General features: G+C 44.7%; 6 protein-coding genes and 1 pseudogene across 6 annotated transcripts in view; 2 read left to right on the forward strand and 5 right to left on the reverse strand.

Annotated features, from left to right (window-relative positions):
* Positions 1 to 1,226: 1,226 nt before the first annotated feature.
* Positions 1,227 to 68,539, reverse strand: MEI1 (meiotic double-stranded break formation protein 1). Its single transcript, XM_065886983.1, has 31 exons — positions 68,295 to 68,539; positions 65,086 to 65,209; positions 63,975 to 64,025; positions 61,873 to 61,946; positions 60,472 to 60,577; positions 59,744 to 59,947; positions 58,405 to 58,535; positions 57,453 to 57,567; positions 56,515 to 56,631; positions 55,430 to 55,529; positions 55,168 to 55,302; positions 51,023 to 51,137; positions 50,209 to 50,300; positions 49,265 to 49,406; positions 47,559 to 47,670; positions 43,326 to 43,386; positions 42,382 to 42,479; positions 39,255 to 39,423; positions 33,834 to 33,981; positions 27,631 to 27,906; positions 22,964 to 23,129; positions 21,745 to 21,849; positions 13,132 to 13,242; positions 12,700 to 12,860; positions 9,979 to 10,060; positions 9,616 to 9,791; positions 4,273 to 4,354; positions 3,564 to 3,670; positions 2,484 to 2,615; positions 2,178 to 2,290; positions 1,227 to 1,389 (listed from the first exon to the last, which is right to left on the reverse strand). Exons 1-31 carry the CDS (start codon positions 68,463 to 68,465, stop codon positions 1,344 to 1,346), a joined length of 3,822 nt encoding a protein of 1,273 aa, XP_065743055.1. The 5' UTR covers positions 68,466 to 68,539; the 3' UTR covers positions 1,227 to 1,343.
* A 3,541-nt stretch (positions 68,540 to 72,080) lies between these two features.
* Positions 72,081 to 73,550, reverse strand: LOC136131303 (uncharacterized). The gene is made up of 2 exons (XM_065888119.1): positions 72,309 to 73,550; positions 72,081 to 72,098 (listed from the first exon to the last, which is right to left on the reverse strand). The coding sequence occupies exons 1-2, from the start codon at positions 73,548 to 73,550 to the stop codon at positions 72,081 to 72,083; spliced, it is 1,260 nt and encodes a 419-aa protein (XP_065744191.1).
* A 68-nt stretch (positions 73,551 to 73,618) lies between these two features.
* On the reverse strand, positions 73,619 to 75,299 carry LOC136131304 (trichohyalin-like). Its single transcript, XM_065888120.1, has 2 exons — positions 73,744 to 75,299; positions 73,619 to 73,628 (listed from the first exon to the last, which is right to left on the reverse strand). The coding sequence occupies exons 1-2, from the start codon at positions 75,297 to 75,299 to the stop codon at positions 73,619 to 73,621; spliced, it is 1,566 nt and encodes a 521-aa protein (XP_065744192.1).
* Positions 75,300 to 83,465: 8,166 nt separating this feature from the next.
* Positions 83,466 to 90,908, forward strand: SNU13 (small nuclear ribonucleoprotein 13). Its single transcript, XM_065887431.1, has 3 exons — positions 83,466 to 83,580; positions 88,878 to 88,998; positions 89,683 to 90,908. Exons 1-3 carry the CDS (start codon positions 83,578 to 83,580, stop codon positions 89,943 to 89,945), a joined length of 387 nt encoding a protein of 128 aa, XP_065743503.1. The 5' UTR covers positions 83,466 to 83,577; the 3' UTR covers positions 89,946 to 90,908.
* A 6,288-nt stretch (positions 90,909 to 97,196) lies between these two features.
* XRCC6 (X-ray repair cross complementing 6) lies at positions 97,197 to 125,971 on the reverse strand. Its single transcript, XM_065887066.1, has 12 exons — positions 125,884 to 125,971; positions 123,070 to 123,182; positions 118,017 to 118,155; positions 117,508 to 117,762; positions 116,776 to 116,959; positions 112,508 to 112,694; positions 110,516 to 110,684; positions 109,633 to 109,794; positions 106,723 to 106,852; positions 105,445 to 105,545; positions 101,507 to 101,620; positions 97,197 to 97,609 (listed from the first exon to the last, which is right to left on the reverse strand). The coding sequence occupies exons 1-12, from the start codon at positions 125,960 to 125,962 to the stop codon at positions 97,413 to 97,415; spliced, it is 1,830 nt and encodes a 609-aa protein (XP_065743138.1). The 5' UTR covers positions 125,963 to 125,971; the 3' UTR covers positions 97,197 to 97,412.
* Positions 125,972 to 126,328: 357 nt separating this feature from the next.
* LOC136131155 (small ribosomal subunit protein uS12-like) lies at positions 126,329 to 126,751 on the reverse strand (annotated as a pseudogene).
* Positions 126,752 to 127,465: 714 nt separating this feature from the next.
* Positions 127,466 to 143,076, forward strand: part of DESI1 (desumoylating isopeptidase 1) — a 20,752-nt gene continuing 5,141 nt past the window's right edge. Inside the window, exons 1-3 of the mRNA XM_065887998.1 lie at positions 127,466 to 127,745; positions 141,041 to 141,062; positions 142,191 to 142,260. Coding sequence (XP_065744070.1) covers positions 127,658 to 127,745; positions 141,041 to 141,062; positions 142,191 to 142,260 — 180 coding nt within the window. The 5' untranslated portion in view covers positions 127,466 to 127,657. The remainder of the gene's footprint in view (positions 127,746 to 141,040; positions 141,063 to 142,190; positions 142,261 to 143,076) is intronic.

The raw sequence follows: 143,076 nt of genomic DNA on the forward strand, positions 1-143,076 counted from the left end.
CCAAGCGCCGCCCCCGCCCAAAGATCGCGGGCCGCGACTGCCGCTCCTTGACCTAACTTCCGGCCCCGCCCAGTAGGCTCCAGCGCTAGCCCTGCCCGAGGTCCATGGGAGTTCGGTCCCGCCCACCCTGCGTGTCGGCTTGCGCACTTGCCGCGTTAAGGTGTGGTTGGAGGAAATAGCCTGCGGTGTGTGTCGGACGCGTCAGCAATGAGGCCCTGACCCCTGCAGGCTGGGCGGCCTCCCCAGCGCCCTCCCCGAAACTGTTTAGTTAGCTGAGTGTTTTGGTTTTTTTTTTAATATTTATTTGGCTGCACCGGATCTTAGCTGCGGCGCGTGGGATGTTTAGTTGCATGTGAGAATCTACTTCCCTGACCAGGGATCAAACCCCGGCGCCCTGCATTGGGAGCAGGGAGTCTTAGACACTGGACCACCAGGGCGGTACCAGCTGAGTGTTTTTTAAACTGCAGTTGTCAAGATCAGTTTAGTGGGTCGTGGCTAACACTTTTTAAGTAACGTGCAGTGCAGAGTTGGGGCATACCCTGCTCGCCCCTCGGATCCACCAAGTTCTAACCCAAGTTCGTGGGGTCCTTCCCTGTCCTATCATTAGGACGGAGTTCAGCCCAGTTTTGCGTAGGGTCAGTCCAGCCAGACCCAAGGGCTAGCCAAGTACAGGCACCGGGGCCCTGGCAGACAGGCAGGAAGGGAGTTAAAGGCCCTGGTGAGCTGAGCTCAGAACACGTGCGGGCAGTTGTGGAGGGCAGACACTGAAAGACGTGTGTGCACAAATACACGCTCTGAGGAGGGCCGGGAGAGAAAGGAACACAGGGGACCTACTTTAGCCAGGGAAGAGCTGAGCTGGGCAGTTTCCCTCAGCTAGGAAGGCTGAGGTTTTGACCTGCTCACCTTCCTTGCCTGGAAATTGTACCTCTCTCCACTTTCACCTGAGGTGAAGCAGCAGGTAAAGTACTTCCCAGAGCACTTGGACCACAGCAGCACCAAACACATGGCCTTTCTCTGCCCCTTCTGCCCCAAGGATGGCCTGACTGACGTCTTCAACTGAGGTAACCAGCTGGTGTTAGCAGAACAAATCCCTCCCCTTCTCTCCCTGAGGCCATCCATCCTGGCTGAGGAACCAGCTGGAGGGAGCCAAGGTAAGTCCAAAGGGAAATGTTTTTGGAGAGCCCACACAGGCATGTGAGTATATCACTATTTCCTATTTCAACAATGGAGTAAATGGCTCCAGATGCACGGCTGCAGTTGTCATCCATTTCCCCCAAACCAGTGTGCCCTGACTTTGTCTTCTCCAGGTCTCAGTTCTGTTTCTGGGTCTTCAGGTCCTGAGATCAGTCTCTGATGTGGGACAGGGATACAGCCACTCCTCCCAGGCAGCTGGCAGCAAACATGAGAGGAGAACAGCAGAGAGGTGGGGCCAGCCATGGGAGAACCACACTTCCAGGGCCCAAAAAGGCAAAAACAGACAAGAGCAGAGGTGCACCTGAGAAGAGTGGGATGGATTCTAAAACTGGGACCTGAACACCTGGGCTGGGTAGTTGCTATACATCAGGGAACGTTCCATGGAAAGGGTTAGGAGGAGAGCCAGGGAGGCCACACACACACCTCCAGACCACAGGGTCTCTGGAGCACCCCAACAACCCTTCAGAGGGCCAGTGAGCACTGCCCACAGCCCCAGGCTTTCTCAGGGATCTGCCAGTCACCCAGCACCCTCCCCCACCGTGTTGTGCTTAGGGCAGCATCTATGCCAACCGGGCTTGGGCAACTTTCTCCAAAGCTCCTGGGGAAGGACTAGCTCCCTTCTGAGTCTGGTGATATGACTTTGGAGATGGTCATGTCTGGGGTCAGATCCTGATGCTATCACTGTGTGATTCTGGGCACGTCATTTAACCTCTCTGAGCTAAGTTACAACTGTGTTAACACTCGTAGCTACTGTGAGGATTAGATACAGTGCATGTAACATGACTGGCCCTCGGTAGGAACTTAATAAACAGAGCAAGTCATTGTCATTGCTACCACTGTTAATTCTTCTCGCTGACCCCTGCTTGCCGTAGAAAACAGGGCTGTAGACAGTGCAACTCTCTGTCCTGAAGCATGACGCTATAGCTTCCCATTACCTGCGTGACCCTGCTCAGGCCAAAGCTCCCAGATGCAAGAAAGGATACATCATGTCCTGTAGGGGCGGCTGGGCCGTGGAGGCCCTGGGGGAAAGACCCTCCAAGGAGGCCTGCAGGGTCTGGGCCATGCTATGATCAGCCAGGAGGCCCATGCTCTGGACCTGCGGGGAGAAGAGGGTAGGGAAGACAGGCTTTCTCAGTGCCCACTCCATAGAGGCCCTCTCTACCCTCCACCCCCTGCACTCCTGACCTCCCATTGGCTGCTGTGGCTAGAGCTCCCCACCTCCACAAGGAAGTTGATACAGAGGGTCTGGCCTCACAGTGGCTAAACAGCATCCCCCCCTTTCCACCCACCTGCAGGAAGAAGCCACGCAGAGCCTGGAGTGTGGTGCTGGAGAGGGTAGAGAAGTCAGCCAAAGCTGCGCCTTGCAGAACATGGCCCACCTCTTCACGAGAGAGGATGCTGCTGCTCTGGAACCGCACAAACTGGCCCAGGGAGAGAAGGCCCAAACATGCAGTGATTCGGCATCTCCTTCATTCACAGGTATTTGCTGTGCCCTGCCGGGCTCAGCACTGGGCTGGGGGCATGGATCTGAAGCCCACAGAACTCTGCCTTCAAGAGCTCAGTGTTGGTAGGCAGGGGTGGGGTTGTGTCACAGGAGGGTGAGGTAATGAGGAGGATTGCAAGACCCTGAGAGTTTGCTCTGCTGACCCCTTCAGTCCCACCACTCCTACCCTGCCCCTCTCACTAGACTATGTGTGGTTACCCAGACACACCACCACATTCTCGTATATCTGCTGGTCTCACTTCAATACTGTACCTGCAATACTTTTCCTTCTCTTTGCCTATTAATCCTTCAAGCCTCAGCTAAAATGTTACCTTCACTGCTGAATGTTTTCATTTTATTTAAGAAATACAGGCATTAACTGGGTGCTTACTATATTCTTACTCACTTCTCCCTCACAGCTCTGGCAGAAGCAATTACTCTTTTCTCTGGGTTCCTACACCAACCATTGATTTATTCATTGATCCACTTTACTATCATTCACAGGCTTGCTGCCTTGTTTATTCAGTGGGCACTTACCATGTTCTAGGCACTTAGCATTATCTTCTACTCTTCCATTAATAACCATATTTTAACTATGAATTTCCTTGTCTATCTCCTTCTCTAGACTGAGGGACCTTTAAGGAAGAACATTTGGCTCACTGACATCTTTGGTACCTAGCACAGGATCTGGCAGGTGATGGGAAGGCCTGGTCAATGTTTCATGAGTGAATGAGAAAAAATGTCTGGGTAGTCTGGGCAAAGGAGATGTGGGCATTCAGAGGAATTCTCTAGGCAGGCTTCTTGTAGGGTGAAGGCTCATCCAGCCCCTCTACCTTCTTGGAGGATGGCATTCTTCAGACCACAGGACCATCCTTTCTGCACTTACCAGGGTCATGAGCCTCAAGATCTCAGCTCTGAGGAAGGAATTCTCTCCAGCATCCAGGAGGGTAAATAGCAAAAACCGATTCCAGGGCTGGGAGGCCACATGGAGTGCTATGGGAAACACCAGTCAACCGTGTGTTGTTAATGCTGCTTTTCCAAAGGCCTTGGAACATTGCTAAAGAAAACTTTCTCCTATTGGCTCAAAAAAGGGTTGCTCAGCAAAGGCAGGGCATTGGACAAGCTGACCCCGGGGCGTTTCTTTCTCCTGGGCTTCTATCCACCCATGCTACCTGGCACAGGGAGACCACATATCCCACTATTGTGGGAGGCAGGCAACAGGAAGAGCTCTGCCACTTAAGAGCTATGTGACCTTGGTTGGGGCAAGTTGCTTAACCTCCCTGAACCTCGGTGTCCTCATCTGTATGATGGGCATGGCAGTGCCCTTGCAGTATTGTTAAAAGAATTAAACAAAATGAGTGTGAATCAGGGAGCTCCCTGGTGGCCTAATGGTTAGGATTCTGGGCTTTCACTGCCATGGCCTGGGTTCAATCCCTGGTTGGGGAACTGAGATCCTGCAAGCCACATGGCTCGGCCAAAAAAAAATGAGTGTGAATCACAGAACAGAGGATGGGAGTCTGGGGTGGCAGGGTGGCAGGTGCTGGCCCCGTCCAATCTCCTCCATGAGAACATCAGAGAATGGGGAGGGTTTCTACCGACGTCTGGACTCCGGGCATGCAGGTAGTCAAGCAAGGCCTCCAGGCAGCCGACACAAGCGTGGGACAACAGAGGGTCCTTCTGCAAGAAAACAACAAAAACAAAAACCCCAGAGAAGTTCACGTCCAGTTTTGCTACCAGTGGATTTTGGTGCCAACCAAGAAAAAAACATTTGGTTTTCAAAACAATTTAGATTTCAGAATTTCAGATTTGGGATTGTGGCTCTGTAGATAATCAAGAAATTTCTGTTGGTTTCATCTCTCACCCACACACACAAAGCACGGTGCTTATACTGATGATTTACCTACATCTGAGAGACTGTTTTGCTTCAGAAAAGGATGGGCCCTGGGCCCCGTTAAGAGATTCACAGATTACAGGTTCTGTAAGAGCCACACAGTTTATCTAAGCCAATGCGTGTAAATCTTTTTGTAAAGCAGCAGAACCTTTCATCAAACAAAATTTTATGCTCTAATAAGCATAAGAAAAGAACTTAGGGTTAGGGAGATGCAAATTAAAACCACCTTGAGATACCACTACACACTCATCAACAGCTAAAACTGACAGTACCAAGTGTTGGCAAGAATGTGAAGCAACTGGAACTCTCATGCACTCCTGATGGGAAGGAAAAATGGTGCAGCCACTGATGGCAGTCTGATGGCTTTTTTTTTTTTTAATTAATTTATTTATTTGGCTGTGTTCGGTTGTCGTTGCTGCACACGGGCTTTCTCCAGTTGCGGCGAGCAGGGGCCACTCCTCATTGTGGTGCGCAGGCTTCTCATTGTGGTGGCTTCTCTTATTACGGAGCATAGGCTCTAGGCGTGCAGACTTCAGTAGTTGTGGCACGCAGGCTCAGTAGTTGTGGCTCATGGGCTCTAGAGCTCAGGCTCAGCAGCTGTGGTGACAGGCTCTGTTGCTCCGTGGCATGTGGTTCTTCCCAGACCAAGGATCGAACCCGTGTCCCCTGCATTGACAGGAGGATTCCCAACCACTGTGCCACCAGAGAAGTCCCAGTCTGATGGTTTCTTATAAAGTTAAACATACACTTACCATATGTGGTAGGCAGAATTTTAAGATGGTCCCATGACCTTTGCTCCCAGATGTTATTCCCATGATTAGGTTACATTACATGGCAAAAGGGAGATTGTTTGGGTGGGCCAAATCTAATTACACCAGTCCTTTAAAAGCAGAGTTTTCTCTGGCTGGTAGCAGAAAAAGAACCAGAGAGTCCAGAAGTGTGAGAAGGACTCAACATGCATTGCTGGTTTGAAGATGGAGGGGCTGTGTGAGAAAAAATGTGTGTAGCCTTAAAGAGCTGAAAGACCCACCCACCCCCAACAGGAGGATGAAGTGGATTCTTTCCCAGCTCTCCCAAATAAGCACCCAGCCTGACCAATACCTTGATTTCAGCTTTGTGAGACCCTAAGCAAAGAACCTGGTCAAGCCCACCCGGACTTCTGACGTAGAGAACTGTCAGATAATAAATGGGTGTTGTGTTAAGCCATTACATTTGTGATATGTAGTTACACAGCAATAGAAAACTAATATGTCATTTGACCCACCAATCCCACTCCTAGGTATTTATCCAAGAGAAATAAAAATGGATATTCACAAAGACTTGTACTCCAGTCTTTATTCATGATAGCCAAAAATCTTTAAGTCCCAAATATCTGTCAGTAGGTGAGTGGATCAACAAATTGTGGAATAGCCACATAAGGGGCTACTACTCACCAATAAAAAGAAATGAAGTATTGATAACACAACAATATAAATGAATCTCAAAAGCATTAAGCTAAGTGAAAGAAGATAGACACATAAGACCACATACTTTATGATTTTATTTATGTGGAATTCTAGAAATGGTAAAACTGTAGTGCCAGAAAGCAGATCTGTGTTTGCCAAGGGTCAGGGAAGGGGAGAGGGGACTGACTAAACAGGGGTCCAAGGGAACTTTTTGTGGTGATGGAAATCTATACCAGGATTGTGGTGGTGTTTACAAAACTGTATATGTTTGTCAGAACTCATCTACTTGTACATTTAAAATCAGTGAATTTTATTGCATGTAAGTTATATCTCAATAAAACTGATTTTTTAAAATGTAAAGACAAACTAACAATACCAACAAAAATCCTATGCTCTCATGCTATTCTTTGGAAGGCAGCAACCTGGAGGTTAAGGTATGGGGCAGACTTGGGTTTGAAGCCTTGCTTGGTCACTTACCATCTGTGTGATCCTGGCCAAGGTTACTTGATTTTGCTAAGTGGGGATAAAAGGATTACTTGGGCTGCCAAGAGGGTAAGATGAGCAATGCATACAGAGGGTTTAACCAGTGCTTGGCACAGAGTTAACACTCAAAAAATGGTGACTATACTGAAGGAAAAAAAAAAAAAGAAATCAGTTGGAAATTAATCCCAGGCAATGACTTGTTTATTTATGTATTTATACTATACAGGTAAATCGTAGGATAAATATTCTTCCCACTGTTTAAGATTGTACTAAGATCCTATACTAAAATAATTCTGTTATATTTTTTTTAAAAATGGTGAATATCTTAGTGAAACGTATAATAGGGGAAACACTCTCGCTCTTTAACAACCCCTAAGTCTCCTTCACAGGATCCGTAAGGTCTTTAAGACCTACAGTTTGAAGTGGTTGAGCTAATTCACTAACCTCATTTTACAGCTGAGGAAACTGAGGCCCAGAGAGAAAATACTTGACCTGAGGACACCTGAGTGGTAGGTGGCAGGTCTAGAAACAAATCCTAGGCCTTGTGCCCTTTCTCCTTCTCTAATCTAAAATTAACTCTTAACCAGTGGGCACTTCCACCCTTTTCCCAGGTACCTAAGATTAGCCAGTTCAAAAGTAATCTCTCCTGTGGAGCCTTCCTTGATTCAAATAATAGGTCATTTTGCCATTAATTATAATTTCTTGTGTTTCCTACAATCTGTGAGTGCTTAAATGGCTGAAATGGCATCATATTCATTTCTGCGTCCTCATTCACTCATTCAACGAACATTACTGAATGCCAATTCTGTGGGAGGCTTTATGCTGGGTATTGAGTATAAGGGAATCATTTTCCCACTCTCTGTTTTGAATATTAAAACAGGAACTTCAGCCCTTTCAGAAACATTGGAGAGAAAGCATTTGCCCTTCCTCCCGCCTCTAACTGGCTTCTCCTCACCCAACGAGAGATTTATCTAACAAGTGAGATGCTAGCTTAACACCTACTGAGCCATCAGGGCAGAACTAAGGTATTAAAGGTCATGCTCCCATGAACTCAGACTCTTAAGATCTTGGCCAGCTGGCTAAGTGTCCAACATGGACATTATGGAAATGCAAACACAATTTACCTGCCTATGGGCTCCCGGTCTGGCCCAAGGGAAGGAGGGTAGTTAAAAAATCCTTTTGGATAAGATATGATAAAGCAAGCATAGTAAAATGTTAATGGTAGAATGTACATGGTGGGTATATGAGTGTTCACTGTAAAATTCTTTCGTCTTTGCTGTATGTTTGAAAAATCTCAGACTAAAACAAAAGCCCGTTCTGACCTTAAGTCCCAGCTACATTCTACTATGGTGTTTGTCAGCAATAAAGCTGATGCTTTGGTTCTCATTTGATTCGTAATTTCCCAACTGGATTTGAACCCACAAGGGGAAGGAGACACAAAGATTAACCAGACACAGTCCCTACCTTTGAGGAGCTCACAGCCTGGGGAAGACCGATATGAAAATGGGGACTCACAACAGAGAGAGATAAGTGCTATACGTGATGGCGGTCTGATCCATGAAGAGCACAGAGCCTTTGAATAGATGTGCTGGCAGGACAAGACTCGGCATCCGCACAGCCCGCACAGGGCCCACTTCAGGAGCCTTCTCTACATCCTCACATTTCCGCACTTCCCCCAACCTGTGCACAGGCCCAGTGGGGATCAATCCTTGAACATAATCTCCCACAATCAACAGCCATATCAAATATGTCTGTCATTATCTGGGCGGCCAGCGGAGACCACTCATATCAAGGCCCTGCCCCTCCCCCCGAGGAAGTCTCTGCAACTCCTCTCACTCGTTTGCTGGCTGCCCCCACCTCCCTCTTCTTGCCCATGATGCCTTGCCATCAGACCAGACCACGTGGATCTGTGACTGTCGGTCTTGGGCAAGCTTTAAGGAGCAGGAAAAGAGAGTCCAAGTCTAACTAAAACAGCATAAACATCTGGGGCCTTGGTCACCCTACAGTGACCAGCTCATATTTGAAAATAACAGACAATAAGCTCCTTGAAAGAGAAGAAGGTCTCAGGGAATCATGGGTGGGAACGGGCCAGAGGGCCAAGGACAGGGAATGAGTCCATATCAGAAATTGTGCTGCCATCAAGATCAATCCCATCTCTGATGCCCCCTACCCTCGGGGACCTAGGACAGTCACTTGATATTTCCAGCCCAGCTCAAGCACCTCCCCCAGAAAGCCTTCTCTGACAGCCAGCCTCACAGTCACCCTACACCAGCCTGTAATGTACGTCCTGTGCCCCCACTGTGCAGTGCTTCCCTTCAACCCAGCACTGCCCACTCTGTGTTAGCACCTCTTATCCACATGGCATCATCCACCGCCCCCTGAAACTGTTAACTTCTCAAAGGCGGGAATCTGATTGATCTCCATGCCCCCACCACCCTTCACAGTATGTGACTGCTGGATAAACTATGATCTCCAAGAATCCTCTAAGCTGTAAAACACAAACCCCTCTGAGGTGGATATCTACTGTTTTGCTTGTCCAGGATCCATTCCTCCTCCTTCTAAGAACAGTTTTCTCTTGCAGAACCATTCCTCTCTTATGTTTAGTCCATGTGAGTTAGGGAGAGCTGACCATATGTCCCAGCCTCCAGGAGAGGACACTCACCCAAGGCAGGTCAATCAGAGCATCCCATGTTTTGGGCATAGTGACTGCCACATTACCAAGCCAGGCTAATGAGACTCAATTCTGGGGACTACGAGGAAAGAGAAACTTTCTTTCTTCTGGAAGGACATAAGCCAGGAGCTGCTGCTGGTCATCCTACCAATCCCATGAGAATAAAGCTGACAGAGAAATGCAGAGCCAAGAGATGGAGACAGAGTTCTGATGACACTGTCTGAGCCTCTGGGATCCCAGCTGTGCCTGAAGCCAGTTTTGACCCCTGGACTTCTCAGTTATGAGACAATTTGAGTTTCATTTCTGTCACTGAAACTTTAAAACCAGTCAGACCTCTCTCTAGGCCTTAGTGGGAATACCAGGATCTTGACAGGCAGCCACCCCTTTCTGCTGTCATCCTGGGAGAAGTGGGCTCCACTGCCAGGGTCCCACTCCACAAAGGCCTTACCTGAACCAGGAGGTTCTGCAGTCCGATGACCAGGGACAGCACTTGTGATGTTCCCAGTGGAGCCAGGACAGTGTCCTCAGGGGCTGGCGGTGGCTGGGCCCCTGAGGGCAGCAGAGCAACCAGGGCAGAGGAGAAGCTTTGTTGTAGGGCTGTCCGCAGGAAGCGTAAGATGGCAGCTGAAAGTAGAAAACTCCTTACACCCAGTTCTTGCCTCATTCCCCACCTCCCCACCAGCGCTGTCACAGGTGGAAGACCACGGAGATAATAAAGGGATGACCATGGACTGGTCTGGGTGGGGTGGTCTCATCTCAGAATCTAGGGGAAAGGTTTTTCTTCTCCTGCTAGAGGCCCTTGGTCCCACACCTGAGAGCAGCGCAGCCTTTTTCTTCGGAAAGCTGAGGGCCTTCAATACTTGGTCCAGTTCCACAGACAGTGTCTGATGAACCTGGCAGGGCAGAGGGTAAAGGGATAACCCCCACATTCTGGGAGCTTGGGCAGAAAACCACCTGCTACAATATCTCTTTTACCCCCCCTACACATACCTGCTGCATCCAGAAGGACAGAGGAGGCCACACAGAGTCTTGTGAGCCTCACCGATCCTGGATTCAGGAGCTTGAGGAGGAAAATCAAGCCCAGACCTGGAGAACCTTGCTTCTCCCAAGTGTCCCCCATCCTCAGAGAGCTCCTGCACCAGGGAGTCTTTCCCAGCCTTAGCTGTGGGTCAGTCTCCTCTTCAGCCCACCAACCACCTAACTCAGATCTGGAGTCCAACGGCCCGGAATCAAAATCCTGGCTCTGCCACTTGCCAGCTGTATGGCTGTGGGCAACTCACCGCACTGCACCTCTCTCAGCCTGCCTTACTTCCTTCACCTATGAAAAGGGAACAGTGCCACCTGCTTTCACTCTTCTCTCCAGAGCTCTCGTGAGGAAGAGCTGAGGACCAGCATCGTGAATGTGCTCCTTAATGTCAAAGCAATGACCATACTGAGGGGTTAGTTTGGGTGACAGGTTCAAAGCTGTGAGTCTGCTCTGCTCTACTTACCCAGAACATACGCTGCCTGAAGGCAGCTTTTCCTCTACTTGGATCTACAAGTGCTTGGCACAAAGCAATTCCTCAAAAATGCTTGTTAGGGCTTCCCTTGTGGCGCAGTGGTTAAGAATCCGCCTATCAATACAGGGGACACGAGTTCGAGCCCTGGTATGGGAATATCCCACATGCCACGGAGCAACTAAGCCCGTGCACCACAACTATTGAGCCTGCGCTCTAGGGCCCGCGAGCCACAACTACTGAAGCCCGCGCGCCTAGAGCCCGTGCTCCACAAGAGAAGCCACCGCAACGAAGAGTAGTCCCCGCTCTCTGCAACTAGAGAAAGCCCGTGCACAGCAACGAAGAGTAGCCCCTGCTCTCTGCAACTAGAGAAAGCCCGCGCACAGCAACGAAGACCCAACACAGCCAAAAAAAAAAAAAAAAGTGCTTGTTAGCTGGTGGAATTGGCAGGTTCCAGGCAGAAGAACCAACTTGTATAAAGGTATGGAGATGCCATACTAATCTAAGATGTAAACAGAGGAAGCTGTGTGTGGAGGTTATATGGGAACTCTGTGCTATCTGCTCAGTGTTTTTGTAAATCTAAAACTGTCCTAAAAATAATAGCTATTAAAAATCAACCAAAAACAAACAAAAAAAGTACTGAGATGTGAAAGAGCACAGTTGACTGGGAGAAGAGCAAACACTTGGTCAGAAGACAGGAAAGGAGGGTAGAATGGCAGAAAGTAAGGCTGCAGAGGGGCCTGGTAGGAAGGGTCTCAGCAGCCATGAGGAGAACAAAAAGGCTGCTGAAGGACAGTGAGCAGAGGGTAAGTGTGGACAGACCGTGGCCATAGGGATAGGAGTGGTAGAGCAAGGGAGAGGCTGGACGCCAGAAGACTGTGAATAGGCCATATCAGTGGTGAGGATGAATGATCAGGCCTGAACTAGGGCAGAGGGGAGAACTTAAGAGTAGAGGTAGTTACGTAATTGGCTAGTTATGAGCTGAGGGCCAGGGCAGAACCAAAAACAAGGTGCAGGCTTCCATCCAGGCAGGTGACTGCAGGGGTAGGGGTGGGCCCGATAGCCACACATAGGAAAGTAGGAGAGGTTCCTGTCCCAAATCAACCCCATTGGCAACTAGCTGAGGATCTGCTATAGCGTAGATGTGCCACAGCTTACTGAAACCCTAGAGGCCAAACTTGAAAACTCACTTCACTTCTACACAAATGAGTGTGTGCCTGGCATTAGATTGGCACAGAGCTGGGCACAGTGTGAGGATACCTCAAAGGCTAGGAGATGGTTTATGTCCACTAGGGGCAGCCAGCCTTAGGGAGGAAACACCTGAATGTGAAGCAGCCCACAGAGGAGCTCATGCAGGGCACTAGGATGACAAGGTCGTACGAGAGGGAGGGGCTGCGAGGAAACGGGGTGCTCTGTGGATATGTCCATGGCCCTCCTGTTCCCTGCATCACCTTCTCAAACGGTCACATGACAGCTTACACAGTATGGCACTCACAGCTTGCCACCCACAACTTCAAGGTCACACGCTGGATTCTGCCTTCTTGTCCAGTCTGACAGTCCATTCCCTACACTCCAGCCACGCAGTACCTCACCACCCTTCAAATATATATACCAAGTCTTAAATTTGTGCAGCCTCAGGCCTGTGCTCATATCATTCTCTTTGCCTGGAGCACCCTTCCCCCACTATTTTAGCCGGGTACAGTCTTGCTTACCTTTTAGGGCTTTGCTTAAAGATTACAACACAAGTTCCCCAAGTCTGGGGTATACACTGTATTCATTTTTTATTCCTCTGTGCCTAGAATACAGCCTGGCATGCAGGCGATCCATGTGTGCTAAATGGATTAATGTAAACCAACTTGACAACAGCCTTGAATGTTTTTTCCCTGTTTTGTAGGCAAGGAAAATGAAGCTCAGAGAGTTAAATACCTTGCCAAGGTTACACAACTAATAAGCCACAGATCTGGGATCAGAACTCAAGATCTTGTCACTCCTTGAGTGCCACCCATGCCCCAAAGCAACAGGGGTTAGAAACTAACCTGCAGATTGCTATCGTGCTGCTGGGCAGAGAAGGAGGCAGTGAGCAGCCAGGCGGAGCAGAGGAGCTCCGTCCTGGGAGAGCCCTCCTCAGCCCAGGTGAGGGCCAGCGTCTTCTCTAGAAGCTCTATCAGGGCCGTGCTGCTCAAGAGCACTGCAGCAGCTGTAGAGGGTTGGGCAGGGTAGGCGGTGTTTAGTTAGCACCCGATGGGTGCTTCACACACACATGGTGAATGAACAAAAGGATCAGCTTAAGGCTCTAAGTTTCATTTTGGAACCACAGGTTACTGGAACCAGAAAGGACCTTAGGACCATCCGATCCAGCCACACACACCCTTTTTAATTTTTTTTAGATGGAAAAATTGAGGGCAGCAAGGGCCATAGACACTGCCCAGCACCCTTCCTCTTCACTATGCCAGCCCGGGCCCCAGCACCTCTTTTCTGACTGCCCAGCGTGGTCTGATGAAGGCTCCAATACAGGAAGTTGAAGGAGGGCTGCAGGATGTCCGTGTCAGTGGGACTGCATTTCCCACACAGCTTGCTCACTGCAAGAGATGAGAGTGCCCTGGAGCCCCAGTGCTCAGCACTCCATGGCTTTAGCACATACCAGCACTCACACTTCTTACAGCTAGTGGCCCTCAACTGGCTAATTTCAGATGTCAGTCTTGGGGACCAAGCACAAACTAAGCACCCCTGATATTACGGCTAATGGAAAGAAACAGTGACAAACCCTAAGGTATGTTCACACCCTCTATCTGAACAAACATCAGGCAAGCAGCCCACAGCTGCACATTAGAACAGACTGCACAAGTGTAGGTGGTCAAAAGGCATCCTATGACAGCGCTCATGCCAGCACAGACTCCAGGTTGGAGAGTCTGCAGAGGTCACATAGGCCAACCTGCCACCATCAGCAGAAAGAAGATCCAGTCTCTGAATTCTTCCAGCAACAGGGCACTCACCACCTTCACAAGGGAGCTCTGTAACCATCAATGTGCAGTTCCCTAAACTTGCCGTATTCTCTCTCTCACATCACCTCCATCTGGCTAACTCCTTTCCTCCTATTCAGCAATCAAGATTCAGCTCAAAGTTCACCTCCCTCACGAAGCCTTAATCTCTCACAAGATTAAACGCCTCTTCATGCTCTGCCAGCCCTCAGCGAGCAGTTACTACACTGTAGAGTAGACATCTACAGAGCACATCCCTTTCCTCTTGGGAATTACCACTCCTTGCTCCCCTGCCCCTCACCATCCTAGATATGAAACCTACCTAAGTCTCCATTCCCTTTTTTTTTTTTTTTTTTTTTTGCGGTACGAGGGCCTCTCACTGTTGTGGCCTCTCCCATTGCGGAGCACAGGCTCTGGATGCGCAGGCTCAGCGGCCATGGCTCACGGGCCCAGCTGCTCCACAGCACGTAGGATCTTCCTGGACAGGGGCACGAACCCGTGTCCCCTGCATCGGCAGGCAGACTCTCAACCACTGCGCCACCAGGGAAGCCCCCCTTTTTTTATTTTTTTAATTCAAACAAAAAGTCACAAAAATTATAATCATCCTCATCAGTTCATTCAGTCCCATGTAATTAATTTTTTTTTCATCTTGATCTTTTGTTAGCACTTTTAGGAATTCATCAGTTTTCCATTAGAGTTCTGAACATGCTTATTCATTCAGTTCAGCAGTATAGTCAGTTACCAGAAACCTGTACTTGTCAGAGTCTTTTCCATGAATTCCTTGAAGATGAAACCCTTTTATAGGAACATTTTTGCAAAAGCATCAGAGTACACCCAGAACGGTCTGTAAATGACAGAAGACTTAAAAATGACCATGGTTAAAGATTTGATGAAAGTTCATAATAATGCAATTGACAAGGAAATTTGGTTATTTCATGAGATATACATTTTAAAATAATAACTAGAATTATGACATTATACCAGAACACATAAGATTTTTAGGAAATTCATGTAATGTCTGAAACATTCATATTAACATATTTCCACACAAATAACCCAAAGAAAGTTTAGTATTACTTTTTAAAAATCTTTTAATTTAATTTTATTTATTTTTTTATACAGCAGGTTCTTATTGGTCATCAATTTTATACACATCAGTGTATACATGTCAATTCCAATCGCCCAATTCATCACACCACCATCTCCACCCCTCCGCGGCTTTCCCCCCTTGGCGTCCATATGTTTGTTCTCTACAACTGTGTCTCAACTTCTGCCTTGCAAACTGGTTCATCTGTACCATTTTTCTAGGTTCCACATACACGTGTTAATATTCGATATTTGTTTTCCTCTTTCTGACTTACTTCACTCTATATGACAGTCTCTAGATCCATCCATGTCTCAACAAATGACCCAATTTTGTTCCGTTTTATGGCTGAGTAATATTCCATTGTATATATGTACCACATCTTCTTTATCCATTCGTCTGTTGATGGGCATTTAGGTTGCTTCCATGACCTGGCTATTGTAAATAGTGCTGCAATGAACATTGGGGTGCATGTGTCTTTTTGAATTATGGTTTTCTCTGGGTATATGCCCAGTAGTGGGATTGCTGGATAATATGGTAGTTCTATTTTTAGTTTTTTAAGGAACCTCCACAGTAGCTGTATCAAGTTACATTCCCACCAACAGTGCAAGAGGGTTCCCTTTTCTCCACACCCTCTCCAGCATTTGTTGTTTGTAGATTTTCTGATGATGCCCATTTTAACTGGCGTGAGGTGATACCTCATGGTAGTTTTGATTTGCATTTCTCTAATAATTAGTGATGTTGAGCAGCTTTTCACGTGCCTCTTGGCCATCTGTAGGTCTTCTTTGGAGAAATGTCTATTTAGGTCTTCTGCCCATTTTTGGATTGGGTTGTTTGTTTCTTTAATATTGAGCTGCATGAGCTGTTTATATATTTTGGAGATTATTCCTTTGCCCGTTGATTCATTTCCAAATATTTTCTCCCATTCTGAGGGCTGTCTTTTCGTCTTGTTTACGGTTTCCTTTGCTGTGCAAAAGCTTTGAAGTTTCATTAGGTCCCATTTGCTTATTTTTGTTTTTATTTCCATTACTCTAGGAGGTGGATCAAAAAAGATCTTGCTGTGATTTATGTCAAAGAGTGTTCTTCCTATGTTTTCCTCTAAGAGTTTTACAGTTTCTGGTCTTACATTTAGGTCTCGAATCCATTTTGAGTTTATTTTTGTGTATGGTGTTAGGGAGTGTTCTAATTTCATTCTTTTACATGTAGCTGTCCAGTTTTCCCAGCACCACTTATTGAAGAGACTGTCTTTTCTCCATTGTATATCCTTGCCTCCTTTGTCATAGATTAGTTGACCATAGGTGTGTGGGTTTATCTCTGGGCTTTCTATCTTGTTCCATTTATCTATGTTTCTGTTTTTGTGCCAGTACCATATTGTCTTGATTACTGTAGCTTTGTAGTATAGTCTGAAGTCAGGGAGTCTGATTCCTCCAGCTCCATTTTTTTCCATCAAGACTGCTTTGGCTATTTGGGGTCTTTTGTGTCTCCATACAAATTTAAAAATTTTTTCTTCTAGTTCCGTAAAAAATGCCATTGGTAATTTGATAGGGATTGCATTGAACTGTAGATTGCTTTGGGTAGTATAGTCATTTTCACAATATTGATTCGTCCAATCCAAGAACATGGTGTATCTCTCCATCTGTTGGTATCATCTTTAATTTCTTTCATCAGTGTCTTATAGTTTTCTGCATACAGGTCTTTTGTCTCCCTACGTAGGTTTATTCCTAGGTATTTTATTCTTTTTGTTGCAATGGCAAATGGGAGTGTTTCCTTAATTTCTCTTTCAGATTTTTCATCATTAGCGTATAGGAATGCAAGAGATTTCTGTGCATTAATTTTGTATTCTGCAACTTTACCAAATTCATTGATTAGCTCTAGTAGTTTTCTGGTGGCATTTTTAGGATTCTCTATGTATAGTATCATGTCATCTGCAAACAGCGACAGTTTTACTTCTTCTTTTCCAATTTGTATTCCTTTTATTTCTTTTTCTTCTCTGATTGCCGTGGCTTGGACTTCCAAAACTATGTTGAATAATAGTGGTGACAGTGGACATCCTTGTCTTGTTCCTGATCTTAGAGGAAATGCTTTCAGTTTTTCACCATTGAGACTGATGTTTGCTGTGAGTTTGTCGTACAATGGCCTTTATTATGTTGAGGTAGGTTCCCTCTATGCCCACTTTCTGGAGAGTTTTTTCATAAATGGGTGTTGAATTTTGTCAAAAGCTTTTTCTGCATCTATTAGGATGATCATATGGTTTTTATTCTTCAATTTGTTAATATGGTGTATCACATAGATTGATTTGCGTATATTGAAGAATACTTGCATCCCTGGGATAAATCCCACTTGATCATGGTTTATGATCCTTTTAATGTGTTGCTGGATTCTGTTTGCTAGTATTTTGTTGAGGATTTTTGCATCTATATTCATCAGTGATGTTGGTCTGTAATTTTCTTTTTTGTAGTATCTTTGTCTGGTTTTGGTATCAGGGTGATGGTGGCCTCATAGAATGAGTTTGGGACTGTTCCTTCCTCTGCAATTTTTTGGAAGAGTTTGAGAAGGATGGGTGTTAGCTCTTCTCTAGATGGTTGATAGAATTCACCTGTGAAGCTATCTGGTTCTGGACTTTTGTTTGTTGGAAGATTTTTAATCACAGTTTCAATTTCATTACTTGTGATTGGTCTGTTCATATTTTCTATTTCTTCCTGGTTCAGTCTTGGAAGGTTATACCTTTCTAAGAATTTGTCCAATTCTTCCAGGTGGTCCATTTTATTGGCATAGAGTTGCTTGTAGTAGTCTCTTAGGATGCTTTGTATTTCTGCGGTGTCTGTTGTAACTTCTTCTTTTTCATTTCTAATTTTATTGATTTGAGTCCTCTCCCTCTTTTTCTTGATGAGTCTGGTTAATGGTTTATCAATTTTGTTTATCTTCTCAAAGAACCAGCTTTTAGTTTTATTGATCTTTGTTATTGTTTTGTTTCTATTTCATTTATTTCTGCTCTGATCTTTATGATTTCTTTCCTTCTGCTAACTTTGGGTTTTGTTTGTTCTTCTTTCTCTAGTTCCTTTAGGTGTAAGGTTAGACTGTTGTGTTTTTTTTGCGGTACGCAGGCCTCTCACTGTTGTGGCCTCTCCCGCTGCGGAGCACAGGCTCCCAGATGCGTAGGCTCAGCAGCCATGGCTCATGGGCCCAGCCGCTCTGCGGCACGTGGGATCCTACCGGACCGGGGCACGAACCCGTGTCCCCCACATCGGCAGGCGGACTATCAACCACTGCGCCACCAGGGAAGCCCGGTTAGATTGTTTATTTGAGATTTTTCTTGTTTCTTTAGGTAGGCTTGTACAGCTATAAACTTCCCTCTTAAAACTGCTTTTGCTGCATCCTATAGGTTTTGGATCATAGTGTTTTCACTGTCATTTGTCTCTAGGCGTTTTTTGATTTCCTCTTTGATATCTTCAGTGATCTCTTGGTTATTTAGTAACATATTGTCTAGCCTCCATGTGTTTGTGTTTTTTACGTTTTTTTCCCTGTAATTGATTTCTAATCTCATAGTGTTGTGGTCAGAAAAGATGCTTGATATGATTTCACTTTTCTTAAATTTACTGAAGCTTGATTTGTGACACAGGATGTGATCTGTCCTGGAGAGTGTTCCATGTGCACTTGAGAAGAAAGTGTAATCTGCTGTTTTGGGATGGAATGTCCTATAAATATCAATTAAATCTATCTGGTCTATTGTGTCATTTAAAGCTTCTGTTTCCTTATTTATTTTCATTTTGGATGATCTGTCCATTGGTGTAAGTGAGGTGTTAAAGTCCCCCACTATTATTGTGTTACTGTCGATTTCCTGTTTTATAGCTGTTAGCAGTTGCCTTATGTATTGAGGTGCTCCTATGTTGGGTGCATATATATTTATAATTGTTATATCTTCTTCTTGGATTGATCCCTTGATCATTATGTAGTGTCCTTCCTTGTCTCTTGTAACATTCTTTATTTTAAAGTCTATTTTATCTGATTTGAGTATTGCTACTCCAGCTTTCTTTTGATTTCCATTTGCATGGAATATCTTTTTTTATCCCCTCACTTTCAGTCTGTATGTGTCCCTAGGTCTGAAGTGGGTCTCTTAGAGACAGCATATATATGGGTCTTGTTTTTGTATCCATTCAGCAAGCCTGTGTCTTTTGGTTGGAGCATTTAATCCATTAACGTTTAAGGTAATATCAATATGTATGTTCCTATGACCATTTTCTTAATTGTTTTGGGTTTGTTTTTGTAGTTCCTTTTCTTCTCTTGTGTTTCCCAGTTAGAGAAGTTCCTTTAGCATTTGTTGTAGAGCTGGTTTGGTGGTGCTGAATTCTCTTAGCTTTTGCTTGTCTGTAAAGCTTTTGGTTTCTCCATCAAATCTGAATGAGACCCTTGCTGGGTACAGTAATCTTGTTTTTAGGTTCTTCCCTTTCATCACTTTATTAAGTATATCATGCCACTCCCTTCTGGCTTGTAGAGTTTCTGCTGAGAAATCAACTGTTAACCTTGTGGGAGTTCCCTTGTATGTTATTTGTCGTTTTTCCCTTGCTGCTTTCAATAATTTTTCTTTGTCTTTAATTTTTGCCAATTTGATTACTATGTGTCTCAGCGTGTTTCTCCTTGGGTTTATGCTGTATGGGACTCTCTGTGCTTCCTAGACTTGGGTGGCTATTTCCTTTCCCATGTTAGGGACATTTTCGACTATTCTTCAAATATTTTCTTGGATCCTTTCTCTCTCTCTTCTCCGTCTGGGACCCCTATAATGTGAATGTTGTTGCGTTTAATGTTGTCCCTGAGGTCTCTTAGGCTGTCTTCATTTCTTTTCATTCTTTTTTCTTTATTCTCTTCCACAGCAGTGAATTCCACCATTCTGTCTTCCAGGTCACTTATCTGTTCTTCTGCCTCAGTTATTCTGCTATTGATTCCTTCTAGTGTAGTTTTCATTTCAGTTATTGTATTGTTCATCTCTGTTTGTTTGTTCTTTAATTCTTCTAGGTCTTTGTTAAACATTTCTTGCATCTTCTCGATCTTTGCCTCCATTCTTTTTCTGAGGTCCTGGATCATCTTCACTATCATTATTCTGAATTCTTTTTCTGGAAGGTTGCCTATCTCCACTTCATTTAGTTGTTTTTCTGGGGTTTTATCTTGTTCCTTCATATGGTACATAGCCCTCTGCCTTTTCATCTTGTCTATCTTTCTGTGAATGTGGTTTTTGATCCGCAGGCTGCAGGACCGTAGTTCTTCTTGCTTCTGCTGTCTGCCCCACCATTCACTTTTTTGGCAGCCACAGTACACTTTACTTTACTTGGCTTGTGGTCAACCAGACAAGCAGGCCCCCCAAACATACCCTCACCTGTGAACTACAGTCCTCTACCCTCAATGCTCTCAAATAAAAGTACTCAAGGGTTATACGTAAATGTATAGTCACTTCACGTGTATGTTTCAGCCTGTTATTTCTCCCTGTTAGAGGCCCTTTCTATTTATTTATTTGGCCACACTGTATGGCTTGTGGGATCTTAGTTCCCCAACCAGGGATCAAACCCATGCCCCCTGCAATGGAAGTGCAGAGCCCTAACCACTGGACAACCAGGGAATTCCCTAGAGGCCCTTTTTTTTTTTTAGTAGATTACTGCTTTTTTTTTTTTTAAACATCTTTACTGGAGTATAATTGTTTACAATGGTGTGTTAGTTTCTGCTTTATAACAAAGTGAATCAGCTATACATATACATATATCCCCATATCTCCTCCCTCTTGCTTCTTCCTCCCACCCTCCCTATCCCACCCCTCTAGGTGGTCACAAAGCACCGAGCTGATCTCCCTGTGCTATGTGGCTGCTTCCCACTAGCTATCTATTTTACATTTGGTAGTGTATATATGTCCATGCCACTCTCTCACTTCATCCCAGCTTACCCTCCCCCTCCCCGTGTCCTCAAGTCCATTCCCTAGAGGCCTTTTTGATGGCTGTTTTTGTCACACACAGACCTCCCTCCCAGCTGAGCATCACCCTTAACCTGATAAGTTAGGCAGCCATGACCAGCTCCACATCAGGCCTGGAGGCTCTTTTTGAGCTAGACACTGATCTTCTCATGAGAAGCCTTGGGCTCCAGGCAGGGAAAAAAACCATCCTTACCTGTGGCCACCTGACAGTCAACAGGTACTGACGACACACCATTTCTCCTATTAATTTCAACCTTGCTTCAACAAATCTTCCTGAGGGTACTGCCTATGAACTAGTGCCCGCATTAATGAGCAATAAAAGGTCCTGAGAGGTTTGAAGTATGGGTAGAAAAGAGGCCTAGAGAACTGTGACTGGATCATCAGATCCTGAGTCAGCTGTGGGGTGAAGTGGAAAACTGAGCTTGTGCCAGGAAAAATGAAGATACATGGATTGTACCCCATGAAGGCCTACTCTGTGCCAAGCATCCTGTGGCATTCTACATCTACGGTTATTTTTGTATCAACCCTAAATCAGGTATGCACTATTATTTTACCTAGGAGGAACCAAAGGCTCATAGAGGCTAGGTGACTGCCCAAGGTTGCATAATTAGTGACTAAGCTGAGAACAAACCCAGGCATTCCTGATTCTGGAGCTTGTCACAATGATTTTCCAAACATTACCAGAGAATGAGCAGAGAAAGATCTGGAAGGTCCTTTATCAAGAAGCCCACAGGAGATCAACCAATCAGGGAACTGTGCACGAGCTGATTGCGTACCCTGCAACCCTCCTCCCTCACCTTGCCTTTAAAAATGCTTTGCTGAAACCCTTCGGGGAGTTCAGGGTTTGGGGGCATGAGTCCCCGTTCTCCTTGCACAGCCCTGCAATAAACCTCTCTCTCCTCCAAAAAGAAAAAAAAAAAAAAGCCCACAGGAGTAGACTGACCCACTGGCTTCTTACAAAAAGATGAAAGGGTGGAAGAAAGGAACAAGGCCAGCACCACTGAGAGCACACCAACAGCACGCCCAGCCCCAGGCCCTCAGGCACTGTCCCAAGCAGCCAGAGCACCTTGGTGAAGGAGCTTCATGGCCATGCTGTCCAGTTCTTGCTCTGACTCGTTTCTCAGCTGCACTAAGGAGAGGAGGCTCAGCAGCAAAGGCAGGTTCCCCGAGGCTGTGAGAAACAAGGAGAGCTGGTCAGGTGGATTGACCATCAGATCACCCTAAGGTCAGACAGGCACCCACGACCCACCAGCAGTAAATAGTTTGTTGGGATTTACCCCTATTTCCTGACTTTTTCCTTCTTCATTTAGAAGAGGGGCAACTGACATACTGAGTGCCAGCTCTGGGTTGGGTACCAGGAATTCATTATTTCACTTAATCATCCTAAAAATCATGTGAAGTAGGGATTGTTATTCCTATTTTGCAGTTAAGAAAACTGAGGCCCAGAGAGGCTGAGTGACATCTCCAAGGCCCCGCAGCAGCAGGGCCAGGGCCAGAACTTGAACCCAAATCTCAATCCAGTGCTCACAGTCATTCCACTATGTGTTTCCAAGAAATCTCATGGCTCTTAAACACTATTATTAGTTAGTTGTGGCTCGTCCTTCCCTGAGAAAGAAAGACTCAGCTCTTCTAGATACCCTTAAACATACCTCCAAACCGCTGTCCTCAATCAGAACTGGACCAAGTGAGCCACAGCTCTCTACCTACTTCCTCTTAATTGCTTTGAAATTTAAAAATTCAACTTTCTGAGAGTAATCAGACCAATCCCAGTCTTTCAGTGTCTTCATACTGTACCAAATATCAAGCTTCCTTGACTCCAGGGAGTCCCATTCCAGATTTAGAAACCATTCTTTTGGATCTCACCAGGAGCTTCCAATACATCACAGATCCACCCCCTTCCCAGCCCCTGCTGGTTGCTGCTGCCTCCCTGACCTCCCCAGTATTTACCCCTTTTTTCTTCCCAACTGGAGGCTGCCATTCCTGTGATAAACAGCTCTGAGCACATGCTGGGCAGGGTGGGGACATGCATGCATACATCAAACACTCTCACCCATGCAGACATTAAACATAAGCACACTCAAACCACACACACAAACCAAATATGTTGAGCACCCACTCTCCAATGAGAGGAAGGAGATAAAGTTTAGTTTGATGCCCCACTGTTCTGACTTTTCTTTTGCATGGAAAACTCTGATTCTCTCTCCTAGAGCAGACCTCATCAGGGCAGAGATGCCATTCTGTCTGACCTTCAGGTCAATACATGCCCCCAGCAGCTGCAGACTGACCTTCTGATGGGGAGGACCCATGTTCCACCAGCAGATGCTGTAGGATCAGCAGGAAGTGGCCTCGGATGAGACCACCCACTTGGACATCCTCATTCCTCCTCAAAAAGGTCCTCAGGACGATCAGTACCTTGCGGGCTGTGTCCACTGGACTGGAATAGATGAGGTCCTGAGCAGGAGAGAAGGAAGCCAGAGCTCAGAGGGCATTATGGTTAGGGACAGGTGGACAGTGAATATGAGAGGAGCTGGGGAAGGGTCCCAAATGATGGTGTCACAGAACCTGGGGAAAGAAGCACTCACTCAGCATCTACCGTGCTTCATCCTGTCAAATAAGTCTATCCTAAATAGGAGAAAATGAAGGCTCAGAGAGATTATGTGGTGTGCCAAACTTCATGTAAGCTAGTAAGTGGCACAATTAGGATTTGAATATGGGTCTCCTAAATCCAAGCCCAAAGCTCTTTCTACTTTCTGGGATGCCTCTCTCTTGTAAATGGAATTACAGGGTCAAGAAGAGGTTATTTCAGAACAGGGGACCAGAGGGTGCCTTAAGGGAGACAGGGGCGGGGGATGGAGATGTCAAAGGGCAGGCAGAGGATGGGTTAGGATAGATTCAGGGTACAGGAAGGGAAGCAAGGACCAGATCAGGCCTTGTCTCTGCCATGGCATCTGGCTATTTCTGCCCCAAGGTGTAAAGGCCTTGGTTTCAGAAGGTGGGAAAGAACATTGCTTTTTATTTGCTTTCAGAGTTATTTTAACGAGTATATGTTAAAGGCAAAGCCAGCAGAAGCCACACCAGAGGCTATCCTACTGATAGCTCCTGGCACCTTCCAGCTCAAACAAGCCTATTCCATTGGACAGGCCAGTTAGGGCTGGGTGTCATGAAACCAAGGTTACACACAGACTCCCTTTCCAGGGGAGACAACTTCTGACACAGAGAGACATGATTACAGGGCAACTGGCCAGACAAATCCAGATGGGCTGATCACTGGGTAGCACAGGGGTGTCTGGGCCTGGCTCTTTAAAAACCTCCACAGCTGCCAGAGAAACAACTATAATATTGATGAAATAATTCATATTTTATGGCAAGATGAGAAAAATTAAAAATTTTTTTCTACTCGTTTGGGCCTCTTCCCTCCCCTTTGGCGTATACTGTGCATCTGCATTAACCAGACCTCCTTAGGGGACAACATTCTTTCTTAATCTCATCAAGGGTCACAACGCACAACTCCTTAGGGGATAATTTCCTTCCTAATCTTGTAAGGAGCCATGATGACCTGTGACCCACTACTTGCTTTGTACATGTAGATCTGGATTGTGTAAACTGTCGATAACACATCATTTAACCGTTTGTCTCAAAAACTTACATCACTGTGCTTTGACCTCTTACAGGCAGAACAGTCCTCAGAGCTTTCCTTTTTTTTTTGCCACACCACGTGGCTTGCGGGACCTTAGTTCCCCAACTAGGGATCGAACCCTTTCCCCCTGCAGTGGAAGCACAGAGTCCTAACCACTGGACCACCAGGGAATTTCCCTCAGAGCTTTCTGAAAGACTGTCTCCTGGGTTATAATCCTCAGGTTGGCTCAAATAAAATTTTCCATTTCTTTCTTAGATTGACTATTGATTAATTTTTGTTGACATTATCAATAGCAATCACTCAATTAGGGCCTGATAATGTCAGGTACTGTGCTGTGTTTAAACTGTAGTTGTATGTTTGTTTATACATTATCTGTATCTTCATGATAACTCTTCCAGCTAGGTGCACCCCGATTTTTCAAATGAGCAAACTGGGACAGATTAAGTAGTTTGCCTATCAAGAAAGCAGTGGCATTGTAAGTTCTACTACACTGTGATTTAATGAAGGGCAGGGATGAGATTGGCTTCATTTTTGTTACCTTGTAGGGACTCAGAAAACATCTCTGGAAGGAAAGGATCTCAGAATGAGAGGGCTAGAGGTTCATTTCCACCAACCTTTTTTACTTTACAGAGTATGAGGCTAAAGCCCAGATGAGGTGTGATTTGCCCAAGGTCACAGGGCCCAAGGCCAAACCAGTTTCCCACTCCTGCTCCTTCACTGGTGCACAGCTGCCTGACTGCCAGAGCTGGTCCCTTAAAAACCTGAGTTAGTAAATGTTAACAGTGCAAAAGGAAGGGGGCTACTTAGCATTTAGCAGCCATGCTGAATGTCAGGGGAAGTAGTGCACCCCACCATATGGGTCAGTGGGAAGGCTCTGGGTGGAGCATGGCCCACTCCACAGTCTCTCCTGTCCAGAGCTGTCCAGAACTCTCTGGGACTGGACCGACCAGAGGGATGTGGCCAAGCAGGGAACAAACAGAGCTTCTGTTTTTTACACATAAACAACCTACATGAAAGACCACGCGTTGATAAGAGTGGCAATTAACAGCTTTGTTTTCACCTGTTAATTACACATATCAAAAACAGAAATTAGGGGCTTCCCTGGTGGCGCAGTGGTTGAGAGTCCGCCTGCCGATGCAGGGGACACGGGTTCGTGCCCCGGTCCGGGAAGATCCCACATGCCGCGGAGCGGCTGGGCCCCTGAGCCATGGCCGCTGAGCCTGCGCGTCCGGAGCCTGTGCTCCGCAGCGGGAGAGGCCACAACAGTGAGAGGCCCACGTACCGCAAAAAAAAAAAAAAAAAAAAAAAAAAAACAGAAATTGGTACCACCACATATTTTTAGACTCTTTCCTCTCCTGCGGCTAGAAGCTGGGGAGAAATGGTAGGAATTATATATACATGAACAAACAACAAAGCTGTTCCTTGCTATTTTTTCTTACCACTGATGTTTCTAGGATCTAATTTAGTGAAAAACTCATTAATTTAGGCTCCAGTCATGGTCATGATCTTTATTAGCTATATGACCTTGGCAATTCAATAAGCCTCTGTGAGACTAACATTCTTTATCTGGTTCAGAGTCAGTCAATAATCAGTGAATGATAGTCTACCGTGTATAGCATATCACAAGTGTTCCTATACATTCTTTCATTTATCCCCATGTTATCTCCCTTATGCATGTGAGGAAACCGAAGCTCAGAGAAGCCATCTTCCAGTTGTTAGTGGTTTGTTGTGTCTGAGTCTCTCACTGGCCCATGCGGCAGGGACTAGGTGAAATTCATCCCTATATCCCTAGTGCTCAAACAGCTCTCCCATTAGATGAAACACTGAATTTAGCTGAGTTTACTAGAAAGAACATTAGGGAGTCAAAATCTGGGTTTTAATCTCAGCTCTTGTGACCTTGGACGAATCTCTCTAAAACTATTTCTTCATCTGTTTAAAAAGAAAAAAATAAGATACCATGATTAGTATCTTTCTCAGAAGATCTGAATTTTTCTTTTTTGAGAGACTTAGATCTGTCCAGACCCCTAACTCAGTAGGTCAGCAAAGATTTATAAGTACCTGTTATGTGTGAGGAATTGACCCTGAATACATTACCTGGCAAAGAAAATCCAGTATCTTAGCTCTGTCCATTGCTACTCTGCCCGGCATCCCATCTTTTCTTCTTTCCCTATGCACTAATGGTTTATTTTTAACCCGTTCCTTCTTCTCTTTTCTTCCTCCTCCAAGGAAGAATTTGAGCCAACGCATGAATGTGGCCCCTATCAAGCCAACACGTGTGCGATTTCACAAGATGACAGATCTTAGGGAAAAAGGTGAAGATTTAAGTCTGTGTGGGGAGTGTGTACATGAGAATGTGAATACAGACAGATGTAGGTACCTAAGGATGTGAGATATACAATATGCAGGTGTTATTTCCACCACAGTCACTCCAATAAAGTCAGGGAATCGTGTTTGTTGATGATAAGAATATCAAAGGAACACCCACTCTTCTCTAAAGGGCTATGTCATTCTTCCAGGACTAAGGGGTGGGGAGCCAAGTAACTGGCATTGAAGGCAGGGGTTCTAAAAAGAGTGTCTCATATGCTAGTGTGCTCAGTTTGGGACCTAAAACTAGTAACTGGTCACTAAATACAAATCGTCAAATGTGTAAATAATTTCCTTTTTAATATATATATATATAAATTATAGGAGTCATCTCTATAATAATGAGGAAAAAAAGATGGAATTAAAGTCAGTGTGTTAGAAACTACAGACAGCAGGCGGCTTACTTATCTAACTGATGTACCTGACAGAAATTATAGGAATGTCTTACTTCATAAAAAAAGCAATGGAATATGCAATAAACTCATGACAAAAAAATTCTGGGTATGCCTAAGGGAGGGTGTTGCACATGTAACATTATCCTGAGAGTTATGGTAGAAAAGAGGCCGAGTCCCTCTGCTATCAGACATCTTCATCTACGTGCCCCAGGGGTCCCCTATGACATCAAACCCTTGTTAACAGAATATGCTTAAGAGAAGACAGGGAGGCGAGAGGGAATGGTGACTGAGGTCAGCATTTCATAGGTATATCCCCTGGGGATTAGAGAGGCATATATCTCTCAGTGAGCAGACCTCCATCAGACTTCAGAAAGGGTATAGACTTACAGAAACCAGGCACCTGCCAGCCGAAAGCACCTCCTACTCACATGGAAACAGTGATAAGTCCAGAGGCAGGCAGAAGCAGCTGCGGGTGCTTCCTGACCTCAATAAACCAGCTCCCAGAGAGAGAGGGCCCACCATCTCTGAATGTAGAAATGAGCAAGTGGTCACCTACCAGCAAAATGAGCAGGGTGCTGGGGCTGCTTCTGAGCACATGAAACAGGGCTGCTAAGCTGGCGGGAAGGGTGGGCTGCCCAGCAGAGGCGACATCATCCAGCTCCTCACAGATGCTCTCTTCCCAGGAGAACCAAAGTTCCAGTACACGGTGCCCAAACCTACTCATCAGCTCTGGATACAACAGGAATAACCTGAGCAGGAGGGGGTGGTGGGTGTACACTAGGTGCAGGTCCGGGATGCCCTCTAGTAATTTTCTGATGGCACCAACCACAGCCTGAAGGCAAAGAAGAAAGGGGCTAAATACACCTTGCAGAGGACTCAAGAGACTCCAATCCCCAACAAACACAGACAGCCAAGACATAGCGGGAAAAATGTACTGGCTTCTCAGTGCTCCAGGATATCTACACTGGCTCATCCCAGCACCCTCTAGAGAAAAGAAAACCTCACTGTGCTTACCTTATAACAGTGGTCCTCAACTGGGGGTGATTTTGCTCCTCAGGGGACATTTTAAAATGTTTACAGACATTTCTGATTGTCTTGATTGGGAGAGTGCTACTGGCATCCAGTAGGAGAGAGCAGGATCCCACTAAATATCCTACAATGCACAGGACAGCCTCCCACAGAAAAGAGTTATACTGTGCAAAATGTTAATAGTGCCATGGCTGAGAAACCCAGCTCTATAATGATATCACAGTGTACCATAATTGTCAGCGTGTACTTGTCTACCTCCCACACTAGACTTGAGATGCTTGAGGGCAGGGACTGTGACAGATTGATCTGTGCACTTGGCATAAGACCTGGCACAGAGAAAGCAAAGGGCAGGTGTTCTGAATCATTTATTAACCCTCAAAAACCTATCTCTTCCCATTGTACATATTACAAAGCTCAAATTCCTTAACATGCTATTTTAAGAATTTTATAGTTTATAGTTTTCACTCTTCATTTGGGTCTTTGATCTATTTTGATTTATTTTTTGTGTACGGTATGAGGTAAGGGTCCAACTTCATTCTGTTGCTTGTGGATATCCAGCTGTCCCAACACCATTTATTAAAAAGGCTGTTCTTTCCCCACTGAATTGTCTTGGCATCCTTTTAAAAATATATGGGTTTCAGCTTCCCTGGTGGCGCAGTGGTTGAGAGTCCGCCTGCTGATGCAGGGGACACGGGTTCGTGCCCTGGTCCAGGAAGATCCCACATGCCGCGGAGCGGCTGGGCCCGTGAGCCATGGCCGCTGAGCCTCCGCATCCGGAGCCTGTGCTCCGCAACGGGAGAGGCCACAACAGTGAGAGGCCCGCGTACCGCAAAAAAAAATAAAAATAAAATAAAATATGGGTTTATTTTTGGACTCTTAGTTCTATTCCATTGATCTGATTGTCTATGCTAGACATATACCAGAACCACACTGTCTTGATTACTCTATTTTTGTAGTAAGTTTAAATTAAGAAGTGTGAGCCCTCCAACCTTGTGCTTTTTTTTTTAATTTATTAATTTTTTTGGCTGTGTTGGGTCTTTGTTGCTACATGCGGGCTTTCTCTAGTTGCGGCAAGTGGGGGCTACTCCTCGTTGCGGTGCACGGGCTTCTCACTGCAGTGGCTTCTCTTGTCATGGAGCATGGGCTCTAGGTGCACGGGCTTCAGTAGTTGTGGCACGCGGGCTCACCAGTTGTGGCGCACGGGCTCTAGAGTGCAGGCTCAGTAGTTGTGGCGCACGGGCTTAGATGCTCTGTGGCATGTAGGATCTTCCCAGACCAGGGCTCAAACCCGTGTACCCTGCATTGGCAGGCGGATTCTTAACTACTGCACCACAAGGAAAGCCCTGTGCTTCTTTTTCAAGATTGTTTTGGCTATTTTGGGTCCCTTGCATTTCCATATAAATTTTAGGATCAACTTGTCTATTTCTGGACAAAAAAAGAGAAGGCAGGGACTCTCCTGGTGGCGCAGTGGATAAGAATCCGCCTGCTGCAACTAGAGAAGTCCTGTGTGCAGCAACGAAGACCCAACGCAGCCAAAAATGAATAAAATTAAATCTTAAAAAAAAAAAAGAAGGCAACAGGAATTTTGATCAAGATTATGTTGAATCTATAGATCAATTTGGGGAGTACTGCCATTTGAACACTATTGTCTTCTTTTTTCCTAATTTTATTGAGATATAATTGATGTATAACATTGTATAAGTTTAAGGAGTATAACATAATGATCTGATAAATGTATATATTGTGAAATGATTACCACAATAAGTTTAGTCAACATCCATCACCTCACATAATTACAAAAGTTTTTTCCTTGTGATGAAAACTTTTAAGATCTACTTTCTTAGCAACTTTCAAATATACAAAACAACATTGTTAGCTGTAGTCATCATGATGTACATTACATCCCTAGCACTTATTTATCTTATAACTGGCCATTAAGTCTTCTGATTCATGAACACAGGTTGTCTTTCTATTTAGTTATGTATTCTTTAAATTCTTTCAATAATGTTTTGTGAGTTTCAGTGATCAAGTCCTTGCACTTCTTTTGTTAAATTTATTCCTATATATTTAATTTCTTAATGCTACTGTAAATGGAATTATTTTCTTAATTTCTTTTCGAGCATGTTATTAAAGACTTAGGTCTACCTCCCAGCTTCTTTCCACTCCTTCTCCCACGTGACCTAGCCAAGCCACACTAAACTAGGCTTCTTTCCTTGAATGGATAGACTGGGTAACTCCCCACTTCTGTATCTTAAATCTTACTCTACTCTCAGCCTGAAAGTTCTCCCTTCACTACCTCCATCTCTTCCACGAAGCCTCTCTGATGCCACAATCGGACACAACCTCTTGCCCCTTGTGCTTTCGTAGCTCTCAGTGGTCCTCCAGCTCCAGGGAGCAGTGCAGCTGTTCCCTGCCTTGTCGGAGATCTTTTTGTCTCTCTTGCCAAACTGGTGCTCCCTGAGGGCAGGGAGTTTGTTTGATTCACCTCAACCCTGACAGGGACCCACATGGCACCTGGCACATGATAAGTGGTCAATGCATATAGGGGAGTTATTGTTTAATGGGTATAGAGTTTCAGTTTTGCAAGATGAAAAGATTTCTGGAGATAGATGGTGGTGAGATGGTTGCACAACAATATTAATGTACACAATACCATTACTGTGCACTAAAAATGGTTAAGATAGTAAATTTTATGTTTGTGTATTTTACCACAATTTTTTTAAAAACCTGGATAAATAAATAAAAATAGAAAAACAAAAATGAAGTGAAAAAAAACAAGTTGTGACTGTATATTGCCATTTATATATTTATATAAGAATTTTTTAAATGCAAAACAATGTTATATATCATTTATGGATTCACACCTAAGAGGGGAAATCTGGAGCTCCTCCATAAACTACCTTCTAAGTCTCCACACCCACTGGTAGATGGGAAGAGAGGGCCCCCAAGAACCAATCTTGCCACGATTATTAGTCTTGAAGCCATCAGGACTATTCCTATTGTGTCCTTTTCCCCCGTTTACGTCAGTCACCTCAGAAAGCCCAGAAATTTCAGGTCACCCCCATATGGCTCAGGACATGCCCTCTTTAAATCCCATCTCCCACTCTTACACAGCTCCACAACCCTTCCATGTGCCCTCTAGAACTCACTCACAGTTATCAGCAAATTCCCTATGTCCTGTACCTCTTTGAATATTCCCTTCACCTTGCTGCTTTGATTCTCTGCCAAAAACCTCTTTTGCCTACAGTCTCTCAAGGGGGGCTATTTTCACTCCCACTTCCCTAGTTTGAAAACCTTGGCCTCTAAATTCTCTTACTTCCTCCTTCTAATCTCCTTTACCTGCCTCAGCCATTCATTCCCACGGTCATGTATCCAGACCTTGTCATTACAAAGAACTGCACCCTCCCAAATAATCCCAATTTCAAGCATCCCATTTTACCACCACCCCTCCTATCTTTCCAGCTCACTCCCTCTAGTATTTCAATTCAACAATTCTTTGACCCTCATGAGAACCAAAATCTTTGAAAACATCCTTTTATTTTCTCTTATTCTCATACTTCACACTGGTCCATCAAGAGATCCTATGGCACCAACTTCAAAATATATCCAGAAGCTGACAATTTTCACCACCTACTCCACTATCTCTTGCCTACATTATTGCTGTAGCCTCCTAACTGGTTTCTGCATCCTCACCCTTGTACTCCTCTGTTATATTGTCCTAGTGGCCAGAGTGATCTTGTTTAATCCAGCCATGAATTAAACCATGAGACTGTATGAGATCATCAAAGCAGTAAATTTAGAGAAAAAAGAAAAGCAGTCACAGACTGAGCCTTGAGGTACTACAACATTTAGAGGTCAAGGCGATAGAAGAGAATCAGCAAAAGACACTGAGACATAACTGCCAGAGAAGTAGGAGGAAAACTAGGAATACCCGGTATTCTAGATGCCAAGGAAAAGCAGTGTTTCAAAGAAAAGAGATGTTGTTGATAGGTCAAGCAAGATGATGACTAAAATACTGACTATTGCCTTTAGCCATGTATCTGTTGTTGGTGACTTTGACAAGTGCATTTTCAGGGATATGGTAAGAGTGAAAGCCTAACTGGGTAGGATCAAGACAGGATGGGAGAGCAGGAATGCCTGAAGCATCTTGTGATACTAGGAAACTCAAACTCAGGCTTCCCTGGTGGTGCAGTGGTTAAGAATCTGCCTGCCAATGCAGGGGACACGGGTTCGAGCCCTGTTCCGGGAAGATCCCACATGCCATGGAGCAACTAAGCCTGTGCACCACAACTACTGAGTCTGCACTCCAGAGCCCACGTGCCACAACTACTGAAGCCAGCGCACCTAGAGGCCATGCTCAGCAGCAAGAGAAGCACTGCAACGAGAAGCCCACGCACCACAATAAAGAGTAGCCCCCACTCGCAGCAACTAGAGAGAGTCCACGTGCAGCAGCCAAAAATAAAAAATTAATAAATAAATAAATTTATTTTTAAAAAAAGAAAACTCAAACTCTGTGTCAAAGATCACTAAGGTTGTGTCAAAAGGACTTAGGAGCAATCTTGAATAGGCTCCCACTGGCCAAAGATAGGACAATTTGATCCTCAAAAGGATAATATAATGGATTGAAACCATCAAATATTTTTAAATCGATGAGCTCATAATGATACTAAAAAAATCTCTTTGGTCACTTTTAGAGAGTGCTAGGCAACGAACTCATTTTTTTTGAAAACTGGTAATTAAAGGGAAAGAATCAAACATTCACTCTATGCTTCCTATACAATCTACCATTCAGAGTAACTGAATAGTTGGTGAGAGAAGTTTCTTTTTATACAAATAGTCCAGTTAATAAACAAAGAGAGAATGACAGAATTAGGATATTATATTTTGCAATCCCTAATGAATTAAAGGATCTAGGGAATGATCACCAATGGCTGCTAATACCACAAAAAGAGAGACAATGGGACATTATATACCTACATCTGTCTTACTTGAGAACACTTGCACTTCTACTATACCTTCCTGATTCCATTCAAATTAAACCAGGTCTGCTCATGTCACATTTGCCCCAATAGTAATTTTTTTTATAGTCATTGAAGGAAGAGAGTCCTTAATTTGAGGCTGAAGAGTCCACATCTAAGGAATAAAAGCAATTTTCAGTGGAAAAGGTGACAGATCCAGTGATGAATCAGACATAGTCCTCCACCCCTGAGAGTTTATAAAGAAGCTAGAGAGAGAAAACCTGTAACATATAACCACCTTCAAAGCAATCCAAGACCAGCCTGGTTAACAATGATGATCTGGGTGCCGGCAACACACTTTGTTTGATAAACTGTTACCTGGAGACACCCCACACCTCTTTCCTCCTGCATAAACCAGAGGTGGTACTAAGAAAAGAGCCTTGGAAGTTGGTCAAGTCTGAGCTGGAGTCCTGGTCACGCCATCAATTAACTGTGTTACCTAGCAAAAGTTATCAATACTTTAACCTAAGTCTTGATTTTCTTATCTATAAAATGGAAATAATAATCTCTGCCTCCCAGTACTGTTGAGAGAATTGGCTAAGTTACAAGGGCTATGTATATATCAGCACTCTATCTTCCCCCACTCCCCCAACACACACTCTCTCTCTGCCACCCACCTTCTCTATATATACATCATCATAGTCTCCCAAGGAACCATGATGTGAAGAGGTGCAAGAGGAGGAAGAAAAGCCCCAGGCACTTTGGTCCATACCTCATCTAGCACACCGTCTTTGTCCTGGCAGATTGCAAGTAGATAGATGGAAGCTCTGAAGACCACCAGTGGAGGGCATTCACCCTGGTCCTGCAGAGACAGGAGGAAGCTTCGCACAGCCATGAATAACTCCGCTTCTGAGACAAACCTGTCAACCAAGGAGAGTCTGAGTGAAAAAGGCAGAGATGGCTGTCCTGCCCTGCTACATCCTCCCTCAGCCACTGTCCTTCTGTCCCAGCATGTCCACATTCTAATGACAACTTGCACAAAGAGTGTGTTGTATATATTTAACAAAGCATCGTCACACATGCATAGTACATAGTTCTGTGCTTTGTGCAAGGCTCTATTAGAGACCAGAGACTCCTCACCCACATCTAGAAGGTAAAGCATCAGGCAGCTGGACCGGCAGTGTTAAAGAGAAGGATGCTGCTTCTGGGGTTCAGGAGGCCCTGCTTTGGCAGCCAGTCCACCCTTCTCGTATTTATCATTAAACATTTCTGTGTTCAATGGGCTACTTTCTGGGGGAGGGAGACGTCTATACTTGTACATGCAAGGGAGATGGGGATGAGGAGGAAACTGACTTCACTATAAACCCTCTTATATCTTTTAAATTTTCTACCCTATGTCTCACCTATCAGATTAAGACCCTCCAAAATTAAACATTTTTAAATAGGTAATACTAAATGCAATGCAGTATCCTGGATTGTGTCCTAGAACAGAAAAGGGACAATAGAGGAAGAATTGGTGAAATCTGAATAAAGCTTAGTTAATAGTATTGTACCTTCACATATATCATCAAATGATTTTCAACAAGGGTGCCAAGACCATTCAATGGGGAAAGGACAGTCTTTTCAACAAATGGTGCTGGGAAAACCAGATTTCCACACGCAACAGAATGAAGTTAGACTCTTACCTAACATGATATTAAAAAAAAATTAACCCCAAATGGATCCACACTTAAGACCTAAAACTATAAAATTTTTAGAAAAAAACATAAGGCAAAACTTTCTTGACATTGAATTTGGCAATGAATTCTTGGTTATGACAACAACGGCATAGGCAATAAAAGAAAAAATAAACAAACTGGACTTTATGAAAGTTTAAAAATTTTGTGCATCAAAAGACTACCAACAGGGCTTCCCTGGTGGCGCAGTGGTTGAGAGTCCGCCTGCCGATGCAGGGGTCACGGGTTCGTGCCCCGGTCCGGGAAGATCCCACATGCAGCAAAGCGGCTGGGCCCGTGAGCCATGGCCGCTGAGCCTGCGCGTCTGGAGCCTGTGCTCCGCAACGGTAGAGGCCACAACAGTGAGAGGCCTGCGTACCGCAAAAAAAAAAAAAAAGACTACCAACAGAGTAAAAAGGCAACCCACAGAATGGGAGAAATTATTTGTAAATCATATATCTAATAAGGAATTAATATCCAGAATACATAGAGAACTCCTAAAACTCAACAACAAAAAAGTTGAAACAATCTGATTAAAAAAATGGAGAAAAGATTTGAATAGACATTTCTCCAAAGAAGATATACAAATGGCCAATAAGCACATGAAAAGATGCTCAACATCACTAATCATTAGGGAAACACAAATCAAAACTATGAGATAACAACCTCATATCCATTAGGATGGCTACTATCAAAACAAAAATAAGTGTTGGAGAGGATGTGGAGAAATTGGAACCCTTGTGCACTGCTGGTGGGACTGTAAAATGGTATAGCCACTGTGGAAAACAGTATGACATCTCCTCAAAAAATTAAAAATAGAACGACCAGATGATCTAGCAATTCCACTTCTAGGTATATACTCAAAATAATCGAAAGCAGGGACTCAAGGAGATATTTGTATACCTACGTTCACAGCAGCATTATTGACAATATATAATAAAAGGAAGCAACCCAAGTCTCTATCGACAGATGAATGGATAAGCAAAATGTGGTATATACATGTACAATGGAATATTATTTGGTGCAAAAAAGGAGGGAAATTATGACATATGCTACAGCTTGGATGAACCTTAAGACATGCTAAGTGAAATAAGCCAGTCACAAAAAGACAAATACTGTATGATTCCAGTATAATTAGTACTTAGCATAGTCAAAATCATAGGAGCAGAAAGTAAAATGGTGGTTGCAGGGGCTGGGGGCAGGGGGGAATGGACTTAACTATTTAATGGGTATAGAGTCTCAGTTTTGCAAAATGAAGAGTGCTGGAGATGGACAGTGGTAATGGTAGCACAATATTATGAATGTATTTAATACTACTGAACTGTACTGTAAAAATAGTTAAGATGGTAAATTTTATGTTTGTGTATTTTACAATTTAAAATTTGGAAAAAATAGTAATGTGCCAATGTTACTGTCTTAGTTGTATAAATGTACCACAGTTATGTATTAGGAGAAAATGGGTGAAGAGTAACTTTTCTGTAAATCTAAAATTACTCCAAAATAAAATGTTTATTTAAAAACTAAAAAGAAAATGGATAATAGCCATAATATAAATATTATGCTACCAAAAGAATAAGGTAGACCTATTAATACATATAGTAGCATGGAAAGATGTCCAAGATATACTGTTAAGTTAAAAAGCAAGTTGAAGACCTTGTATTATATCCCATTCTGTATATTAAAAAAAAAAAGTATATTTGTGTGTTTTTTGTTTTGTTTTGTTTTATTATTATTTTTGGCTCCGTTGGGTCTTCGTTGCATTCCCTAGTTGTGGCGAGCGGGGGCTACTCTTCATTGCGATGCGCGGGCTTCTCATTGCAGTGGCTTCTCTTGTTGCAGGGCACGAGCTCTAGGCGCGCGGACTTCAGTAGTTGTGGCTCGCGGGCTCCAGAGCGCAGGCTTGGTAGCTGTGGCGCACGGGCTCGGTTGCTCCGCGGCACGAGGGATCTTCCCGGACCGGGGCTTGAACCCGCGTCCCCCGCACTGGCAGGTGGATTCTTACCATGTGCCACCAGGGAAGTTCCTATATTCGTGTTTTTTAACACACAGAAGAGTTTATGGAGGGTACCCAATAGTAGTTAACTCTGGCAGGTGTATGGGGAAGTATTTTAACGTTATAGCCAATCATTTTTCTTGAGTTTTTACAATAAGCACGAGTTTTAAAATTAAAAAAAACCTTTATATATATATATATATATATTTATTTATTTATTTATTTATTTATTTATTTATTTATTTTTGGCTGCGTTGGGTCTTCGTTGCTGTGCAGGGGCTTTCTCTAGTCGTGGAGAGTGTGGGCTACTCTTTGTCGCGATGCATGGGCTTCTCATTGCTGTGGCTTCTCTTGTTGCGGAGCAGGGGCTCTAGGTGCGCGGGCTTCAGAAGTTGTGGCGCACAGGCTCAGTAGTTGTGGTTCACGGGCTCTAGAGCGCAGACCCAGTAGTTGTGGCGCACAGGCTTAGTTGCTCTCCAGTCCAGGGCTTGAACCCCTGTCCCCTGCATTGGTAGGCAGGTTCTTAACCACTGTGCTACCAGGGAAGTCCCAAAAAAAACTTTTAAACTATCACATGGGTCAAGTGATGTTCAATGAGGGTGTCAAAACAATTCAAAGGAGGGGGAAAAATAATCTTTTCAACAAGTGGCGCTGGAACATCTGTATAAGCCACATTAAAAAAAAGAAGTTGGGGGCTTCCCTGGTGGCCCAGTGGTTGAGAGTCCGCCTGCCAATGCAGGGGACACAGGTTCGTGCCCCGGTCCGGGAAGATCCCACATGCCGCGGAGAGGCTGGGCCCGTGAGCCATGGCCACTGAGCCTGTGCGTCCGGAGCCTGTGCTCCGCAACGGGAGAGGCCACAGCAGTGAGAGGCCCGCGTACCACAAAAAAAAAAAAAAAAAAGAAGTTGGACCCCTACCTAACACCATCATGAAAGTTAACTCAAAATGGATCATAAACCTACATGTAAGAGCTAAAATTGTGAAAGAAAATAACTATAGAAGAAAATATAGGAGTAAATCTTCATGACTTTGGGTTAGAAAATGTTTTCTTAGAATCAACACCAAAAGCATAAATGACAACAGAAAAAACAGACATATTTCATCAACCCCCAAATTTTTAAAATTAGATTTAATAAAAATTTAAAACTCTGTGCTTCAAAGGATACCATCAAGAAAGTTAAAAGACAACTAACAGAACGGGAGAAAAAAATTGCAAATCATATATCTAATAAGGGACTTGTATCTAGAACATATAAAGAACTCTTACAACTCAGTTAAAAAAATGGGTCAAAGATCTGAATTTCTCCAAAGAAGGCGTGCAAATGGCCAAGAAGCACATGAAAAGATGTTCAAAATCATTAGTCATTAGGGAAATGCTAATCAAAACCACAATGCAAAAACCACTTCATAACCGCTAGGCTGGCTATAATCAAAAAGATGGACAACAAGTGTTAACAAGGATATGGAGAAACTGGAACCCTCAAATATTGCTGGTAGGATTGCAGCTACTCTGGAAAACAATTTGGAAGTTCCTCAAAATGTTAAACATTGTATTGCCATATGACTCCTCAATTCTACACCTAGTATATACAGAAAAGGAAGAGAAAAACAAGTACTCAAACAAATACATGTATACACATATTCACAGCATTACTATTCACAATAGCCAAAAGGTGGAAACAGCCCAAATGTCCAGCCATGGATGAAGGAATAAACAAATTGTGGTGTATATATACAACGGTATATTATTCAGCCAAAAAAAAAAAAGAATAAAGTACCAATGCATGCTACAAACATTATGCTCACTGGACGAATCTTGAAAACACTGTGCTAAGTGGAAGAAGCCAGGTGCGAACGGTATGACCACATCTATAGGAAATGTTCAGAATAGATAAATCCATAGAGACAGAACACAGACTGTTGGTTGCCAGGAGCTGAGCAGAAAAAGGAATGGGTAGTGACTGCTTAATGGATAAGAGGTTTTACTTTGGAGTGATGGAAATATTTTGGAACTAGATAGAGATGGTGGTTGCACAACACTGTGAATGTATTAAATGCCACTAAATTGTTCGCTTTAAAACAGTTAATTTAATTATGTAAATTTTACCTCAATAAATTATTTTTTAAAAGCTTAACAGAAAATAGTCTTTTGATTTTAAGTTTTAAAAAATTGTATAGTAATTCTTAAAACCAAAGTAAGGCACTGACATTTTTTTTTGGTGCGTGAACAACACCCTCAGGGATATCAAGGAACTCTCATTAGCATTCTAGGCCTCTGTCTCTAGACAGACTACCCACCTGTCTTAACCCCCTCTCCAACATGTGAGCCCCTGAGGAATATAAGCCATTTCTCACTTATCTCTGTGTCCCCAGTGCCCAGCACCAGGCTTGGAGAGGATGCCTCTGTAAACATTTATTGAACTGAACTTGGCTAAAGATGTAGGTTCCAGAACCAACTGTCAGCCACCAGCTCTGACCACTGACCTGTCCTCGTGAATGTAGGCCAGGTAGAAGAGGAGCAAGATGCAGTACTGTCTCTGGCGAGTGGCTCCCTCCACATACTGGCGATCCGACAGGAAAGCAAGGCTTTCAGGGCTCCTGCTGCTTATCTGGGGCAGCCCATGCTGCAGAAGCTCAGACACTGCAGAGAGTTCTGGGGAGAGAACAAGCAGGAGAAAAATCACACAAAGGACACAGGAGAGCAGGTAATGAGCACATGGGTGTCCACTACATACAGAGTGCTGCACAGGGCAGCAAGGATACACGCCAGATAAAAGGAAATCAGTCTCTTCTTCCTCTCTACCAGAAGAGACAAAAGGTAGCATGTGGAAAGGACATAGATACATTCGTTCACTTGACAATGTCCACTGATTGGCTACTCTAGGCCAGGTTGTGAGACATAGGCCCTACCTCCAGTAGCTGGCAGCTGGTGGGAAAAAACAGATAATGAGACAGATAATTACAGGACACGTGATCAGTGCCATGTTCAAGCGTGGAAGAGAGAGTGACTCATGCCACCTGCGACGGGGAGGGCAAGCTCAAAGAGGGGGGAACTGTGGAGGGTGAAGAGAAAACAGGCAGAGAAAGGAGGGAAGAGACTCCCTGAGCCAGGAAGCAAGGAGTTCAGCAGCCTGGAGGCATAAGAGGAAGTCATGTATAATGGGCAGGAAGGAGTTCAGTGTGACTGGCCCCTCAGTGAATAGATGTGGAGTGTTAGGGGTTTGGGACTGTGTGATGTAATTTGTAGCTAGACTGTGAAAGACCTTGAATGATGAGTAGAGAATATGGATTTTATCCTGAGAATAGATTCCTAAATTTCTTATGAAACTTCTGTTTCTTAAAAGAAAGAACATTTGATTACCAAAAGAATATGAAAGAAAAAGACCTCAGAGCTTAAATTTTGAATAAAGTCACCTTTATGGAAAATTCACTACATTACCCTTATTTTCCAAATTTCACCATAGACCAGAGAAAACTCCATCACTGTCGGACAATGCCCCACAGACTGATGTTTGGAGACAATGGCTGAAGGCCAGGGTAGTTGAGATGTTAAGGATAGATCGTGTAGCAGTTGGTGAAGACTGGTTGGAGGATGAGAGACTGCAAGCAGGGGGCCAAGTTAGAGGTCAAATGAAAGGGTCCATCCTGCCAGTGCAGTGGGCCTACAGGCAAGTTTAAGGTGACATGGAGAATGTCCCACTGAGATGTGCTAGCAGAGTCAGGTCAGGTTTCCTAATTCTAAGCTTAGGGCCTTTTCTACCAAAGCACACTATGACCACTGTGATAATAACAAAACTAATATCCTTGAGCCTCGCACATCCATATATAGAAGAAAGAAGCAGTCTGCATGTAAGTAAGGTTGGCTGCTCTTCCTGGTGCTCTGAGATATGACAAGATCTCAGGGTCTGAGGGGGCAGACAGTGGGGCCCCTCCTATTCCAACAAGAGACGGAGCTGCCTGCAGCAGGGGCTGGTGCTGGTGAATACTAGAGGCTGTTGTGATGTGGCTGCCACCACGGTGGAAGTCATCATGTCATTCTCTGTGCAGGCCAGACCACACCTGAATAGGAGGCAGAGAGCTGGACACCAAGCAGAGAGGAGTGGCTGGTACAGTGAGAGAACTAGAAGCCAATCCATGTTGGAAGGAATGAAAATGCTCACCTGTGCTGCTGTCTCTCTCAGCATAGTGTCTGAGAAAGACAAAGGGAAAAGAGCGGTTTGGGAAGTCTGTAGGGAGAAGACAACATCTTCATAAACGTAAAAAGAGGAAACACAGCCAGCAGCAAACGTCACCCACAAAGAAGGCACGGTATTTGTTGAATGAATGAATAAAACAATGATTAAACTGTTTTATATTATAACAAGAGGGAGAGGTCTAGGATAGAGGAACTCCTTAGGGCAGAGAACAGATCGTAATTATCACTGTATCCGCAGCTGCACTTAGGCCTCCCTGACATGCTGCAGAAGCTCAACTAATACTCAGCAAAAGGGAAAACCTCCAGCTCTCAGCCCTGCATCTGCTGCTCCCCCTGCCTAGATGGTGCATGGGACTCCTTGACCTCACTCAGACCTCCACCAACATGCTACCTCCTCACCTCCTCATGAAAACCCTAATGTGTACCTCCTCCTTCCATCACCCCCATCCCTTCACCTAGCTTTATTTTTTTTCATAGCACTCATCCACCCCTGACATTATATCTATGTGTTTATTGTCTGCCTCTCCCACTCCATTAGAACAGGGCTTTGTATCCCTAATACCAGCTCCTTGAATAGAGTCTGGCACATAGTAGATGCTCAAGAAATATTTCTTGAATGAAGGAATGAAGAAATGAAACAGGCTGTTCAAGATATTTTGAGCAGGGCTTCCCTGGTGGCGCAGTGGTTGAGCATCTGCCTGCTAATGCTGGGGACACGGGTTCGAGCCCTGGTCTGGGAAGATCCCACATGCCACGGAGCAACTAGGCCCGTGAGCCACAACTACTGAGCCTGCGCGTCTGGAGCCTGTGCTCCGCAACAAGAGAGGCTGCGATAGTGAGAGGCCCGCGCACCGCAATGAAGAGTGGCCCCGCTTGCCACAACTAGAGAAAGCCCTCGCACAGAAACGAAGACCCAACACAGCCAAAAATAAATAAATAAAGTACCTTCTAACTTTAACATTAGAGTACTCGCCATTTCCCCATTTCTACAACAAATACACTTCTGCATGAAAACATAGACTAGGAAAATCTCATATTAGGTTTAAAAAAAAAAAGATATTTTGAGCAAAGGTATCTGGGGGTAACAGGCAGAGAGCAAGAGGCCTGGTGTGAGGGACAATGCAGAGAAGTTGGTCACAGGGAGGAACTGGACTTGTTGAGCTTTAGAGTCCTTCTCAACCCTTAAGGTCTAAAGGTCCCAGAGGCTTGGATTCCACTGTTTTCTGATTTATTTATTATCTCACCTCCCTAGGAAGCAGCCTACAGTTCCATCATTCCATTCCATGGTTCCTCTGGGTAGCTTCAAGCAAAGGTTTCTTATTACTGTACTGACTCACTACCCAGCCAACCAGCAAGGCATCCAGACTCTAAAAGACCACCACAGACCTCATGAGTGGTCAAACTACAGCATCTTACCTTCTTGGGAAGGTGGTCCTGTCTTCTCTGGAGCTGAGAGGAGGTTGATGCACATGTAGTAGAGGAAACTGGAACACACCTGGTTTAGGGCTGAGTGACTTAGTGGGAGAAGAGGAAGACAGAACAAGAGAGTACATTGCTACTTCGGCTGGGACAGCATTATCCCTGCCGTGTACTGGGGCACCACTGCTTTGTGCCAGAGCCCAGTGAAGTTCTAACCATGGCCCTGGTAGAGAAGGTCTGGAGGTAGCTGTGAAAAGTAAATATGGAACCTGCTGCCCACAGATGTAACTTAGGCACTTGGCCCATATAGGCATTCACTAAATATTTCCTGAAAAAAATAAATCAAGGAGGGCTACTAAGCTCCAATTTAATAAAACATATAGGGCTTCCCTGGTGGCGCAGTGGTTAAGAATCCACCTGCCAATGCAGGGGACACAGGTTTGAGTCCTGGCCCGGGAAGATCGCACATGCCATGGAGCAACTAAGCCTGTGCGCCACAACTAGTGAAGCCCACACACCTAGAGCCTGTGCTCCGCAACAAGAGAAGCCACCGCATGAGAAACCCGCCCACCGCAATGAAGAGTAGCTCCCACTCGCCGCAACTAGAGAAAGCCCGCGTGCAGCAACGAAGACCCAACGCAGCCAAAAATAAAATAAATAAATTTATTTAAAAAATAAAATAAAATAAAACATAAATGATCTCTAAGAGCCCTTCCAGTTTTGATGTTACAGGTGCCCATCCAAGTATCACATGGAATGAAAGTCGTATCAGAACCAGACAAGTAAAAGCTACAGGAGCCCATCCAGCTCGTACCATCAGCTGCTGAGCAATTCCCACACTGTGTCAATCCCCGCCAAGGTCCTATGACTAAACCACACCAATCAGAAATTTCCACTTGTCCAGTCAAGAAGGACACTTGTCCCCTTGGGACCATACATACCTCAGGCCGCTGCAGAACCTGGCCTTCAGTTCCAGGGTCAGTTGTATGAAGGATGAGGCAGCTTGGGAGAATTGAGAAGAAAGCAGAGAGCAATTTAAAGTAGACTTTTTACAGAGACTCCCAAGTCTGGGTGGTACTAGTTCTGGAGTCACACAGACCCAGGTTTGAAATTTGCTCCATCACTATCTAGAAATGTGGCTCTGGAACACTTATTTAACTTCTCTGAGACTCAGTTTTGATATCTATACCTCAAACGTTGTTGTGAAACTAAGTAAAATAAACGAATATAGAAGATCTAACAAATACTTAGCTCAGAGTAGGTACTGAATAAAAGTTCATCTTCCTTTCTGATGAACAGTCTACATTAGCTGGTGACCCTGGCCCAGGACCGTGCACTGTCTGACTCTCCTAGTTGCCGCTACTACCCCGCCCTGCCATGCAGCTCTCTGTCAAAACTGACCTCTGTCCTGTCCATCCTTGGTCCCTGTAAAAGCAGTATTCTTGACAAGAGCTCCCACTACACCAGCTCCAGGGCTGGGGATAATCTTATTCTATTGCAGGGCTTCTGGTAGGGAATTAATCCCTCAGTTTCATAGTAACTTTCCAGGACAGCAGTTTAACCCATGGCTCCCTCAGCAGGGGAACGCCCAGTTTGCCTGCTGGAAGGGTTCCTCGTAGTACAGACTCTCAGGGATCCAGAGTTTCTCCACCCCCGACTTCAGGTCTCTACCCCCTCTTGGCTGGCGGTGCCTGCTTCCCTCTTTTCTCTTGCAGTTTGGGCCCTGACCCTGTTCTCGCTGGCTTCAGGCTACATAGACCTCCCTGTAATCACACTTTCTCTATATGCCTTGCGCTCTGCACCACTGCCCCGCCAGAGATCTACACTTCTGAAGCTGTACCCATTCAGCACCCCAAGACTGGATTCTCTTGGCTCTTGAAGTATGGCAAGCAGAAAGAGCAGATGAAGGGAAGGAAAGGAGTATATGTCAGTTGTCACAATGACTAAGAGGTACACTCATTCAGGAAATCTACATATGTTGCCTCATTTCACTCCCATTATTATCACCATGTTCTAGTTGAGGACATTGCAGATAAGAAAATTAATTTGCCCAATGTCAATAAACAAGGGATGCTTATTACACAACCTATATGTACTAATCACAAAGGTCCTACTTTTTCCCCTCTTCCACACAGCCTCCTACTGTCTCCTAGAAGTTCCTCCCACTTCCTACATGGAATAGCTTCCTAAGGGTTTCCTGTACTCTGTTCTTTTCCTAGAGAGAACAAAGATACCTCTGAACAGCGACAAGGGACCTCTCCAGGATGACCCAGACCATCAATCAGAAACTCCCTCAAAATCCCACATCAAATATACAGACAACTGCAAAAGGTATTCCCCTCAACTCCCCAGCTCTGGATCCTGGCTCCTGTCCTTTCCAAGGACCTTGCTCTGCTGAGTACCCCTGCATCTCTCTACTGCTCCTTCGTATACACTGCTAACAGAATAAGTGTTTCCAGTCTTAGGGGGTACTAAAATCCTTCGTAACTCCATGTCCCCTTGCAATTACACCCCCAGTTCTCACCTCCCCCCCTTACACCAAACTTATGGAAAAATTTGCCTATTTTGTCTTTACTGCCTCACCTTGCACTCACTCTTCAATTCACTACAGTCCAGCTTACACCCCAACCACGCACAGCAACTGCTCTGGCCAAGGTCACCAACAGCCTACATGATGCCAAATCCAATGTACATTTTTCAATCCTTGTCTTACTTGACCTCTGGGATGCATCTGACACTCATGACCACTCCCTCATCTACAAAACTCTCTTCACTTGGCTTCCCTAATGTCATCCCCTTCTGGGTTTCTTCCTACCTCTCCAACCATTCCTTACCAGTGGACTTTGGAGTAATCTGTTTTGCCTGACCACTAAATATTGTACTTTATTTTGTCTTGGTCCTTTGATCATCTCATTTTACACACTCACCATGAGGAATCTCACCTGTTCCCCACTAGAGACTCAGCCCCACAAGGACAGGGGTCTGTTTTGTTCACTGCTACATCCTCTGCCCTAGGACAGTGCCCTTCATGTAGCAGGTACCCAATAAATGTTTGTTGAATGATTGAAAGGCTGGATGATGAAAACTTCTATATTTATTGTAAAGAAAAAAATGCTGCCTGCTATTCCAGTTCTACAAGGATCAAGCCATTAGCCAATGCAGTTGCTCAGCCCACCAACAGTGTACCCTGAGAGGAAGTCAGGATGGGGAAAAACAGGAAACATTCTGCACTTTGGATATACTGGCCCCTGGATAGTTAAGATGGCTATCTAAGGGAAATTTTCAAATGACCCCAGATTCTTGCATCTTCCCATACACAAAAAAAGGCACTAAAATCATTAACTTGAGATGTCCGTTTTTTGTGACTAGCAGTAATATTTTTATGATTGACTACACGTTTTCCAAGCAAAAAAGTTCATATATATTGTGGCTTCCCGCTTACCTCTTTGGAGCAGTTCCTCAGAGCTATCTGAGAGGCTGTCTCCCAGGCTATAGTCCTCAGCAAGGTCCCCAAATAAAACTTAACTTACAACTCTTACATTGTGCATTTTTCTTTCAAGTGACACTATATTTAAGACCAGATGTTTCCCATGACCTCAGACATAGTCAATTACCGACCTAAAAGCTCCACTGGGACATCTCACAGGCATCTCAGAGGTACCCTGATCCAAACTGATCACACCCTCTACTGCCTTCCCAAATCAGATCCTCCTCTAGGGAGTCTCCTCTCAATAAAAAACACCACCACCCACCTAGACGGCAGCCAGAAGCCAAAGCATTACCCTAAACTATTCCCTCTCCCTCATGCCCTACAACCAATCATTCCACCACAGCCCACCACCCCCACACACACATACTACCTTAGTTCCTAACACCAACCTGAGTTAATGCAAGAGGCTGAACTTCTTGCCTCCAATCTCGCCTCCCTCTAACTCATGGTCCGCACTGTTCCAAGAAGGATCTTCCTGAAACAGCAATCTGAGCCTGTCACTCTCCTTCTTTAAGACTCAATGCTCCCAAGATAAAGTCCAAATTCCCAACCTGGTCAACAAGGCCCTTCATGACTGAGCCCTGGCTACCTCTCCATGGCAGACTTCCCACTGCATGCTATGTGACAGGAATAAAAGAAAAGACAGTAAATGATAATGATAAGGGGCAGGCATAGCATAAAGATTAAGAAAGCAGGCTCTAGAGAGCCAGATTAGATTCCCTGAGTTTGAACCCTGGGCACACCACTTCCTGTGTGACCTTGGGCAAGTTGTCCAACCTAAGTTTCAATGTGCTCATCAGCAGAATGAGGATAATCACAGTACATACTCCTTAGAGTTTTTCTGAGAATTAAATGAATGAATACATGTAAAGCACTTAGAACAGTATCTAACACATAGTAAGAGTTTAATATTATAAATGTTAGTTATCATTAGTTATTAATTATTACTACCATTCTCTCTACTCCCTTTTCTGCTTTTGGCTATCTCCCCTTCCCATTCTCACCATCACTACCACTTTCTGAAGAGGATAAAGGAGACTCTGACTCTGATTCCTGGGCTTACTCTGCAAACTGAGGTATTTATAGGATGAAAACCGGAGACATGGGAAAGGAAGGTTTATATTTTGAAGAGAAAAAATGACGAGTGAGGGAAGAAAATAAATACATGCAAGAAGACCTGGAGAAGGCTGAAGGAGTCAAGAGCCACTTGGGTTCAATTTTAGGAAGGCATTTCACTATAGTATAGTTAGACAGCACTTTCACACAGAGTGCTACCTCTCTTCTATAAGGCACTTTGCAAGTACACAGGACATTTTTCAGTTGTCACAATGACTGGGGATACTTCTGTCATTCAGGGCTCAGGAGCCAGAGACACTAAACACCTTGTGAGGTCTGAGGGAATGTGGAGGATGAGAGTAATTAGGGGAAGGAGGTCTGTTGTGGGCTCTGAACTGGAACCTTCTTGACATTCTCAGAGAAGTGTCAATTAATTTGAGAACTGCCTTTAAGGACTTTTGATTGATGGATGATATACCCTTCCACTCAACACTAGGCAGAGTGTGGATGTTGATTCTGAATGAATACGTAAGCCTCCCATCCACAGGTTATGCACTCTTTAAGTACCCTGAGCAGCTGCCTAAGGCGCCTGCAGCCCTCCCAACTTCCACACTTGCCTGCTGCCTACCAAGCTTCTTGGAGAATTCCTCCTTCATATGGGGGACGATGACAAAAAGGCTGTGCAGAACTGAGAGGAAAACCTCCATCAAGGCTGGATGAGTGGCCTGTTCCGAGTACCTCTGCAAAGAACCAAGAGGGAGAGCACAGTCCTCCAGGACTGAGCCTCTGAAGAAGAAACAGCATCAGCAAAAACTGCATCATCTAGCAACGGGAGACTAAATTCTTCCATTTCAAGGGCACAAGAAACACTAGGGGACCTGAAGTCACAAGCCTGCATCCAAGGCTTACATCTTTTGCCACTTGATAAACTGTTCAAGATTCATTACCGCTCTGGGCCTCTACCAAAGAGTAAAACAGAAATAACAAGTCCTACCTCCCAGAAACAAATGATATCTCATGTGTAAAAGGCACTTTCTAAACTGTAATGCAGAGTGACGCTCATGCTTCTAACATATAATAATTTAGTTTACAAACTTCCTTCACGTTTCTTTTTCATGTGATCATTGAACAGAATCATGAGGCAGCCTGATATGGTAGACAGAGCTCTGGATTAAGAGCAGAGAAATCTGAGTTCTATTTCAAGCTCTGTACGAAGTCGCTGTGTGCCCTTGGGTCAGTCACCCCCTCCCTTCTCGCTGTTTCAGTTCCCTGTGTGTAAATAGGCAGGGCCTCAGGGACATGGTTCTTACAGATACTTTTCATTTGGTTTTCAAACCAAGTTTTTTTCGACTAGAAAAGTAATACAAGCTCATTAAAGAAAATGTGTAAAATACAGAAAAGTAGAAAGCAAGAATAATACAGTAATTCTATGATCTAGCTCTAGATCTAGCTCTAACGCTCCATAAATCTAGGAGGAAGGCAGATCAGGTGAGGAAGGGCTACTGCTAGTGCGAGCCAGTCAGGGTTGCAATCCCGAGCTCCTGAGAGCTACCCACCTGAAGACCCTGGCACGCTGCCTCAGAGGCTTCTTCAAGAAAAAGAGGCTCTCCTGTCAGAACCAGAGGATGCTCCCCTGCTGCCACCTACTGTTCCCAGTGGGTATTTTGGAGGTGTCCTTTCCCAACTAACAGTGGCTCCTCACAGGCTCGCAGGATATCCAAACCTCAAAGAGGACAAGACTCACCCAAGGTCATCTGGGCAGTCAACAGCTCTGGACCCCGCTCTTCCTACTATCTCCATCTCAAGTCAGCTCAAACCCAGGGCTCTCTTCAGGTCTCTCACCTGTCATTTTACAGAACTCACATATGTGCTCCTTAGTGAAGCCTAGATCAGACATTGACTGCTACTCTTTACTAAGCAGAAAAACACATAGGTTCAGACCTCAGAACTGTCATATACTTGCTTTACAACCACAGAAAAATGACAACCTCATCTTTAAATTGGGGGAACTGATAGGACCTATTTCACAGGGTCACTGGGAGGGTGAAATTATGAATATAAGGCATTTATCACTTCATAAACATTACCTATTTATTATTTTATTATTACTGCTTTCTACTTTTTAAGAGGCATCTCTTAATCTATTATTTACAACCAAACACTGTACTGTGATTTTAAAACCAAAGGAAAAGTGGCTGCAAGAACAACACTGCTACGGCTCTCAGAAGGTCCAGCTGAGCAGTCGAGTCACCGTCTTGTGCCTCTCAGCCTGGCTTGCTCTCACATTCTTCTCCTCCCCAAGCTTCATGCTGTCCAAGGCTCAGGAAAACCCACCATCACCATGGGGATACACAAGGAGTCACAGGCACTGAGAAGAAATTCTGAGAAGGCCTCCAAGGTGTCTTCTTTCTCAGCACTGGGAGCTGTGAATGGATTCTCCTGGGCCGAAGGCTCGCTCTGGAATTCCACAGCCAACCTAAGAAATCAATGTGTGGGTATATCTACAACTACCTATGCAACATAAAGGTTAGAAGCATCCTCCTAGAGGGATACCTGAGCTCAGGGCTCAGGGAAAGTATCCCGACCAGCAGATCTGGAGAAAATTCCAGACGCCTCAGTGAGGGAGAACCTGGTCTTTGGTCACCTCTTCAGCTTCGTGCTCCCTACCCTCTCTCCCATAACACATGACTCATCCACCCTACTACATGTATTTCCCTGAATATACCATGCTGTTTGCTGTTTCACATCTCTTTGCCTTTACATATGCTGCTCTCTCTACTTGGAATGCCTTCCCCAGGTTTGTGACAACGTAATGAATTCCACACATATAAACAAAACTGTCTCTTTCCCAGGAGACTGTGAGCTCCTTGTGGGTAGGAACTAATCTGACTTACCTTTCTACTCCCACTGTCTAGCACCAGGCCTGGCACACAGTAGATACAACAAATATTTGTTCATGTGAACTGAATTAATCCAACAAGCATTCAGTGAACACCTATAGCACTAGGTTACTTGGGAAGAGGAACAAAGCTGAGTGAGATACAACCTCATTGCATAGTAACAAAAACTTCGTCAGGAAGGAATCTTTAGAAACCTCCTCCACATACCCATTCCATACCCCACACGCATCCCCAGCCTCCATCCCAGCCAAAGTCCTCTCACTACGCAGCAAAGCATCAGAAACCAAGTGTTGCTTCTAGAGCTTCATCCTTTGTCTGATTCCTTTCTACACCCACCCTCCATACTACTACCTCATCAGACCACAGAGGGCCCCTCACCTGCAGGCATTTCTAAATCCCTCCAGAGTGCTCAGGAGGAAGCTTCCTCTTCGAAGAATCGTCTTCTCCGAATCTCTACTGGAGGCGTGGCCCTGAGGTGAGAAGGAAAGAGGAAAACCTATTGGTCAAGTACCTACTCCGTGTTCTGGTCTTTGCTTAGAGGACTACAGACTTCTTCCTCTCACACTGGAGTCTGGCATACCCATACACCTAACAATTTCCAGGGGATCTTAGGTACATCCCCACAAATCCAGCCATCTAATAGCTCCTTTAAAAAATGGTAGAAGAGGGGCTTCCCTGGTGGCGCAGTGGTTGAGAGTCCGCCTGCCGATGCAGAGGACACGGGTTCGTGCCCTGGTCCGTGAAGATCCCACATGCCTCGGAGCGGCTGGGCCCGTGAGCCATGGCCGCTGAGCCTGCGTGTCCGGAGCCTGTGCTCCACAATGGGAGAGGCCACAACAGTGAGAGGCCCGCATACCGCAAAAAAATAAAAATAAAAAATAAATAAAAGACAAAGTGTGTAGTAGGCTTGGGTACAAACACCCTGGGATTTACTATCCAAACTCAGGTCCTTGCTAGCTTTGGACCTGAGAGAAAAACTATTTAACCCCTGCGACTTCAGTTTCATAATGAGGATAACGATTATTAAGTCCCACAGTTCCGCAGTTAGGAAAAAAAATAACATCTCATTGTAGGCGTGTGTGCATGAGAAAAACCTATACAGTAGCATATAAAGGTAATGCAATGTACTAATTATCTTCCGAAAACACATTACAGCATGATCTCCAGAAGAAGCGGGCTGCAGTGCACTGACCAGGGGCCTCCAGTTCAACGGGATCTGGGAAAAATCTGCACATCGGCTCAGCATGGCTTTGAGCAAGGCCTGCAGCTCCTTGTACAGCACAGGTAGAGCACTCTGATGATCCTTCCTGCACCCAGAGAGACAAAGGTAGGCCTATGGTGAGGTAAGGGTACTCCAAGGTACCCTCAGGTTCTCAGGCAATGGGGGACAGGTGGTAGATCAGAACACGGGTCCAGGATCTGATCTGATAAAAACCCTTGCTCCAACACATATCTGCTGCATGACTTCGTGCACATTCCTCATCCTCTCTAGCCCTCAGTTTCTTCATCTAGTCCATGAAAGTTAATAGTACTCTCCTCATAGAATTAGTCTAAGGATCAGATTGGATAATGTATGCCAAACACTCAGCATGATGTTTGCTAGTTTGTAAGTCCTTATAAATGACAGCTAAGACTATTATTATTGTTATTAAAGATACAGAAGGTTTTCTCACTGAGAAGGGCCTCCCAGTGAAGAAAGTACTATCTAGAACAGAAGGTGGTCACTGTTCTCAAATATGTGATAAACTGTCTTGGGGACGAGAGATCAAATTTGCTTTCTGTTTCCTTAATGAGGAAAATCAGAATCAATAGGTAAACATTATCAAAGATCCAGATCTTATTTAAAGAATATAAGGAAGAACTTTCTAAGAGTCCAAACTCTATAAAGGGGGCTTCCCTGGTGGCACAGTGGTTAAGAATTCTCCTGCCAATGCAGGGGACGTGGGTTCGAGCCCTGGTCCGGGAAGATCCCACATGCTGCAGGGCAACTAAGCCTGTGCGCCACAACTAGTGAGCCTGCGCTCTAGACCCTGCGAGTGACAACTACTGAAGCCCGCGCACCTAGAGCCTGTGCTCCACAAGAGAAGCCACCGCAATGAGAAGCCCGCGCGCTGCAACGAAGAGTAGCCCCCACTTGTCGCAACTAGAGAAAGCCCGCGCACAGTAACAAAGACCCAATGCAGCCAAAAATAAATTAAATAAATAAATTTTTAAAAAAAGAAGAATGAAATAATGCCATTTGTAGCAGCATGGGTAGACCTGGAGATTATCATATTAAGTGAAGTAAGTCAGACAGAGAAAAACAAATATCATATGATATCGCTTATATGTGGAATCTAAAAAAAATGATACAAATGAACTTATTTACAAAACAGAAAAACAGACTCACAGAAAACAATCTTATGGTTACCAGGGGGAAGGGTGGGGGGAGGGATAGATTGGGAATTTGGGATTGACATATGAACAGAGAGCAATCTGCTGGGCCTTCTAACAGGCACTCTGTTAATTGTATATAGTGAAGGCTTGATTTCCCCTTTCCCTCTTCATTTCTGGAAGCTCTAACTTTCTATCCTACATTGACTGTCAAGCCCTGGTTCTGCCATCTTTAAATTCTTTCAGCAGTTCTCACTTTTCATTCCTCCTTCCGGTTGTGCTCCCCAGAGACCCTCTGAACCACTCCACCTCAGAGGGACCACCTCAGTAAAAATTCTGAAAAATTAAAGTCAAAAGTAAAATTATCTAAGGATTAATAACCAGCCCCCTACCCACAGCTCTCCACAATTCTGACCCAACCAGCTTTCTGGCTTCTTCATGTACTACTCCCCTTCACACAACCTGCTGGCCAGACTGGCTACCGTACCCTCAGTAATCCCTAAATTTTCCTACCTACATGTTTTGGCCAACCCTGGTCCTTCCACAAATCTAAATCTCTCTCATCCCTCATAGCACAGCTCAAATACTACCTCCTGCCTGAAAGGTGCTAAAGGTGCTACCAGTCCCCCATAACACTGACCTCCTGGGAGATTTCCAGCTCTGCATGGGAACTTCTGATTGACTCTGGCTCTTACTCTATGTCTTTGTTACCCCGTTGGTTTACTCATCTCACCCTTGTTGGGATTCATGCCCCAGATTTAGAGATTCAAATCCAGGAAAGGACAAAAGGGGAAAAGAGACAAACTGAAGCCATTATAATGTAAATGCTATTCTTTTATTCAATTTTTAGAAGCAACCTAGAGTCAAGTGATGAAGACTTAAATATAGTTACAGAAGGGACTATAAATGTTAACAAACTTTACAATATAAAATTAAAGGTATAGGGAGTTCCCTGGTGGCGCAGTGGTTTCCACCTGCCAATGCAGGGGACACGGGTTCCAGCCCTGGTCTGGGAAGATCCCACGTGCCGCGGAGCAACTAAGCCCGTGCACCACAACTACTGAGCCTGCGTTCTAGAGCCCGCAAGCCACAACTACTGAGTCCATGTGTCACAACTACTGAGCCCGCATGCCACAACCACTGAAGCCCACGCACCTAAAGCCGATGCTCTGCAACAAGAGAAACCACCGCCACGAGAAGCCTGCGCACCGCAACTAGAGAAAGCCCACGCGCTGCAACTAGAGAAAGCCCATGCGCAGCAACGAAGACCCAACGCAGCCAAAAATAAATAAAGAAATATATAAAATTTTTAAAAATTATAAAATAAAGTCCCCAATGGACATTTCACTCCCCAGATCTTCCTTTTAAAATAAATAACTAAATAAAATTAAAGGTACAGCTGACATTGAGAAGTAGACGGTAAGGAGGAGAAGGGAAAGAAAGAGCTGGGGTGCTAATATACTCAGCTAACGAAGTAGGGTGTCAAGAGATACTGCTTCAGGTTGAGGGAACAAGAAACACAAGTTTTAAGTATATTATTTAAAATTTTGAAAACATAACATCAATTAACATAAAATAGTAACTAGCAAAAATGCCAAGGAAGTGTAGAGAAGACAAAATAATGTGACCTAAGTCTTGTTTTTCTTATTGGCAAGTCAATGAATAATGTTCTAAATTGACAAATAAAGAAATAGCATTACAAGCATATTGTTTAGATTTAGGGAGATAAATCACCAGAACTAAAACCAAAATGAGTTAAAATTAGTTTCCTTTAGGAAGTGGGGACAGGGGGCTGTTCCTTTTCATTATAAACCTTGTGCGTATTTTATTTTTTATCGCTTAAATACATTACTTTGTTAGATTTTTAAAAGGGAGGGCATGGAAACAAAGTAAAAATTTCTATATAAATAAATATGGGTTATCCTCCATTAGTTTTTTCAAGATATCAAGCATCTTACTAAGGAATGATTTCCCATCATGACCCTAGGATTGCTTAGTCTCACCATCCATTTTAACATCATTCATATACTGAGTATCTATTAGGAGTGAGGTATATAGCAGTGAAAAAAATGACATGGTCCCTTATCTCCTGGAGATTATTTTATATAGTGGAGGAGACACAGAACAAATGAATAAACAAGAACTGTCAAGTGTCTGGTAGCTGCTGTAATAGCCAGATGGGTCAGTTAGGGAAGGACACTCTGAATGAGACCTGAATGATGGCAAGAGTCCAGTCATGCAAAGATTTCAGGGAAGAGTATTATGGGCAGAAGGAAAAATTAGTAGAAAAGAAGTGGGGGCAAGGTCTGGACTAAAACAAATGACCTAGTTTTAAAAAGTTACATCCACAAAATAAATACAGAATAAAATCCTATTTTAAAAAAACATGCAGGGCTTCCCTGGTGGCACAGTGGTTGAGAGTCCGCCTGCCGATGCAGGGGACACGGGTTCGTGCCCCGGTCCGGGAAGATCCCACATGCCGCGGAGCGGCTGGGCCCGTGAGCCATGGCCGCTGAGCCTGTGCGTCCGGAGCCTGTGCTCCGCAACGGGAGAGGCCACAACAGTGAGAGGCCCGCGTAACGCTAAAAAAAAAAAAAAAAAAAAAAAAAAAAACATGCAGAGAATTGGAAAGAACTCTTCCAAATTAAAAATATGAAAGCAGAAATAAAACACTCAATAGTAGAGTTGAAAATAAAGTCAAGAAAATCTCCTGGAAACTAGTACATAATGACAAAAAGATAAAAAACTGTCAGACAAAGAAAAGAAAGAGATGACCAATCCAGGATGCCCAACATCCAAATGGCAGTTCCAGGAAGACAGACAGAGTAAACAGAGCAGCGGAAGAAATAGTTCAATGAAATTTCCCTGACCTAAAGGACAAGTATCCCCTGGAAGCTGCTCTGGCCTTGACAGGCTCGCGGGTACATGCAGGGGTGGAAAGTTCAGCCTGTCTGGGTCTCTCACCTCAGAAAGGCAGAAATGGCCTTCACTGCCTCGGCAGCCACCTCCAGCACAGGGCTGTTCACTGCCTCTTGGAGGGCACGGCCAGCATCTCTGCACAGGGCTGAGCTTGGGAACAGCTTGATCTCCTCTGGCTGCCTGAGAAATTGTAAATGAGAAATGAGTGTGTGAACTCCTATCACTGACCCCACCAGGAATAAATACCTCACTTCTTTCCTTCTCCAGTCTGGCCCCTACAGGTCTGACGCGTCACTACTTTGCTCACCGAGTCAGGATCTGAGCAAAGAGCAGCAGGCCCTGCTTGTGCAGCTCGGTGTTGTTCATCCTCAGGATTCCCTGTAGGCTCCTCACCACTGACTCGATCCCTACCACAAAATGACATGGCAGAGGCCAGGGATCAGGGCTTGTTGGCTTCTTTACTGCCTTCCCAGGAGAGATGAGAGGCTCTGGACAGCACATATTTGCTAGCAGCCCTCATGGAGCAGTCCTGACAAGTTGAGCTGATGGGACAGGACTGTGAGATCTTTGAGGGAAGGCCCTTATCTGATTCATCTCTGTCTCCCCAAACCCAGCACAACCCAAAGCACGACCCTGGCATTCGAAGTATTTAGTCAATACCTACCGGCTGAGCTTCACCTTCTCTACTACACGCACTCCTATTTCTCCTCAAAGAATAAGGTAGGACATCCACTCCTCCAGGAAGCATGCCCTGGTCCACTCAGAGCTGTGGGCCTCCCCTGAGCTCCTACATGTCTTGTACCTCCCCTCTTGCACAGTCTGAATAAGCTTGCTTATATCTCCCTCCCCTTCCAGAGGACAGGGACCACATTTTATGTATCTCTAAATCTCTAGGTTCCAGCCTGGTGCCTGGCATAGAATAAGAACACAGAATATAAAATGAGTAACTAAATGTGCCCAGTCTAAAAATCTAGATGTGATATAAAGTCCCAGACGAGAAAGGTATCACCAGGAAAGAAGAAGAAGGGACAGTTTCAAAAAACTTTGAAAGGATAAATCAGCAAAACTTGAGGACTAACTAGATGGATAGATATCTGGGGCACAGGAAAAGACTGAATCCAAGGCTGAGTAAAGTTGCTCTTAAGGTGCAACAGGAATTCATTTAGTGGCCCTTCTCTTGCTAAACATATATACTGCCAATCAATGAAGAACAGAACTGTTTGGATATCACTGCTTGCACGTGGAATCTGGTAATGAGTTTGGGCTGATGGAAATGACCAGATCAGCACCCCTCTCCAAGGTGTAGGCTGGCCCCCCGTCACTGCTGTTGCCACCTAACTTCAAAGTGCTGTCCACCTGAGCCAGAGCTAGTACAGGACCCACAATACCAACCGTACACCGTGTGGCACTTGGAAAAGAAGAGTGGCTCTTCTGCCAGAAGTATCAAGCAGTTGTAGCTGGACCAGACAAGCACTTCACTGGAAGAGGAAAGATGCTCAAAGAGGAACTCTGGCCAGGGAGAGAGGGAGAAAACAATCAATAACAACTGTGTAATCATGATCCCTTAACTAATGCTATGGCCTTGGATTTATTCAGCATCTCACACCTGTTACTTCATCTGTTCACACACCCTCTTGATGAGACATGATCATTCATTCACAGATAAACCTGGAAAATGCCCTCAGACTTATGGTGTAACCTTATCTTTTTAATAGATGGGGAAACTGAGACCTAGAGAGAAACAGTTGGTGGTAGAGGCGGGACTGGAACTCAGGTCCCCTAATTCTCAGGACGGGCAGCAGCATGATACAGAGAAAAGAGATTTTAGAGCCAGACAGCCTTGATTTTGTATCCCTTCTCTGCCAATGCCGAGTCTTGCTGATTTAAACCAGTTATTTCCCTTCTCTAGTTCAATCTCCTTATTCATAAAATAGCAAAGATGAGGACCTAAATGTGGCAACATTTGCGATGCACCTCAGGGCATATTTCCTGGCTCATAACAAACCTTCAAGACACATTAGTTCCTTTTGCCTCCCTGGTCCACGGGTCTTTCCACCACCCCACGCTAGGTGTTTATTCCTAGATGGTCAAATTAATGACAAAGTTCAGTGACAAACTGCTCAAGGTCATATTAGAAATCTGTAGCAAGAGGATTCAGACTTCATGAGGTCTATTTCCTAGAGTCTGTCATATACAATGAACATGCCACCAACCATCCCTCCTGTATGCATATCAAAGAACTCCCAACAAGACTGCTGCTGCTGCTACTCAAGGGTCTCCAGGCACAACTCTGGGGTCCTCAGAGGAGAAAGTTAGAAGGGGTCTCCTACCTGGGATGTCAGCATGGATGAAGGCTGGGGCATGCTTCGCTGGCGAGTGGACCAGTACTGCAGTTATACAGTGGGCACTGGCCACCTGCAGAGTCTCATCTCTGGAAAGGAGAAGCTGGAGAAACAGGCAGCAAAATGTGTCACAGTCACACCACTGACAGAACCAGAGGGAAGCAGCCTGAATGCCTCAGGGCAGGAGCCTGATTTGTCTCTGAATCCCTCACACACTACTGGTGCCAGGCATAAGGATGGTGCTCAGGGAGAGCAGTTATAGATTATGGAAAGGAGTCTCTGTCAACAGTAGCAGGAGAGAAACAGAACAAAAGAACACAATGGCACTCAAAGAACACTAACATCATCCCCAAGAAGGGCTCAGGCCTTCATTGGCAAAAGTACTTTCACAGCCCTCATCTGGTTTTGATGTTTCAACAAGCCTGGGACATAAGGGAAGGTTCTGCTATGAGCTTTGCTTCAAAGAATGTGCAGAAAAGAGTTAACATTGCAGGCCTGAGACTGTTATCCTTAGAAAGTCCTGCCTGCAAGGTTGGCCACTCACTGGGTTTGGGAAGTTGAATTTCAGGAGGGTTCCCAACCCTCCAAGAACTGGTAAAAGTGGCTCACTGGGACTAAACTATTTGCACAAGCAATGCAGTTTATGCTGAACCCACCCCTACTTTCTTTCTGGGAATCTAGAATTTTGGTATGTGCTAAGCAGAGGGTGCCTCTATAACCAGCCAGCTCCCAATTAAAACCTAGGGCACAGGTTTTAACTTATCCTTTCATGACTGAAAGAAAACCAACTTTGAGCCTTCTAATAGCATATTGTTTTGGCCAGTAAGAAAATACTTAGGAAATCCTGGATAGAAGGAGTGGTAGATAAGGAAAAAGGCCCAGGAAGCATTCAGGTTTCCTTGTTATTGAACCCAGAGACCACGAACCACAAGACAACTACCTTTTTGAGCACCAAAGGCAATGAGGTCTCTCCTGGTGGCCCCTCAACACTCTCAGTACTTTCCACCAGCGCAGATTTGTTCATGATCATGGACACAAAGAGGTCATACTTCAACAGCTGTCTCAGCAAACCTAGAAAACAAAGGGGTTGGGAAGTGAGGCAAGAGGAGCATAGGCACCAGAATATACCCAAGGCAGCTCCTCCGACATCCCCTAGAAACTTCTACATGTCTCCATAGATATTCCTAAGTATTTTATTCTTTCTAATGCTATTGTAAATGGGACTGTTTTCTTAGTTTCTTTTTCATATTGTTTGTTGCTAGTGTATAGAAACACAAGTGATTTTGTATCCTACAATTTTACTGAATTCATTTATTAGTTTTAACAGTTTTTAGTGTAATTTTTAGGGGTTTCTATATATAAGGTAATGTCATCTGAAAACAGGCAATTTTACTTCTTCCTTCCTTTACTTCTGTCTCTTATTTCTTTTTCTTGCCTAATTGTTCTGGCTAGGACTTCAAGTACTATGCTGAATAGAATCCCACCTTTTTCTTTGCAATCTCCACGAAAGCATGTACCACAATGGACTGTGTCCACATCTGTCCTCCACATTGGGCTATGAACTCCCACAGATGAGAGCATGGGTTTGATCATCTTTATGACCCCAGAGCCCAGAACAGGGCCTGGCTCAGAATGAACACTCTCTATGTGTGGCTGAACTAGTCATAACAGAGCTCTTGGCCCAAACTGTGAAAAGAAATTGTTGTTACCCACAGACTATGCTTTTCCCTGTAGCTCCTGCTCTGAAACAGGTTCTCACCCAGTCACCAATCACAGTGCCCATTTGCTCTATCCAAAATACGAAAGCTCCCTGCTCTAAAGCATTTGGTAGATCTCGTGTATTTATGTAAGGAAGTAACAGGAGAGGCTGAAAGGGTACACTGAGCTTCAAATAACAAGCAGAGAAACTTGGACTTCACTCTGGAGGCCAGAGGGAGCCATAGATGATTTTCCAAATAGAAGACTGACAGGATGCAAGCTATGCAGTGTGAAGATTAATTTGGCAGCAAGTACAGGATGCACCAGGGCATGCAGTAAAGACCAGAGGCAAAAAAAATTGCTGTCCCACTTTTCTTCCTCTTCTCCTTCCAAAGATGACGTTCTTAGGATACCACACCCAACATTAGGCATCTTTCGCAGTCTGTGCCTCTTATCTCCCAAACCCACAGCTTCTATCCTTTGCAAAGCAGCAAACCTCCCCACCACTAGTGAGCCAATATCTCAAATCCTCAAGCAAAACCTCAAAAGCTTTCTCTTTTCTCTCCAGTCCCATGTCTTACCCAAGCAGTTGATCTTTAGCTCCTTTGTCTGGGCACCATCCATGGTGGAAAGGAAGAGAGGACACAGTTTCTCCCGGAAATGGCCCAAAAGCATCTCGGCTGCAACTGGTGAGGAGTACAGCTTCCCATAAAGGTAGCAGACAGAAGCTTGCACCCCCTCACTGGGGTATACTAAACCTCTCAACAGATGTTCCATCAGGTCACCTATCCAGAAAACAACCAAGGGGCCAGGGGAACCTCACAATGTCAACTGTTAGATGACACTCCAAACTATTGCCCTGAATGGAATAGTGATGGTAATCCCCTACAATGCCCCACAATACATGATTTCTGGGAACTTAATCAAAAGGGAAAACCAAGGCTTAGAGAATTTAAGTGATTTACCCTTGGATAAATACTCTGTGAGATATTTATCTGCTTTTACTGATAGAAAAAAAGTGCTTCTGTATTCCAGAATTAATTCTTCCTCCCACCTGAAAGGAAGGCTCATAGTAGGTACTTAATTCTTTTGTGTTAACAAAATGAATTGAAGGAGCCCAAGACCAGAGTTGAGAAACACTTTTTTTCCAATTGGCCAACACAGAGCAGATTTTGCAGATGGGGAAACTAAAGCCTAGAAAAGGAAAGTAATGACTTCCCAGATGTACACAGTGAATGGACCACCCAGATGGAAGTGTGATCAAAACAGGTGAAAGGGTAGTGGTAGCTCTTCCCCAGAGGTCACTCACTGTGCTCCATCACAAGCTTGTCTGCCAGAGCAGGGATCGCATCCACCAACTTGCCGAGAAGGGTCAGGGTGGCCAGGCTGCCTCGCATGGAGGGCATGTTACACAGCTACAGAGAGTGAACATACTCTGCTCTATAAATTAGGATCAGGACAGATCTCCCACCAAAATTCATCTTGCCCTATCCACACCAAACCCTGTACTGCATGTGTCTCTCACCACAGTCAGTAATCAGCCTCTTTAGCTAAGTGTCTATATCCCCTATTGGACTGGGAAGTCCCGAAGGAAAGGGACTGAGTCAGATTCCTCTCAGTGTCCTCAGTACCTAGCTCAGGACATGTGTGTTAAACTAAATTAAAATTAGCATATTTTGCCTCCTATGGAGCCAGAAACTGGGAGGCGAAATTTGGGAACATCATAAAGATGGAATTCTAGTTCATTGCAAAAAAAATTGATTATGGTCATCATTATTATAGCTACTATTACTGAACATTCTATTTGTCATAGGCACTGTGCTTGATGCTTTACAGGCAGAGTCAATAGTAAATATTTCACCTTTTCTACTGACTAGCTGTAGTACCTTAAGTAAGATTCTTAACTCTTCTGGTGGGAATTAATACGAGGACCAACTTCATAGGGTTGTTGCGAGGACTAAATGAGATAGTGCATGTAAAGCGCCAACATAGTGCCTAGCATATAGAAAGTGCTCAAAATGTTAAGTGGCATAATCATAATGATAAATGTTGATATATATAATTATAAATTCAATCATATGTTAACCACATGCAGAGTAATTATAATGACATGATTATTTAACATTATTTCTAATTAAATGTTGCTCTTGATGGTGTTAAATGAGCATTTGTCTTCCTTTTGCAAAAAAAAAAAAGTGACTCTGATTTTATTCCTAAATCTTAAACACAATGCAGAAGCGGCTTGTTTAACTGATATCTATGACTACATTGAAGAAAGCTGGTTAACTATACCTTCTCAGTGTTTACCTTAGATGCTGATAAAAGCAAATGCCTTCAGTACAAAATAAACCAAACAAAAATACTAAGCCAAGACACAGTGAACATATTTCCTTAATAAATTCATCAAGGAAATCTGTATTATATTTAGGAGGATATAGAGAATGGCCATGGATGATTACGCCAGAAAATGGACTTCAGCACATGGAGGCAGCATTTGGGAGACTGAAAAGGGAAGGAAAGAAGCTACAAAGAGTACTGGAGCAGAAGACCCAGGCCCTAGCTCTGGCTCTGCCACTGACTCAGTGACCTCAGGCAAGTCCCTTTTCCTCTCTGGATTTCAATCTCCCCATCTATCCAAAGAAGGGTTGACCCAGCTCTGACATCTGAGGATTCTGAGGGGTACTCAAGAACCAACAGCTACTTTACTGACCTCTTTGTGACACTCATACAGCAGGCAATGAATGGTCTGCTCTAACTTCAGCTGAGTTGTAAGCTGGATAAGGACTGAGAAGACACAATAACATTACTAATCAGAAGACAACCCATGGCCCAGAGTTCATTTTTCATAGTCCTTCTAATCAAAGTCATTTGCTTGTGGTAATCGGCATTAGTCTTTTCTATCTCCCCCATTCTTCACTGTTTTTTTATCAATGGTTGACAACTAGGCTATACATTAGAATCACCTAGGAAGCTTAAAAAAAAAAAAAAACTAACACCCAAGTCCCACCCCAGACCAATTAAATCAGAATCTCTAGATAAAGGGTCTAAGCATCTGGATACTTTTTTAGTTTCCCAGGTAAGTCTATTGTGAAGCCAAGGTTGAAAACTACTATGTTATTTCTACCTTTTTCCTTCCTCGGAATTTGCTACTTCATATATGAAAAAAACAGAATTAGGAGTTAGTTCCTGTGCCAATAATTGCCCTTCTATACAACTGTTTGTGATACTTCTGCTGGTGTCTTTGAGGAGGAGTAAAGAAGAGGCTGGCTCTACAAGTCTGGGGAAAGCTGCAGACTAGATCTGACTGCTGCTGAGGGAAGGCTCTGCCACCTCCAGGGTAACTCACACACTCACAGAAACAGGACAACACTCACAGAAACAGGAAGCCAGGAAGCAAACAGGAAAGAGTAAGGAAGGAGCAAGTCCTTCTCCCTCTAGCTTTGCAATCTCCATCTAGTATCCACCACCTCAGTGAAGTTCCTGGGATCTGATGAGGGTTCTGCAAGCTATGCTGGTACCAACCAGGAGCAGATGGCTTTAGGATTATAGCCCCACTCAAGAGTGGTCTTGAGGAAAATGGTGAAGGGAAATCTCCCCACCCCTGCCAGTCGTCGGACCTTCGAGGGGTACATCTGTTTGTCCACATTCTCTAGACTGAGAGGTGGGCAAAAGTACATACAGATCATATTGACTTATCTGTCACAGCTAGCAGTTACAGCTGCTAACTGCGTGCCTGGATAGTCATGGACCCAGCAGCAGCCAAGCAGCATCCTCTCCTCAGAGGTCTGTGTTTCATGTATGGGGTCCTTCCTCCAAACTTGTAAGTCTTAATAATTCCAACCTCTCCCTTTGTTTCCCTATCCCTAGGGGTGGAAGCTGTTTTCAAAAATTGCTACCTCGGTGAAACTTGGTTCGCTTTTGCCTTCAGTTATCTAGTCAACAATTCTTTAAAGTTTTTTCTGTTCAAATAACTTGTGTGGTTTATGTTTCGTGACTATATTCTAAATGATACAGTTCTTGCCCTTTTGGCAAGAATCCTCTCATCCCAGGGACTTCCCTAGTGGCACAGTGGTTGGGAGTCCGCCTGCCAATGCAGGGGACATGGGTTTGAACCCTGGTCCAGGAAGATCCCGCATGCTGTGGAGCAACTAAGCCCGTAAGCCATGGCTACTGAGCCTGCGCTCTAGAGCCCACGTGCCACAACTGCTGATCCCGCGTGCCTCAACTGCTGAGGCCCGTGTGCCTGGAGCCCATGCTCCACAACGGGAGAGGCCACCACAATGAGAAGGCTGCGCGCTGTGGCGAAGACCCAACGCAGCCAAAATTAACATAAAATGAAATGGATAAGTTTATTTAAAAAAGGGAAAAAAAGAAAAGAATCCTCTCATCCCAATGCTCTTGTCTTCCTTCTTCTTGAGTCCTTTATAGGTAAACCCAGGCACTTCCACAGCTTTAACCACCACCTATGTGCAGACAACTTCCAACCAACCAATATGAATGTAATAAAAACAGAGTTTTGTACATGTCTCTGTAACAGCACTCATCAGCCCTTGTTATTTACCAGACAATTTCTCTTCCAGATTGTAAACTCTTACAGGATAGGGACCATGTCAGATACAACCCTAGTGTCTGATACAGTACGTGGCACAGAGTAGGTGTCCACGAAAGAAATGCAGAATTAATGATTGATAATTCAATTTTCTTTATCTGTCTCTAAAATGGAACATTTCATCAAGGTCTCAAATAATCAAAGCTGCAATTCAGGCTAATATCCCCGGCTTCAAATGCTAGGTACACACAGTTTAATCTTACCTTCAATACAGAGGTCTGTTATACTCCCATCCTCCACATTGCATAACAGTCCTTGAGCAGAAGGAGGTAAGAGGGGGATGGTTAACAGATAAAAGAGAAACAAATCCAGAAAGGCACACTGTGAATTCTAAGACTAACAGCAGCTTTAAGCAATGTCCCAGCTAAATTCTATCCTCAGCACCAAACCCCAGATTTTCAGTAACCCACTCTGGCTTTGAAAGGATAAAAATAGTCAGCATGGCACAGCACAAAAACTGTGTGTTCTGGAGTCTCTAACAGACCTAGAGTAAAATTCCAGTTCTGCCAGCTGTTAGCTGAGACCTCCCTGAGCCTTGGAGATCATCCTCTCTCCCTTAAAAGACTGCCCTGGCAGTTAAAAGTCTGAAAAGCCTCCAGCAGAGAAAAGCACCCAATTCAAGTTAGCTCCCTTCCTCCCTAAAAGGGCTCATTCCATAGGACATTATAATTGTATTAAAAGAAGGGACCTTTTGGGTTTCCCTGGTGGCGCAGTGGTTGAGAGTCCGCCTGCTGATGCAGGGGACACGGGTTCGTGCCCCGGTCCGGGAAGATCCCACATGCCGCGGAGCGGCTGGGTCCGTGAGCTATGACTGCTGAGCCTGCGCATCTGGAGCCTGTGCTCCACAACGGGAGAGGCCACAACTGTGAGAGGCCCGTGTACCGGGGGGAAAAAAAAAAAAAGAAGGGACCTTTTAATCCATCTCATTTTACACATGAAGAAACTGAGGTACAGAAGAGAAGAAGTAACTCAATCAGGGTCACACTCAGATCAGCAGACTCCAGATCTGACCTCTAATCCTGTTCAAAGACCACAGAGACTGGACTTTTTGAAAGATCACACATTTCCTACATTCATCTTCACACTTTTACTAACCTCTGAGCTGTGGTAAAGCCAGTTACCATACAATGCATCGTGTATCTTACAAAGGGGACAATTTCTTCATTATTATGACAAAACAACTTACTAGTAAGTTAAACTGTTACATCGCAAAAAGTCTAAACTATGGTTCCAAGACCATTTCTCCAAGACCCCAAAAGCAAATGTACAAGGTATACATGCAAAATTCATGCCCAGTTTTCCTTTCAATCTCACCGAAAAGCATGCTTATGAAGTGGATACAGACTCTCTGATCCTGAGCCACCAGCTGCATGACCAGGGAGGCATGCCTCATGAGAGCATCTCGGAAGCCGGACAGCACGTGCTTCTTGCGCACCAACTTGGAGCAGATGAAGAAAAATATTCAATAGCAACCGAGTCTCAGCCATTCTGAACCCAAACAAGTGTAATTTCCAAATATAATTACAAGATAATACTGGTAGAATCATCTAAACTATGGAGTGTGAAAAAGGGCATCATTTACACACAGGAATCCATGTGTTCAAACAAAGGATTATACAAGAGTGAAGGTTCCTAATAAAGTATATTTACATAGCACTTTACTGTTCACAAATCACTCATTTGTCAACTAGTTCATTTAAGCCTAATGAGTTGGTAAAGCAAGCAAAAACAGATATTATTATCACCATTTTGGAGATGAGAAAACTGAGGCTCAGACACCTTCCCAAGGACTCAAATCTAAGTATCCAACCAGGTGTTGTCCAAGGTCAGGGCTCTTTCCACAGTCTGTGAGAGTGATACTGGGGGCCATTCATGAGCCTCACTGAGGTAGGTAGAGAAAAATTCATTCTTCCTTTCAATGTAGATATAAATCTTCACACTCAATTCACCTCCCTATACAGGGAACTGGGTAGCAGCTGTGCAAAGTACTCAAGACAATAGCAAAACTTAGGTCAAAAAAGGGGTGTGCACCGAGGATAGAACTGGAACATGGGTACAACTGACTACATCACCCCTTCGACTGGTGAAAACTGAAGCTAAGAAAAGTGTGTTCAATAAAAGGTGGAAAAGTTGCATCTCTTACTGCCTCTAAAGCGTGTAATTCTCCTGTTCTCCTTCACCAGTTCCTCCCACATAATGCATTAAGCTAGTGATCTAAATGAGTTACTCAAAAAATTTCCATGACGTCCCTTCACCTGACAGATTAAATCCAAGCTCCTTAGCTTGGACTCAAACTCAAAGGAAGTAATCTCAACCCTGGCTGTCCAATCTCACCTCCCTCAACTGCCCTTCAAACACATTCTGATTACCTCCCCAAACTCATCCTTGCTAATCCTTGCCTCCTGGAAGAAGCTCCCCCATTTCCTCTAGCCCAAATCTCACCCATCTTCTCAAGCATAATTCAAATGCTTCCTCCTCTAAAGAACCTTTCCTAATTTCACTCCTTAACCCACACAGCACTTGACCACAAATATGTCCACCTTCTAAATTCCCAGGAATGCGTTCTCTTATTTTCTTCCCTACTTCATTGTCTTATTCATCTCTATCTCTCACTGTCCAACAATGGCAGCCTCAGAACTCTAGCCTCAGTGATGCTGCAGATGTTACCAGCTAGCCCAGCGGTTCTCAGAGTATATAGTCTTTGGATCCCTGAGGGTGCCCAAAACACTTTCAGGGGATCCACAAGATCAAAATTACTTCCGTATAATACTAAGTTGCTATTTGCCTTTTCCACTTAATCTCTTACAAGTGTACAGCATTTTTCAAAGGGGGCATGTCACAACAGATAAAATGCAGAAATATATGAGAACCCAGCTGTCCTCTATTAAGCCAGACATTAAAAAGATTTGCAAAAATGTAAAACAAAGACATTCCTTGCCCTCTTTTTTGTTTTGAAAATAGTTATTTTTATTTTTTAAATCATTTATGCCACAGAACTGTACACTAAAATAGTAAATTGTATGTTATCAATACCTATATTTTGCCAAAATAAAAAGGATTATATTAATATGTAATGGACTATTATTTTTATAAATTTATTCATTTATTTTTGGCTGTGTTGGGTCTTCGTTACGGTGCACGGGCTTCTCATTGTGGTAGCTTCTCTTGTTGTGGAGCACGGGCTATAGGCATGCGGGCTTCAGTAGTTATGACACGCGAGCTCACTAGTTGTGGCGCACAGGCTTAGTTACTTCACAGCATGTGGGATCTTCCCGGACCAGGGATCGAACCCGTGTTCCCTGCATTGGCAGGTGGATTCTCAACTACTGCACCACCAGGGAAGTCCTATTATTATTTTTAAATGAATACTTTAAACTTTTGTTATTTTTAATACAGTAAATAAACAAAAGCTCTTTGGGGGTCCTCAACACTTTTAAAAAGTGTAAAGCCAGACTTCCCTGATGGCACAATGGTTGAGAATCTGTCTGCCAATGCAGGGGACACAGGTTCGATCCCTGGTCGGGGAAGATCCCACATGCTACGGAGCAACTAAGCCCGTGCACCACAACGACTGAGCCTGCGCTCTAGAGCCCGCGAGCCACAACTACTGAGCCCGCATGCCTAGAGACCATGCTCCCAACAAGAGTAAACCACTGCAATGAGAAGCCCACGCACTGCGATGAAGAGTAGCCCCCCTTGGCCGCAACTAGAGAAAGCCCGGTAGCAACGAAGACCCAACACAGACAAAAATAAATAAATAATTTTTTTTTAAAAAAGTGTAAATCCATCCCTAGAGCAAAAATTTGAGAACCGCTGATCTAGCTCATCCCCCACCCACCCACGGCAACAATTCCAGCCCTGTGACTCTGAGAGAACAGTCATCTCCCAAACTCTTCTTGGAGGTCTCCACGGACAAAAAATTCACTGCGAAGGTGGGTAGGCATTGAAGGAACAGGCAGCCCACGCTTCAGCCACCTCTGCCTCTCAGAAAGCTCCTCCCCTCACCCCACTCCTGCTGGGCCGTAACTTCCACTCTTCCTGCCGCCACTGAGCCCAAGGAGCCCCCTCCTCCCATTCGCACAGTCGGAAAGCGAAGGAATAAGCCCCCAGGGTGCGCGCGCCTTGCCCTCAGGCTGAGCGGGGACTCAAGTGGGAGGGAGCCTGAGTGAAGGCTAAATCCTGGAGAAGTGGTGAGAGGGTCAGCAAAGGGCAGGGCAGCTGAGAGAAGGGCTTACGGGAAGGTGGGAACGCGTGCCAGTGAGTCTAGGCTGGGGGCCCTGGGAGCCCCGGGTTTAGTGCGGACAGGGTAGGCCCACTTGAGGCGCAAGGCCAGGGTCTGGGCCTCCTTTGGAAAGGGGATGCTGAGCGGTCTGCGGGGTAGGCCGCCGTGGCCGGTAAGGGGGTGGGCCTGTTTAGGGGCTAGATTTAACAAGGCGGGTGGGCCTGGCTTAGTTTCGGGGAAGGTGCGCCCGGTTGAAGGGAGCTGCTCCCGCCCGGTTGGTGAGGGAAATGCCAGTTCGCACCGATACGCTAGGCTCCGGCAGCAGCTCCAGCGCGCAGGCCAGGCAGAGGCGTGGGGGCACAGGCAGCAGCCAGCGCGGGTCGTGCCGGTAATGGGCCCTCTCGAAGAGCAGCGCCGCCTCTTCGTCCCTCCCGGGCCCGGGAAGGCCTGCCGTTGGCTCCCTCACAGCCATCTCTCCGCTTGCTTTCTACCACTGCAGTACCTTTTCCCGCTCAGTTCTTGCGCAAGCGCACTTGGCAGAGCTCGACGCGGGCGCGTGGGGAGAAGGGTAATGCGCCTGCGCGAACCGAATGCCAGCCAGTCTCAGGAGAGCAGCGGCCCCTGTGGGCGGGTGACGCGCCTCAGGAGTCGGAAGAGCGTACCTCTAAGCCCCAAGCTGTTTGCTCTTGGAGCCTGCAGGAATTCGTCTTTACTACGCCGAAGGTTGAAAAGCATTTATAAAGACTCTGTTATTAGCCTTGAAAAAGTAAGAAAAGGAAACAATCTATTTCTGGTATTTAAAAAGTAAACGATCTCAGGGATTTTTATCGAAAAACTATCAGCTCTATTATTTTAAATTTACGTGGCACCTTTCAAACAATCTAAGGTGACACCTTTCAGAGATTCTAAGATGGTCCCCTTAAAATATCGTCTCACAGAGGGCTGCACAGTACTTGCGATTTTGTGAGCACAGAAGGTATACTGAAGAAAATATAGTTTGTTGTTAAGTGTATTAACAAAACCCGTCAATCTACAAGTATTTAATTAGCGCCAAAGTGCCCAGCAACCGGTTAGTGTTAAAGGAGATAAGTTCAAGAGATGTTTTCTACATTCAGAAGCAGTGTGACGGAGTAGAAAAAGTGCTTTCCATGGCAAAATAATTTGGAAAACAATGTTTTTTTTTTTTTAATGTAGTATCATGAACTGATTCTTGAGAAAAGTAGATTTAATATGGAAAAATCCTCGTTAAAATGCTAAGTGTACAAAAGATGCAGAATTATATACATAAGTATGTAAAATAAATAAGCAAACATTTATTCAACACCATTAAATTATATTATAGCAGTAATATATGTTCAGTGAAGAAAATAGAAGAAAAAATAATATTTTGATATATTTTCTTCTAGTCTTTTTCTATACCTTTTTACAACAGCAACATACAAAGGTGTGTAAACTTTTCTCAGAAAAAATATATCATGTACATCTTCCATATAATTAAACATTATTCTATGTTTACTTTTTTAATGTCAACAAATTATGTATTCTTTTAGACAAAATTTGGAGCCAGGAACTCTGCTATGATCTAGAGGATTCAAAAGTGAGCAAGAGACAGTCCCTGTCCTCAAGTAACTAGAACTAGTCAAGGAGAAAGAGAAGCAAATTATTACAATTGGGTACATTTGTATTAGTTATCTATTGCTGCATAACAATCCATGTAACGGATTGAATGGTGACCCTCAAAAAGACACCTCCATGTCTGCTGTGGACTGAATTGTGTCCACCAGACACAATTTCAGATGTTGAAATCCTAACCCCTAATGTGACTGTATTTGGAGATAGGGCCTTTAAGGGGGTAATTAAGTTTAAATGAAGTCATAAGGGTGACACCCTAATCCAACAGGATTGGAGGCCTTATAAAAAGAGGAAGAGAGAAAGATCTATCTCTCTCTTTATGTATAGGCATTGAGGAAAGGCCATGTGAGGACATAATGAAAAGGTGACCATCTCTAAGCCAGGAAGAGAGCTCTCACCAGAAACCAAATTAGCCAAAACCTTGATCTTGAACTTCTAGCCTATAGAACTGTGAGAAAATAAACTTTTGTTGTTTAAGCCACCCATGCTGTATTATTTTGTTATAGCAGCTGGAGCAAACTAATGTAACATCCGAAATCCCCACAACCTGTAAATTACCTTTTTTCCAAAGGATCTTTACAGTTGGAATTAAGGATCTTGAAATGAAGATATCATCCAGAGTATCCAGTGGGCCCTAAATCCAATGATAACTGTCTTGAGAAGAGACACACAGAGTAAAGGAGGAGGCACTGTGACCACGGAGGCAGAGATTGGAGTGACGGTGCCACAAGCCAACAAATGCCTGCAGCCACCAGAAGCTGGAAGAGACAAGGAACGGATTGCCCTCTAGAGCCTTTGGTAGCAGTGTAGCCCTGCTGACATCTTGATTTCATTCAGACTTTCGGCCTCCAGAACAGAGAGAATAAATTTCAGTTGTTTTAAGCCACCAAGTTTGTGGTAATTTGTTACAGTCGCCATAGAAAACTAACACACCCCAATATTTAGCAGCTTAAAACAACAAACATTTATTATCTCATAGTTTCTGTGGATCAGGAATCCAGGCATGGCTTAGCAAGGTGACCCTGGCTCAAAGTCTCTCCTGAGGTTGTACTCATCTCAAGGCTCACTAGGGCCAAAGGATCTGCTTCCAAGTTCACTCAAATGATTGGTGGCAGGATTCATTTCCTCAAAGGCTACCGTACTGAGGGCCTCACTTTCTTGAGGGCTGTTATCCAATGGCTGCCTCAGTTCCTTGCCACGTGTGCCTTTCCATAAGGCAGTGCACAAAATGGAAGCAAGCAAGAGAATTGAGAGAAGGACAAGCAAGAGAATTGAGAGAACAAGCAAGAGAACAAGCAAGGGAATTGAGAGAAGGTACCCAAGATGGAAGCTACAGCCTTTGTAACCTGTTCTCAGAAGTGACATTCCATCATTTCTGCTGTATCCTATTCGTTGGAAGTGAGTCGCTGGATCCAATCCACACTCGAGGAGAGGAGAATACACAGGGTGTGAATACCAGAAGGTAGGGAGCATTGGGAGCCTTCTTAGAGCCTGCCAACCCCAGTATAACTGCCGTAGTAGTGGTAGGCAACACATAGGAAGAAAAACATCAAAACATTAACTGGGTGATGGGATTATGGATTGTTTTTCCCTTTTTTGAATTTTCTAAACTCTCTTTAATGAGCATGTATGGGTTTGACAATGAATTTAAAAATAGGAAAGCTAAATGAAAGGGAAGAAAGGAAGGGAGAAAGGAAAGAAGTGGGGGAGGATAAAGGAGAGAGGAGGAGAAAACCTGAATTGAATTTTCTGAATTAAATTTGAGTTCTGTGAATCTGCTTCAACCTGCTGAAGCTATCTACAGAAGTATCACAAGACATAATGCCTTTTAGCTAAGAAGTTTCAGACTTGATTGAAAAAAACAATTAGCTCCAGGATGTCCTGGAGGGTGAGGTGAGGGAAAACAACAAGGTATTAGGGTTGCCAGCGCTTGAGAATTGAAGAGGTGGAAATGGTTTTTCCGTGAAATCTGTTCACAGGCAGCAGAATCCCAGCAGGGCAGATACTCAGTGATCAGCTCCCTTCCTTGTGACTGAAAGGACCTGAATAATAGTGTCCGGTGCAGAGCACCACCCCTCCCACAAGCAGCTGAGGCTATTTGAGCATCCGACCTCAATCAGAATTAGCTTGGAATAGGACAGGACTGAACTATGATAGAAACTTCAGTAAACCTTCCTCTGAGGAACTGGAGAGGGGAGGTGTTAGGAGATGGCATTGGGCTGACCCACATTCCCTGAACCTTCAAAACCATAGAGTAGAAGTAGCTTCTATCCCACCCACAAAGTATCCCAGACCCCCAAAGGGGGGCGCTTATAAAACGTGTACCAAAGAAATCAGAACCCCACAGGGCCCAAATAACCAATTTTAATAGAGGTTATTTTATCATCCCCTTTGGGAGTAAGCAGACCACTCTCCTGCCTTCTCTGACGTGTTTTGAGGATTCTGAACCCACTGCCTACTTCCTAAAGCCATGCTGGAGCAGGAAACCCCTCAAACGCTTCATAAGGCCAAACTTTTGGGGGGCTGGTGGATTCCTTGGGGCCCCATGTGGGTTCTCAATTTCCTCAAGTTTTTTTGTTTTGGGAAGAGCAACCCGAGCACCGCAGTGACCTGGTGGCTGAAGGTCCCTCTTCAAAGAAGCGTGGTCTCTGATGCTGTCCTCCCTTGCATGTGGGTCACCCACTTCGGGAAGCAGGATAGGATCAGGATCCCTCACACTCACGTTGGGGGCTAAATGCTGGGGCTTGGCCCGGTGTGGGGACCAGGAAATCCGCTTCAAAAAGCTCATGCTCAGCCTTGCTGCAGCAGAGTGCAGACTCCTTTTGGAGCTGAAGGTGTCTGTGGAACAGGAGGAAGGCTGCTGCCCAGCCCCTCTGCCTTCCTCCGGCTCCAGGCTTCCTCTTCTCCTGTGTGTGGGCTGCTGACATTTGAATCTGGGGGCCTCCTGAGATGCGTGCTCCTTCCTCCAGTGGTCTGCCCCAGAGTATGAGATCCTCGCTCTGCCGGGAGCCCTCTCTGCCATCTGGGAGACCCCTGGCCTGACCATTTTCCTGCTCCCGCTGTTCTCACTGGAGGGTTCTTGGACGCTTTCTTGGCCACACCAGCTACTAGATTCTGCAGCAGGCCTGGGGTTCCTGGGAGCAGTGAGCTTGGCCCTGGGAGGAGCCTCTTTCTGGACATCCTGTCGTTCTCTGAGGCCCCCTGGTGGTCTGACTCTCTTAGGCTTTTCAGGATGGATAGAAACGCCCATTGGCTCTGTCTGGTGTGGTCTACGCTTCTCCAGAGCTCTGGCCTGCGTAGGAGGTTTTGAACTTTTCCTTTCTTGGCGCCGAATGCTCTGGGACCTCTCTGGGGACTTAAGGCCTGGCCTGGGGCCCTGGGCCCCACAATGCCTTTCCTGCTGCCCCTGCAGCTCACAGGCCTTGTGTAACCCAGGAAGCCTCACCCCCTCAAGGGGCAGTGGGCATGGTGCTAAGAAGTTAAAGTGCAAGTAGGATTCTAGGATCTGCTGGAGGAGGCCCCACTTCAGGTGTGCAATCTTCTGCTGCATAAGGGACTCCAGGAGCAGTAGCTGGCACTTCGTGAGGACTGGCCACTTCGGCAGGATGGTGAGGGCAGTGGGAAAATCCACCAGAGCTGTGGCAGCTTGGGGGGCTTGGCCACATGAGACAGAGGGACAGGCAGAGGGCAGGCCCGGGGCAGCAGCCAAAGACTGTGGGTTCCAGAGCTGTCGAGTCAGGCCAGAGGTCTTCCCTGGAACCACTCCTTTGTCCCTTTGTCGGCTTTTCTGGAGTTTAGGTTGGGCCTGCCAGGAGGCTGGAATGACACTGTGCTTCCTGGCAGTGGCCGTGCTCTGGCTGGCCAAATGCTCTCCCTCCCCACTGGCAAGCAGGAAGAGTTCATTCTGGTGGGGGAGAGCCTTCATCTCAGGGCAGGAAGCAGAGGCCACAGCCTGTTCCTGGTCCATGGCCCCGTATCCAGAGCCAGTGAGGGCTAGGGGCCCCTCACACCCAGAACAGTCAACTCGGAGATTGCCTTTAGCAGCATCCTTTCCTCTGACTTGGCCCTTGTTTCTTCCCCTTAGTACTCGAAGCCTTCCAGCATCCTCAGCTCTGCACTTTCTCTGGCTCCCTACATCCTGGATTTCTGCAGCGTCCTCATCTTCACCCTTATTCTGGCTGCCTTGCCCTTGTATCTGGATCTCTCCAACGATTTCACTTCTTAACTCTCTCTTCTCTTGGATTTGAAATTCTGCACCATTCTCACCTCCCATCTGCTCCTCTTTCTTCCATTCTGCTGAATGAGTTTCTACATCAATTTTACTTGCTAATTCTCCCCAATTCTCTGCCTCAGATGCCTGGGCATTTGCACCATCCTTGCCTCTAATGTGTTCCTGATTTTTCCACTTCAGTATGAGAATCCTTCCACTAATTTCACTGTTTAACTGATGCTGGTTTTCTTCCCCAAGTTCCTGAGTCTCTTTACCATGTTCACCTTTAACGCCTCTCAGGTTTCTCTTCCCTGTTGCCTGGATGTCTGTACTATTCTCATCAACAAACTGCTCCTGATTCCTCCTTCCTGGTAGATGGGTCTCTACATGAGGTACACCTCTTAATTGTCTCTGGTTCTCTGCCTCGGGTGCCAGGATATTTGCACCATCTTCATCTCCGTTCTTTCTCTGGTCTCTCTTCTCCAGTGCCTGAATTTCTGCTCTATGTTCACCTCCAATCTGGTCCTGATTCCCCCAACATGGTATCTTGAATTCTCTGCCAATTTCACTTGCTACTGGTTTCTGGTCTCCCCAGAATCGTGCCTGGATCACCACCCAATCCTCCTCTCTTATCTCCCTGAGGTTCTTCCTTCTAGATATCTGGCTTTCCCAAGAATCCTCACCTATTTTCAGGCCTTGATTTCCCCACCCCACTTGAAGTTCATGTCTTAGTTGTTTCTGGATCTCTACCCTAAATACTTGGACCTTCCCGGCTTTCTCACTTCCGTTTTGATCCTGCATCTCCCACCCTGGTGTCTGGATCTCTGTAACATTCTCACTTTGAATGCATTCCTGTTTTCCCCACCCCAGGGCTTGGGTCTCTAGGCCATCCTCTTTTTTCACTTCCCCCAAGTTCTCCCTCCCAGATATCTGAATCTGCACAGCATTCTCACCTCCAAACTGGCCCTTTCTTCTCCTCTTTTCTGCCTGAATTTCTATATTATTATCACCTTTAATCTGGTCTTGTTTTCCCCACCCTGACAGCTGGGTCTCCCCACCATTCTCAATTCCAGTCTGGCCCTGCTTCCTCAACCCTTGGGCCTGGGTCTCTCCTTCATCCTCTCCTCTGGCTTCTTTCTTATTCTTCTCAAAAGACTGGGTCTCTATAGCATCCTTATTCCTACTCCTATCCTGGGTCTCCCACATTAGCGTTTGGGTCTCTGCATCAATTTTACATCTTAACTGTTTCTGTTTCTCTCCTCTTCGTGCCTGGGTTTCAGGAAGATTCTCACCTCCAGCATCCCTCCGAGTTCTCTTCCGTAGTTTCTGACTTTCAGCTCTATTCTCAACTCTCACCTGGTCTTGATTCTCCCACCATGGTGTCAAGATCTCTCCAACAGCTTTACTTATTACTAGTCTCTGTCTCCCCAACTCCAGGACCTTAGGCTCTGCCTTGTCCTCCATCCCAAAGTTTATTGGGAGTTGCCTTCCAGATGCCTGAATTTCCCAAGCATCCTCTCCTCTTCTCTCTCTCTGGTTCACCCACCCTGGAGCCTGGGTCTCTCTACTATCCTCTCTGCCTAGTGTCCAGTTTTCCCTCCCTGGTGCCCAGGCCTCTCGTGGGCAACGCCAGGACTTCCAGATGGGCATTCCCACTTGTTGGTTGGAAGGAACAGGTAGGAACTCTCTGGAACAGAACTGCAACCTCTGGGCTGATGGGAGGTTTGGGCGAGAGGCCATGGAGGTGGGGTGGCATCTCATGTCGACAATATGCTCCAGTGGTACCGGTTCTTCTGGGGAGTGGACCAACAGCTGCTCCATCCTTTGGCACATGTCCAGAGCAGGGGGCAGTGGCTTGCAAATCAGGTGAGTCTGGTCATCACTACGACACCTGGGTACCTGCCACGCTTCCCAAGAACTGTCCTGAGCTAGCATACAGGTGCTTGAAAAGGAGGTGGTGCAAAAGATGTGTTCCAAAGGTGTATAGGCATCCCAAGGTAAACCTTGACCTGGGTGCTGACAAGAAAGCAGATGTTGGGTCCATGAATCCTGGTGGCTCCTCCAGTATTCCCCTCTCTTATTTTGGGCCCATTGTTGGGCATCCAGGCCCCTGAACTTGCCAGGACTGAAGGAGAATTCAGGGGTCGGCCCAAAACAAGTGTCATGTCTCATGGAGGGCACTGCCCTCTTCTGCGATGGCACCTGTAGGTGAGAACAGAGAAGCAAAATTTTGCATTCACATTATCTCATCTAATCCTCAGATCAGGATTGTAATCCCCATTATCCAGATGAGGATGCTGGAGCTCAGGAATGGGGAGTCAGTTCTCTTAGGGAAAACAGTATTCATTCAAGGAAAAAAGATAAAGAGTTTACTCCAGGCCAGGCACTGTTCTAGGTGCTGGCCGTACCAGCATGAACAAGACAGAAAACGTCTTTGTTGGGAGCTGTCTTTTAGACATGGAAGACACAATAACTAAGTATACAACATAATGTTAGGCATTGAAAAGTGTTTTGTTGGTTTGTTTTTTTTTTGGCCACGCTGCATGGCATGAGGGATCTCAGTTCTCAGACCAGGGATCAAACCCGTGCCCCCTGCAGTGGAAGCGTGGAGTCTTAATCACTGGACTGCCAGGGAAGTCCCCTTGAAAAGTGTTCTAATGGAAATAAAAGCAGAGTGGGAATGGGGTTAGCTCCTTTAGACATATTGGTCAGAGAAGGCCTCTCAGAGGAGGTAACATTTGAATGGAGACCTGAATGAAGCAAGGGACAAACCAAGTGACATCTGAGGAAAGAGCATTGTAGGCAGAGGAGACATTAAGTGCAAAGGCCCTGAGGATGGATCTGGGTCATTTGTATAAGAACAGCTAGGAGGCCTGTGTGGCCAGAATGGAATGAGTGAGTGATGAAGACAGCGCTAGGAGATGAGGTCAGAGAGGAATGCAGGGCAGATTATTCTGAGCCTTGGAGTTGTGGTTAGGAGTTGGATTTTATTCTGAGTTTGACTGGAAGTGTATCCATCAGAGCCATTGCAGAGTCTTGAGTGGCAAAGTCCTGTGATCTGTATTTTTTAAAGTTGGTTCTTGCTCATGAGCATAATGTTAGGCTTAAGCCAGGTGCAAAAAAATACTTACTGTATGATTCCATACAGACAAAACTAGTCTATGCTATTAGAAATCAGCACGGTTGTGTCTGCAACCTTCTGGGCCGCTGGTAGTGGTCTGTTTCTTTCTTTAAAAAATTTTTTCTTATTTTTTTTTAAATTTTTATTTATTTATTTTTGGCTGTGTTGGGTCTTTGTTGCTGTGCGCACGCTTTCTCTAGTTGCGGCAAGCGGGGGCTACTCTTCATTGCAGTGGCTTCTCTTGCTGTGGAGCAGAGGATCTAGGCGCGCGGGCTTCAGTAGTTGTGGCACGTGGGCTCAGTAGTTGTGGCTCACGGGCTCTAGAGCACAGGCTCAGTAGTTGTGGCGCACGGGCTTAGTTGCTCTGCGGCATGTGGGATCTTCCTGGACCAGGGCTCGAACCCATGTCCTCTGCCTTGGCAGGCAGATTCTTAACCACTGCACCACCAGGGAAGTCCAGTGGTCTGTTTCTTAATCAAGTGCTGCACCTGGATGTGTTCAGTTTGCAAAAATTCATTGATCTATACACTTATAATCTGTATATGTATATTCCCTTGGCTTAACATTTTTTAATATAAATTTATTTATTTATTTATTTTTGGCTGCATTGGGTCTTCGTTGCTGCATGCAGGCTTTCTCTAGCTGCATTGAGTGGGGGCTACTCTTTGTTGCAGTGCGTGGGCTTCTCATTGTTGTGGCTTCTGTTGTTGTGGAGCACAGGCTCTAGGCGCGCAGGCTTCAGTGGTTGCAGCACGCGGGCTCAGTAGTTGTGGCTCGCGGGCTCTAGAGTGCAGCCTCAGTAGTTGTGGTGCATAGGTTTAGTTGCTCCACGGCATGTGGGATCTTCCCAGACCAGGGCTCAAACCCGTGTCCCCTGCATTGGCAGGCGGATTCTTAACCACTGCGCCACCAGGGAAGTCTGGGTTAACATTTTTAAAAAGAGAAAGAAGAAATTCATTCTGTTGGCTGCGTGGAGCACTGACGATGGTTGGGTGAGAGAGAAAGCAGGAACCAGGCAGAAGGCAGTACCTACAGTCCAGGTGAGCCCTGAGGGTGGCTTTGCCCAGGAGGGTGAAGTGAAGTTTTAAGAAGTGATCAGATTCGGGGCTTCCCTGGTGGCGCAGTGGTTGAGAATCTGCCTGCTAATGCAGGGGACACGGGTTCGAGCCCTGGTCTGGGAGGATCCCACATGCCGCGGAGCAACTGGGCCTGTGAGCCACAACTACTGAGCCAGCGCGTCTGGAGCCTGTGCTCCACAACAAGAGAGGCCACGATAGTGAGAGGCCCGCGCACCACGATGAAGAGTGGCCCCTGCTTGCCACAACTAGAGAAAGCCCTCGCACAGAAATAAAGACCCAACACAGCCAAAGTAAATAAATAAATTAAAAAAAAAAAAAAGAAGAAGAAGTGATCAGATTTGAGATATGGGTTGCAAGTAGAGCCCATAGGACTTGCAGGTGGATTGATCCTGAGGAGTGACGGAGAGAGAAGTCCAGGGTGACCGCTGGGTTTGGGGCAAGATAATGCTCTTCCTGACCAGTCTGAGTTCATCTCTGATACACAGGGCATAGGACAGGGTCCTTGTAACAGATGACTGAGACAATCACGGTGTTGAGGGAAGGAGGTGTGTAGGATCCCCTCACCTTGATGACCTTCCTCATGCTGGAGTGGGTCCTGGTGATCTGGTGTCAGTAGTTCTGGACCTGTCAGATCAGAAAGAGGCAGAGGACAAGCAGGTTGCCGCAGCACCGAGGGTCCCTGCAGCTGTGATTCTCGGAGAGCAGGCCCCGCACTGGCTCCCACTCAGGGCCCTGGAATGGCCCCACCATGGCACAGGCGCCCAGGAGGGGCAGCAACGTGACACAGCTTAGGTCAGCCGGTGGTGTTCAGGAGTTATAGGGCAGGACTGGTATGGCTGACCCAGCCACTTCAGGGCGGGGTAGCCCCTGCCTCATAGCACCCCCGTAGCTAAGGCCACCTCACAAAGGCTTCTGATGCTGCAGCCTCAGCTCCAGCTGCTGCACCTGGCATCAGGGCTGGATAACATGCCCTCAGTACAGGTGAGGGCAACATCAGGGAACTGCCCAAAAGGAATTAAGAGGAAGAACTTGTTTTAAATATCCTGACCTCTGGAATGGAGAGATTAAGTTCCCCTGTGTATGATGGAGGGATGGAAACTGCAGTCTGCTTGATTTCTTTCTTCCTATTTGATACTTACATCCATTTGTCCATCAGGCTATCCAATATCAAACATTTAATGAACACTGTATTGAATGTGTGTTCTTGTTTAACCACCCAACATATCCTGATTTTTTTGTTAGGGGATTACTTTCCCATCTCAAGATCACTGTTTGTAGGAGTATAAATGCTACCCTGGAGACTTTCACCCAAAGGTTATATTCAAAATATTGAATTACAGAGCAGGCAGGGTCATCAGCCAATCAGAATGGGCCACACCTTAACCCTTTAATACCTGGGTTGTAAGTGGCCCCTGGGGTCCCAGTAGAAGGGTATCACCTATTTACCAACCAGTTGGGAAGTATTTCTCTACTTTAAGAACCCAGGGACTTCCCTGGTGGTATAGTGGTTAAGAATCTGCCTGCCAGTGCAGGGGACACAGGTTTGAGCCCTGGTCTCGGAAGATCCACATGCCACGGAGCAACTAAGCCTGCGAGCCACAACTACTGAGCCCACATGCCACAACTACTGAAGCCTGTGTGCCTAGAGCCCATGCTCTGCAACAAGAGAAACCACCGCAGGGAGAAGCATGCCCACTGCAATGAACAGTAGCCCCCGCTCACCACAACTAGAGAAAGCCCATGCGCAGCGACAAAGACCCAGTGCAGCCTAAAATAAATAATTTTTTTTAAAAAAGAACTCAATATACCACACAATGTATCTTGGTTAAATGTTACCCCAGCTTATACCTGATACTCTTTCACAGGCCCAGGACAGCCAAGGAGTGGAGGTGTGACCTAAGTTTGGCCAATTGGGCCCTCTCTTCCAGGGCTCTAACTATCAAGGTAGGGATAGGAAGTTGGTAAAAAAAAAAAAAAAGAAAAGCAGCCCATGGCAGCTAGAAACTGGCCCAGCTCTATCAGTTAGGCCTGATGTTGCTAGGAGCTGGCCTGACACTCATAGCTGAGCCTTGGTGTTCTCCTGTTGAACATAAAATACTTCATAGAGTGTCAGCATCAGACAAAACCACTCTAACTGTGATAATCAAGACAAAAACAAGACCACTCTTTAGTCATGTCTGAACACAGACAAAAGCATGAACATTGTCAAAACCACAAAAATAACCAAACACCTTACCATCCTGGCTAATATCTATTTTGTCACCAATTATAGCTTTAGCCTCACTTCATTCCTTCCACCTTGTAGATAAGATTTACTAGGATGCCCAATCATACAATTACTCACACTTTCTAATAGCGTCTAATCCAGAGCAAACCCCATTTCCTTGAACCCTCCCGAAATCATTTGACACAAGGTCAAATCCCATAGTAAATCCAAACACCCTCTTACTGAGAAATGCCACAGTTCCCCATGGTATGTGTTCTCCCTTGTTGCAATGAGTAATAACACTGTAGAGGTGTGTGCCTGGTGGTCTTTAGCTAAATTTAGGACACTGTCGTAAGATTTTATGTCTGGTCCTGCTCGCACAACCAGCTCCCCTTGAGCCTCCAGGCTCCACTGCAGAGTCTTTTCCCAGATTCCTTTTTGCTTGCTTCCCACCAAAGATCCCTAAGTGAAAAAGAACTTCCTTTGGATCAGGCACAGTGCCAAAAGATAGATATCCAAAGTGTCCAAGGCATCTACCAGCCCTGCTCTCATAAAGCTCTCAGTATGGTTGGAAAGGCAAACACTGAATAAAGGCAGAGTTGATGAAGGCTACAAAGGGCAAGTACAGGGGGCTTGTGGGTGCATCCACCAGGGGTAATTACCTGGTCTGGATGATCAGGGAGGCTTCACTGAAGAGGTGACAAATACTAAGCAGAACAGTGGAGCACATCACATCACTCCAAAGAGAGTGATGGATGGGCTTGGGGAGATTGGGGTGAGCTCAGGGTAGAAAAAGAAGGTGGGTGGGGCTGTAACATGCGGATGAGGAGGGGGGTACTGGTGGGGAGAGGCCTAGTAAGCCACGGCACGGATTTAGCATTTTAAGCACAGAACTGTGGTAAAAGACAAATTTCTAAGACAAATTGATTCTGAGCCTATGTTAACATTTATCAACTAACTAGCAAGTGAAATAGCAAGATACAAGAGGGTGGGCTAGTTCTGTGAGAACATGGAAACTGAGTTATTATATAGTTGGGAAACAATTAATTAGGTAGAGTATACAGTCTCATTACTCGTGGTCATAAAAACATCAAGCCCCTATCAGTCATTACTAGGAGATCTGGGATATAATGGTCCAAGATGCCAGGTAGGCCAAATAACAACCAGACATTATTATAAAGGATATCAAAAAAGCAAATGATAATGACACATCTATGACTGTAAACTGGAATAATAAGGTTTCATTCTCCCACAGTGGTAGCTGATAGGTCCAATTAATATGGAAATATGGGGCTTCCCTGGTGGCACAGTGGTTGAGAGTCCACCTGCTGATGCAGGGGACGCGGGTTCGTGCCCTGGTCCGGGAAGGTCCCACATGCCGCGGAGCGGCCTGGCCCGTGAGCCATGGCCGCTGAGCCTGCGCGTCCGGAGCCTGTGCTCCGCAACGAGAGAGGCCACAACAGTGAGAGGCCCGTGTACCACAAAAAAAAAAAAAGGAAATATGAAACAGGATCTGAGAAAGATGAGGAGCAGTGTCCAAATCACAGGTTCTACTCTTTTTTAAAAAATATCTATTTATTTATTTATGTATTTGGCTGTGCCAGGTCTTAGTTGTGGCATGCAGGATCTTCGTTGTGGCATGCAGGACTGTAGTTGCAGCTTAGTTGCTGCACGCGGAATGTGGGATCTTTTTTTAGTTGTGGCATGCGAACTCTTAGTTGCAGCAGGTGGGATCTAGTTCCCTGACTAGGGTTCGAACCCAGGCCCCCTGCATTGCGAGTGTGGAGTCTTAGCCACTGGACGACCAGGGAAGTCCCCTCAGGTTCTACTCTTTTTTTTTTTTTTTTTTTTTTTTTTTGCCATACGCGGGCCTCTCACTGTTGTGGCCTCTCCCATTGCGGAGCACAGGCTCCGGACGCGCAGGCTCAGCGGCCATGGCTCACGGCCCCAGCCGCTCCGCGGCCTGTGGGATCCTCCTGGACGGAGGCGCAAACCCGTGTCCCCTGCATTGGCAGGCGGACTCTCAACCACTGTGCCACCAGGGAAGCCCGGTTCTACTCTTAAACAGGAGCCATCAGTGGGAATTTCTTAATTTGGAGACAAAATTTATTTTTTGACAAGTCAAGATATGCATGGATGAAGTCTGATGGGGGGATTTTTCATGTAATAAATGTTCAGTCCTGGAGCCACTTCAAACCCATCTGGCTGGGTTTTCAAGCATAGCAACCAGATGTGGTGGAAGTAACCCAAGCCGATAGCCAAAATTCCCAGGGTCCAGTTCTGGCTCTGCCACTGCCTCATTCTGTGACTGTGGACAAGGAGCTTCCCCACTCTGGGCCTCAGTATCTGTAGAACGAAGGGGTTGCGCTGCGTGATTCCTAAGGGTCCTGCTACGTCTCTACTTCTAGGTTTCCAAAGGAAATAACTGGAACTGGCCCACTACGGTCTACTTTTGGTTAGATCCAAATGGTCCCAAGAGGGAATTCCCAGGCAGTCCAGTGCTTAGGACTCTGCGCTTTCACTGCCAAGGCAATCCCTGGTTGGGGAACTAAGATCCTGCAAGCTGAGCGGCGTGGCCAAAACAGCAGCAACAACAACAAAATGGTCCCAAGATATGCCTGGCATCATGCGAAGAGAGATGAGTAAGGGCCATAAGAATCCAGGAGGACCTCTTGGAGGTGGTGAGGCATGAGTGTAGCCTTAAAAAATGGAGATTTGGAGCAGCATTGGGAAAAAAGCACCATGCTAAGCCAGAAGGAATTGGGTGTCCTAGACATTTCCAAACTCAACCTGACAAACTCAGCCCCCATCCTCAAACCTGCTGTTCTTCTTGAATTCCCTACTCAATGGATTCCATTTCTGGTGGACTCCACCCCCACCAGAAAATTTAACAAAGGCATCTGAATGTGAAGGAGAACATTTAGGATTACCTATCATTATCTCCATACCATTCCTTTACCAGGGTAGAGTAAAAAAGATGATTTTAAAAGCACAAAAATGTGCTAAAAGACAAACTAGCAATGGAATGACGACACCCTTGAAAATCTTTGTTTTGGTGTGTTATTTTTCGAATGTTTAACTCACTGTTTCGGCCAATAATTTATGGTAGAATAACAGTAAAAACAGCAAAATACGGTCCCTCGCCCAAAACTGGCGTCATTCCCCGCTGGCGCCTTTAAGGGGCGTGACCCGCCCGCCTCTTGGTGACGCCACTTCCGCTTCCTGCCGCACGCTGCCATTTCCACTTCTACCGTGCGACTTGCTTCAGCCCTGAGTGCTGCAGCTCTGACGTCGCCTGTGCTCCTTGAAGAGTGACCGTACCACGGAACCGGAGCCATGGTGAGTGCGTGCTCGTGGCTGAAGGGCTGGGAAGTGGGAGACGGGGTTCCGTTCTCTCACTAGCTTGTCGGGGGCTTAGAACGTGCGCCGTCTCGTCCGCCCGGCCCGGGCGGCCGTGTAGCGCCAAGCACTGTCTTCCCTCCCGGCCCGAGGTTAGAAGACTAGAGGACTCAGGGTCTCAGGTGCTGTGCTGGGGCTTCTTTCCGCAGTTTGTGCTCCTGGCCGAAAGCCTCCGGTGAGCAGAGGGGGCATGGCGCAACCTGGGAGAAAGAGACAAACCCACGTAGGAGAGAGTTGAAAGCTGGCTGGATGGGGAAACTTGGCTCCATCGGTTTTCTTTTTCTTTTGGGGGGATCGCTAGAATATGGGGTGGAACCCTGGATTTGGATCAGCCCTCCCCTACCCTGCTTTCTCCATTGCTGATGTTCAAGAGAGGGAGCTCGCCGTGGGTCTGCGTGCCTAGTGTCTGCCGCGAGTTACATGGGCCAGGGATTAAAGTGGCCTTTGGCGTTTGGGGGCTGTGGGGAACGTGGAGTGAACCCCAGCCTGGAATGCAGGAAAGACTCTTCCTGCGAGGCGGTAACCTCTGAAATCTGAAGCGCTGGTAGCACCACGTGCGGCTTCTCTAAAACTCTTGGTGGTCTCCAACTTTTTAGTCAGATCTTGTGGCCTGGTAGCTAGTTTTGGTTGGCACTTAGTAAGGAGGGAAGAGTTTACAAAACACTGATTTCCGTAATGAGGTTTAATCCTTTTAACGGATTTTGGATCCCAGCGGTATCTCCCCTACTGCCCGCCCCGCCCCCATTTTGAAGCTAGTACGTGGCTGAGCCTAGAACTTAAAGCTTCTAAACCAGTGCTCATCTTTCGCAGTGCCGTGAAAAGTTTTGGAATCGGTTGATCTCAGTTTAAATGCATTTAGTAGACCTAACGCTTGGTATGGAGAGAGTGAGCATGCACTATTTGTTGTTAAATCAAAACCTTGCAGGTTTCGGCTGTCTGGTGTATGGGGAAATCAAACGCATCAAGCTGCGGGTTACAGTTGCCTAGCAGTAAGATTTCATTCATTCAGTTAGCCCTTGGAAAAATTAAAAGGTGAATAAATACGCACTAAGCAAATTTCAGTTGCTATTTATAAGGTGGTTTGGTTTTAAAGTTAAGTGGAATTTTTGTTGTTGTTGACTTTTATTAAACCAATAAAGTGTATCTTCTTTGATCGTGTTGGATCTCCTGAAGTCTCCCCTTTTGTGCATTTTATGTTTATTAAGAGTTGAGAATCCTAATTTCCAGAGATGGGCTATTGGAAACTGCAATAAAAATATCTGGCATTTTAAAAAGTATATTTATGAGGAGTGATAGGAATAAAAGTGTTGCTGGAACCTTTATTGTTTAAGAGGAGGGTGATATTATTGAGCATTAGATTTTGACAGACATAAGTTGTGATTTCTCAGATAGCCACCAAAAGAATATAGATAAATAACTCCAAACCGCTAGAGGGGAAAATAGTGGGGAGAAAAAACTCAAAGGAAGGAAAGAGAGAAAAGGAAACGGAACAGGTGGGACAAATAGAAGGCACAAAAGAAGGGAGATTTGGACCCAATATATCAGTACTTAAATAAATATAGGAATGGATTAAGTGCTTCAGTTAAAAGACAGGTTGAAGTAAAAAGAACGGGAAAAAAAATCAGTAAAGATAGTGGCTAAAAAATAAGGTACAAGTAAAATGAAAATGACATAATTACAAGAAGAAATAGACAAATATGCAATTATATAGCATTTAATTGATCGTGAAGCCAAAACATCAGTGTGGAAATAGAAGATTAGAACAGCACTATGAATAAACTTGACCTAGTGGTCGTAGTGAAACCAGTGAATACTTTTACCTATCAGTTATAGAAGACACTTCTCAAGCAGAGAACATTAATGAAAATTGGCCACCTACTGGGTCATAAAGCAAGTTAAACAAATCTTAAAAGATGATAATAATGTAGACCATGGTCTCCCAACCAAAATACAAATGACTTAGAAATCAGAAACAAAGTGTTTAGAAAGAAGGTATAAAGAACTCGTGGGTCAAATGGAAAATATGTAAGGGAAATTTGAAAACAACTGAACAGTAATGAAAATACCACATATTGAGAGTATGTAGGGTACAAATGAAGCACTGGAACCTAAAATGCTTAGTGAGGGAGAAATAACGTGAAAAGTCCCTTCTGGTGAGATTAATCAAGAAAATAAGCAAAAAGTTATAAACAAGGAGTAACAAACTTGAAGGAGATATAATTTGCAAACATTAAAAGAAAGGATATTATGAACAATGTGAAATCTATAAATGTAGAAATTTAGATGAAATGAACAAATACCCGAAAAAATAGAATCAAAACCAATTCAAGTAGAAATAGGACGGCTGAATAATAATAAAGAAACTAAGTTAATGTACCGTATGTTAATTATAACTCAATAAGAAAAACTAAAGTTCTTTGACATGAAAAAACTTTACACCTACTTTAAAAAATAGCTTTATTGAGATAATTTGCATACCATAAAGTTCCACTCTAAAAGTGTGTAACTCAATGGTGATCATTTTGTAATGTATAGAAATATCAAATAACGGTGTTGTGTTTTGCACCTGGAACTAACACAATATTGTGGTCAATTATACATTAATTTTAAAAAACAAAACCAAAACAAGGTGGTAGTAGAAAAAAAGTGTATAACTCAGTGGGTTTTCTTATATTTACAGAATTGCGCAACCATCATAAGAAAATATTAAAATTGGTTTTATCTCGGGAGTGTAAAAGTGGTTTAACATTAGAAAAACTTTAAGAAGAAAGGTCTAATTCATCCAACTCAGTACAAAAAACATGACAGAATTCAACATCAATTTTATTTATAACAGAAGAAATTCTTCGTATACTACAGAATAGAGTGAATTTTCTTAAGCTGAAATATCTTAAGAGTAAGTCTAAAGTATATTAAAACTTTTGGATAAATTACAAAGCTTTATTTAAAAGCACTAAAGGTAGATACATGTGTTTGAATGGGTTGACAGATTCTGTATCCTAAAGGTGTCTTATCCTAATTGGTATTACTTCAAATCTACAGATCAGTCCCAACAGGCTTTTTTTGTACACCTTGAAAAAGCTGATTCTAGAATGTATGAAGAGAGCAAATAATTAGAGGTCTCCTCCAGCCCTTGCCTAATTCCTCACCACCCTGGGACCATGACAAATTCACCCAGTGCGATGTGTTGGTATTAGGGAACAGGCATCTTGGTGCAATCAGGTTATTGACGCCACTTCCCCTGACGTCACTTCCTGCTCCTCAGGGGGTGGGTCATTTCTTTGTCCTTGCGGCATCAGGCAGGAGACCGCCGAGGCGGACTCAATGGTGCGTGTTCCCACTGGGCCATCACCCATGGGTCACCACCTAGAACCGCTGTGCCGCCGCGGCACCGCCCACATGTATAATCAGCAGCCTCCAAACCCAGGTTAGACGGCAGCGCTGCGGGCGAACTGCTCAGTGCTCAGGAATGGTAACGTGGGCTGCACCCGGGTTATGTCTATAATAAAATATATATTTGTGAAAAGAATCACAGGGAAAACAAATGAGAAATTAATAAAAATGGTTAAAGTTGAGAGGTGAAGATGGGGTAGAAGGAATGGAATAGGCTTGGCACCACCCAATTTGTTCCCTACGTGTGTTATTTTGAAACGGATCCATTGAGGTAGGATTTTTTTTTTTTTTTTTTGGTACGCGGGCCTCTCACTGCTGTGGCCTCTCCCGTTGCGGAGCACAGGCTCCGGACGCTCAGGCTCAGCGGCCATGGCTCACGGGCCCAGCTGCTCTGCGGCATGTGGGATCCTCCCGGACCGGGGCACGAACCCGTGTCCCCTGCATCGGCAGGCGGACTCTCAACCACTATGCCACCAGGGAAGCCCGAGGTAGCATTTTATCCATAGGTATTACAGTATGTGACTATAAAATAAGGATTTTCAACAACTGCAATGCCACTACAATACCCCAAAATTTAATAATTCCTTACTATCAAATATCTAGTATTAGAATCAAAGGCTGGGACTTCCCTGGTGATCCAGTAGTTAAGACTCCACATCTTCCACTGCTGGGGGCGTGGGTTCAATCCCTGGTCGGGGAACTAAGATCCCGAATGCCCTGGGGTGCGGCCAAAAAAAAAGAATCAAAGGCTGGATCAGATTTTTTCTTAGCTCTCCGCCTACGCCCCCCCCACCCCAAGACAGCTTGATCACAGATGTTTTGTTAAGAGGGGCAGTGGTCACATGGTATTTTTTGTGATGTTGGTAGCTATTAAAATCAATGTCTGGATCCATTAATTTGGATTAAATTAGTATGGGTTGCAAGATGGTGCTATTTAATTGTATCATTCTTTCTTTATTAGGTGGAATACAGGAGAAACTTATCCTTGCTATTTGGTTACCTAGTAATACAGTCTGTATAGGAAAGGCAGGATAAATGCTCTACAGTTTACCTTTACCAGTTTTCAAAACACTGACTTTGGAACCATGTAGATGTTTTATATATTTTTAAGAATTTTTTTAAAAAGCAAACTAAATACGAAGGAGCCCTAATTGTATATCAAATTGATAACCACAGGAAAAAAATCATTTGAGTAACTTTTGAATATAATACTCTGGACGACTTTAGTCAGATATATTCTAAGAATAAAAAGAAATGTTGACCTTATAGTTGGTGGAGGTAGTATTGGTATAGCAATTCTGAAACAATTTTATATGTATTGTACGGTAGAATAAATGAGAAAATATTTTGATGTTTTGGAAACCGGGATTCTTACTGAAAACAGAAGATTCAAATATTGAAGGGAATAGAGGGAACTTTGTGCTAGGTTTCTATAAATTATACCTTAGTTTAGATTTAGTAAATTCAGGGTGGAATACGGAAATCCAAATTTAGAGATTACCCCATGTGACTGAAATGGGTACTGAGCCATGGAAGCCTGTAATAATCCATTTGCAATAATATTAGCAAGCATTAGGCTAAAGAGGCAAAAATACATAAGCTTTAGTATACATTATTGGATTATGTAATTACTAATTTTTTTTTTTCTTGAGCCTAATATTTTCATTTTTCTAAGTTGAGAGTGGGCAGGCCAGTGTCAATTATTAAATGTGTGTGTTTGGGGGGGGGGGAGCAGGGAAGCTGACCATTGTCTCTCTCAATTGTTGATTGAAGTATTTTGTGACTTGTCTGGAACAACTTCTAGTTCAGTTTGACTCATGCTTTGATTCTCCCCCCCACCATAGACTGAGGCTGATGTAAATCCGAAGGCCTACCCTCTTGCAGATGCCCACCTCACCAAGAAACTATTGGACCTCGTTCAGCAGTCATGTAACTACAAGCAGCTTCGAAAAGGAGCCAATGAGGGTAAGGCAACCAACCAGAGAGTGCTCCAGGAAGAGTGCTAAAGGCACTGTCCCTGTATGGGGTCTCTGGACTAGATTTCCAGTATGGAAAGAGGGCTGGATGCTCTTGATTAGGCCCAACATGAGGACCTAAGAGCAGCAGAGTGTGGTCCGTGGGCTAGCACTGGGTCACAGAGATAAGCAATCAGGAATAAGCATGTGAACAATGCAGTGGTGCATTGAACTTGCTCGGTGAGTTGCATGTGGTATGAGCTTTCCAGAAGTATAGATCGTGGCAGATTGGGATGGTAAAACCCTGATCCTTGATCACAGAGTTTGAGAAATGCTGCATTGCACTGCTTCGTGCTGGTAGAGGTTGTGTGAAAGCTGTTCGAGTCAACCAGGCAAGGGGTGGTGGTGACTTGGATGAGTGTGGTAGCAGAGGACAGGAAAGAAGGGCTCTGATTTATGATGTGTTTGGACAGAATTGATGGGTTTGATGTAGGGTTTGAGAAAGGCATTGGGGATGAGTAATTGGTGCTTAGCTCCCTATCACTTCCCAAGCCCATTATGGGGCACAGAATTGCTTAGTCCTGGACGTTTTGCCCAGTTTTCTTGCACCTGTTTCTTTTCCTTGGAAATTGCTTTGTTGTGGCTTCCCTGCCCCAACCCCACATCACCTATTGGCCTCATGTTCTCTCTACAGCCACCAAAACCCTCAACAGAGGCATCTCTGAGTTCATAGTGATGGCTGCAGACGCCGAGCCCCTGGAGATCATCCTGCACCTCCCACTGCTGTGTGAGGACAAGAATGTGCCCTATGTGTTTGTGCGCTCCAAGCAGGCCCTGGGGCGAGCCTGTGGGGTCTCCAGACCTGTCATCGCCTGTTCTGTCACCATCAAAGAAGGCTCACAACTGAAGCAGCAGATCCAATCCATCCAACAGTCCATTGAAAGGCTCTTAGTCTAAACAGGTGGCCTCTGCCACACTCCCTGCTGCTGACTCCTACCCCAGGGGTTATGTATCATTTGTCTGTTAGCATATAGTATTTCCAGCTACCTTCTATTGTTATAAAATATTTTAGAGTTCAATTTGGTTTTTGTATTTTTGTATTGTTTTTGTCTTGTTTTTAGGTTGTCATCTCCTCCCCAGCCTCTCCTGTAATCTCCACTTCCACTCTCTCTCTGCCATCTTATCCTCCCTTTTGGAAAATGCATGCCCAGAACAGGTGGAAGCAGGGTGGTTGATACCATTCAAAGGCAGGGAAGAGCCAAGGTAGAGATTTGGTTCCAGCCTTCAGGTGCCACCTTCCTACTGTGCAGGGCATGATGGAAGTAAACACTGTCCACTTTGTATCCCTTGTGCCCAGCATACAGGATCGTGTTTGAATAATCAAGGGGTTTCCTTTGCTCTCTAGGACATTATGTATCATTTGGGGAGGAAGCATGTTTCTGTGAGGTTGTTGGGTGTATGTCCCAAGAGTCAGTTTCTGATGTACCCCTGCTGTTTGCTTTTGGTAATATATTTCCCCCCAACTCCCACCTATGCCTCTGAGGGTGGCAGGGCAGCAACATACCAAAGAGATACGCTGCAAAATTCCAGAGGCACCTTGGTGAGTGAGACATGGGACAGTTGACCTAGGTCTTGAAGGTGTGGCAAGAGGTTCTGGAATGGAGGATTCTGGGCGAGTCATGGAGAACTGGAAGCTACAGCAAAGATGATGGAATTCAAGGGAACATCCTTGCTTTGGTGAATGGAGATTTCTTCAGTAGACACTTGGTACCAGCTCTGAGAGCCCTTACCCCTTGCCTATTTCCTGCCATGATGTGGGTCAGATGTATGTATTCTCTGTCACATCAGAAGGACAGTGCTAATGTGTCATTCTTGTGAGCACCCTAATAAAGAACACATATATTCGTACTCCAGTTTAAAGAAGGTGTGATTCTTGTTAGGAGTCCAGCTGATACTTGAATGAAGCGTTAGAATGGTTACTAGTCTCTTGAACTTTTCACCAAGAAGGTGTGGAAAAGCCATGACCTCCACCAGATGATTTCTGGTAGTTCAAAATGTCTTGTTCAGTCATTGAGGTGTTGCTGTCACTCTAGAGCAGTATTTCTCAACCTCAGCTGCCCTGTATGTTGTAGAATGTTTAACAGCCTCCCTGGCCTTTACCCACTAGATGTCACTAGCAATCTTCCCCGTCTCCCCAGACATTGCCAGCTGTTCCCTGGTGGCAGTCACCCCTGGTTGAGAATCACTGTTGCAGGACTAGGGCTCCTAGCAGTCTTCCACAGGTGCTAGAGAGCGGGGGAGCCGGTATTGCTGACTGAAGCTGCTGCCACCTCGCCTGCCGCATTACTCTCTATCTTAAGTACCATGAGAGCCTGACACCTCCTCTACCTTGAGAAATTTTCTTCCAAAGTACAAACAACTGGATACCATAATGGTCATATTGATGAGAATGGATTACATTTAGTTTACTCTTGGCCAGCTTGGGCCAGTGTGACCACTCCAGCAGTGGGTTCCTAGGGAACCTAAAATCACCCTGTCATGCTAAGGCCTGTTCTGTACCTACTGAGTTCATCATCTCCCCCAGCTCACTCCAGTGTTTATATACCCCGCCCCAACTCCCACCCCAAGCAGTTTTCTATCTATCTGTGGATGGTGGAGTCTGAGGTAGTACGTATGTTCTTTTGTTGTATATGTATCTTTACAGTCATACTCTAATAAAAGACTGAAGTAATTTGGGGGTGGAGGGAGATCAAGTAATCCAACCTCAGGAATTCCCTGGTGGTCCAGTGGTTAGGACTCTGAGCTTTCACTGCCAACGGCCCAGGTTCGATCCCTGGTCAGGGAACTAGGATCCCACAAGCCATGGGGCATGGCCAGAAGAAAATAAAAAAGGTAATCCAACCTCCACTTAGATGGAAACTAGGGCATACCCACCAGAACCCTGAGAAATGGGGTGGGGCAGGGCTCCTGGGATCTTCATCTCTAGGGTCCACCTGGAGTGTTAACTCAGTTCCCACAGCTTCATCGTAAGCCTTCAAAGGACAGGGCATCGATTTGTGATCACCCGAAAAAACTCCATGGCTCTTTTCCCTGTTCCTAATGGCTCTGCTGTGTGTCTTGTGTCTGCCTCTCTGCCATGTTCTATCTTTGCTCAGTGTTTCATATTTGGTTTCTTGAACACTTCAAATCTGTTTCTCAGATTCTTTGTACTTGGTATTCCTTTACTGCACTAGTGGCTTTCTCCTCATGCTAGTCTTAATTCAAGTACCACTTTTTAAGGGCCTTTCCTAGCTACATCTCATGTTTCCTTTACCCCTAGCACTGTAACATTCTGGGGTTTTTTTGTTTGTTTTTTTGTTTTTTTTTTGCGGTATGCGGGCCTCTCACTTTTGTGGCCTCTCCCACTGCGGAGCACAGGCTCCGGACGCGCAGGCTCAGCGGCTATGGCTCACGGGCCCAGCCGCTCCGCGGCATGTGGGATCTTCCCGGACCGGGGCACGAACCCGTGTCCCCTGCATTGGCAGGCGGACTCTCAACCACTGCGCCACCAGGGAAGCCCTAACATTCTGTTTTTTAACTTGTCCTTAGCTAATATCTGAGGTTGTTTTCTGATTATTGCCCTCGTTAGGAACTTGTGTGACTGTGATCCCCTAGCACCTGCAGCAGTGCCCTAACACTGATGCTCCAAAAGTGTAGAATGAATAATTCCTAAAGCCTAGACATGCAAGCAAGAAGGAAATCTAGTAATTCCATTCAGCCACCTATGAAGTAGGTTGCAAATTTTTGTGTGTAAACATTTTATTTTGGAGAGAGAATCCATTAGGCCTCAAAGGGTCCTCTGACCTCAAACACTGGTTAGGAATTTCTGTTTTAGAATAAGTTTCCTGAAACTGTTTTCTCAAGAGGACCTATGATTAAGGAATATTTTTACATTAACAGTAATGGTCTTGTTAAAGAGATTATTCATTCTGTAGTATTCTTAAGTACTAAACAATGCATTTCCATTATCTTTAATCCCAAACTGATGTGACAAGGAAGGGAGGGAGAGGAGCTTGTTCTAGGCACTTAGTATCCCTGGGTTCCTCTTCTCAGTATCAGCTAAGTTACATTTTGAAAAGTCAAGAATGTGCTTTAGCAGATATATCTGCTTGAGGGAGGTGAGGGGGTATAATTGCTTGTTTTCTGAAGGAAAAAATTTTTTAAGTAGCAAGTCAGTATTTTCCATGATACCTTGTGGCAGCCAGCCTCTAAAATGTTCCCCAGTGACACACACAGCCACCCCCTAGAATTCATGCCCTTCTGTGTGAATGCTCTGAGACCAGTCTACACCAACTCAGAGCTGGTCTAGCTGCAGGACTCAGTATTATGGAATGACATGTGACTTTCAAGTTTCTATAAAAGACATTGCAGCTTCTGCCTTCATGTCTTTGGATCACTGACTGTGACAGAAATCATAGCCATGTTATAAAGACTTCTAAGCAGCCTGTGGAAAGTGCCTTGAGGCCTCTAGCCAAAAGTCAGCACCAACTACCAGCTGTAGGAAATGAGTCTATCTCATCTGTACTTGAGGGATTTTAATTCATAGAGGTGACAGAGTGATGACATGGAGAAGTTGGTACTACTGAAAGAAGAATGTATTACTTTTCCCAAGCGAAGGGTGCCAGTGTGCCATGCAGGACCACAGGGAAAACACCAGGTTTTGGTCAGGCAGCAGAAGCAGGAGCAAGGGGAAAGCTTAGGCCACAGCCTTTATTGGGGTTTCTTTGGCAAAGGCAAGGCAGGGCAGAGTAAACAGCTTAGGATTGGCTAGTTTGAACAATTCTGGTGGGCTTTGGGCTATAAGGGTGGTCTCTAGTTGCCTGGTACCCTGCCCTGATAATTTAAGGCAAGGGCAATACTGGCTTGGTGTGTGACGTAGATAAAGGAGGTGCTTGGCTTGCGTGAGAGGTATGCTCCCAAGTAAGTTTTTAACTGTCTTTAGTAACTAGCTAGCCCTGGGAGGAGCATCCATTTGTAAGGCCCCGCAGCTTATGTCAAAACATAAAATACAGAAAATAAAAAACGTGATTAATACAGCCTCCCTGCAAGTGGATCCTCCAGCCTCAGTCAAGCTTTCAGATGACAGCAGCCCTGGGCAACATCTTGAATGTAGCCTCATGATTAACTTCAAGCCAGAACCACCCAGCCTCTTCTTTCCCAAATTCCTTATCTACAAAAATGGTGAGAGAATATGTGGTTATTGTTGTTTTCAAGCCAACAGTTTTGGGGGTAATTTGTTACACAGCAATAGACAACTAAGGTTGGGAGGTAGATGATGAAAAGCTGAGGCAGTCTTGTCAAAACAGCAGCAATAAATACGACCATGTCAAAATTGCTCTGGTGACAAAGAATGCCAGAAGTGCTAGCAGGGCCCACAGGTGAGAGGGTCCCAGCTGCTTGAGTACCCAGAAGTAAATTCTAGGTAGGACTGGCTTTCATATATGAGGCAGTCAGTTACAATGAAGATTACACATTCAGGGATAGTTTGGGCTCAAACCAGAAAGGCTGGATAGTCATCATAGCTGCTGGTCGAGAATAACAGGTGTGTGCTTTCCCTCCAAAATGGATTTGAGGTTGGAATTTCTGTTTGAGGGGGAGGGAGAGGAAGTGGATGACTAATCTCTCCCATATTTCATGGTCCTGCTTTACTTTTCTTCTAATTTTTTAATAAGACATTACATCTAAACATTACAGGACTTCCCTGCCTGCCAATGCAGGGGACATGTGTTTGAGCCCTGGTCTGGGAAGATCCCACATGCTGCAGAGCAACTAAGCCCGTGCACCACAACTACTGAGCCTGTGCTCTAGAGCCCCCGAGGCACAGCTACTGAGCCCGTGAGCCACAACTACTGAGTGCCACAACTACTGAGCCTGCGTGCCGCAACTATTGAAGCCCGTGTGCCCAGAGCCCGTGTTCCACAATGAGAAGCCACTGCAATGAGAAGCCTGCACACCACAATGAAGAGTAGCCCCTGCTTGCTGCAACTAGAGAAAGCGCTCCTGCAGTACGCAGCCAAAAAATAAAAATTTAAAAAACAAAACAGGACAAAAAATACTAAACATTAAGGGACATCCCTGGTGGCACAGTGGTTAAGACTCCACGCTCCCAGTGCAGGGGACTGGGGTTTGATCCCTGGTCAGGGAACTAGATCCCACATGGATGCCGCAACTAAGAGTTCACATGCCACAACTAAGGAGCCGGTGAGCTGCAACTAAGGAGCCCCCAAGCTGCAACTAAGACCCAGCGCAACCAAGTAAATATTAAAAAAAAAAATTACAGATGTTCCCTCTGCATTCAGCCAGGAGGCATATGCACCTATGCACATATGCTTGTTTGGTGCAGTTTTGGCCAAACATCCGTCCGTGCTCTCCAGCTCTTGCCCTGCCCCCGCCCCTGGCCGCTCAGAGGCGGATGCACCTCCCTGCCCTTCCCTACCCGCGCGGCTCCTAGCCGCCAGGTCTGCGGCGCGCATGCGCAGGCCGTTTCGTCCAATCATTGGCCGCGCGTCACCAGCACCTGCAGGAGCGAAGCGTGTTTACAGCCAGAGAAGTTAGAAAGGATAAGAGTTAGTGCCTATTGAGCACCGTGCCCATTTACGTGTTTTCTCATTTATTTTCCATATTCCACGTTATTATTATTATAAATATGATGAAACTGAGGCTTGAAAATGCCAGGTAAATTGTCGGTGGTCACTTGTACGTATGTGATGGAACCAAGATGCAAATTTACTAAATCTGACTTGTGAGTTTACAAAAGCCCAACCAGATTATGTCTGGACATGATGTTTCTCTCCTGGGGAGCTCAAGAGCAGAGAAGGCAAACATTATTAATTTACAGAGAAACTCAGATCACACAGTTGCTCTTTATCACAGACCTCAGTGGTTATTTTTCTAACATTCATATTACTGGTGCTTTGTTGGACCCTTGAACTCTTTCCTTCTCTCCATTTTGTAAATAGGAGAACAGAGGAGAAGGAGCCTAGACTTGGGTAAGGTCCTGCAGGAGTGCACAGAGAAGCCTGGGACTCACTAGGTTTCCTCCTCACTAGCCAAGAAATCCAGGCTTGAAAACAAAGGCCCAGCAGTGGTACTCATTCTTACCTTCCTACTTATGGTGACTAGCCTGATTCTAATCATTTAACGGGGATGGTCTTATTTCTCAACAACAAGAATGAATACGTACTATATTAAATGGTTTTGCATTATTTTGCTGTATCCTCAAAGGCATCTCTTCTAATTGAAGAATTATTTTCCCTCTCCCCCAGATAAGGAAAGAAATCCAAACAAGAACATAACATCTCCTTTCCAAACAAAAACAAGCAAAAAGAAGTTAAAAAAAAAAAACTTACAAATAATCAGAGCAAAGAATCCAAAACTGAAAAATCTCTTCCAAGACTAATCTGACCCCTCCAACACTCACGTCATGAGATGCTCATTCTAGTTTTGAAAGACACAGGACCTACAAGCCATCCTCAGAAGATAAAAACCCTTCCATCTCCTTCCTTCTCTCAGGCTAATTCTTCAAAAGCAATAGCTGCAGAAAGAGCAGGAAAGGGGCAGGGAGGATAGAGGGATGGGAAGGGGAAGAAAACAAAGAGAGACACTCCCCTCCTCTTCCTCTTTTCCTGACACTAGGACCCTTCCTTTTTCCCTTCTCCCATCGAACCTCTCTGTATCTTCTTGAACTTCCTACAGCACCCCTGAAAATAACAGGAATAACTCATTTCACTTACACAGCAACCCAAACTCTCAGGGCAACAGAAAATGTGTATCTCTTCTTCATATACTTGAATGTCACATTAAAAAAATACAACATGGGGGGGGGGTTGCCATTTACTCATGAAGCAAGTGGTACCAGAATTAGAAATGTTGCCTCCTTATTACTTCTGAAATCTGATCTTTAGATCTTCATATGACACATTTAAAGGAAAACAGGTGGGAGGACAGAGGATCAGGAGAATATAACCTTACTAGGGCTTGTCATTCCTAAACTATGTTCACCTGTCCTTAATTGGCACACTCTTCCCTACCCTCATTGATATTTATTTTGTTTCCATTGTGATGAAATGCGTTCCCAGTGGGAGAGAAAATTAAGCTAACAGCCAATGGCATCTTTGGATGCAAAGCAGACACATCTTCCTCTTTTACACTATAGAACAATATATAGTACAAAGTTAGGGCTCTTTATTCAGACAGTAGAGTAAGGCACAGCAAAGTGAGATGGCAACGCTGTCTCCATGACAACAGAAAGTCTCATAAACGAAGTCCTTGGCTTCTGTCAGCCAGACTCTTCCTGGCTCAGGAGAAACATGTTTTAACTTGATAAAAACAAAACCAGGCCACCTGGCTGCAATGTGGAAGGATAACTGGCTGTATGGTCTCTGGTCAGGCCTTCTGGAAGCGCTTGGTGAGCGCATCCAGCAGCTCCTGCTTCTTTGTCCCGCTCTTCAGCCCGTACACCCTGCAGGCTTCCTTCAGTGTGGGCACAGTGAGCTTACCCAGTGTGCCCTTGCTGACGTGGGCCTTCAGCTCCTCTTCAGATAACTCCACCTTGGGCCTTTTGCTTCCAGAATCTTCATCACCTGGGGAAACAGGTCAGATGGGAGTGATTGGAAATGCTACCAGTGGGATCCCAGCTATACTGCACAGGGGCCCTCATATGATCTGGGCTACAGTTAACCATCTTCCATGAAGCTGTGATGCCTACCTAGAACACCATGGGGAAGACAGGTGTCTTGATAAGGCAGTTAAACACAAAAAAATGTATTTTGTGTTTAATTTTCAGTTAAACACAAAAAAATGTATCATGTCTAGGAGGGAGTTAAAAGTAGTGAATCCTATCAGTTTACCCGAAACTGCTGATCACGCTGGGTGAGCAAGTCATTCCTTCCTTCCTTTCTTCATTCGAAAAGCATTTATACTTTCAAACTATACTACAAAGCTACAGTGATCAAAATAGTATGATATTGGCCCCCAAACAAGACATATAGGTCAATGAAACAGATGGAGAGCCCAGAAATGAACCCACACTTATATGGGTAATAAATCTATGACAAAGGAAGCAAGAATATACAATGGGAAAAAGACAGCCTCTTCAATAAATGGTGTTGGGAAAACTGGACAGCTACGTGCAAAAGAATCAAACTTTCTCAGACCATATTTTAAATAAACCTCAAAATAGATTAAAGGTTTTTTAAAGATTAAAAAATAGATTAAAGATTAAATGTAAGACCTGAAACCATAAAACTTCTAGACGAAAACACAGGCGTATGCACTCTGATACTAGTCTTAGCAATATTTTTTTGGATACGTCTCCTCAGGCAAGGGAAACAAAAGAAAAAATAAACAAATGGGACTATATAAAACTAAAATGCTTTCACACAGCAAAGGAAACTATCAACAAACAAAAAGGTTGCCTACTGAATGGAAGAAGATATTTGCAAATGACATATCAGACAAGAGATTAGTATCTGAAACATGCAAAGAACATATACAATTCAACATCAAAAAAACAAACAACCCAATTGAAAATGGGCAGAGGACCCGAAAGGCCATTTTTCCAAAGAAGACAATACAGATGGCCAACAGGCACATGAAAAGATGCTCAACATCACTAATCATCAGGGAAATGCAAATCAAAACCACAGTGAGATATCCTTACACCTGTCAGAATGGCTATTATCAAAAAGACAACAAATAACAAGAGTGGAGAAAAGGGAACCCTCATGTACCATTGGTGGTAATGTAAATTGGTTAATGGAAAATAGTATGGAGATTCCTCAAAAATTAAAAACAAAACTACCATACAAGCCAGCAATTCCACTTCTGGATATTAATTTGAAGAAATACAAAACACTAATTAAAAAGATACATGCACCCCTATGTTCACTGCAGCATTATTTACAACAGCCAAGATATGGATGCAGCCTAAGTGCCCATAAATAGATGAATGGATAAAGAAAATGTGGTACACATATATGCAATGGAATATTAGCCATATGAAAGAATGAAATCTCGCTATTTGTGACAACACAGATGGAGCCTAGAGTGCATTATACTAAGTGAAATAAGTCCGACAGAGAACTGCAAAAACTATATGATTTCACTTATATGTGGAATCTACAAGACAAAACAAATGAAAAAACATAACCAAACAGAAACAGAGTCATAGATACAGAGAACAAATAGGTGGTTGCCAGGGCGGGCTGAGGGGAGGAGAGAAATAGGTGAGGAAGATTAAGAAGTATAAGCTTTCTTCGGTTACAAAATAAATGAGTCACAGGAATGAAATGTAAACTGTGGGGAATATAGTTAATAATTATGTAACATCTTTGTTTGGTGACACATGACAACTAGACTTAACGTAGTGATCATTTTGAAATGTATAGCAATATTGAATCACTATGCTACGTACCAGAAACTAACATTGTGTTGGAGGTCAATAATACTTCACAAACAAACAAACAAACAAACTCATTGAAAAAGGGATCAGATTTGTGGTTACCAGAAGTGGGGAGTATGGGCAAGGAGAACTCGGTGAAGGCAGTCAAAAGGTACAAATTTCCACTTACAGAATAAAGAAGTACTAGGGATGGAATGTACAACGTGATAAAGATAATGAACACTACTGTATGTTACATATGAAAATTGTTAGGAGAGTAAATCCTAAGAGTTCTCATCACAAGGAAAAAAATTTTTTTTTTCTATTTCTTTAATGTTGTATCTACATGAGATGCTGGATGTTCACTAAACCTAACGTGGTCATCTTTTCATGATATATGTGAGTCAAATCATTATGTTGTAGGGACTTCCCTGGTGGCGCAGTGGTTAAGAATCCGCCTGCCAATGCAGGGGACATGGGTTCGATCCTTGGTCCAGGAAGATCCCACATGCCACGGAGCAACTAAGCCCATGCGCCACAACTATTGAGCCCACATGCCACAACTACTGAAGCCCACACGCCTAGAGTCCGTGCTCCACAACAAGAGAAGCCACCGCAACGAGAAGCCCGTGCACAGCAATGAAAACTAGCCCCTGCTCGCTGCAACTAGAGAAAGCCCGTGCAGCAACAAAGACCCAATGCAGCCAAAAATTTAAAAAATAAATAAATTTATTTTTAAGAAAACCATTATGTTGTACACCTTAAACTTATACAATGGTGTATGTCAATTATATATCAATAAAACTGGAAACAAAACAAAACAAAAAGCATTTACAGAGCACCTTGTCAGTACCAAGGCGCCATGCTAGGTGATAAGAACATGCAGGCTGAGTGAGATAAACAAATATATAGATCACACTCACGCAGGTGTGAAAAGTTATGACAGCACACAGGGCACTGGAGGAATCACTTCTGATGCAAAAGGGAGAAAGCGCAATGACCACAAACCTAACCTCTCATAGCTCCACTTCCTCATGGGTCTCGGGGGCAAGCAAGGCCCAAATTCGGCTTTACTTGAGCAAAGATAGCTAAAAGGATTACAACCTAAGACAGAATTATTCCCGAATGCTGAGGAATTCACAACGTGCTGTCCTGAAAAATGTGAGAGTCGCGGTAAAGACATTTTGTTTGGGTCCAGCAGTAAGAAAAAGGACAGTCTAGTAGGAAAAATGGTTAAAGCCCCAAACTGGGAGTTCACAGAAAAAAAAAGTCCAGTAAAACTACATCTTACTCATAACTGAAGAACTGCAAATCAAAACAGAATACATTTTCCCTCTATTATTTTTTTGTGAATATATAATTTTTAAAGTATATAAAGTCTACAATTGGTGAGAGTGTAGGGAAACACACCAATCCCTTCTTGGATAGGGTATAAACTGTATCACCTTTTCAGAGGCAAACTGGCAATTCTTATCAGAATTTAAACGCCTACACCTTGACCCAGCAATTCCACTGCTAAGAATTTATGCTGTGTAACTGCTCACACCAGTATGCAATGGTGGTTCCTGTTCACTGCAGTATATCTATCCATCAGTAAAGGTCTGGTTGGATAAATTGTGTATATCTATCCAATGAAGTACCCTGTAGCCTTATTTTTTTTTTTAAGTAGGTAGATATGTGAGTGTAGATATAAATACCTGCCCAACATATATAGCTGAGTAACAAAATAAACTAGAAAACAATGTGAATATTGTTTCATTTGTGCTGAAATATGTTGTGTTTGTAAATATGTAGGTTTGTATAGCAATTTCTGAAAGGACGTTATCCTCTGTGATAGGACTATAAAGGCAACTTTAAAAAATAACCCACTGGGAATTCCCTGGTGGTCCAAAAAATAACCCACTGGGAATTCCCTGGCGGTCCAGTGGTTAGGACTCCATGAGTTCACTGCTGAGGGCCTGGGTTCAATCCCTGGTCAGTGAATTAAGATCCTGCAAGCCGCACGCGTGGCCAAAAAAAAAAAAAAAAAAACAAAGCAAAGCAAAACAAACCAAAAAAACCCCAAAAACCCATTGAACGTCCACACCCAGCTCCTTACCTTGTTTTCGCTTGGGAACTTTTTCCTCAGGATTGTAATCTGGCGGGTAGACAAGTTCCTTAAACTCATCCACCAGGGAGCCCAGTCTTTTGTCCATTACTTCAACCTTGGGCACTAGAAAATAAAAACACAAAAGTGGCCTGTGAAGTCACAAGCCCTGGCTTCCTGTCCAGTCCAACTCTACTGGGACCGGAGGAGAAAATACTTAATTGCTGAGATGGGGGAGGGTCCACAAGGCAGCTGAGCTGGCCATGAATACATTTGCTCGAAGTCTAACATTTACCAAGTAGCTTTTAACAATTGTACTTAATGAGCACTTTTGACAACCAGGCACTCTCCTAAATGCTTTAAACTTATTATTTTTATTTAATCCTCCTAACAATCTCTGGGGTAGGTAAACCTGTCTTCCCGTTTTACAGAGGTGGAAATCAGAGACGTTAAATGACTTTCCTGAAGTCAAACAGCTGGGAAGCGGTAGAGTTGAGAACCGGGCTAGACCCTGTGGATTCAAACAAGAGTCTGTACCCTCAGGGCTTACAGTCCACGCGCCATAAGGAGGTGGTAAAAACACCAATGCAATAGAGCTGCACAGTGCCATGAAGAAAGGGACCATACAGGGCACGCTGGAACACAGGAGGGGTCAGGAAGGACTCTGTGCGGCACAGTCTCGCAAGCTGAGTGTCCTTCCTCTGGTAGATACTAGTCTAAGCAGAAGGCACAGGGGTGAGAGACAGCCAGTGACACACAGCTTGCAGGCAGGGTGTGAGATGGGCAGGCCCAGCAAGCAGGCTAGAAAGACAAGCATGGCGAGGTCATGGAAGCCTCAAATGCCTGCCCAGGAAGTAGGCCTATCCTCAAAGCAGTGGGGAACCTTTGAAGGTCTACGAGCAGGGGAGCGACGTGATCAGACGGACGTTTTAGATCACCCTGCCTGCCAGCTGTGTAGAGTATGAACTGACGGAAGGTGAGACAGAAGGCTGAAGCGGTGCGTGTGAGTGGGGCGGCCGGGGGCTGCGGGGTGGCAATGGGACTGTAACTTGAGAAGTGACAGCACTGGCAGGACATATGGATGGAATAAGAGGTGTGGGGGTGAGCGGGGGTTGGAGGTGAGTGGTTGGGGTGGCAGGAACATTCCCCAAGGCAAATGCAATAGGCAAAGGAAGCTCTGGGGGAAAGATAATATTTTTATTTCCTTTCTTACAACTGTATAGCTTGTAGAGCTTTTGCTGAGAGCTGGGTCACATCAAGGGCAGGCGTGATGAGACGAATGTCTCATCTCCTCATGTGACCACGTTTGCCAAGTACAGAGGGGAGCTCCTGCCCTGTGGTGTATGTAGCTACAAGACGGCAGAACGTCACCGTCAAACTGCACTCCCGCCGTGTCAGAAGCCCCATGTTCCAGGTTACAGGAATCTCTACTAGAGCTTTGGTTCTCAACCTGGGGACTTTTAAAGAGTACTGATGCCCAGGAGATTCTTATTTAATTGGTCTGGGGTGAGGCCTAAAGAGCCAGATTTTTTTTTAAGTCCCCCAGATGAGTCTGCTGTATAGCCGAAGTTGAGAACCAATGTGCTAGAGGCAGTGGCGTGTCTCAGAATCACCGGGAAGGCTTGTTAAAACACATGTTGCTGGGGACTTCCCTGGCGGTCCAGTGGTTAAGACTCTGAGCTTCCAATACAGAGGGCACGGGTTCGACCCCTGGTCGGGGAATTAAGATCTCACATGCCACACGGCATGGCCAAATACAATAAAATAAAACACACGTTGCTGGGCCTCAACCTGAGTTTCAGATTCGGTCAGCTTGGGGTAGGGCTCAAAATGTGCATTTCTGACAAGTTCCCAGGAGATACCAGTGCTGCTGGTCCAGGGACCACACTTAGAACCACTGATGTAGCCTGATGAGGCCATGCAGGGACAAGTGAGAGGACAGAGAAAGATGGCGCCCAGGATCACCCAGCACACTTCCATGTTAGAGGAGAAAAAAGGGAAGCAGGTCCAGCAAAGAAGTCTTAGGGTCTCCAGAGGCATAGGAGAAAAACCAAAACAGTATGGTGTGACAAAGCCAAAAGAAGAAAGAAAACAATTTTGAGTCTTTGATAAGGTATTTATTAAAAGAAAGCCTTATGGCTTCCCTGGTGGCACAGTGGTTGAGAGTCCGCCTGCCAATGCAGGGGACACGGGTTCGTGTCCCGGTCCTGGAAGATCCCACGTGCCGCAGAGCGGTTGGGCCTGTGAGCCGTGGCCGCTGAGCCTGTGCATCCGGAGCCTGTGCTCCGCAACGGGAGAGGCCACAACAGTGAGAGGCCCGCATACCGAAAAAAAAAAAAAGAAAGCCTTATTGTGTCACAGAGAAGCAGACACATTTGATTAGAAGTGAGCGAGGGATGTGAAAGAACAAAGAGTCAAAGGGGTCACATGTTTGAGCAGGAGGAGACCCAGGGCCTTCAACAGATGTCACCTGGGCAGCTGGAAGCTTTGGCCAGAGCTTAGAGGAAAGGACAGGGCTGGAGATACAGGTTTGGCGGTTGTGGGCATGAGGTCATACTTGAGGCTATGGGAGTGGATAACATAACCAACAGGAAGGAGAGAAGAAAGGGCTAAAGACAGGAACCTGAGACATTTAGCTTACAGGAAACACTACAGCAGCCAAAATTGTTTTTGAAAAATAGAAGTAGAAAGAGAAAACAAGACTTTCTCCCAAAAAGTATAGGGCCAGAAGAGAGAATGCAAGAGGCTGGGGCGCTAGTAAGTAGAGCACAAGGCTGTGGAATAAAGGAGAACAACTGTGTTCTGAGCACCTTCCCGAGTGTCAGGGCGTATATTTTGTTAACACCGTGTAAGGACAGATCATTATCCCCATTTTACCAATAAGGAAACTGGGCTTCAGTGAGATTAAGTATTGTTCCAAGGCCACGCAATTTAATAGGTGCCAGAGAGCTGGGATTCAAATCTACCTACATCGGGTGTTTCCAAAGCCTGTGTCCCTAGCCATCTTGCTAGAGACTAGGCAATTGACTTCCTGATCTGCCTAAAGGCCACAAAGGAAGAGATGGGCTGCCTCACTCAAGGGTTCTTCTTCTGCCAGGCCCAGCTGACAGTCACCACCATGACACACGTCCAACAACTCATGCTTTTAATGCTGGCGCTAGCATGAAAGAGATCAATAATAACCGGGAAGCTAAGCAGGCCGAACTAACTCTTCTGATCTTTTCAACCTCTGTCAAGAGTCTTTATTAAATCCAATCTGTTTTCCAGTGGGTATTTACTTACATTGCTAAACTTCATGCATCCTCTTATGAAGTACATGAGAGAACCACAATCCAGAAAGGGACCAGCAGGGAGCTCAGAACACCTCAGCCTGGGAGGCCAGGCAAATGTCCTCCATGCTGGGTAATGAGGTTCATTTTCTCAGGGCAGAGCACGCCGTCTGATGGAGCAGCAGTAAGGTAAGCACAGTGGTTCAGAGCAAGGGCTCTGGGCCAGACTCACTGGATTCTGCGCCGACAGCCACCACTTACTACTTAGTGCCAATCACTCCCTTCCCTGCAAACTAGGGACAGTAACAGAACCTACCTCATAGTCACGCAGAATAAATGAGTCAACACACAGGACAACAAGGCCTGGCACACAGTAAGCACTCAATAAATGTTGCAGATTTTTGTTTTTAACTTTTACCAACATGTAGTCATGGATGGTCTACTTCAGAGGCAGGTCTCAGAAGCCTGGCACTTCCTCCTCCTCTTACTGCAGAATCGGCCAAACCCGTTCCCAGGCAATCTAAGCTGGTCTAGGAAACCTCTCAGGCAGAGATGATCTGGACCACAAGGTTGTGTACTTAGAGGGTGCTAGGAAATGCATCCATATTACTGGTCCAGAGTAAAATCGACACGAAAGCCTCCCACGAAAAGAACTTCTCAACTCAGTCACGGCCCCCTTACGTGTCAGATCCACGGCTTGTTCGGGCTCCATCAAATCCAAAGCCAAGGCCTCCATGTTCCTAAAGTGCTGCTGCAGCACTGGGTTCTCAAAGCTGTCACTTCTGTTAAAACATTAACAGTGACATGAATGAGTTAAAAAATAAAAATTGAAACATTTAAAAAATAAAATAATAAAGTTAAAAACTCAGCTGAGACAGTGAAGGCCCAAGGTCAGCTGAGAAATACACCCCAGGTAAAAGAGTTGGGAATCTTATCTCTTGAATCAACTTCTCTCTTTCCAATTTTCAGTTTATTGTCCAATGCTAGGGATCCAGAAGCAAATTTTAAAGCAAAACAATACCTGCCCACCTGTCTGTCACTGGAAGCTGTGGACAGAGACAGAAACAGAGGAGGCAGGGCCAGAGGAGGTAAGTACAGAGAAAACACAACAGAGGGATGGTGGGAGGTGAGGAGACAACGAACCTGAGTATTCTTTCTTCCCATACTCGATAGAACATGAAAGTAAAAACAGAAAGAATCTAGAGGCATACAGTCCTACACTTGAATCCTGGCTCCAGTTCCTTCTAGGTGGGTGAGTCTCGGCAAGCTGCCTCACTCCTCTAAGCCTCAGTTTCTTTACCTGTAAAATGGGCACCAAAACTTTCAGGGTTCTCATGAAGAATAAATGAGACACTATTGGAGTTGTATCTAGAACAGTGCATGGCACATGGTAGAACCTTAACAATGCTTCCATTTGCCCAACAAAGGACTATACCAGGAGGTTTCCTTTGGAGAAAGAAGGTCACTTTGCCCACAGGTAGGAAGAGTTAGGGAAGTAGCCCAGAGACAAAAGACGAAATGTGAAAAAAATTACGTTTGGTGTCACATTATGCAGGTTCTGGGAGATGGTCTATGTGCATTATATAATCATTTTTTCAACCCCATGACAATTTACACTGGATTTACTTGCTCTTACTCATGTGACAACAAACAATCAAGGAGAAGGCCAACCAAGAATCTTCTCCTTACTGCTGCTTTGCGGAGCTTGTTCAACTAACCAGCCTGGCTTTCTAAGCACAACACAGCAGGTCAACCAGCTATGAACCCGTAGCACAATTCCAGAGCCTTCAATAAAAGAACTTCCACTCTCCCTATAGCTTCTAAAGACTAATTATCTATCAGTTAATGGAAAAGGATACAATCACATTCTCTTGGTTTATGCTTAACTCAAATCTCCAGTACGATCTTCAACTCAGGAGGCAGTTCCAGAAGAAAGCCTGTGAATGACCCATCACTCACCTGTACTTGAAGCGGAGCTTCTGAACAATAGCCTTCATCTTGTCTATCTGCTCTGGGTTTGCCATGACTTTTTCAGTAAAGGGCACCTTCCGTTTGTCATCAGCATAGGGCAAGAAGACGAGCTGGAAGCCTGAAGAAGAAAGAAAAATACGTTTTCGGAGATTTAACTCAACGAAAGGTTTCAGTCACTGAGCTATCGTTTTAATTCCTTTTTTAAAAAAACTAATCTATTTTATTTTTGGCTGCATTGGGTCTTAGTTGAGGCAAGCAGGATCTTTGTTGCAGCACGGTGGGCTTCTCTCTCATTGTGGCGCACGGGCTCAGTAGTTGCGGCACACAGGCTTAGTTGCTCTGCAGCAAGTGGGATCTTAGTTCCCAGACCAGGGCTCGAACCGGTGTCCCCTACATCGGCAGGCAGAGTCTTAACCGCTGTGCCACCAGGGAAGTCTCCTGAGCTGTTGTTTTTTTCTCAGCTCCAATTCACCCTTCTGTGTGCTGTGCTGCTAGAGCTGAGACCCTGCAAATCCCATTTCTCCTTTACCAGATGATTCCTGTTAGCATCTGCCTAGCAGACTCCCTTTGGAGTCTCCAGAGGGGGACCTGAAAGGAGACTTCTTCCTTCCTTCTCAGGTACTTCCTGTTCCTGCCAGTGTCGCCCCAGCCAGCTTCCAGCCACCAGCTTTTTCCATACACCCAGAACCAGGTGGACAGTGCCCCTCCCTGGAGGGCTACATCCAACTCTGTCGGCCCTTCCTCCGAGCTTCAACCTCTCCCCTTTGCTCCCCAGTCCCCACCATGTGCTAGAAGGGAAGAGGTAACGGTTACCAGCCTGACCCTGTCCAGTTGCTGACGGGCTCTAGAAAGACTGAAAAATCTAGAGACTGGAACCCACTGCTGCTGCCAGGTGAAGAGCCCTTGCTGGCAATGCCAACAGCACTGAACAAGAGGAAGTCTCTTAGCTCTCCACGGCCCTAATGTCTCCCTCTAGCACCCACTATTGACAGAGCATCACCGAGAGCCCGCTGGCAAAGGAGGAATGGGGCTTGGAGAGCCTCTGCTTCATCAGCACAGAGCTGAGAGACAAAGCGTCAGAACTGACATAAAAGGTGTTCCTGAGCATTCACATGACCAGGGTTGGAAATATAACACATTCAAAGACTTACTTTATAATTTTTATTAGCATGGCTAAAGAGGAAGGATGGGACTCCCTGGTGGCGCAGTGGTTAAGAATCAGCCCACCAATGCAGGGGACATGGGTTCGAGCCCTGGTCCGGGAAGATCCCACATGCCGCAGAGCAACTAAGCCCATGCGCCACAACTACTGAGCCTGCGCTCTAGAGCCCACGCGCCACAACTACTGAAGCCCGCGTGCCTAGAGTCCATGCTCTGCAACAAGAGAAGCCACCGCAGTTAGAAGCCCATGTACCGCAACGAAGAGTAGCCCCCGCTCACCACAACTAGAGAAAGCCCATGCGCAGCAACAAAGACCCAACACAGCCATAAATAAATAAATATTCTTTAAAAAGAAGGATGACTAGTAGTCATCTGTTGGCTGCTTTGTGCTAGGCACTTATCTGTTTATTAACTTATTTCAAATGTGAAGTGACCTTGAGAGAAAGGTGTTCCAGAATTCTCATCTTTGCAGATAAGGAACATAAACAGAAAGGTTAAATTATTTGCCCAAGGGCTTCCCTGGTGGTGCAGTGGTTGAGAGTCCACCTGCCGATGCAGGGGACACGGGTTCGTGCCCCAGTCCGGGAAGATCCCACATGCTACGGAGCGGCTGGGCCCGTGAGCCATGGCCACTGAGCCTGCGCGTCTGGAGCCTGTGCTCCACAACAGGAGAGGCCACAAAAAAAAAAAAAAAAAAAAAAATTATTTGCCCAAGTTGGCCAACTAACAGGTGGCAGAGAAGGGTCTAAAACAAAAGAAAGTGAGCTTTCAGACACATAAGTGTAAGACAAAGTCAAGTGTGACTTCAAAACCCACGGTCATGGGACTTCCCTGGCATCGCAGTGGATAGGACTCCGCACTCTCAATGCAGGGGGTCTGGGTTCCATCTCTGGTCAGGGAACTAGATCCCACATGCGTGCTGCAACTAAGAGTTCGCATGCTGCAACTAAGGAGCAGGTGAGGCACAACTAAGGCGCCCTGGAGCCGCAACGAAGGAGCCCTGGAGCCGCAACTAAGGAGCCCTAGAGCCACAACAAAGGAGCCCACCTGCTGCAACTAAGACTCGGTGCAACCAAATAAATAAATAAATATTAAAAAAAAAAAAAAAAGGGGCTTCCCTGGTGGCGCAGTGGTTCACAGTCCGCCTGCCGATGCAGGGGACATGGGTTCGTGTCCCGGTCCAGGAAGATCCCACATGCCGCAGAGGGGCTAGGCCCGTGAGCCACGGCCGTTGAGCCTATGCGTCTGGAGCCTGTGCTCCGCAACGGGAGAGGCCACAACAGTGAGAGGCCCACATACCGCAAAAAAAAAAAAAAAAAAAAAAAAAAAAAAAAAAAAACCCACAGTCATTCCATGATACCTCACTGCTTTGGTGTACACAAGAGATAAACCAACCATTAAATATTACAAGGGTACCAAACAATGGTTTTTAGTAAAGAATGTGTCAGCAGTGAGACCGCATGAACTTATGCCAGTAACCTGCAAACAGTCCCTATGAAGTCAATTTTCAACCCTGGCTGCAGAGCTGCCTTGTACAGTTGTATATGCTGTGCACTGCACAACCATATTTGACAGACTTACCTGGCTGTTCATCAAATTCACCTGTGCAATCTTATAAACACATTTCCCAGGCCCCACTCCTGGAGACTCTGGTTCAGCAGGTCTGAGTTGGTATCCCAGGAATGACTCCAAGGCTAAGCAAGGTTCAGAAGCACTGAAATTATCTCTTTCACATACCTGGGGGAGTCACCTGAATTTTCTGGTCATCCAGCTCCTCTTCCTGTGGCATCAAGGCCACAAAACAAGGGGGGACATTCTGGCGGGGTGTGTATCTGCACACTGCCATGACCTCCTTCTCCAGACACTTGGTGAGTAGAGCACTGAATAGGGTTGAGCTCCCTGGAAAACAAACATCCCAGGGATCTATATCCTAAAGATGTCTCCTCCTTTCTTAGCCCACATTATAAACCTACAGTTTCTCTCACATTTTTTAAAAGCATTTATGATACTTTGATAGCTCAGGGGTGATGGACCCAGAGGTGAGGGTAAAGTGAGGGTAGCAGAGGCATAGAAAGGAAGAGAAAGGAAAGGGCACCTCAAATACTCCATTTAGGGGTGTGAATTATTACTGTCAGTTCACTTTTACTATCATTAGGCTAATGACATAAGCCCTAGTTGCTAATGAAAACCAGTCAGGTCAGATCCGGGAGGTTCATTAGCTATACCACAGAGGAATATAGGTCTGGACAGCACAAATAAACCCAATGGCGAAGTTCATATCATCCTTAATCGCAACACTAGGGAAGAAGCCAGGTTTGTTTTTTCCGAACTCTTTATCTGATGCCTCAAAGAAAGAATTTCATAGCAACTAAGTTTTAAATATGCTAATTCCATATCCCCTCCTGGATATTCACAATGCTATCAGTATATTATAGTTCCTAAAGAAATCTCTTTAACTTTGTTTAGTCCCACGTTTCCAAAATTTATTTGAGTGTGAAACACTTTCAAAACACCCAGTAACACATCCTATATAGTTTCCAGCAGCAGCCATTTAGGAATGCTGCTCGGTAAATTGCCTTCTGCGTTGCTTATTCGTTTATCCTTGGTTTATGCCCCTTACCATTTATCAGGGACTCCTCGGGGTACACGAACAGGGAGGGCCTCAGGTAATGGTGCTTCTTCAGCATTATCAAGGGCTTGAAACCGATGAGAATCAAACCTGGTTCATCAAACCGTTTAAGCTCTTCTGTTTCCTCTTTCTCTAATACAATCTGACGACTCCCATAGGTCTATAGAAGGGGAACAACGAGGGCCACATAGCGAGGATACACAGACATGCGAAATGGTTGCCATATGACACTAGCAAGTTAAAATCAGCTTTCTTCTAAGGAGCAGGAAGAGGGCTCATCAGAGGCATCTTCCTCCTATCAACAGCAATTGACATGTATTGAGTGCCAGCCAGGCACTTTACTTTTGCCACCCAGTTTATCATCTGTAACAATCCTAGGCAGTAAATGTTAAAAACTCTGTTTTACAGATGAGTGAACTGAGGCTCTATAGTTAGTAACTTGCTGCAGAGTATACAACCGAATTGGGCTTTGAACTGTACCACATCTGTCTAGTGCTAAAAGCCATGTTCTTCAGGCATTTGTTCCTTCCCTCATTTAATGTGTACTAAACCCTCAGCATCATCCCTGACACACAAAGGATGCTCAAACCTTACCTACTTATTGAGAGGACCTACGTCAGGTATTGTGCTAGGTCTCAGTGTAGGAGGCTCACACACACACACACATACACACATACTACTTCCAAACTTTTAACATTTGCATTTTGATCCTAAATATGCGATTAGTAACAGAACTTAGTAAAGGTCAAATTTGGGTTTTATAAACAAAAACAGAGCCCTTAAGACTTTTTGTAGGCACAGTTAATCAAGAAAGAAACTTAGTAACCGGAAGAGCTACTGCCTATGAATAAACCAACATGGAAAACTAGCTACTTCCAAAATGGAAGGAGAAATTTCTTGTCGTCTTCTCCTCCTGAAAAGTAGGGCAAGACACTCTGGCCTGAAATTTGTGCTCCAAAAGACATCTCGAGGGTTGAATCAAAATAATATTTAATTTTAGTCACTTAGTTGATCCTTCTAGGTCCTGAACTTAGGCAAAATCGCTCTCCCACGTTTTGCGTAACTAAAAAGGAAGGATGACTCACTTGATTTTAATTTCAGATATCAAATCTTTCTATAGGGAACTACATTCAATATCCTGAGATAAACCATATGGAAAAGAATATTTTAAAATGTATATATATATGTATAACAGAATCACTTTGCTGTACAGCAGAAATTAACAGAACTTTGTAAATCAACTGTACTTCAATTAAAAAAATCCTTCTATAGATTGAACAAAGGTGAGAGGATGAGGAGAGATAATGTTCTGCATCCTTAGTCTGTCTTTCAGATTAAGAAAGGCATGAGGGGGGGCTTCCTTGGTGGTGCAGTGGTTGAGAGTCCGCCTGCCTATGCAGGGGACACGGGTTCGTGCCGGGTCCGGGAGGATCCCACATGCTGCGGGACCCGTAAGCCATGGCCGCTGAGCCTGCGCGTCCGGAGCCTGTGCTCCGCAGCGGGAGAGGCCACAATGGTAAGAGGCCCACGTACCACAAAAAAAAAAAAAAAAAAGGCATGAAGGTATCATTTCAAGGCACAGGAAAAAGTGGTTAGTTTGGCAAAGAAAAAAAAATCTCTCCCTAAAACGAGGGCACTTCACACCTAACACACTTTCTTTCCCTAGCTCATCTCCCTAGTTAACTATAAAACAATTTCTGCCACTGTACTGGAATTAGACTGTTAAGACTCAGAGTAGCATGTGCTGGCTGATCAAGGGCTGAAGTTTTCACTGACACCTCTTCCAAATACTGGCTCTAACTTTCTAGCTCCCAAGGTATTACTGATCTAGATGCCATATTCCAAAGGGTAATGACAACAACTTTCTAGCTTGGCTAGAAAGATGCGCACATGAAAGTTATTTAACTAGTTAGGCTGATCATGTCTCCCCCTCCCTGTTAACTCTTCAACAGGACAAAATTCAGTAAGAAGGCAGAGACCTACCTGGGACCTCTTGGTGTCGCTAGGCAAAAGCAAACTGCCTGTATTTACATTAAATGTCCGGGTCTTGGTTTTCACTGGTTCATTTGTTTCCCGATAAAGCCTCACTGGAGAAGGTTTGAGAGCCTTCTGGACCATATTATAAATGCCAACAGTGAGCGCTACATCTTTGTTGAGCTTAAGCTTCAACCTGAAGGAGAGAAAAAATTTTTAATTTGGACAGAAAGAGTATATTTTCCTATCTAAAATTCATTCATGGCACCCAAGCCCTGATTTGTTTTATTCTCTCCAATAACCTAAGCTTTTCGAATACAAATATAAAGCTTTTTAATAATACAATGGAGTTTGCTGTAATACATCTCAGCATCTATGTTGCACAATCTTAGTCTCAGAATGTACTGTTAACTCCTTAAAATAATGATAAAGAATGTACCGTACTAAAAATAATGATTTTTTAAATAGAGCCTAGCAATTTATTATACACTTTACAGTTATTCTCTCATTTAATCATCATAATAATCCTATAAGTACTATATTATCTGCTGCTTCTGCTTGTCTACTATACCTTCCCTCTTATTTTAACAATGAAACCCCAATTTTTCTTAGGGAACCACCCTTGCCCCACTGCAGTTTTAGGAAAATGTTCATCCAGGTGATATGCTTTACCCTGACCAAGAGATAGGCACATCTGGCCCAGGCTCAAGCCATCAGACTTATTCTCCTGAGAATCTGGGTCTTAAACAGTGACCAAGAAAGGACACGGTTGGAGGGGATGCTTGCTGACAGTGGTACCCCAAAGACACTGTCAATAATTCTTATTTTCTAGATTCCTGGTGCCACCCTGGTTCCTATACTACCCAGTTTTAATATGCTGAAATTAGTCAAGAGTCAGTTTCTGTTACTTGCTACCCAATAACCTTATTGTTGTCATTTTTACAGATGAAAACACTGAGGCTCAGGAATGTTACCTAACTTGCCCAAAGACATACAACTAACGAAAACTGGTATTCAAATTCACGTATGTCTGATTCAAAGCTCAGGTACTTTTCCTTTATAACATTTTGCTCCAGAGTATTTATATCAACATCTTAAGCACAAATAGGACCTCTTGAAAATGTGTTCTATAATAAAGACAACATGCAAAAATATTTCCAATACAATACTGTGGGGAAAAAAGGGAGAACAGAAAACTAACCTATGCTACACATTCTCTTCAAGCACACATGGAACATTCTCTAGGATAGACCATATACTGAGACACAAGACAAGTCTAAATGCATCTAAAAAAATTGAAATTGGAAATTCCCTGGTGGTCCAGTGGTTAGAACTCTGCACTTCCACTGCAGGGGACACAGGTCAATCCCTGGTCAGGGAACTAAGATCTCACATGCTGTGCAGTGCAGCCAAAAAGAAAAAAAGAAAAAGGATTGCTATCATACAAAATATGTTCTTTACCCAAAATGGAACTAAGTTAGAGATCCACAACAGAGAGAAATCTGGGAAAACCTCAAATATTTGGAAAGTAAACAATACAATTCTAAATAACCCAGGAGGTCAAAGGAGAAATCACACGGGAAATTTAAAATGGTTTTGAACTGAATGAAAGTGAAAATACAACATATCAAAAGGTATAGGATGCAGCTAAATCAGTGCTCAGAGGGAAATTTATAGCTTTAAAACCTTTATCCCAAAAGAAGAAAAGTCTTAAATTAATAACCCAATCTTCACTGTTGTAGAATGTTTAGCAGTATTTACTTTAAAGAAGAGAACATGTTTAAACAAGTTATAGCTAGTTCAAAGGTATATTGGTTCACACAGTAGAAAGAACATTGGTTTGGGACAGAGCCCTGACTAGAAATTTTAGGTTCCTGGAGCAAGCACCTGGTAGGTATGGTACAATTTGGTAATGTATGATGTGCCCCAGAGATGAGTGTTAGTAACAGATGGGCATTAGTAATAACACCACCCATTTGATGGCTTCCTACTTTAAATCATTCCAGCTTACTAGGTGTTAAACACAGTTGTTTAAAGGCTGCTGAAGGAGAGCTGACAATAAATGTAACCAATTTAAAAACTGCACAATCTGCAAAAGTAATTTTTTAAAATTGTTGTGCCCTCTAAATTTTAGTATCCTGGGAAAAAGCACTGGTCAATGTGGTCTACTCTGGCCTCAGGCTTCAAGTGACCTTGGTTCTATTTCTGAACCAAAAGAGCCAATCGGTTAGTCCCCCCACCCCATATTAAATGTTCACATCTATAAACTAAGGTACCTTTCGACCTTGAAAATGTCATAACTCTAAGTTAAGACAGAATTATAGTATAACATCATGTGGTTTATGTCATACCAAGGAAAGGAAAATGTGAAAGCCCACAGCACAAAACAAGCTGCTTATGTTAAACTTCATCTGAAATGATTTAAGGTTAATAAATGTTACTAATGGGTAGGTTTCAACCCAACTCAAAGCACTGTTTTTATAGATTAAATGAGGTAATTATGTTAACAAAGAACTTAGGACATACGGATGAACCAGTTTGCAGGGCAGAAATAGAGACACAGGGCTTCACTGGTGGCACAGTGGTTAAGAATCTGCCTGCCGGTGCAGGGGACACGGATTCGAGCCCTGGTCCGGGAAGATCCCAAATGCCGCGGAACAACTAAGCCCGTGCGCCACAGCTACTGGGCCTGCGCTCTAGAGCCCGTGAGCCACAACTACTGGGCCCACGTGCTGCAACTACTGAAGCCTGCCCACCCTAGAGCCCGTGCTCCGCAACAAGAGAAGCCACCTCAATGAGAAGCCCGCGCACCGCAATGCCCCGCACACAGCAAGAAAGACCCAACACAGCCAAAAATAAATAAATAAATATATTAAAAAAGAGAAAGAAAGAAAGAGAGACACAGATGTAGAGAACAAATGTATGGACACCAAGGGGGGTAAAGTGGCAGGGGTGGGAGTGGTGGTGTGATGAATTGGGAGATTGGGATTGACATATATACACTAATATGTATAAAATGGATAACTAATAAGAACCTGCAGTATAAAAAATAAATAAAATTCTAAAATTCACAAAAAAAAGAAAAAAGAACTTAGGACAGTGCCTGGCACATAATAATTATGCAATAAAATAATTCTATTATTTTATTACAGCAAGAATAAGTGTAATAATTTTCTAAGCCTTAGGCAATTAATTCTCAAACAGCTCCAATTTATTATTATTACTACCAAGTATCCTATAATGACTCTCACAAAACAGTAAGAATAGCTAACGTTTATAGCTAATAGTAAGAATAGCTAACATAATTACTATGTTATTCCATTTAATCATCACAGCAGCCCTATAAAGAGGGACCATTTTTGCTCCCATTTTAATGAGGCTCAGAGAAGTTACATGATTTACCCCAGGTCACACAGCAGAGGACTAGAATCTGAGCCAATCTGACTCTAGAACCTACTTTTAACCACCATTTGATCCCCCCTGCCACTCCCACCAATATGTGTAGATTTCCAAATTGTAGTAGTAACAATATTCCACCATTTCAGGAAGGAGAAAAGGTGACAGGGTAATTGTTTGAGGAAAAAGAAATAGTTCCTGGGAGGTAAAGGAGAACAATGACAAAACTATAACTGTAGCAATGAGCTGCTTCATGGTTTCCTTAAAATATTTAATTTCATGGGTTTTCTAGTAGAATTGTCAGTAATCTCTTGAAAACAGCTCAAAAACTACCAAGGGTCTTATTCCTCTATACTGAGGAAACTAGTCTAAAATGAAAGTCTGATGCTCTTTAGGAAGAAACACTGAGGCGGCCTTAGGATTCTAATGTCAAAGGTCTCTAAAGGAAGATAATCAAACCACCTGGTTCTTATTGGTCTCAAGTTTATAAGAAATTAGAATAACACAATTTTAACAACAATGATAATAACTAAAATTTATTGAGTTTTTGCTCTATACCAGGTACTGTCATTATCCCCAATTTACAGAGGAGAAGAAAACAGACAATGTCCTAGTGAGTGCAACTGAGGATACCGTTAGCCGCAACTGTTTACCCCAAAGGAGTGGAGAGCTGTTTTATTTTGGAGAAACAGCATACCAGCTCTTTCTAGAGAAAGAGAAGCAAATAGCTTGTGCTATCCTGAAATAAAGCAAGTTTTTTTTTAGAGGAACAGTGAGGCAGTGGTACAGCCCAGAGTTAAGGAGCCAGGGAGGTCAAAGCCATGCACTGCTTATGATCAGTTAGGGGCCTTGTGGGCAGCTGACCCAGGCTTAGTGCCTACCTGTAGAGCACGCGCTTCCTGGTCTCCTTGGCGCGAACCTTCCTCAACAGGTCTTTGAGCTTGCTCGACTCCTCAAAGTGAACCCCTATGTCCTCATCCTCTGCTATGCTGATAATATCTCTGTAGAACAAGGATATGTCAAAGCCCCCACGTTTCCTTAGGTGCAACAAGTCAAGGAAGATACCTGGAGCGAGGATAGACAAAAGTGAGGGGAAACAATTTCCAGCAAGGGAGAATTTTTTTCAGTTAAGTTTAAATATGCTGTCAAAAGCTCCCAAAGAACTAGATTGATTATAAACATTTTCAGGACTTAGAGAAAGTGGTTAAGGGGATCAGCTGCTCTAATGACTTCAGACAACTTGTTCAAATAACCACCATTTGTGGTGGCATTAAAGTCAAGAAAAGCTCCCTCTGGTAGAGCCCTTCAGACAACGAATGGCCTGGTCATTTTCATTGGGAATATTACATTGGGGTCTCCCCCAGCTTCACTATACTGTTTCATTTTACTCTGAAGGGTGAAAAGCAACTATTTGACATCAGCTATAAAAAAGCAAAAAAAAATTAAGTGCCAAGTTAAAAGAACAGGGAGCGACTTCCCTGGAGGTCCAGTGGTTAAGACTCCTCGATTCCATTGCAGGCAGCACGGGTCCGATCCCTGGTCGGGGAACTAAGATCCCACAAGCCGCACAATGCGGCCAAAGAAATAAAATAAAAGAACAGGGGAATGCCGACCTGTGTCACGGAGATCCCCAGCTTTGGTCCTGGCCCTGCTGGCTTTGGCACTGTCATTGCCGTGGGGGTCATCTTCATTGGTGAAAAGCATGATCCTCTTATGGCTCATCTTGAACTGGACATCGCTAAAGAGGTTGGCACAGACCCACAGTACTTCACTCAGGGAGTAGTCAGATCCATGGCCAATTAGGTCTTGGAAACGTTTCTTCCCCTCCTGCCCCTTAAAGTGGTCAAGCTCTAGCACTCGTTTAGCACCTGATCAGAGACAGGGAGTCAAATGGGCAGAAAAGTCGGAACAGCGCCAGTGTTTTACAAGACTAACAGAAGCTCTTTCTCACCCAGAGCTGTTTAACCCACATAACAAAAGTCTACACCCCAGTAAGAACCCCCTTGTGCAGGAAAGCATACTCCCAGTCAAGATGTTATCTGCTTCCTTCTCCACATCCCCCTTTGTGCATGTTAGTGACCTTCTCATGTAAGGGAAAAGCTGATCTTAGAATACTACTGACCTGGATTATCCAATTCCTGCAAGACGTAAATATTTTTGAAATTCACTGAATTTTTGTCCTTCTTCGTACCATAGAACACCACTGCCAAGAGATCTCGATCACTGCTTATGATCTTACTGGTGTATACACTCCGGATACACTGAAAAAACAAACATAAAATTTCAATTAATATTTAACTACGTACCACTAAACTTAAGCTCCACAGGTGCCTGACACATAGTAGGGCACTCAATATATATTTGCTGAATTTGTACATGGCATTTGAGTAAGGTGTGACCCCTACCTTCAGGAAACTCATAATCCAGTGAGGGTGATGGTCATTTATATTATGCATAACACAAAGCAAAGTGTGGTTAAGTACACAACAGACATATAAGCAGTCCCTACAATAAGAAATCAGAGAATTCAAAACATGTAGGGCTTCCCTGGTGGCGCAGTGGTTGAGAGTCCGCCTGCCGATGCAGGGGACGCGGGTTCGTGCCCCGGTCCGGGAAGTTCCCACATGCCGCAGAGCGGCTGGGCCCGTGAGCCATTGCCGCTGAGCCTGCGCGTCCTCAGCCTGTGCTCTGCAATGGGAGAGGCCACAACAGTGAGAGGCCCATGTACCGAAAAAAAAAAAAAAAAACATGTATATACTCCGGAAGGAAACTCTGCTATAGGGAAATAAAAATCAATAAAAGCCCAGCACTAGAATCGGAAAACGTGGATTTGAGTCCCAATGATGTCACTTACTTAATTGGCTGAGTTTGAACAGGCCATTTGATCATTCCTTAAGTAGCTTTTTTTTTTTTCTTAATGTGGACCATTTTTAAAGTCTTTATTGAATTTTTTACAATATTACTTCTGTTTATGTTTTGGTTTTTTGGCCCCAAAGCATGTGAGATCTTAGCTCTCTGACCAGGGATCAAACCCATACCCCCTGCATTGGAAGGCAAAGTCTTAACCACTGGACCACCAGGGAAGTCTCTTTTCCTCAAGTAGCTTGATACCAAGAAACAAAATTTACATATATAAAATAATTACATACATAAAAGGTTTAAGTGAATGTTTGTATATGTGACATTAATAAATAATGGAAAATAAATCTATACCTACTAAAAGCAACTTTTGAAATAAAATTTGCCTAATTACACAATTAAACACATCAGTATTCCAGGAAATATAAACTAAAGCCATATCTAGTAAATCAGTGTCTCATAAGTGGTCAGTCCTGGTGGCCTATAATTCTGGGGGTACTGACAAAATTAAGTTTCTGATTCTGCAAAGCTGAGGAATAAACCAACAATGGTGACCCCCCTCCATATCCTGCTTGAGACTCTACCTGGCCTTCCTCCATAGCAATTCTCTCCTTAAATGCAGAACTTATGGTATGTCTAGTCACTGACAGTTATCTTCATGGCAAGCAATCATTTCTTTTTATTTGTTTATATATTTATTTTTCTTATTTATTTATTTATTTGGTTACGCCGGGCAGGATCTTTAGTTGCGGCATGCGAGATCTTAGTTGTAGCATGCAGGATCTAGTTCCCTGACCAGGGATCAAACCTGTGCCCCCTGCAGTGGAAGTCTTAACCGCTGGACTGCCAGGGAAGTCCCAGTGAGGGCTTCTTTAGGTTCTACTATTAACCACCCCTTCCCACCCCCCACCACACACACAAACTAAAATAGAATTTTAGAAAATGTTTTTTCATTGCTCCTTATCAAATACATTACATTCATCAGTGAATGTTTCACTTATTCACTACATAATACTACAGTTGCTTCTGGGTTCTCTAGGTGTTAGCATTTCATGAACCCTTTCAAATTACATGTAGAACTGTATCTTTTTGGGGGGAGGGTATGTAGCCTTCATCACATCTTCAAAGAGGTCCATGGTCCAAAAAAGGTTAAAACAGTGCTCCTCAAAGAGTGATCTCCAAACAACATCAGCGTCACCTGGGAGCTCTGTTGGAAATGCAAATTCTTGGTCCCTCCTCTAGACCTATAGAATCAGAAATTCTGATTGCAGGGTAAGGCCCTGCAATCTGTGTCAACAGCCCTGCAGGTGATTCTGATGTAGGTTAAAGTTTGCAAACCACTGCTTTAAAGTTAAGAATTGTTTTTATTAATTCTTTTTTTAGATGCAAGATATTCTGACTTGTCAATTGCAAGAACTGTTTGTGTACAAATTAGGACATGAGAAGCTTCTATTTGGCTCCAAACTCCAGAAATATGAGAAATGAGATGTACAATAAATCCTTAAAAATTCTTCTCTATGAAGAAATACCAAACTTTTTAACTGAGGTGAAATTCACATAACAAAATTAATCTTTTTTTTTGTGGGGGGCGGTACGCGGGTCTCTCACTGTTGCGGAGCACAGGCTCCGGACACGCTGGCTCAGCGGCCATGGCTCATGAGCCTAGCCGCTCCGCGGCATGTGGGATCTTCCCAGACTGGGGCACGAACCCGTGTCTTCTGCATCGTCAGGTGGACTCTCAACCACTGCGCCACCAGGGAAGCCCCAAAATTAATCATTTAAAGTGAACAATTCAGTGTTCAATTTAGTACATTCACAATGTTGTGCAACCACCACTTCTATCTAGTTCCCAAACATTTTTATCATCCCAAAAGCAAACCCCATACCAATTAAGCAGTTGCTCCCTCCCCTGCAGCACCTGGTAACCACCAATCTGCATTCTCTATGGATTATCTATTCTATACTTCATATAAATGTAATCATACAGCCTGTGACCTTTTGCCTGGCTTCTTTCACTTACTGTAATGTTTCAAGGTTCATGCACCTTGTAGCATGTATCACTACTTCATTCCTTTTTATGACTAATATTCTACTATATATATAAACATTTTGTATATCCACTCAAAAAGTTTTAGAATGAGATAGGGGTGGTGATTATTGCATGACGTGAATGACTAAATACCTTAAAACTGTATACTTTAAAATAGTTAATTTTGTTATGTGAATTATACCTCAATTTAAAAAATAAAAATATTTAATCCTCATAACAATTTGACAAAGTAGGTACTATTATTTTATTTTATTTTATTTTTTTTTTATTTTTTTTTTTTGCGGTACGCGGGCCTCTCACTGTTGTGGCCTCTCCCGTTGCGGAGCACAGGCTCCGGACGCGCAGGCTCAGCGGCCATGGCTCACGGGCCCAGCCGCTCCGCGGCATGTGGGATCTTCCCAGACCGGGGCACGAACCCGTGTCCCCTGCATCGGCAGGCGGACTCTCAACCACTGCGCCACCAGGGAAGCCCCTATTATTTTATTTTTAATAAATTTATTTATTTTTGGCTGCCCTGGGTCTTCGTTGCTGCTCACGGGCTTTCTCTAGTTGCAGCAAGCCAGGGCTACTCTTTGTTGCGGTGCACAGGCTTCTCACTGCGGTGGCTTCTCTTGTTGCGCAGCATAGGCTCTAGGTGCGCGGACGTCAGCAGTTGTGGCATGTGGGCTTCAGTAGTTGTGGCTCGCGGGCTCTAGAGTGCAGGCTCAGTAGTTATGGCACACGGGCTTAGTTGCTCCACGGCATGTGGCATCTTCCCGGACCAGGGCTCGAACCTGTGTCCCCTGCATTAGCAGGCGGATTCTTAACCACTGTGCCACAAGGGAAGCCCAAAGTAGGTACTATTATTATCTCCATTTTACAGATGAGAAAACATATCAAGAGATTCAGCAACTCTTCCAATATCATACAGTTTGTAAGTGGCAGAATCAAGATCTGAGTAGCTGTTATTTATTTAATTGGGTAAACACCTAGGAGGGGAACTGCTGGCTCATATAAGTCTAAGTTTAACTCTTTGAGGAACTGCCAAACTGTTTTCCACAGCAGCTGATCCATTTCACATTCCCACTGACAATGTATGAGAGTTCCAATTTCTACATCCTTGCCAACACTTCTTATTGTCCCTTTTTCTTTTTTTTTTTAATTACAGCAGTCCTAGTGGGTGGGTATGATACCTCATTGTGGTTTTGATTTGTATTTCTCTAATACCTAAAAATATTGAGCATCTTTTCATGTGCTTTTGGCCATTTGTACATCTTTAGAGAAATGTATATTCAAGTTTTGTGTCCATTTTTAAATTGGGTTGTTTGTCTTTTTGGTGTAATAATCTTTTTCAACCACAGGTAATACTCAACTACAAAAGGACTCATCTCCACACCATAATAGCTGAACTTCTTTCCTTCCTTTACACTGACATCTCTACAGAAAGAGGAGCCTACTTCTGCTACCAGGGCTAACACAGAAGGTGGAAGCAATGTAGTCCCAGGGTCAGAAGTTCAAACCCAAAATAAAATGGGCCTGTTCTCCAACACTGCTACTCTTTTTTTTTTTTTTTTTAAGTTTATTTATTTATTTATTTTTGGCTGCGTTGGGTCTTTGTTGCTGCGTGTGAGCTTTCTCTAATTGCGGCAAGCAGGGGCTACTCTTTTTTTTGTTTAAAGGAATTTTGCCTTATTTATTTATTTATTTATTTATGGCTGTGTTGGCTTTTCGTTTCTGTGCAAGGGCTTTCTCTAGTTGCAGCAAGTGGGGGCCACTCCTCATCGCGGTGCACAGGCCTCTCACTATTGCGGCCTCTCTTGTTGCGGAGCACAGGCTCCAGACGTGCCGGCTCAGTAATTGTGGCTCACGGGGCCTGTTGCTCCACGGCATGTGGGATCCTCCCAGACCAGGGCTCGAACCCATGTCCCCTGCATTGGCAGGCAGATTCTCAACCACTGCGCCACCAGGGAAGCCCCGGGGCTACTCTTCGTTGCGGAGCGTGGGCTTCTCATTGCAGTAGCTTCTCTTTTTGCAGAGCACGGGCTCTAGGCACACGGGCTTCAGTAGTTGTGGCACGCGGGCTCTAAAGCACAGGCTCAGTAGCTGTGGCACATGGGCCTAGTTGCTCCGTGGCACGTGGGATCTTCCTGGACCAGGGATTGAACCCATGTCTCCTGCATTGTCAGGCGGATTCTTAACCACTGTGCCACCGGGGAAGTCTCCATATTTTTTAAAGTGGTGTTGATACTTTTTGTTGTTTGCTTAATTAAATGAAAGGTAGTCTTACCTGGATGCTCATGTCAAAAGGAGTCAACTCATCTTCATCCTGAGTTTCAAACATGGCCTCAGAAGCATCAATCAAAAAAATCAAACTATCTCTTCCTGAATATTTATAATCTCCTATGGGGAAAAAAATAGAAGGAAATGTTTGCCCTTGTTTCATATTTATCATGTTTATTATTCATATAAAACAAACAGAGGGACTTCCCTGGTGGTGCAGTGGTTAAGACTCGCACTCCCAATGCAGGGGGCTAGGGTTTGACCTCTGGTCAGGGAACTAGATCTCACATGCATGCCGCAACCAAGAGTTCACATGCCACAACTAAGGAGCTGCTGAACTACAACTAAGGAGTCTGCCTGTCGGGGCTTCCCTGGTGGCACAGTGGTTGAGAGTCCGCCTGCCAATGCAGGGGACACGGGTTCGTGCCCGGGTCCGGGAAGATCCCACATGCTGCGGAGCGACTGGGCCCGTGAGCCATGGCCGCTGAGCCTGCGCTCCGCAACGGGAGAGGCCACAACAGTGAGACGCCCACGTACCGCAAAAAAAAAAAAAAGGAGTCTGCCTGCCACAACTAAGACCCGGGACAACCAAATTAATTAATTAATTAATTAAATCATCCGTCATAAGCATGTCAAAAAAAAAAACCCCAAAACTTCTAAAAAATAGAATTAAAATAAAATAAAACAAATAAAGTAAAATAAAACAAATAGAGAAAAGCCCATTAAGCAAAATTATAATCTGAGGAATTCCCTAAGGCGAACACCCTTAGGGAATTTCTTGGTGGGCCAGTGGTTAGGACTCTGCGCTTTCACTGCCAAGGGCGCGGGTTCAATTGCTGGTCAGGGAACTAAGATCCCGCAAGCCACAAGCTGCGCAGTGCAGCCAAAAAAACAAGAAAAAAAGTGAACACCCTTAAAACCACCATGCACATCAGGCAATTGAATCTTGCCAGTCACCCCATAAGCCCTCTCCAGGTCGCCTCCCAATTTTAACACCCACCTTCCTCCCAAGAGTAATCACCATCCTGACTTTTGGTAATCACTTCATTTTTTTCTTTATAATCATCCAAGCCAACATTCCTAAACACTGGTTTTGACTTTAAAAAAAAAAGTTTTTAAAGCCTCTTATAATCTGTAGATACTCCCTCTGTCTTTTGTCTCATAATTTATTTGCTGAAAAACCTGGATATTATGTCATATAGTTTTCCACCTTCTGGATTTTGCTGACTGCATCCTTTTGGTGTAGATTAACATAGTCCTCTGTCTTTTCTACTAAGGACCTAGAGAGGCTTCATCGGATTTGGGTTTTGGTTTTTTTTTTCTGGCATGATTACATTATAGGTGATGTTGAGTTTTTCATAAAACGGCATATAATGTCTGGTTGTCTCCCTTTTTGACGATGCTGCTCCCTAATGCAGTAAATTTAATTACCCATCTTTTCTGAAGCAATACAGCAATAAGTGTCAAGAGCCTTAAACAAAAATTCTACCTTGAGCCAGTGAATTCTACTTCTTAGGAATCTATCTTAAGAAAATAAAATATGGAAAAACCCTATGCAAGGGCTTCCCTGGTGGCGCAGTGGTTGAGAGTTCGCCTGCCGATGCAGGGGACGCGGGTTCGTGCTCCGGTCCGGGAAGATCCCACATGCCGCAGAGCGGCTGAGCCCGTGAGCCATGGCCGCTGAGCCTGCGCGTCCGGAGCCTGTGCTCTGCAACGGGAGAGGCCACAGCAGTGAGAGGCCCGCGTACCGCAAAAAAAAAAAAAAACCCTATGCAAAAATTTCCACAATGTTGTTTATTAAAGAAACTGAAAACTAAAATGTCCAACAAAAGGTAGAATGAACAAATTATAGCATATTTTAAATGATTTATAGAGGCTATATTTGCAGTTACATGGAAAGATATATCTATAATACAGTAAGAAAAAAAGGCAGAACACAAAACTATGTATATATGCTTAAAATTCTTTTTGAAGAAGATGTAAATTTTGAAAATGTAAATTAAAATGGAAAAAATATATGCACTATGATTACAACCATATAAAAAATCAGATACAAACAAAAACAAACTATATATAGTTACAAAATATAAAGAAAGATATATGAAGGAAATATGCAAAATGCCAAAATGCTAGTAGTGGTTGTGTTAGGGTGGTAGATTACATAGATTACTGAATTCTGTTTTATTTTTTATATAAATAAAAAATATTTTTTATTAAAAAAATATAAAAATATATTAAAAATATATTTTTCCTACTTTTAAAAAATAAAAATACTTTAAAAATTTCTACCCAGGACTTAAATTAACCAGTATGTAGAGTACAGGCACCCCTTATTTCTCTTCCTTTGTCCTATGTGTTACTGTGTTGTCTGAACAGATACTCCCAAACCTGCAGGCTAGGTGAGGGAATGACTCTTGTAACTGTGTTGCTAATTATACTCTTTGGTTGCTGCAGTTATTGAAGGGTGAAAGCATTTTTACACTGAGGTCCAAGAATGAGGGAAACTACTTTCCTGGGTGAGGAAGGGTCTTACCTGAGCCACCTAAGGTGACACAGGATACCAATGTTCAGGGTCATTTATTGGAGATCAATCTACCAGTATCCAGCAAAAGTTTAAGGCTAGGAATGTTCCATAAACTAGAGTAGGGCCTGAATAAAAGAGCCTAAGGTAGCTCTGCAAAGTTCAAAGGGAGAAAAGTATTGGAGATTCTCTGGGGAGAGAAGCATGGACCACAAGACAGCAAAGATCACCCAGCAGAGACAGGTAGGGAAAGTCTTTCTTCCACACACACAAGGGTACATGTTAATGAAAGTCACTTACCACCTTCTTCAAGGCCCTCCTCTTGATCTTCTTCTTCCTCATCACCCTGATTTTTGTAATAAGACTCCCACCCTGACATGTTGGTTACTGCTCACAAGATGAAAGAAAGTGGACATCAGTAACAACCAAATTTAAACCTAAAAGTTATCGACCCCTAGGCTTCTTTGAGTTCTGTCCTAAAAGCTACATGTTACTCCTGAGGAACGTGGATGCTGGATCCTGCTGCCTGGAGAGCTTGGTAATTGAGATTCAAGGTAAAAGGGCATGGGGATCATTCCTGAAATAGCCTCACCTTAGCTATCCCTTAAGGACAATTCAGCGCCGGTGGCCCGTAATGACCTCTCTGACAGGTGTGCTGGGGCAGCCTGACCTGGAGGTCCAGTCCCACCTCCAGCATCATCTGGCATATGAAAATTTATTACTATCGTGCTTTCATCATCAAAACTTATGATCTTGGTCTTTCCTTCTTGCCTTTGTATAAGGCCAAAAGAGTGACACTGGCTACTCTGACAACCTTAAAGCAGAGTCCAGGAATGTCACCAACAGCATGACCTTTGCGACCAAATCCAGAAACCAGAACTTCATCATTTTCCTCAATAAAATTCAAACAACCATCATTGGGTACAAAGGGTGTGATTTTTTTGGCCATTCTTGATTAGCTGAACCCTGACACACTTCGTGACGGCAGAATTTGACTGGCCCCTACTTTTTCAAGCACAATTCCCTTGGCATGAGAATCACCTCCAAGAGGGTTGGCCTTCAGGGCTGTACCCAAATGGGCTTTTTTGTACTGTTTATCATGCCACTCCTGGTCTCGTCGGCGGCTACGGAGCTTCCTGGCAGTACGAAGACCGCGACACTTGCCCATCCTGCCTGCGCCACGGGCCTGAGCGAAAGAGCTCCGGCATCATCTGGATTTGAGAGATTCCCGGTCCAGTGTACTGCGTCCTTTAGCAGACCCACTTGTCCTCATCCCGCCCCCAAATCTCCCCCAACTCCTCAGCCAGCTATGCCCAGTGGGGTCTCAAACGCAGGCGGGCCTCCAAGGCCGGGTGCGCCTCCCCTCGGAGGAAGGAACAGGGATCAGAGGTCGTCTCCACCCCTCGGGTCCGCACACTTCTGGCTGACGCTGCCCCACGATGAGGCTACGGGGACGCGCAAGGCTGAGTGGGCAAAGCAAAATGAAGCCAGCCCTGGCAGAGAGCAACAAACACAAAACTCAGCCCCATTCCTACCTACCTTGAGCGTAATGAAGAGATCAACTTGGGCAGAAGGCGGGGCGCCGCACACGCGCAGGCTCCTGTTCCCGCTCCCAATCAACGCCCCTTACGTCATCACGCATAGCGCGCAACTTTCGCGTCCAGGGGACACGCCCACTCTCGCAGGCGCTTTCCACACCCGTCCCGAACTAACACCACCCCGTCCGCGAAGCCCCGCCCCCTGGGAAAACCCGCCCCTCGCCGCCCGTCAGGACGGTACGCACATGCGCGAGAATGCGTCCCCGCCCGCGTCCCCGCCCCCGCCCCCGCCCCCGCCCCCGCCCAGTCTTCCGCGCGAAGCCGGCCGGTCCCCGCTCTGTCACCTCACGGTAGTCGTTGCCGGTGGCGGGTGCGGGGGCGCGAGCAGCGCTGGGCGACCTCTACCCCGCCCCTCAGGCCGGGCCCGGGCTCGGTCTCCCCTCTCCCTCCGCTCCCCTCCCCCGTCGGGTACGGGAAGGTCCAAGCAGCTGCCGGGTGCCTGAGGGACTTAGTGGCTGCAGCCGCCACGGGTCCCGATGGAGCCACCAAATCTCTATCCCGTGAAGCTCTACGTGTACGACCTGTCCAAGGGCCTGGCCCGGCGGCTCAGCCCCATCATGCTGGGTGAGGGGCTGGGGGCGGGCGGGAAGGAGGGCGGGAGCCGGGCCGGAGGGCGCCGAGACGGCCGGCCGAGGTGGGGAGGCCTGGGCCATGGCTCAGGGGAAGGCCCAGAGGATGGAGAAGAGCCCCAGTAGAGAAGGTGTGGGTCTGAGGCCCCTCTTGGCCCTCATCACGTTTGAATCCAGGGAGAGGGGATAAAGGAGTCACGCTCTCCCCTAGACCTTCAGAGCCACTTCAGCTGGGAGGTGGGGGAAGCCGGCGCTGGGTCCCCGTGGGTTTCCTGACTCGCTTGGGGAGCCCCCTACACTCCTTCCTCGGCGCTGTGGAGTGGAGGTGAAGATGCCTGCCGCGCGGTGCCCCTCGTGGTGAAAGGGACACTGCGGAGGAGAGCCTTCCCTCCGTGCCAAAATGAAACTCTTTGTGCAGTCTCTGGGGTAGGTGGGGAGAGAAAGCTAGAGCTGCACAGGGGCCCAGCCCTTGCCCTCAGGTAGAAGTAAAGTCAGGTCTACTGGAGCCCGAACTCAAGAATTCACCAAGTTCCGCCTGACAGTGCGGTCTTCTCAACAGCTTCTAAGTTAATTGCTTTTGCCCAGGTGGTAAGAAAGCAATTCTGGGGGAGGATTGGTTGCTGTTGTGTCGGTAAGGATTAGTAAGGGAAGTATTTCTGTTGTGCTCCATTAAACTACTTAACTGCCAGGAGAGAAAATCAGCCCTAGTTCAGCATAGATCAAACCTCTTTATAACCCAAATACCCAAATGTCTTGTGTAACATAGGAATTGTCAGGTTTGTGATTTCAGATGATGTTGGGCAGGAAAGGATTCTGGGGATTGAAAATTGGACAGCTTTGGCAACATCCATTTGAATGGCTAGTATTTCCTGGCTTCTATGGAGACATTAGAGAATGTTTTAGTTCATGTCATATCTGTGAGACAAGAGGGCAGAGATCAAGTAAGCAAGGCTGCTTTTGAGTTTCAGTGTCCTTGAGTTTCTAATGTGTCTTAGTGGGTTGAACTTAATCTCTTAACCCTGGGGCAATGAGTGATTCCTATATTTGGCTTCACATCAGCATCACCTAGGGTGCTTGTTAAAAATACAGATAACTTCATTTCCAACATATATTGCTTTTTGTTTATTTTATTTTATTTTATTTTTGGCTGTGTTGGGTCTTTGTTGCTGTGCATGGATTTTTCTCTAGTTGCGGCAAGCAGGGGCTACTCTTCGTTGCGTTGAGTGGGCTTCTCATTGTGATGGCTTCTCTTGTTGCGGAGCACAGCATGTGGGATCTTCCCGGACCAGGGCTCGAACCCGTGTCCCCTGCATTGGCAGGCAGATTCTTAGCTAGTGTGCCACCAGGGAAGCCCCCAACATATATTGTTAAATGGGGATAGAAAAAATGAAGTTGGAACAGTTCTTTAAATATGCAGTTGTGTGTTTAAAGCAAAGGATACATGGTTGTTTAGGCAAATAATTATCTGGAAGATACATAAGAAAATTGCTAACAGTGGTAGCTTATGGAAAGAGGAACTTAGGGAATTCCCTGGTGGTCCAATGGTTAGGACTCCGTGCTTCCACTGCAGGGGGCACAGGTTTGATCCCTGGTCGGGGAAACTGCATGCTGCACAGTGAAAGAAAAAGAGAAGAAAAGGGGAACTTGACGCTGAAGACATACATATATTTTCTATTCAAAATAAGCAAAGTTTTTTTTGCCACGCCGCGCAGCTTGCGGGATCTTAGTTCCCCAACTAGGGATTGAACCCTCACCCTTGGCAGTGAAAGCATGGAGTCCTAACCACTGGACCTCCAGGGAATTCCTGCAAAGTTTTAAAGGTATGGATTCTAGAGTCTTATTACACAAGTACTTAATAAGAATCTTTTGGAGTTTTGATCCAGAAATCTGTATTGTTAATAAGCTCCTCAGGTAATTCTTATGTAGCCAATCCATTATTAGAAGGTTGGGCCTAGATCTCCAACTGTTAAAATGAATAAGGCCAATCTGAAAGCAAACTAACAGAGTCAGTGTTTGAGGAAGGTGCTAGTCCCTAGTACATTACATCAGTCAAGTTCTGACTAAACATCTTGTAATGGAGCCATTTAGTTAGCTTGATCATAGTGAGGAGTTACTTAGGTACTTCCTAGACCCATAAATAAAAGCCTCCACCTTTACACTGGATTTTTTTTGTTCTATTATATACTAGTTATTGATTTTAGCTAAAGGGGGCCTTAGGATCATTGATTCATGATTCATTCAGCAGACATTGAGTGTCTACTACGTGCTAGTCCCAGTGTTAAGCTTAACTGAAAATGATGTGATAAAGATGTTCTCTGTCATCATGGAGCTATTTAGTGAGGAAGACATTAAAAATAAATAAGCAAATGAAGTAATTACAAATCGTGATAAGTGCTAGGTTGTGCAGGAAGCCAACTAGGTGCTGAGACAGAAAAGAAGAGAGACCTACTTTAAATAAGGGGATCAGAAGTAGTAACTTTTAAGTTGGGAATTAAAGGATGAGGAAGAAGTAGTCACAAGGTGGGTGGTGAGGGAGTTATAATGTTCCAAACAGAAGGGGGATTAACCTGCCAAGGCCCTCAGGCAAAAAAGAGCCTGGCCTGGTCTAGAAGTGGCCTGGCCTTTGTGGAGTTTAGTGGGTGAAGAGGAAGGTGCCATAACTGAAGGTGGAGTACTGGGACTCCCTCCCACCCCCCAAACCTTTTTTAATAGATGTGAAATCCTAGAAGACCTCAGCCAACGTCATCAGTTTGGTACATCTGATTCCAGTGGTATTTCTGAGAACATTACCTTGCCTGCAAATCTGATTCTCTCTTCTCTATCCCATTTTCTCATATTGCTTTTATGCCTTTTTCAAAAGTAATGAATAAAGGGTTATCAAAGGTGGTAATCATTACTTTCTAGAGTTAAAAACTTATGGAAAATGGGCATTGCCTTATGGGTGCATCCTATCCAGACATCACTAACCTTAAAGTTGGGTATGTCCCAGTTCTGTTAGGAGCCAACTATTAATTTCCCGTTCCTAAATATATTTGAACCTTTAAAAAATCAATTTGGGGCTTCCCTGGTGGCGCAGTGGTTGAGAGTCCGCCTGCCAATGCAGGGGACACGGGTTCGTGCCCCGGTCTGGGAGGATCCCACATACCATGGAGCGACTGGGCCCGTGGGCCGTGGCTGCTGAGCCTGCGCATCCGGAGCCCGTGCTCCACAACGGGAGAGGCCACAACAGTGAGAAGAGGCCTGCGTACGGCAAAAAAAAAAAAAAAAATCAATTTGTTTCCTGATTTTTGCAATGAATTCTAGAAGCATATTAATAGCTAGATTTACTGAGTGCTTACCATGTGCCAGACCCTTTTTTTTCTGAGTATCTTCATGTGTTATATTCTTTACCACAAATTTGTGAGATAGGTCCTGTTATTATCTCCATTTTTCATTTGAGGAACCCAAGATATAGGACATTAAGAAATTTGCCCCCCAGGTCACACAGCTGGTAAGTGGCAGAGCTGGGTTATAAACACAGGCAGTCTGACTTCCAGAGCTCATGTTCTCAGGTATTTTGCTATACCACCTTTCCTGTGTAATATGTTCCTTTATAATTGATGTAAAGTAGGTACCTAGTTCAAGTTTATAAAGGCATCTCTAGCCAAGTGTTTCAAATTTGGATGAGGAAAATAGCTGGATTCAATGTGTATGTGCCATTCATAATCATAGTTTTATGATCATCCCTCCTAGCCTTCATTGTCCTGAACTAGTGTGACCTCATCAGCAATGCCAACTTATTCTTTTTCTTTTTTTAAAGGGGGAACTTCATGGGTGGAGTGGCCTGGCTCTTTATCTAGTTATAGTAGCCTCTTATTATGACAGCTCCTCATTGTAAGACCCCCATCTAGTCTATTACAATCCTGATTAGACTAGATAAACCCAATGTAATTCCTTTCTCCCCTGAAACAATGTAGACTCCACAGTTTTACCCTGTCCAGTTTTCAGTCTTCTAGAATTGCTTCCTATGAAGGTATTCCTGCTCCACAGTCTTTCACTCATAATGAAGATAGTCCTGGAATTATCCTTATCACTCTAATCGAGCAGACAGCCTGATTGTACTTTTTTTTCATAGTTACTATTTGCCTAAGATAATTAGCTATTATGATTGTCCTTCAGTTTGTCCTTTTAATAATTTTGGCTGCTCTTTAAATTTCTTGACCTCTTTCTGTGCTAAAGTACATAAAGATAATGGTGGAGGTTTGTTATATTTGTTTAATCGTGGTAAGGGATACTTTATATTTGTTGATTGTTTTCTGATCTGAAGTTTGTGTGCATGTACGTGTTCCAAGATCACTTTTATTTTTCTTTACAAGCCTATCTCAAAATTGTTGTCAGGGGGCTTCCCTGGTGGCACAGTGGTTGAGAGTCTGCCTGCCGATGCAGGAGACACAGGTTCGTGCCCTGGTCCAGGAAGATCCCACATGCCACGGAGCGGCTGGCCCGGTGAGTCATGGCCGCTGAGCCTCCGCGTCCTGAGCCTGTGCTCCACAACGGGAGAGGCCATAACAGTGAGAGGCCCGCGTACCACACACACACACAAGAAATTGTTGTCAGGTTTAAAGACTTAGGCATATGGAATGTGTGTGTGTGTGTGTGTGTGTGTGTTTGTGTTTATGTATTTCTTGGCAGAATGCAATCAAATGAATATTTGAGATTTTACACTGCTCAGTTCCTTGCTTAATTCTGTAGTACAAATAGTAATGAAATAAAAGACATGGACTCTGTCCTCGAGGAGTTTAATTAGTTAAAAGTAATGCTGTGCATATGCAACGTTAGATAACAGCACAAAAGAGATTATGATTAGGACTTCCCTAGTGATGCAGTGGTTAAGAATCCGCCTGCCAATGCAGGGGACACGGGTTCAAGCCCTGGTCTGGGAGATCCCACATGCCACGGAGCAACTGAGCCCGTGTGCCACAACTGCTGAACCTGTGCTCTAGAGCCCATGCTCTGCAACAAGAGAAGCCACCGCAGTGAAAAGCCCGTGCACTGCAACAAAGAGTAGCCCCTGCTCGCCGCAGCTAGAGAAACCCCACGTGCAGCAGAAAAGTCCCAACGCAGCCAAATAAATAAATAAAGTAAATTTTAAAAAAATAAAATAAAAAGTGAATTAAAAAAATAGAAATTATGATTAGATGCCAAAAAGGGGTGAGTGGTGAAACAATTATTTTAGGCCTTGAAAGATGGGACAGGCCATGGTGGGCTGGATGTGTCAGAAAGACTTAAGCAAGAACCTTGAGCTCCTGGAGGGCAGGAACTCTGACTCCCCTGTGTGTCCCCAGTGGCCTTTCAGAGCTAGTGGTCAGTAAATATTGATTATAGGAATGATTGAGACTTGAACTCAAGCTTAAAGATTAAGTAGAATTTATTTGAATCTGAGGATTTTTTATAACGTTTTAATGCCATCTATTGTGCTTTGTTTTAGATTTTTTTTTGTTCATTGTGTGCACTGTTTTACATCCGTCCAGTGAATTTAGTAATCGTGCAGTTTCTTTCTGGCAAAATGAAAAAACACCAAGCCCTTCGTGATCCTTCTCCTGCTTTTCTCTCCACCCTCCCCTGTCTCTACATACTGAACACACTGTACATGAGCCTTTCTCAACTGGGTTCCACAAGAGAATTAAGCACTAGGGAAAATGATCTGAGTAGCTATTTTCTTATTCTCCCAATAGATTCCTCAGGGCATAAGGGCTTAATTCTCTTGCAGAACCCCAGTGGAGAAGGGCTGTTTCACACGGTAACAGGACTGAACCCGTTCAGTTCTTTTTTACCTTTAGACTTTTCGAAGGCTGTGCTCTCTGCCAGGAATACTTTCTCTCCCCATCTCTTAGCCTGGATAACTTCTGCTTATCCTTGAGGTTTCAACTGAAATGTTACTTCCTACAGGAAACTTTCCCTGTCCCCCACCTCGCAAATCTTGGTCATGTGTCTCTATAATGTGCTGATAACATCCTGTAATCTCCTTTAATAGCATTTATCATTCTATTTTTAAATTGCATGTTTTCTCATCTGTGTCCACTCCCCCAGCGCCAACTTGACTTTAAGCTCCAATGGGGGCAAGAACTCTTGAGTGTATCCCCAGAGTTTAGCACAGTTACTGGCATTCAGTAAATACAACCTGAGTAAGTGACAGGATGTTGCAGACCTACCTCAAAGCATTGCTACAAGGCCTGACTAACAACAACAAGCAGTGGTTAAGAGGGAACCTTCTGAGTACTGAAATAAAGAACTCACAAATTAGTTATTTTTATTCTGAGAAAGAATCCTGCACTGGCTCCAAGGAATCCTAGTGCTAGAATATTAAGTAGTTTTAAATCTACCCTTTTTTGAGGATTAAAATACCCTCTTAGTTTTTAGCAATGTTTTGCATTTTGATTTTGTGATAACCTCTCTACCTAAAGGAGGGGCAACTGCCAATAGGCTTTTTTTTTTAGCCTATAGGCACAGAGGTCCACTTATGTTATACAAATGTATCCTTTTACCTTTTCCCACATAGATTCGACATTTACCTGGTAGTTCCAGAGAAGAATAAGCTGATTTTTTGAGTTAACCCTTTCACATTGCTGGTAATCTGGCAAGTCACATTAAAACACTGCCAATTAAGAACACTTTGTCAGGGACTTCCCTGGTGGCGCAGTGGTTAAGAATTCGCCTGCCAACGCAGGGGGACACAGGTTCGAGCCCTGGTCCGGGGAGATTCCCACATGCCGCGGAGCAACTAAGCCCATGTGCCACAACTACTGAGCCTGCGCTCTAGAGCGTGCAAGCCACAACTACTGAAGCCCACATGCCTAGAGCCCGTGCTTCACAACAAAAGAAGCCACTGCAGTGAGAAGCCCTCGCGCCGCAACGACGAGTAGCCCCCCGCTCTCTGTAACTAGAGAAAGCCCGCGTACAGCAACAAAGACCCAACGCAGCCAGATAAATAAATAAATAAAAAGAACACTTTGTCACTGTGGGGTGAAATCTAGGAGGTGAGCTAGGGCTACTTTTGATTTATACTAATGAGCTAATACTGCCTGCCCCTGGAGTCCCAGCAACATCACCCACTTTATGCTTGTTAATAGACATCTATTTAGCACCAGCAGTATACCAGGTGCTGATCTTGAGCACAACCCATAACCAGCAGGAATGTCTATATGCACAAGCTCCATTACCTTAATTGATGAGGAGGTAGCTGGAGTATTTTCTCCTTGGCTTTTATGTACTGACTTTACTTTTTACAATCAGTGGACGGCTGACTAGTGTGGACCTCACTCTACATTCTTTGTTGTGCATGATGAAAAACAGGGCTAATATCCATGTCTTCCATTTGTTTTCTTTTTTATTTTTGGCTGCGTTGGGTCTTTGTTGCTGCATGTGGGCTTTATCTGGTTGCGGTGAGCGGGGGCTACTCTTCGTTGCAGTGCGTGGGCTTCACATTGCAGTGGTTTCTCTTGTTGCAGAGCATGGGCTCTAGGCGCGTGGGCTTCAGTAGTTGCAGCATGCAGGCTCAGTAGTTGTGGCACACGGGCTTAGTTGCTTTGCAGCATGTGGGATCTTCCCGGACCAGGGCTCGAACCTGTGTCCCCTACATTGGCAGGTGGATTCTTTTTTTTTTTAATAAATTTATTTTTTTACTTGCTTTTATTTTTTATTTTTTATTTTTTTTTAGGCATTTTATTTTATTTATTTATTTATTATTTAGTTATTTATTTTTTTCGGTATGCGGGCCTCTCACTGTTGTGGCCTCTCCCGTTGCGCAGCACAGGCTCCGGACGCGCAGGCTCAGCGGCCATGGCTCACGGGCCCAGCCACTCCGCGGCATGTGGGATCTTCCCAGACCGGGGCATGAACCCGCGTCGCCTGCATCGGCAGGCGGACTCTCAACCACTGTGCCACCAGGGAAAACCACTTGCTTTTATTTTTGACTGTGTTGGATCTTCATTGCTGCTCACAGGCTTTCTCTAGTTGCATCAAGTGGGGGCTACTCTTTTTTTTTTTTTTTTTGTGGTATGCGAGCCTCTCACTGCTGCGGTCTCTCCCATTGCGGAGCACAGGCTCCGGACGCGCAGGCTCAGCGGCCATGGCTGACGGGCCCAGCCACTCCGCGGCATGTGGGATCTTCCTGGACCAGGGCACGAACCCATGTCCCCTGCATCGGCAGGCGGACTCTCAACTACTGTGCCACCAGGGAAGCCCTTTTACGTTAGGTTTTTTTTTTTTTTTTGAGGGGGCTACTCATTGCAGTGTGCGGGCTTCTTATTGTGGTGGCTTTTGGTTGCAGAGCACGGGCTCTAGGTGCATGGGCTTCAGTAGTTGTGGCACGAGGCTCAATAGTTGTGGCTCACGGGCTCTAGAGTGCAGGCTCAGTAGTTGCGGCGCATGGACTTAGTTGCTCTGTGGCATGTGGGATCTTCCCAGACCAGGGCTCAAAGCTGTGTCCCCTGCATTGGCAGGCGGATTCTTAACCACTGTGCCACCAGGGAAGCCCTTCCATTTGTTTTCATGTGCATACCTCATAGGCTTCAAAATCAACGCAACGGACGTGCCAGCAAGCTTGAGACATGCAGCCATCTGACCCACCCACTCTCCAGCTTGCTGAGGAAATCCTAGTGGGAAAACAGTCTGTTCCTATAGTGTGCTAATATCCACTGAGCCTAATTCACATCCCAAAATGGCCTTATGCCCCAATTCAATCTCAAACCCCCACCATCTACTCACCTACTGTACCTCAGAATGGCTGAAAAAACTTTTTAAATCAGTTCAGTCCCACTTTACAATGCCTGTCACCCCCAGAGGAGGCCATGACCCTCGTTCTTGTCCTCATGAGAGCAGGCCACTGAGTAGCCAACCTTACGTTTCTACCTGAGCTGCTCCAACAAGTACATGGTTACATCCTTTTTATTTCTTGTCTTTACACTGGACAAACCATGCATCTTTATTTACCTGTTTGAACTGATATTAATAACTATTTGTTCCACTCTATCATGTAAAGATGTGAGAATGAGGATAATTATGAAGCACTTTAGATTAAGAAAGGATGTAAATCCACTCAATCCATTTTAAATGTTGTTGGCTCCAAGTGTTTGGTAGACAGATTAATAAATGAAAGAATGAATAAGAGGATCTTTTTTCTACAGTTTCTATCACCATTCTATGGATGGATGTGATCTTAAGCATACCTTGATGTAGTTGAATAAGGAGGAAGTATAATGTCCAGCCTACAGATAAATTTAGTGATCAATACAGAGAATATCAAGTAGAATAAAGTAGGGTTTGTATCCCACAACTTTTGAATTGTTTTTCAGGTGTAAAATAAGTGGCAGGATGGTCTCTGAGGCCTCTCTCCAAAAACCCATTATTTTAGTAGGGCTGGGTTTGAACCGGTACATCTGTACCTGCCACCTGTCCACCTGGGTCATTGAACATAGGCATCTGAGAAGGCAGTAGCAGACTCAGGGTGCAATATGCCAGGGTTGCAAAGTCATTTGAGTAACAAGCCAGGGCAGCCAAGATTGGGGTTAAGAACTTTGGCCTCATTAGCACTGTGTGTCAATCACAACAGCTGTGCATGTAGCATCTCTGTTCCAGGTTCTTTGCTAGGTGCTAGAATTGCAAAGATGCATAAGAAACTGACCTTGTCCTTGAGACAATTATAGTCTAATGAGGGAAAAAGGTAGTTTCCATACCAAGGTACTATGAAAGCAGCCATAACACTTTCAAATCATGAAGGGTAAAAGAAGAGTTAGTTTTTGTTTGTTTTTATTTGGCTGCGTCAGGTCTTAGTTGCAGGATCTTCGTTGCGGCACGTGGGCTTCCTTCTAGTTACAGCGCGCAGGCTCAGTAGTTGGGGCACGGGGGCTCTAGAGCCCACAGGCTTAGTTGCCCCACGGCATGTGGGATTTTAGTTCCCCTAACAGGGATCGAACCCAAGTTCCCTGCATTGGAAGGCGGATTCTTAACCACTAGACCACCAGGGAAGTCCCAGAAGGGTTAGTTTGTGGGGGGCATATATTATGTGCCAGGCACTGTGCTGGGCCTATTTTGTGTGTCATCTCTTTTAACCTTGGAAATGTTATGAGGTAGACACTATTACTATACTTTTTTTTTTTCTGACAGAATAGGAAACTAAGGTTTAAACAATGCCATCCAGAAAAACTTCCTGCAATGATGGAAATGTTCTAAATCTGCGCTGTCCCATCTCTAACTGCTAGCCACATGTGGCTACTGAGTACTTGAAATGCAGTAGTCAACTGAGGAATTGAATTTGTTCTTTTAATTTTAATAGCCACACGTGGTCAGTGACTACCATACTGGACAGCTCAGGCTTAGAAAAGTTCTCAACTTCTACAAGTTCATCTATATGATCTGGTCCTCGATTACCTCTGCTCATCTCCCACTTTTCTCCTCCTCACTCACCAAGTCTAGCCACACGAGCCTCCTTAAGGTCCCTCAGATACACCTAGCATGTCCTGCCTCTGCATGGCTCCCTCCCTTGCCTCCTTCAGGCCTTTGCTCAAATGACACTTTCTCAAAGAGGCCCACCCTGACCATCCCTGAAACTCCCAGTGTCCCTTACCCTGCTCTTATTTTTCTTTATCACTCATTATTGTTAACCTACTATGATTTATTATGTTTACTAGTAGTATTTATTGACTGTCCTATCTCCCCACCCTGTAAATACAATGAAGGAGGTTTTTTTTCATCTCGTTTGTTTACTGATGTATCCCTACTGCCAAGAATATTGCCTGAAGTATAATAGTCACTTCATAAACATTAGTTCACTGACTGAACTGATAGGATTCAGACCTGGCCTGTCCACATTAGAACCTGTGTTCTTGTTCACTACACTGTACTTCTTCTCATACAAGTATAGTGTTTTTCCCAAAGTAAATGAGAGCAGGAACAGTCAAGAGAAAGCACTATCCCTTATACGTCTAGTTTCATGCATCATTGCATGTCTCCAAGGAAATAAACAACAAATTGCTGCCTTTTAGACAGCAAGCTGTTTTATAAGTGGCAGTCCAGAAGAGCGCGTCAGCTCTATTTAAAGTGCAACGTTAGGGCTTACCTGGTGGCGCAGTGGTTAAGAATCCGCCTGCCAGGGAAGTCCCTAACGTTGCATTTTATTTATTTATTTATGGCTGCATTGGGTCTTCATTGCTGCACGCAGGCTTTCTCTTGTTGCAGCAAGCAGGGGTTACTCTTCGTTGCAGTGCGCGGCCTTCTCATTGCAGTAGCTTGTCTTGTCGCAGAGCACGGGCTCTAGGCATGCGGGCTTCAGTAGTTGTGGCTCAGAGGCTCTAGAGCGCAGACTCAGTAGTTGTGGTGCACGGACTTAGTTGCTCCGTGGCATGTGGGATCTTCCCGGACCAGGGCTTGAACCCATGTCCCCTGCACTGGCAGGCGGATTCTTAACCACTGCACCACCAGGGAAGCACCTTCTTTTATCTTTTGAAAGTCTTCACCCTTTTCCCCAAGGAGGCTATCATATGTAATATCTCCATTTATCAAACTTGTGTGTACCACACACTGTGATGCTTTATACAGATTATCATTACCGGTTACAACAACTTTGTATTGAAGAAACTGTGGCTCAAGTTGAGTAAACTTGCCCAAGATCCATTGCTAGCAAAGGGAAAAAGCTCAGCTCCGAACCTGTGCCATATTCTTAACTGCCTCTGATGACACTATGCTGAGCCATCAATAGGTTGTCATGCAGGACCCATGGTTTCTTCTGTCTCTTCCAAAAAAAAGAAAATTAGGCTACTGTTACCTTATTTTAAAAGCTTTCTTACAGGGGCAAAATAGTGCAACTTATGCAAAGGGAGAAGTGTAATCATATCACCTCTCCTTCCACACAGTGCCTAGAGTTTCATCCTTTAGAAAGTCACAGGGCAAACACTGAAGCATTGAAAGTATTCAGTTCATCAATCAATAAACAATTACCATAAAATTATTACCAAAGGTGAATGAGTGATGTTTGATAATGTTCTCATGTCTTTCACTGCCCTTTCTCTTCATCCTTAGCACTGTGGAATCTCCCGTGGGCTACTGCAAAGACCTCCTCACTCTCGTCTGCTCTCTCTACTCTCTGCCCTCCAATTCATCTTCTATTCCTACAGTTATCTCTTAGAAGATACAGTTATCATTTAAAAACATGGATCTGATCAGGGCACTCTACTGCATAAAAACCTTCAATGCCCCACAGTGTAGGGCAGCCTTCAGTCCAGGTTTGCTCTACTTTGCTCACACCCTTGCCTGCCACTCGTCCTCTTACCACCATCACTGCACCCTTTGCTCTACCCTGCAAGACCTTAGTCTTTTTCACAACTATGCATTTGTACATACTATTCCCGCTGGCACAAATGTCCATCCCTCCCCTGTTTGTTCATTGGTTGAACTGCAGCTCGTGAAGGTAATTCTTTATTATGTTTACCACTATTATGGAGCCTATCAACATTGTGTTTTAGTTAGTTACGTGTGTCTCTCTCTTTCCATTTGACTTTGGGCTCCTTAAAGGCAGGACAGTAATCTGTTCATATTTGCATTTCCATACCTCGCACTGGCATATAGAGGTGTAGAATACAAGTGCATTGACTGTTCAAATGGATGGCATCTGCAGTTTGCGCTCTAATTTTCTAAAGGATTTCACCTCACATATGCTCCATGAAGAAGTGGACAATAGTTTTTCTATACTATTTTTAAGATTTTTTTTTCTTTTTTCTTTTTTTTTTTTGCTGTGGACCATTTTTAAAGTCTTTATTGAATTTCTTACAATATTGCTTCGGTTTTTTTATGTTTTGGTTTTTTGGCCACGAGGCATGTGGGATCTTAGCTCCCCAGCTAGGGATTGAACCCACACCCCCTGCATTGGAAGGCGAAGTCTTAACCACTAGACCACCAGGGAAGTCCTCTATACTATCGTTTTGCTTTATCTCTGTAGATGAGACAAAGACATTAAAAAGGCAGAGTTGAGTTGACCCTAAAGGGGAAAGAAAAGCAGACATAAAATTGGATACCTCTATACCAGTGTTCCATCTTGCATTCTGCTTAAGGATTCTGATTATTTTTTCAGCTTATTTAACACAACATACCATGTCATGACCTAAGGACCTTATTGGAGGAGAATTGCTTTCCTAGAAAGTCCCCCAGGAGGTTTATAATGGGTTACTCTGGGTTTGACTGATGTTCTGAATTTACTCTGGCTGGGGGGCCAGTTAGTCTAGTCCCAAGTGATTAAATCTGTTCTTTTTTTCTCCACAGGGAAACAACTGGAAGGCATCTGGTAAGCTGGGTGGGACTCCTTAATTGGCTGGTTTATGAAACCAAATAGCACCCATGCATTTCAGGTTCCAATCTGTGGCTTCCAGTTTGAAACCTGGCTCTCTCAAGTCACAAATCTTCAAGTTCTAAAGCAGTGGTTCCCAGCCAGGAGTTATCAGTGTCTCGAGACTTTTGGGGTGGATGGGTGAAGGCCAGGGATACTGCTATAAACATCTTACATTGTACAGGACACCCCTCCACAATGAAGAATTTTCCAACCAGAAATATCAGTGGTGCAGAGGTTGAGAAAACCTGTCCTAAAGAAAGGTGGAATGATGTCATGCACACCCCTGACCAAGCTTTCTAACTATGGAAGTCATGAGTGTCCCACATGTCTGTCTTAGAACACATTCTACTTTGGTCTCTCAGACCCATCCCTGTCAGACACAAGGTGGTGGCTGGGCTCAATTCCATTTCTGAGAAAAACCTTAGGTCAGCGTTCTGTCTGGATCCTAGAGCCTGCTGACATATTGGTTGACCAGAATGACCTTTGCTTTGTTTGACTTGAACCAAGAAGTAATATGAGCACCTTCACCTGAAATAGTTTCACACTTATCATCTGGTCTTTCTCTCAACATGGTCCAGGTTAACTGCTCCTGTTAGTTTAAAAAGTCTGGGAACACACCTTGGTCTGCAGAGATTTATTTCAGTAATTGATTTGTTAATACTGGGGTGAATCTGTAAGGACTCCTGTCTGCTTACATGATCTACAGCGGTGGTTCTCAACAAGGGACAGTTCTGCCCCCAGGAGACCTTTGGCGATGTCTGGAGACATGTTTGTCGCCACAGCGGAGGCAGGTAATGCTAGTGCCATCTAGTGGGTAAAGGCCAGGATCTGCTGAACATTCTAGAATGCACAGGTCAGTCCCAACAACAGAGGATTAGCCAGCCCCAAATGTCAGTAGTGCCAAAGTTGAGAAACTCTGGCCTATGGTATTTATCTTACCTTTGTTTGGTTAGTTTTATAAAGATGTTGACCTTATAAGTCATATCCTTAGGCAGAAATCACTCTCATTGCAGTGTGGTGTTTGCTTTTTCTCGGACCAATTTTAAGCTTTCTGGCTTATTCTGCCTCTTCTCTGCATTGCAGGCACACCTCCATAGTTGTACACAAGGATGAGTTCTTCTTCGGCAGTGGCGGTATCTCCAGCTGTCCACCGGTGAGTGTCTTCTGCCACCCTGTCTGCAGTCTCAGGTTCCCATAGACCAGGAACTTTGTTCTCCTCTATAGTTCTGGCTTCTAGCCCAGTGTATACAGGCCTGTGACATAGCTCCTCATGGTGACCTTAAGACTCAGCTCAAGAATACCCTCCCCAGATCTTCCAGCTAGCTGACCTCCCCTCTGCTCCCATGGTATTCGTGGTCCCTCTGTGTCACACTGAGCATGTTATGGTGAAATGGGCTGTTCCTGAGTCTCCAGGGGGAGCCCTGTGTAAGCTCCTTGTAAGCTGAGACTGTCTCATTCTTCTGTCACCATCACCAGCTCAGTGCCTTGTGCATGGTATGAACTCAGTCAATGTGAAGCTCAGTCAGTGTGAACTATGAGGGCTCTGAGAGGTAAAGTGAGTTGCCCGAAGTTACATGGCCAGTTACAGCACCAGTACTAAAACTCACATCTCTCTGACTCCAAAGCCCTTGCCCTTTTCCAGAAAATTTGTCAGAGCTGTCTAAGGGTCATCACAGGAGGTACTCAAGCAAAGACCAAAAAAACATTCTTTTTTTAAAAAATTTATTTATTTGGCTGCATTGGGTCTTCGTTGCTGCGCGCAGGCTTTCTCTAGTTGCAGCGAGGGGGTGCTACTCTTTGTTGAGGTGCGTGGACTTCTCATTGTGGTGGCTTCTCTTGTTGTGGAGCACAGGCTCTAGGCACGCAGGCTTCAGTAGTTGTGGCATGTGGGCTCTAGAGCACAGGCTCCGTAGTTGTGGCACATGGGCTTAGTTGCTCCGCGACATGTGGGATCTTCCCGGACCAGGGC

Source organism: Phocoena phocoena, chromosome 11 (genome assembly GCF_963924675.1).
Source record: "Phocoena phocoena chromosome 11, mPhoPho1.1, whole genome shotgun sequence".
Taxonomy (NCBI): Eukaryota; Metazoa; Chordata; class Mammalia; order Artiodactyla; family Phocoenidae; genus Phocoena; species Phocoena phocoena.

Bases quoted from the DNA above. Each gene is read 5' to 3' on its own strand.
- LOC136131304 (XM_065888120.1), bottom strand. From the start codon at position 75,299: ATGGAGGACAAGGCAGAGCCTAAGGTCCTGGAGTTGGGGAGACAGAGA.
- SNU13 (XM_065887431.1), top strand. The intron at 88,999-89,682 runs GTAAGGCAACCA...TTCTCTCTACAG, and splicing joins TCGAAAAGGAGCCAATGAGG to CCACCAAAACCCTCAACAGA.
- XRCC6 (XM_065887066.1), bottom strand. From the start codon at position 125,962: ATGTCAGGGTGGGAGTCTTATTACAAAAATCAGGGTGATGAGGAAGAA. The intron at 117,763-118,016 runs GTCAGTAGTATT...GTCTCTGATCAG, and splicing joins GCAGGAATTGGATAATCCAG to GTGCTAAACGAGTGCTAGAG. The intron at 109,795-110,515 runs GTAAGGGGCATA...TTTGTTTTCCAG, and splicing joins CGAGGAGTCCCTGATAAATG to GGAGCTCAACCCTATTCAGT.
- LOC136131303 (XM_065888119.1), bottom strand. From the start codon at position 73,550: ATGAAGGCTCTCCCCCACCAGAATGAACTCTTCCTGCTTGCCAGTGGG.
- MEI1 (XM_065886983.1), bottom strand. From the start codon at position 68,465: ATGGCTGTGAGGGAGCCAACGGCAGGCCTTCCCGGGCCCGGGAGGGAC. The intron at 60,578-61,872 runs GTCAGTAAAGTA...CACTCTCTGTAG, and splicing joins TGTATGAGTGTCACAAAGAG to CTGTGTAACATGCCCTCCAT. The intron at 21,850-22,963 runs GTCAGTCTGCAG...TGTTTCTCACAG, and splicing joins TGGGTCCTCCCCATCAGAAG to CCTCGGGGAACCTGCCTTTG.